General features: G+C 36.9%; 7 protein-coding genes, 2 long non-coding RNA genes and 1 pseudogene across 14 annotated transcripts; 3 read left to right on the top strand and 7 right to left on the bottom strand.

Annotated features, from left to right (window-relative positions):
• Nucleotides 1-23,663: 23,663 nt before the first annotated feature.
• LOC113340342 lies at nucleotides 23,664-26,276 on the top strand (annotated as a pseudogene).
• A 26,883-nt stretch (nucleotides 26,277-53,159) lies between these two features.
• On the bottom strand, nucleotides 53,160-54,170 carry LOC113339560. The gene has a single exon (XM_026584807.1). It carries the CDS (start codon nucleotides 54,168-54,170, stop codon nucleotides 53,160-53,162), a length of 1,011 nt encoding a protein of 336 aa, XP_026440592.1.
• A 3,335-nt stretch (nucleotides 54,171-57,505) lies between these two features.
• On the bottom strand, nucleotides 57,506-60,739 carry LOC113339345. Of its 3 annotated transcripts, none has more exons than XR_003355044.1 (5): nucleotides 60,132-60,739; nucleotides 59,888-59,988; nucleotides 59,232-59,436; nucleotides 58,919-58,966; nucleotides 57,506-57,695 (listed from the first exon to the last, which is right to left on the bottom strand). It is a non-coding gene; the product is annotated as an uncharacterized LOC113339345 (long non-coding RNA). The 3 variants fall into 3 exon arrangements; XR_003355042.1 differs by having other exon boundaries at nucleotides 59,297-59,436; XR_003355043.1 differs by having other exon boundaries at nucleotides 59,297-59,436; nucleotides 59,888-59,946.
• A 7,010-nt stretch (nucleotides 60,740-67,749) lies between these two features.
• Nucleotides 67,750-68,845, bottom strand: LOC113340383. The gene is made up of 2 exons (XM_026585585.1): nucleotides 68,474-68,845; nucleotides 67,750-68,282 (listed from the first exon to the last, which is right to left on the bottom strand). Exons 1-2 carry the CDS (start codon nucleotides 68,476-68,478, stop codon nucleotides 67,973-67,975), a joined length of 315 nt encoding a protein of 104 aa, XP_026441370.1. The 5' UTR covers nucleotides 68,479-68,845; the 3' UTR covers nucleotides 67,750-67,972.
• An 8,285-nt stretch (nucleotides 68,846-77,130) lies between these two features.
• On the bottom strand, nucleotides 77,131-77,415 carry LOC113339559 (ras-related protein RABB1c-like). Its single transcript, XM_026584806.1, has one exon. It carries the CDS (start codon nucleotides 77,413-77,415, stop codon nucleotides 77,131-77,133), a length of 285 nt encoding a protein of 94 aa, XP_026440591.1.
• An 8,635-nt stretch (nucleotides 77,416-86,050) lies between these two features.
• Nucleotides 86,051-88,703, bottom strand: LOC113340286 (molybdate-anion transporter-like). Its single transcript, XM_026585492.1, has 7 exons — nucleotides 88,481-88,703; nucleotides 87,950-88,094; nucleotides 87,677-87,845; nucleotides 87,058-87,594; nucleotides 86,737-86,952; nucleotides 86,521-86,635; nucleotides 86,051-86,390 (listed from the first exon to the last, which is right to left on the bottom strand). Exons 1-7 carry the CDS (start codon nucleotides 88,629-88,631, stop codon nucleotides 86,323-86,325), a joined length of 1,401 nt encoding a protein of 466 aa, XP_026441277.1. The 5' UTR covers nucleotides 88,632-88,703; the 3' UTR covers nucleotides 86,051-86,322.
• A 520-nt stretch (nucleotides 88,704-89,223) lies between these two features.
• On the top strand, nucleotides 89,224-90,216 carry LOC113339277 (ras-related protein RABA3-like). The gene is made up of 2 exons (XM_026584578.1): nucleotides 89,224-89,584; nucleotides 89,726-90,216. Exons 1-2 carry the CDS (start codon nucleotides 89,268-89,270, stop codon nucleotides 90,210-90,212), a joined length of 804 nt encoding a protein of 267 aa, XP_026440363.1. The 5' UTR covers nucleotides 89,224-89,267; the 3' UTR covers nucleotides 90,213-90,216.
• Nucleotides 90,217-91,011: 795 nt separating this feature from the next.
• On the bottom strand, nucleotides 91,012-94,605 carry LOC113340171 (heterogeneous nuclear ribonucleoprotein Q-like). Of its 3 annotated transcripts, none has more exons than XR_003355354.1 (9): nucleotides 94,341-94,605; nucleotides 93,847-94,247; nucleotides 93,648-93,737; nucleotides 93,306-93,545; nucleotides 92,955-93,176; nucleotides 92,540-92,816; nucleotides 92,222-92,432; nucleotides 91,999-92,114; nucleotides 91,012-91,847 (listed from the first exon to the last, which is right to left on the bottom strand). XR_003355354.1 is itself a non-coding variant. In XM_026585379.1 (9 exons), the coding sequence occupies exons 1-9, from the start codon at nucleotides 94,501-94,503 to the stop codon at nucleotides 91,754-91,756; spliced, it is 1,833 nt and encodes a 610-aa protein (XP_026441164.1). In that variant the 5' UTR covers nucleotides 94,504-94,605; the 3' UTR covers nucleotides 91,012-91,753. The 3 variants fall into 3 exon arrangements, 1 of the variants encoding a protein (XP_026441164.1); XR_003355355.1 differs by having other exon boundaries at nucleotides 92,222-92,429; XM_026585379.1 differs by having other exon boundaries at nucleotides 92,222-92,451.
• Nucleotides 94,606-99,888: 5,283 nt separating this feature from the next.
• Nucleotides 99,889-101,628, top strand: LOC113339823. The gene is made up of 3 exons (XR_003355147.1): nucleotides 99,889-100,089; nucleotides 100,561-100,646; nucleotides 101,560-101,628. It is a non-coding gene; the product is annotated as an uncharacterized LOC113339823 (long non-coding RNA).
• Nucleotides 101,629-112,461: 10,833 nt separating this feature from the next.
• Nucleotides 112,462-115,000, bottom strand: LOC113339334 (transmembrane protein 45B-like). 2 transcript variants are annotated; one of them, XR_003355039.1, is made up of 3 exons: nucleotides 114,422-115,000; nucleotides 112,980-113,728; nucleotides 112,462-112,835 (listed from the first exon to the last, which is right to left on the bottom strand). XR_003355039.1 is itself a non-coding variant. In XM_026584625.1 (2 exons), exons 1-2 carry the CDS (start codon nucleotides 114,769-114,771, stop codon nucleotides 113,236-113,238), a joined length of 843 nt encoding a protein of 280 aa, XP_026440410.1. In that variant the 5' UTR covers nucleotides 114,772-115,000; the 3' UTR covers nucleotides 112,462-113,235. The 2 variants fall into 2 exon arrangements, 1 of the variants encoding a protein (XP_026440410.1); XM_026584625.1 differs by having other exon boundaries at nucleotides 112,462-113,728.
• Between the last annotated feature and the right edge of the window lie 6,210 nt (nucleotides 115,001-121,210).

Here is a 121,210-nt window from a genome sequence, read left to right as displayed (position 1 = left end):
TACCGGGAGGAGGAGAACCGCATGAGAGCCCATTAGTGGTAAAATTAGAAATCAATCCAAAAGCAAAAAACTGATGAAGGCGAAGAGGATGACGCGAATACATGAGCTATAAATAGAATACTGATAGATCCTGGAAGTTCAGTTGATATTCTGTTTTATCACACATACAAGACTATGGGTGGTAGAGATGAATAATTAATTCCATCAACTTACAAAATTTATGGTTTCAACGGAACAACCAACAAGACAAAGGGAGAGATAACAATGCGAATTCCTATGAAGAGCATATCAACAGAAATATTATTTTGCATCGTTGACGTAGAATCACCCTATAATGCTCTAATAGGAAGACCCTGGTTACATGGTATTCTAGGAGTGGCCTAAACTTTCCACCAATGTATCAAGTTCCCTCTACCTCAAGGTGTTGGAGTAATAAGAGGAGATCTGAATGAAGGTAAAACCTGCCAGGAAATTGATGTTGAAAAATTTGAGAAACGCGCAAGCAAGCGAAGAAATTGGAAGAAGCAGATAGAAGAGAGCCAGAGAGGTGAAAGGTTAATGGTAGATGCCGTGGACAAGGAAAGTGAAATAAGAAAGACTTCTGCAAAGGCGATAACAACCGCACAAGAGCACAGACGCGACAAGTGTGTTAACAAGAACGAATTTTAGGAAGGAGAATTGGTGCTGCGGCAGAAGTCGCGTTATCAGATTAGTGGTAAAGGAAACATGGAAAACATGTGGGAAGGGCCGTATAAGATTAAGAAGGTCTTTAGCAACGGAATGCATAAATTGGTAGAAGAAAAATAAGGAAAGACATCTGATGAACTCTGGAACCAAATGTACTTGAAGAAATATGGTCCATACAGAAATCATAACACCTCAGACCCAATAGACCATATGCGAATTGATGTATTGGAAAGCATACGCGAACTCAATGAAGCACAGAATGGGAAAGAAATAAGCAAGTTATCTCAGAAATGAAGTCGTTTTAATCATGTGGACGAATAAGAAAAAATAGTAGATATCAACATTGTATTAATCAAGAGTATGAATGCAAATGATTTTTTTTATTTCTTTATGATAATGTCATACCAGAAAAAGGCAAAAACAAGACCTTATAATAAGACTTTAATAGAAGGCATCAGAAGTAAAGACTCCAACTAGGGAGACTAGGAATCCAATTGTGGCATTCTCCCTAGTTCGCATACAGCAAGAGGCAATGATAAGACCTAACACACGTCATAATTGGGGAAAACCTGGTTAGCATGACTCGGGGGAAAGCTACACCGACCCTGAAACCTGAGTCATGGAGATTTGGGGTGAAACGAAATCCCATCCAAGAGAGACGCCTAAATCGAAAGATTAAGGTGACAAGGTCTCTCCTAAGGAGTGCAGAAACTCAATCAGGGCGCCGAGGTACACGGTTGAGTCAAGAGTGCCTGGGGCGTCTGGAGTGTACCTGGACGCTCTTGACAAGTCTGGACTATGATTCACCTGGTCCGAAGAAACCCTACTTAGGGTGCGGTCTCGTAACCAAAAGGCATATCGGCGGATGATAAGAGGCCGCGAAAACAACTGATTGTTGCATCACTGGATGGGAAGAGCCCACCCCAACCCGGTAGGGGTAAGCTTCCTTGAAGGGGAAATCAGGGGGAATAAAAGGACCGCACCCTCATTAGGGAGCTGAATTGTGTCAAAAGAAGCAAATATCATGAGGATTTTTACTCACGAGAGTATTAAGGCTTGTAGTATTTGCGCATCAATAAAACCTGCAGAGGAAATAATACAAGAATATGATAAGACGAGATCAATGGGTCGTTACACTAAAATGTAAAGACCGCCTGCGATCTCATCGTACAGAAACAAAGTCATATACTAGGAAAAATAAGACCTTTAAGTAGGAAGGCTAAATTATACCTCATGAGAAAAATAGAATATAATCTAATATTGTTTTGAAGGAAACAATGAGAGAGAAAATAGCTTGCAAATATAATCGCACAATGAAAAGACAAAGGGTATTTCTCACAAGGAGAAATAAGTAGATGCATACTAGCGAAACAATAAAACAGAGCATAGTTGAGGCAGAACACAAAGACATATTCGTAAGGTAAGATCAGGTAAGGAACGACAATTTGATATTTTCATGATTAAGTTATATAATCGACGTATGAGAATAAATACATAATAGATCACCGCATAAGGAAATACCCCACAAGTTAGATACACGCATACATGATAATCTGAAATCTATCAAATCCCATTCGTATATGTTAATTCATAGATACTACTACATAATATCTGCATAACTCAATCATCTTGTGGAGACTAACAGAGGAAAGAATGGGAATGCAAACTTGTAAAATAGTGTTACTCGCCCCCATATGATTGACTCACGCACATGTTATGTTATCAGCAAATATTATTATATATGTTATTACCATTAGATTGATTCCAACTATTGGAAAGAACATTACTTTTCCTTTTATAAATGCAGATGCAATCCAAGGAGAATTTACATTAAGAGAACTCAAATATTTAAAAAGTTTACATTGAAGAATAAATTTCAAAAGTTAGAAAGAATTCGATATACAAAGAACTGATAAAGGATTTACAAGTGCGACAAGATAAAAAAAATCTCAAAAAAAAGAACTAGTTCCTTCCCATGTCATCTTCATTGACCTCCTCAGCTTCAGAACCATTACCTTCTTCATCAATTTCCTCATACTCCTCATATTCTCCTTCTCTATCAGAGATATCAGAGTCTTCTTTATTGGGAGAAACTTCAGCAAGATTATAGTTCGATACATGAATGCTATTATCCGCACATACTTTCTTAATTGCCGCATCACGAATGCGAATAGCATCCTTGCTATTATTGGATACAATGATAGTCAGCTTTTTCTTGAGTCTGCGGTATTTAAAATCACGAGCGGATATGTTCTCCTCTAGACTCTCAATTTTCTCATGATACTTCTTCTCATCCTCTGCGAAAAAAATCAGAAGGTTAATGCCACATAAGAATGTTTTTCAAGAAATAACAAGTAGAAAAGAATAACAAACAACCTTATTTTTTAGAAATAATATCCTTAACCAATGTGGCATGATCAGATTCAAGGCTAACATTCACAGCTAAATCATTTCTAGCATTATCTAAGACCCTAGAAGCCCAATAAAATTCAACATCGCTTTCTATAATAAGTCGGGAATGAATCAAGTTCCCTTGCTTAATAAGTGCGTTCTTTTCGCTTAAAACTAGATCTCGCTCAATTTGAACTATGAGGATAGTTTCTTGAAATTCCTTTAAAGCTTTAGCACCCTTGAGAGCAACCTCATCCTTTTCACTAATAAGTGTTTTCTTTTTCGCTTCCAAAATTTGAATTATCTCACTATCTTTATGAAGGCGACGCTGAAAACTGTTATTTACGGATAACATAGATCTATGATCACTTTTAATAGCCACATATTTTGATCTTAACTCTTCCAGACTAAGATCCTCTAATCCATCATTGGGGAAACGGTTCAAAGAAGAATTAAGGTGTTCAAGGAGAATCTCCTCATCATCAGGGAGATGAGATGCTTCATCGGTTAAATTCTAAATCTCTACGAATATAGAGAATTAAAATAAGGCGAAAATAACGTAGTGCAAAAAAGGAAAGCAGCAAAGATATGTGATGTGATTTGTAGATAGTGGTAAAAGTGGTTCGATTCTCAGACTTGTGAAGGATATTAATTAGACTTAAATCCTAATATATAAAGATTAGGAAAGCAGCAAATACCTATATAAAGATTCTCCCTCTTGTTGTGAAAATGTGCATATTTGCGTCCTAATACACGATGTTCTGTGCATAGGGAAAAACTTATTGAAAAAGGCAGATGTAAGTTGTTCATATGTCTCAATTGACTCGGAGTCCAAACTATACAACCACGACTTGGCCTTATCTTTCAATAAAAATGGGAATAACCTAAGTTTCAAAGCATCATCATCTAAGCCTCTAATTCATAGAGTACTACAAATTTCCTCAAAATCCCTAACATGGTAATAAGGGTTTTCATTTTCTTTCCCTAAAAAGATTGGGAGCATCTGTAAGGTCCCAGGTTTCAGTTCAAAGGGTGCCTCCGTTTCAGCTAACTTAACACACGAAGGACGGGTAGTCCTAGTTGGATTCAACAAAGCTTTCAAAGTTGCCATTTTTTGGCGCTATCAGAGCAACAAGGATTCTCTCCTCAGTCAAAGAACGTTCAAAAACAGACTCTTCAAAAGCCGGACTTTCTAGATTAAGGAATCGAGACGCTTCGAACTACTAGGTTTCTCTTTAACAAATCTACCTAGTGCGTTTCTTTTATGTTCAGGCATACAATAGAATTTTCTAAATTGGAAGGGTAAGCAAACAAAGATCAAGTCCGACTCAACCAAATCAAACCTATTGATTTCTAGCAAACAAAAAGCATGATGGCTCCACTAGATTGTTTCTAGACCAGCTTCTAATCCTTCGAACGGGAATTCGTTACAATTTAAGCAAACCCCTCTGGAATCAATCCGAGTTAACGTAAGTTGAATAGAGGAGAGGGAAGCTCGGTGGAGATTTGATACCCAAGGCCTCACCGGTATTACAAAGCGGCGCAGTCACGCATTCAACTTATAGAAACCGTCAAGAACTTCGAAGTACGCTTAAAAGAGTAACCAATATTTTTCGAATGACTTTCCTGTTAAGCTCGTTACCCTATCGGTCTCGTTCTAGTCAAAATTTTAGGCTTAGGTTCGCGTAGGTTACGTGTTCCTAAAGCGGGCAAGAAGAGAACGGTGATGAAATCCGAACCCTTATCTTGTATGGCCAGGCCGTGCCCTTTACTAGAAAAATAAATGTCCGTATTCAGTCCTTAACATATATACATACGAAGGAGTCCAGTAACTCGCTGACAGGGGATTCACGAGTGTTTAGAATCTTACCTCCCGTTCCAGACGGGGGATGAATCGGTTGTAGTCGACTCGGGCCACTGACTCCGAGGTGCAGAGACAATATCGTAATTGTCCTCCTTCTCTGCAAACAATTTATATTTAAAGTACCCTTCCGTAGGGTAATAAAAAAAAATAATGTCCCAAAGTCCAAAAGTCCAAAAAAATAAAGAAAAATTACAAAAATAATAAACCCTAATACAGTTTTTTTTTTTAAATAAAATAAACAAACCCTAAACTAAAATTGTCTAAAAATAAATAAAAATAAAATTGTCTTCTTTTCTGTTCTTTTTGCTTTAATCTTTAGCTCCAAGTCTTTATGAAATCACCAAACTCCTTGGCTCAATTTTCTTTATGATCCAGAACCTGTAGACACAAGATAAATACCCAAAAACATAAAAAAAGACAAAAATAATAAAAACAAAACAAAACAAAAATAAAAATAAAATAAAAATAAATCTAAAACCCTAAAACCAAGTCCGCGTCGGCGGCGCCAAAAATTGATGTGATTTATAGATAGTGGTGATGTATTTTCAAATGGTTGTAGAGATAGTGGTAAACAGGGTCTTTTCAGACTTGTGAAGAAAACAATTTTTCTAGATTTAAATTAAACAGGAAAATAAATAAAATAGTTCAAACCTTTAGAGAAAATACCAAGACTAGGATTCCACCATTAACCAATTAAATAGTAAATTCTAAATAATATTCATGCAATTCTATCTTGAAAAATAATTCTAATATTTGCCTCAAATATATTTTTGAAGTAATAATTGTAATCACAAAGTATAAAACATCAAAAGTTTTTAAAACCCAGCATGCTTCATCAAAATAATTCACAACTATTCAATAAAAACTAATATTTCAAATTCAATTCCATGCAAATAATCAAATAATAGTATTGCAAATAAATAATAAAATTAGAATTATACCAATCAATATGGACCAATGGCTTCCTCCGTCGTCTCGGCTAATGGGTTTAGCTCCTCATCCCAAAAACACACTCACAAGATAAATTCATGGCTACAATAGGTGTTTTTATTGATGTATATAAGATGAAACAGGAATTAGCAACGCTGCAGAAGTGTTACAGCGTCACTGTTACAAAGGGGTAAGTGCTGAAAATTAAACGATACTTTTCTGTTGCTGTAAAACAACGACACTCGTTTCTGGTTTTAAGACTGATGAAGAACGACTGCCTTAGCGGGTCTGTTCTTCCTCTTCTTCTTCCTCCTCGAACAGCAGCAGCAGCAACAATCAATGGTATCTTCCTCGTTTCGGCTCTGAACTCTCTCCTATTTCTCTCTAAACTTTTCTAACCCTTCTTATGACTCGACCCAACCTTTTTATAACTCAACAGGGTCATCAAATCCCGATGAAATCTCCTCTTTTTCTTCTCTGAGGTTGAAACGATAATCAGTTCTGTTTTCTTTTTTCCACGTGTTGTTAGCTATATAATAGCTACCAAACTCTTCCCTAGACTTGAATAGGACCATGTACATGTTAATCCAGCGTCAAAGTCCTCCAGAAATCTCTCAAAAATCTTCTAAACTCGAAACAGAACACGTCTCTCTGTTGGGACTTTGAAACCCTCTCTCGGCCATTCCAGCCCAATTGGATGGGTCCAATCGATTACTGGGCTTGTTATTGTCTGGGAAGTTCATCCCAATCGATTTGCAGCATTGAATCTCCCTGAACAGCTCAAACAATTTGCTTCCAAAATCAACAGCGTGAAACCAAGTTTTCCCGCCTTTTTTTCAGATTTGAATTATGAAGATGACCTCCCCCTTATCCAGTTCGAGAGTCCCTTTAGTACATGCCCTGAAATGGGTGCCCCTTATCCAACTTAGGGGTGCCTTTAGCAATTCTTCTGGGATGTTTTCCGCACTATTTCGGGGTTCCTCCGGGGTATTACTGGGGTACTTCCGGCACGTTATCAACGGAGGTCCAAATGCCGCATTTTTAGCCAATTTCGCCACAGAGCCTTATTCTTCCAAAAACACCTACAAATAAATAAAATAACCAAATAAGTACAAATTCGAGCACTAACAATGTATACAATTAATATATACTAGACACATAAATGCGTCTATCAAGTGGTAAAAGTGGTTCGATTCTCAGACTTGTGAAGGATATTAATTAGACTTAAATACTATTATTAAAATAGAAAACTCACTAAAAATTATAGCAAACTCAATCAAAGATGATATCAATACTAAAAGAAACACTGAGGCTAAGATTCCACTATTTTCCAAATTTAAAGTGATTTAATCCAATATTCATATTCATGCAATTTTTTCGTTCAATTTGATTCTAAACTATTGCAACAAGTAGATTCTCAAAATAAGAGGTGTAAATCCGAAGCATAAAACATCAAAAACCTAGGTCCAAGCATGCTCTATCAAAAGAAATAACAATTGCTTAACAAGAATCATTCAAACAATTTTCACTCAAGGCAAAACAATCATAAAAATAATTGCGAGAAATAAATAAATAAGAATATACCACTTTTTGTTGGAAAAATAGCTTCCTCTATTGCCTCAACAATGGGGTTTAGCTCCTCATATTAACCACTTGCTCAAAATACATGTTTGTTGCTCAAAAGTTGATTAAAAAGAAGAGAAGGTATAAAACAACGTGTTTGTAACGGATATAATTGTTACGAACCACTATTACAGAGTACCCTAACACAGAACTGTTGCGAACTCTGAATAGTTGTCACAGAAATTGTTACAAAGTGATTGAATTTTGAAATAAAAGGCCACGGGTTCTGCGACTGTCTTCGTCTGTCCAATGTTCTTCAGCTTCGTCTTCTTCCTCCTGCTGCTGCAACTTTCTCTGCAGTGTGATTTCTTCGTACCATAGATTCACCTAAACTACGTAAAGGCCCCAAACTACTCGATAATCCCCTTCTGTGATACTCTCCTCTTATTTATATACCACAGGTCATATGAATTCCGAGAATATCTTCCTTTGTCTTCTCTCCCAAGTTATGTAACTTCCTGCTGTTCTCCTTACTTTCACGCCTCTCTGATTTGGTTAAAGCTCTTCAAAACAGGGAGTAAAATCTCTCGAGAATATATCCTCTCTTAACTTCACACGTACCTTCCCTTTAATGAACAAGAATTCCCGAAAATATGCTAACTTCCTGTTTTACCCAACACGAAGATATTTCCTTCCATTTCTCTTCTGCACGCGTTAAACAGAGTCCGGGCCATTCTAAACCTTTCCTTATTCGAAAGATACGAATCCTAGAGGAATTTATCTTCTTCCTGTTTATGGACCAAAACTTCTATGTTATCCATGTTCATCACTAACAGGCCAACATAAATCCATTCCCGTAAAAATCTCTTGTTAAATCTCGTCCAAATCCAAACCAGCAAATACACAGAGAGCTGTAACCATTTTCCGCCAAATTTAATTTTTCAAACGGAGAAGTTGACCTCCCCCTAACCAACTGTTGGGTGTCTTTAAAACTTGGGGTGTCCTGGTTGTAAATAACAAGTGGGTGCCCCTTAGTAATTGAGTGTCCCTTATCCAAATAAGGGGTGCCTTTAGTGATTTTCTCCCACGAGCGCAAATAACACTTTTCGAGCCAATTTCGCCGCAAAATCTTATTTTTCCAAAAACACCTACAAAGACATAAAAAGCCAAAATAAATACAAAATCGAGCACTAACAATATATACAATTGAGATTATATCAGACACTAAAATGTGTCTATCAATATGCATACCAATCAGTTGATTATTTCTTTCACGGAGCTTGACAACATGGTTGGAGTTGGAAGAATTCTCAGCTTTAAGTTTAGCATTATCCGCCTCAAGCTTGCGAAGTCTACTTTGATAGTTTGAAGAAACAACATAAGACATGCGGGCCACCTGCGAAGATATAAGATGAATATAAGAATAAAAAGCGTGAAGATATCATTGAAGAAAGTGCGAAAGTATATAAATTACCAAAGAACCAAGTGAATACTGAAAGCTTGGACTCAGCGCTGAGGCAACTCCGGAAAGGGATTCATGATCCAAAGTAGAGGCATCACATATCTTCACAATGGACTCAAATGTGCGAGTTAACGGTTCATTTCCAATTGCAAAGATGGAGTCAGAAAAGATACTAGATAGCTGCTCCATAGAAGATGTGACGGGGGAGTCATTAGAAGAAGGCAATTCATCATCGCCAGAGTGGTCTTGAAGAAGAAGGAGAAGCTGCCTTTCGTTTCTTCGAAGTATTTTTAGAGGAAGATTTAGAAATGGTCTTCTTACCCTTACCTTTAACGCCCAAAACTTCCACCTACGCGAATAATGAGAGATAAGAAACAGAGGCAACAATATTGTCAAAATTAAACAAAGAGTATTTCTTACTTCATTATCGTGCGAAGGTGACACATAAGGAAATTTTTTAGCCTTCTTTGATTGTTTGGAAATATGAAACCGAAGAAAGTGGTAAGAGAAAGGCAAAAGAATTAAAAGAAAATAAAAAGGGAGAGTTGAAGGTAACATACCACATCAGCTTCTTGAGGCCATCTGAATACCCAAGGATCGTAAGCAGGCAATACCACAGGAAGGGGAAGAGTTGATCCATCCCTGCTTATGCCAGTTATGTAGGGGCCCACTAAAATGATGGGATAATCCAACCATCGAGTATTGACCTACGAGCGGTGTGATTCGTAGAGTCATGAAAGTCAATATCCCTCATGATTCTTTCATTCTCCGAGAGACCATTGATAGACGCATTTATGTGTCTAATATAGCTCATTTGTATATATTGTTAGTGCTCGATATTGTACTTATTCGGTTATTTTATGTATTTGTAGGTGTTTTTGGAAGAATAAGGCTTTGTGGCGAAATTGGCTAAAAATGCGGCATTTGGACCTCCGTTGATAACTACCAGAAGCACCCCAGAAGTATGTTGGAGACACCCAGAAATACCCCGGAGGAACCCCGAAAAAGTGCGGAAAATGCCCCAGAGGACACTTGCTATACGGACCCTTGATTTTGGATAAGGGGTAACCTAATTACTAAGGGGTGACCTATATCCAGGCAGCTGCTAAAGGGAGACCAGCCACAGATAAGGGGAGGTCATCTTCTCAAATTCAAAAGAAAATTTTGGCGGTAAATGAAATGCTTCACGAACAGCAAACAGGGTCGGAATTTTGGGGCCCTTTGGGACAGATTCGATCACCAAATTCGTTTGGGCTGGATGTTAATGGACTAAACAGAGTTGGTACATGCGTTTTTATCAACCGAAATGGGCTGGATAATCCGGGCTGGATAAACAGAGTTGTTACAGAGATACGTATCTTCCCGATATGTACAGAGAATGGGTAAAGGATTCAGGGAGAGTTTCACGCTAGTTAGACTTTTACTTGGTCCTGTTCTAGTCTTGATAAGAGTTTGGTCGCAAATATATAGCTAACAAACGCGTACAGGGAGATGAGAGAGAGATATTTTCTCAACAGCGCAGAGAAGAGAGAAAAAGAAGAAGTCGGATTCACTCGAGATTTTTGGGGGTTTGGTAGCTATATAAGTGTTGGTTCGAGTCATAAGAAGGGTTGGAAAACATCAGGAGAGATTGGGGAGCAAAAGAAAGACCAGGAGAGGCGTGAGAAAAACTTCCAGAGAAAATATTTTCTGCTGCTGCACAGTTGAAGAAGACGAAGAACAGACGCTTCTGAACTGTCGTTCTTCAATAGTCATGTATCAAAACCAACTGTCGTTGTTTTACAACAGTTAGTGCTACTATCGTTGTTTTTAAGACCCTTCCACTTTGTAACAGTGACGCTGTAACATTTATACAGCGTTGCAAACTTCTTTTTACACCATTTTCATCAATAAAAACACATTATTAAGCCATGGATACATCTTATGATTATGTTTTTGGGATGAGGAGCTAAACCCATTAGCCAAGGCGACGGAGGAAGCCATTGTTCCACATTAACTGGTATAATTCTAATTTTACTATTTATTTGCAATATTATTATTTGATTATTTGCATGGGATTGAATTGAAATATTAGTTCTTATTGAATAGTTGTGAATTAATTTGATGAAGCATGCTGGGTTTTAAATACTTTTGATGTTTTATACTCTTTGATTACAACTATTACTTCAAGAATATATTTGAGGCAAATATTAAAATTATTTTTAAAGATAGAATTGCATGAATATTATTTAGAGTTTACTATTTATTTGGTCAATGGTGGAATCCTAGTCTTGGTATTTTTCTCCAAAACTTTGAATTATTTTATTTAGTTTCCTGTTTAATTTAAATCTATAAAAATTGTTTTCTTCACAAGTCTGAAAAGACCCAGCTTTTACCACTACTACAATCACTATTTGAAAAACCATAAACCATCATTTCTTGTTAAGCGAATACCCCACCTAGATGACTTATTCTTCATGATAGAAATATCATAGTTCTTGAAAAAGTTCTCAATGGTGTAATTTGTAGGATTGATTTCCTTATGAGCATGTTCCGGCTTTCGCACTTCTACTGGGTAAAGAGATCCTAGTCCTGCCGCGCGACGAATATATTCCATTATTATTCTAAAGAAATCACCGCTTAGTTGATAAATGCCCCGCGAGAACCTTGCATCCGATAGAATTTCATAAAATAGAGGAATCTGAGGATTATAAAGAGGAATAGGAAGACCAGCGAGAAGGTCCTACTGAAATGATAATCTTATGGCCACTCCATTCTTCGAGAAAAAACCATTCAGGTCCGAGCGTAGATGAAGGTTTTGATCCAAGAGGGACGGATAGTGAGAAGCCTCTTTCACCAAATTCATTTTTCAATATTTTAAATTCTATTTCGTTCTTCCAACCAGCTGGGGGCATCTTTAGTATGGGAATGAGGGATAATGAAAAAATAATCGAAGATGATCAAATAAATCAAGATCAGGGTGATCAAGATACGAGAAGTAAGAAATAAAATGCGAAAACGAAGAAAGGAAAGAGTGATGAGAATGATGAAACAAGAAAATATGATAATCAACTCGAAAATTCAATCAAACCAGTAGAGCAGCAACAGAAGAAAATAAGAATCGAAGAGGAAAGAAGAGAGTAAAAAGAGGAAAGAAGAAGATGATTAAGAGTAAATAAGAGACTTAATCCCGATTCCCAAGATATTTACTCCATTAATGCGATGGAGTAAAGTAAACGGATAGGAAGAGGCGGTTATAAGAAACGCGTCAGATAATGAATGGTTCAGAGGGCACGCGTAAGTTGACATGCCTAAATCAGGGAAACATTTCGGAAAATAAGAATACGAAAAGATGAACAGGTGCGACAGAATGAATTAATAGTTTCTCACATCGCTCTCTTTATCAAAAGAACGACATGAGAAGAGACAATATGTAGGAGTAAAATACCGCACATCTATAAGATATGCGAAATAATGATCATCAAGACCGAGCGAATATGACCATATATAGCATATCCGGAATGACGCATCAGATGACGTCAGCTTAATCACGAGTAAAGTGTGAAGAGGTATGAGGTTTTACGGATACGTGCGGGAAGATTCAATGTAAGCGTACATTAATGACACACGCTAGATCCGAAAATAAGGGCTTTATTAGCTGTCATCCACTATGTAAACCCCTATATAAGTGGCCGAGCGACCTTATATTGAGGAGAGATCTTTTTGAGAGCTTAGACAAAATATTTAGGAGAAAGAAAGATTATTTGGAGAAAAAGTTAGGGTTTCTTCGTCATCTCTTTATTCAATTTGAAGATCTTAATAAATGTTCTTGTGATTCCATGGCCTACTCTGGTTGGAGGTGGCAAGGATAGGCACTTCACACATCCTAAAGTCTTTGCTGGTTGCTTAGATTTCTTTATGTGGTGGTAGATAAATATAATTTCTTGAACTTCTATGACGGTTGGCATGATTTTCATCAAGCCTGTCTGGGAATACATGATAGGCTTGGGAAGGCCATGTGTGCTTAGTTTTTCTTACATAATCCAGCCTGCTCGTCCTCCATAACTAAATAGTCAAGGGATTTATAGCCTGTCTGGCCTATGCCATTTAGTAAATATGCGGGAGTGCTTGACCAGACTTAACCCTTGAAAACTGGTATGTACGGTGTTGCATGTAATCTCTACAATCGCCTTACGATAGCACTGGAATTCTACTCATCTTCTATTTTTGAACCCAGGTTGATCTACCTGCTAGTCCTAAGGTGGAGTTTCTGACTATATTAAGAGCTTTGCTCTCATTATTAGTTCCCCATACAGCATGAATACCCATACATGGAAAAATTAAACTTCTTGAACCTCTGTGACGGTTAACATGATTTTCACAAAGAGAGGATACAGATTACTATAGTTGCATAGTAATTTTATTTTATTTGGATACTTTTTATTTGTAGGTCTGATTGGCATGGCCTGGAATACATAAGAGGCTTGGGCAGGGCCATGGGTGCTTAGTTTTCTAAATAATTAAAGGGACTTTTAGCCCCTCTAGGCTATCCCCATTACCCCGTGAACATTTGTTTTGTTGTCACCACCAGATACTGGCGTGCCTGGGGCGTTGATAATTGCAGAGTTCGCATATTGTTCTTGACATAGTCCCACATTGGCTGTCATCCAACCAACCCAAAAAAGTATTGCTCTCCACCTGGTTCAGTTGCTCGTCTAGATTTGATACTCTTTTTTCAAGAGCTTGCATGCCGTTCTTCTCCAGATTCAGTTGCTCATTTAGATCTGATACACGTTTTTCAAGTGCTTGCTTATCGTTCTTCACCTGATTCAGCTGCTCATGTAGATCTGATATGCTTTTTTCAAGTGCTTGCTTATCCTGATTCAGCTGCTCGTGTGGATGTGATACGGTCTTTTCAAGTGCTTGCTTATCGTTCTTCTCCTGATTCAGGTGCTCGGTTTTCTCAAGAGCTTGCAGTTTATCAGCATTGTCAGGATCATTCATAAGTTCATCAGATTGGTTATCCTGTTGAGCATCAAGAGCATGTATGCCATAGCTGGACAAGTTGAGCAATTCAGGTGACCAGGAATAACTCCTGTATCTATATCGAACGGTGCGAGGAAACCAGTTGATGACAAGACCTCGACAGTTTACAAATATGTCATTTTTTTTCAAGTAAGCAAAGAGTGGTTCAAAATCACTCTGTTTGTTGTGAGGCAAAGACAGATGTCTAGAGAAATTTAATACCTCATTGTTGTGAAAATCTCCTTCCAGAAATGGGCAACCAGGTTTCGTCTGAACCCTGAATATATTACACACAAAAATCTTGCCCGTATATTTTCCCCATACCAGATATAATTCAGGATCTCTAAAAAACGACATTGTAAGAGAGTGATCAGAGAGGTGCTGTTCTTTACTTAAAACATGAGAACATAAATTTATTTCCCATCTTAAAGAATAAGAAGACTTGAAACAGAACAGACTTCAAAGGCATAAGGAGAAGTGCTGTTCTTTACTTGCATGGGTAACATTTGAAAATTCCTAACGTGTGACCACATTTTCGTTGTTGAAAGTAAAAGAATATTCAGATGAACAAATAGGCGCCCATAGACAGACTTTATGACCTCAACACACTAACATGCAACATAAACATAGTAAAAAGATGAGATATTTTGACTTTGGGTCTCAGAAAGTATCAAATTAGAGTTGACCTTATTTATTTTTTTTAATTAATTTCTATTTATCTAACGTCGTTATTCTCCGTCAGCACGTGTTGACAAATATCCATTAAAGCATATCCAACGGACGAGAACAGATGAAACCCAACGCTCTAGATTTCTTGTCTATTAATATACAGTTGGACCCATCATCAAATCCCTATGAACACTCATTTCTCAGCCATTTAAGTACTCTTTCTCATCCATAATTTCAAACACCTGTTAAACGGTTTTGAGCTCACATTTTGATCAAAAAAATAAAGAGAATAACAAACTTATACAAGAATACCAAGAGTAAATAAAAGAAATCTTTTATAAAAAAGGAGGTTAAAGTAACCAAAATATTCATCAAAATAAATTAATTAGATGCCGCTTATCAAAAAAAAAAAAAATTAGATGCCACAGATCCATAAAACACTACAGCAAATTCACAACATTTAGTTTTCATCTGCATCCCACTGCTGTGGTGCGCCAAACCAGTCCATCGTCCTTGGCCTCTTTCCCTTTCCAGCTGTCAAAGAAAATGCGCCACCACCTCTCATCACTAGCCCACCTCCTCTGCCACCATAATTACCTCTTATGTGGCATCCATCTAGTCCCAATAATATATTGAACAACAAATGGATGGATGCCACCCCTGGTAGGAAGAACAACAAATTATTGTCAGTTCACAAGAGAAAACAGTTTCCAATCTCATAACAAACAAGAGAATAACAAGTCATTAACAGACAAGAAACTTAGAATGAAACCTGCACTGATGTTGGTTCTCTAGCTAGTGTCGGTCCCTCATCTTGCAATATCCCAATACCTACAATTCTCCCATTTCTTCTATGCACTATCTGCCCTCTCGCCCTGCCTCTTTCTCCTCTTCCTCTCAGTGCACCACCCCTGGTAGTAGTGGATGAATTGCTAACACTCCTTCCAAAAGCAATTGTAGTTGACGCTGCAACTTGAACAGGTGGAACTGGTGTAGCAGTAATTATTGGTGGTACTGGTGCAAAAGCAACACCTCTGCCTCCTCTGTTTCCTCTTCCACCCGTACCTCCTCTGCTTCCTCTTCCTCTTCCTCCAGGAGTTGGTACCGTTGATTCAGATGTTGGCGGAACTGGTGAAATAGCAGAAGTTGAAGATGGTGCAGTTGTAGTTGAAGATGGTGCAGTTGTAGTTGAAGACGGTGCAGTAGCAGTTGGTACATGTGGTTGAGTTTCTCCACCTCTCCTCTTTCTGCCACCACCTCTAGTCCTTGGTTCGTTCCTTGGAGCTTGTGATGCATTGGTTTCATCTGCAGATGTAGAAAGTGGTGGTGGTGGTGGCGGCGGCCTAGTAGTTGGATCAGGCCTCACATGAGGCCCCGTGAAGGTTGCTGGAGCTGGAACATATAGAACATACACAAATAAGCCCAAAATATAAGCCGTAACAAACAACACATACACAAATGATTTACCTAGCTCTTGGTTTTCAGCAGCAGCTCCTTTACAACTACTCCTGTTATGACCATACACACAACATTTCCCACACATGTATTTTCTGCTGCTACCACCTTCATCTCTGTCCCTTCTTCTTTGGCTTCTCGGTCTACCTGGAGGTCTACCACATTTAAGAGGCTTCACTATCTTGGATTCTGCATACACACTAGGTGTTAGTACTACATTATAGATTAACACAATGCGTCTGTAATTAAGACAAGTTACTCTTGTTCTTACGTTGGACCATAATGCTTTGTCATATAAAGGTCCGATATAAGGAGTATAAAGCAGTCTGTAGGAGTCAACATACATGTAAGAATGCACATACCTACAAACATAGATGTAAAGTTAGTAAACAAGTAAGTACTACAGTTGAATGAGTTCCAAAAACGTAAAACAAATGTAATAAGTAAACCAAATGTACATACAGATGTAATAAGAAAGTCACATACTGGTCATATGTCTTTGGTCTGAGGCGCAAGCTCGCGCAGATAACATGCACACATGGTATTCCACTTACTTTCCATTCCTTGCAGGTACACGTATGCCTCTCCAGATTCACAACCCATGAAATGTCCATTTTAGTGTCAAAAATCTGTCAAATATCCTTTGTTGAAGGTTGCGCGGTGAACTCGTGGCTGAAGTATAAATGTTTCTTAATGATATCTGTAACTCTAGGGACCACAGATCCATCAGGCATTTGCTTACCCACTTGTTCTCTATCAAAGATTATTCTCATCATAAGCAAATGGAATTTCTGCACCAACTTACATATAGGAATCTTAACTCAAGAATCCATGAATTGAAAGCTTCACAAAAATTGGATGTGATATGCTCACACTTTGAAGACGTATCGAAGAAAGCTCTTGCCCATGTCTCAACTGGTTCTCTGTCAAACCACTCGGGTGCAGAAGGCTTCTCCTCTTTAAGTCTATCCATCCATATATTGTGGCCTACCTCGCTAAATGACCTTGCTGCTCTCCATGCCAGAAATTCTAGGTTCTTACCAGGATGTAACTTCTTATAAAGATGTCGAAAGCAATATCTATGAAAGTGATTAACATCTCCAAAATTTGCAGAAACCCCCTTAATCAAACCCTTTCGTCTGTCACTTATAAAAGTTAGTGCCCTTGGATGTTTCTTCAATTCTTCTGCCACTATACTCAGAAAATCAATCCATGACTCTTTACACTCTGACTGGCATAGATAGATAGCAATGGGAAACAAACCATTGTTTCCATCAAGTGACATGATAGCCAACAATGTCTAAGCCTGCTTTTAGAGCAGGTCTTATGGTGAAATCCATCCATCTTCCACGCCACCTCAGCATTTGGAACTGTGGATGGAAGCGCAAGTGTAATGGTGGAATAGTAGAAACGCTATTCTTAATGGAATTAAAAAAACGCAATTAAGAATGGAGCTAAAAAAACGCAATTAAGAATGAAGTTTTTTTTTGCAGCCGTTAGATTTCAACAAGTCATTTTAAATCTACGGATAAAAGAAAAACGCAATTAAGAATTGAGCTTTTTTTTTCAGCCGTTAGATTTGAACAACTCATTTTAAATCTACGGATAAAAAAAACGCAATTCTTAATTGCGTTTTTTTAGCTCCATTCTTAATTGCGTTTAACGCTATTCTCATTGGCGTTCAGATGGATTCCACGAACCCTTCCACGAAACCGTGGAACCTTGCTTGGATTTTTTGTGGAAGACCCCAACTTGGAAGCCACTAGACTTGACATTCCATGGTTTTTCCACACTTGGAATAGTTTGGATTCCACCATAATACTTGCTCTTAGAGTGTGAGTCAAAAGCTGCATTCATCATGTAGTTTAAATCGTCTTAGTATTTGAGGCTTCCATGTGCTGCTAGTGGTGTTGGCTTCGGTTCCCCATTGTCCAGTTGTATGTTTATTTCCAATGCTAGAGATATTATTTGGGTTAAGTTTGATTTGGCGGAATACGTTCCTTTAGTCACTGCTTAAGTGTCAGCTGCTCAAGACCCTCTTGTGTCTTCCCACCCTAGTGTGCTTTCAAACCCCTCCTTGATCCAAATTTTATTATGCTAGAAAATGACGTTGCTCGAATAACGGGACAAGGAGTAGAGACCAATTTCTGATCAGGATCTAAACCTTTCTGACTCTTTTCATTTTTAGTGCATCTTATAAGAGGCAGCTTAGCTGATAATACAGGCATAGTTTTCATGGGCTACTGGGAAAATTAGAGACTGGATTGACATTATGTTTTCAGAGATAAATAGCAAAGTTATAAGTGAACCAGGGTTTACAGGTATGGGTAGTAAGTTTAACAACTTGTCATGTGGTGCTAGACGTGTATCTAATTGGTATGCCTATAAATTGCCTGGTCACTCAGTATAGCTTGTGGTATCAAAACTTAGGAACCAGTATGGGAGGTGGGCAGCCTACATAAACAGTACTCTTTACTCGAAGCACCCATTCATTCGAGTTTCAGTAAACAGTGCTCATAATATTGGGTACTTCAGTTTTCGGTTAATTTTCTTCTTCTGTCCTTAGTGGGCTTGATTCTTTGTATTATTATTGTTTAAGCAGAAAAGGAGTTTCAGTGAGCAGTAGTAAGATAAGAACTTGAATCTTTTACAAACTTTGTGCAGTGGTAAGTATTACAGGAGAATGCCTAGGTTGAGATGCAAGCGAGAGGTGTTTACCATCAAGCTATCCACCTCAGCCATTAATGAACCGATCCACTGCATATCTTGACCAGAACACGGAGTTTCTTTGATAAATGGGAGGATCTTATTCGATAGCCTTTCGAGATTCCTCTCTTTCCTTGCATAACCTCGGTGTTGTTTTACTTGTATTTGCATCTTACCAAATCAAAATCATCCTGCAGTTTAGACACTTTTTGGGATATTAACTCCTCAAAGTCCGTCTGTCCATTGGCAAAATGATCACTATGCAAACAAAAAGCCAGCATCGGTGTATAGGACCATACCCTCACCTGGAAGTTCCTTTAGTAAGGCAGATTTTGGGTCATTAGACAAATTCTTTAATCAGAATGACAAATTTATAGTCAAAACATAGATTTCAGGTGACATAGTCAAAACATAGATTTCAGGTCAGGCGACAAATTTTGTCCAGGGTAAGATATTGACCACAAGGGTACATTTCTGAACCTGAAGAGGCATTTCAAGCCTCAAGGACACCCCCCTCCCCACCCCTATATGGCCATATTTGTAAGTACATGATAAGGTGTGTTGAGAGGTACTCAAAGTTGACTACACCAAATCACTAGGATAGAATATGTCCACCGTCAGCACATAATGACGGTCAATGTTACCGAGTCCCCCCCTTGATGCCATCAAATCTTCACGCCACTTGTTAACATCTTAACGGTAGATGATGTTAACGGTAGATGATGTTATCAAACTCAGTTACTACTTTTTCAGAGAAATAGAAAGAAGGGGGAAAGTTTCAGTTGGTAACAGTGGTGGTGGACAACCCCAAATCATCATCATCTTCATTATTATTGTTGTCGTTCTCTGTTGCGGTGGTTGGATCGATGGCTCAGTGGTATTCGGGATGTGGTGGTAGTAGGGAAGGGTTAACGAAATTACTGTTTGTTGCAGGGAGTAGTGGAGGTGGAATCTTCTGTGACGGACCGGAAACTTACGCCTTTGGCGCGTTTCCCCGCAGGCCGTAACTTCCCCGGTACGTCATGATGATGCTACGGTCCGGGCCTTAAAGCTAGGCAAATGTACGTTCATCTGCCCTTGCAAGTATGCTCGTGGAGCATGATGCAGCTAACTTAGCTTCCACATCGTTCCAACTCACCCTTGATCCGCAAAGGGTTTATTAAGAAAACAAGAACTTTCCTAAAACGACAAAAACGGCATTTTGAAGCCCTAAACGATTGAATCTGGATATATTCTGGTGAGCATGTGGATCTATAGATCGACATGTCTTGATCTTTGGGCCATTTCCCATCAAAATGGACTCCTCTTGAGCTAAATTACGACACTCGGGTTTTTAGCCTCCAAATAGGCTATAGTTTGCTCTTTGTAGCTTGATAAGAAGTATGAGCATCCACTTGCTGGAATGCAACGAAGCCTCATCAAGCTTGACCACAATCATCTCTTGCATCGAGCTACCGAGCTTGGATGATATGAGAGGCCACTCTGCCGCAATCATCTCGCAATTAGATGATATGAGCGACAACTTGCTGGACCGGCAATGTTGCAACTCATTGCGGCTGCCTACGTACCCTTCCCTACTCTAATGGGATCAAGCACATACCGTAGTTCATCCACGAAGGGACAGAAACTTAACCAACTCGTTTGCAAGGCCGTAGCCTATCAAAAATTGTAATGGCCTAGTCCGCATAGGCCGTTCCGTCAAGATGCACAATGATTATGCATCATCGGGTCCGCAACATGACATAGTGATGCCTAAGCATCAAATGCCCTCTTCGCAAGGCTACGCAACTATAAATGAGGATTACGCATCATTTATACTCTTTCGGCTAAGCTATGAAGCTTACTTGGTACATAGTCCGCATATGCACCTTCAACCAAGTACCTCTCCCTATATATGTCTTAATGGAATTTCTTCAAGTATTTTTAGGGGAGGAGATTGACATGCTTGCTTCACTATTCATCGCAATGATTGCGTACAATGATTGCTTGCAATGATTGCGCAACACTCCTTTGGCCAGCCCTCTCTGGCCTGATGCATAATGATTGTGCACTACTCGTTCCGCCAACCCTTTATGTCCTGATGCACAATGATTGCGCACAATGATTGCACTGCAACGCTCAAGGCCATCTACCCAACTGGCCTAATGCATCATGATGATGCAACATTGGTCCCGGGCCAAACACATATTACTATGCAAGGCAAGCTTTAATGAAGCTTCAATCTCGGACCATGGCGCATCTTTTAGCATGTTCCATGCTAAAAAAACAGGATGTTACATCTTCGGCGGTGGTGCTGCTGGTGGTACTAACGCCTGGCAACCTAATAATGTTGGAATAGCAGTTGCAGTCACAACCATGGCTGCCACCATCTCGTAGGTAATTATTTTCACAAAAACCCCTAAATTTACAACTTTACAATCAATTTTTTTGATTAGGAATTTACATTAGATGACAACAATTACAAACTTAATTACATATTTGAGATCCGATCTTGAATTGCTCCATTATTACTGTTTCTTCTCTAGTCCAATTTAGATGATCAGCGGTTGTAATTGAACCTCCTTAGTTTTTCATAGGGCATTTAAGATTACCATGGTCTTTTTGGAGAAGAAAACATCCATTTTCGAATCAACAGTGGAAAAATCTACGCAAAATTGATCAAAAAGACCAAAAACAAGAATTCCTGGGTGAAATAGATTTCTAGGTTTAGATACTGTTTATATAGCCAAAAATCAGAAATATACTGTTTAAATAACCAATTTGGTTATTTCACCCAGAATATTTTTTTATGAATTAATTGGAACAAACCAATATGTCCCTATATTCTTCAAATGTTTACTGGGTTGGAGAAGAACAGAGTAATCTGCAAAAAAACAGAGTACAGCAAAAAAAAAACTAAGTACAACAAAAAAAACACAGAGTACAGCAAAAAAAAAAACAGAATTAATTGCTCTGTTTTACGAATTAATTTGCAAGCAAAACAGATTACGTAAAACAGAGCAAAAAACAGAGTAAGTAAAATAGAGCTTGTACAGCAAAACAGAGCACGTAAAACAAAGCTTGTACAACAAAAAACAGAGTACGTAAAACATATTTTGTACAACATTCAACCACTGTAACTGCAAAATCCTTTCAGCTTCCCTATAAGCAGTTACAAGACCACCTGCAGTTCACTACCTTCTCTGCCAGGCCAAGTGCTATAGCAACAACTCCACAGCTACAGTTTAATAACTTCAATCCATTGCAGATCCTTCATCTCTGCCTCATGCCAACCACAACTTCCATCACCTGCACATCTGTAATGTCATCTCCTGCATTCATTCCATTGCAATACCAACCAGTCCACCTGACACTTCACTAGAACCAGTTTCTCCATCACTAGCTCCATTACTTCCACCAGATCCAACAACTGCAGCTGCAACCAAACTCCAGTACAAGCACCTCCAAGCCATTACATTTAACTGCAATGACATCAGTTTCATATCCTCGACATCACAGCAATCTCATTTCAGCATCACCCCTGCAACTACTTCATAACCAGTTGCAACTTATTCATAACTTCAACACAATCCCACGCCAAGGCATAGCCTGTAATTCCACCGGTTGCACACATCTCAACACTTTATTTCAAATCCTGCAATAGCTGCTTCTAACTCAATATCATCATCATCCTCATGGAAACAACACACATATTAACAATTACATTAGATGAAACCAGTTTCATCCTAGTTTAATCCAAACCATTTTCAATCATGTTTTAAGCTAGATTTACACAAGAAAAAAAAACAGAATGAAATTTCACTCATAAAAATGATTCATTTCAGAAAATTAAGGTAGTTAACATCAATTCGTGTGAAATTGATGAGTTCTGATAATAAAATCATGAAAAAGATTTAGGATCGAGAAACTTACCAGTGAAATTGATGGAAGAGAAAACCCTAATTTTGGTTTGAATGAATTTGAGAACTCTCCATTTAATTAGAGTTGCCGGTGTTTTGTGGTGGTGGTGATATCAATGTTGACGATGATGTTGATGTTTGCGGTGATGGAGGAAGGTGGTGGTGTTGGTTGTAGTTGCTGTAGATGCTGATGGTGGTGGTTGTAGTATTGTCGATGGTTGCGGTGGTGGAGGAAGGTGGTGGTGTTGGTTGTAGTTGTTGTAGATGCTGATGGTGGTGGTTGTAGTATTGTCGACGACCTAGTTTGATATATCTGCTTATAGTTGATGATGGTGGTGGTTGAGAAAGAGAAGATCGAAAGCAGAGAGCAGAAGGAGAAAGTAATGGAAGCGGTGGAGAATTGAGAGATAGGGACCGATATTATCTAGTGAGGAAGAAGAAAGGTAAGGGTAATTGGGTCAGTTTCAATTAAAAAGTTTCACTGTCCATTTGACCCAGACGAAATCTCTACCCGTCCATTTGGCCCAGGAAACACACATTTTTGGACATATAGCCCATTTTCTGAAAAATCTATTCGACAAAGATGGGAAATTCAATGATGGTGGAGTCAAGTTTTTGAAAAAAGGTCGCAGTGGTGTGAGTTATCAGTTATTTCACTTCTTCCATATGCTGCTATGCTTTTCTTTTTTTTTTTGAACACTGGTATTACTTAAAGCTTTCGATCAATCTTTGAATTTACTTTGGTTTTTGAATAAAAATGTTGACTGTATTCGATAAGCGTGTGGGACCTTCCTAAATAGCATGGACAACCCAACAAGTCATACGTAGTCAGTTGGTTTAGCATTGTATTTAGCGCACACTGGCCGGTAGTTTGCTAGTAGGTTTTTAAACTGTCAGTCCACTTTTGAAAACCTTCATTTCTCTGCAGCCTGCTGTTTTGGACACAATAACTCGGCAGCAGTTATACATGTACACAATACACGTTATTGAGTATTTGAGTGCAAACAAGTGAAATAGAATCAGATTCAGGAGTAACCCAACTACTTATTATTGGAATTCAGTAGTAATTCCACTAAACCAAAAGTTAAGATTTTCTGAAAAGGTGTTTATGAAGTTACTTCAAGTTTGGAAAAATCTGTTCGACGAAAATGGGAAATTCAGTGATGGTGGAGTTGAGTTTTTGAAAAAAGTTTGGAGTGGTGTGAGTCATTTCAGTTCTTTCCTATGCCATGGTTTCTTATAGACTGCAGTATTTTAGTTTTCATTGATGCATACCGTTGATTCATATCTGTTGCTATTAGTTCTCACTCCCCGTTGTCGATGCAGGGTGTTGATCCAAGCATTAGGGCTGAGGTTTGGCCATTTCTCCTTGGAGTGTAAGAATTTTTAACCCTTGTTCTTCTTTGCTGTACATTTCAAGATACCGCTTATAATAGATTCTTTGTCTTGCTATTAGAAATTTCACGAGGCATGAAGTTTATATAACATATAATTCTTAGTTTAGGGAGAATTACTGCTCCATGGCATCTAGGTTATCAATAGGTGACAGTTTTACATGGGTAGTAGAACTTCTGAAATATTCTAAGCTAAGGGTATTTAGGTTATTAGTTTGTCGTATATCTGGATTATGTAGATGTGATTGAGCATTAGGAGCATGTTAGTCAGACGTCATCAAATTTAAGAGGATAATCCTAAGTCTTCCTTATTCTTGTGAACAAGCACAACCAGTTGGCAGGATCAATAAAATCTGTAATTTTTCAATAGCTAGATTGTGTGCTGGAATTAAGAAACTTTACTTTGTTGCTGGTGCTGATAGTGTTATTATCCTGTCTTTAAATGGCCAGGCTTCTTTGCTTTACTTACCTCTGTATTGCTATCTTTCCGCAGTTATGACCTGAGCAGCACTAAAGAAGAAAGAGAGGTCACCAGAAGGCAAAAGAGGTAGAACCATGTGAATATTAAAATGCTTTTTGGCATCCTCTTCCAGTCGATCTATATGATTTTGATTGGGGATTCATTTTTCCATGATGCAGAAAACAGTTTGAGAAGTTGCGGAAACAGTGCAAACATCTTTTGAAGCGCATTGAGGATGAGCGTGTTAAACAAAATGCAAGCACTGTGCCAGACAATAGTGGGGAAGGTGAGAGTATTGTCGAAGATCCAGATTCACCTGCTTCAAAAGATGTGATTGCCGAGGAATCCTCTTCTATTGTTAAAGAGAGCCCAGATTGTGAGGAATCACATGAGCAGGTTCATGATCAATCCCCTCATTGTGCCTACTCAGACAACAATGAAAGTGGAATTACAAGCGTTGATGTCTCTGTAGCTGGTACAGAATCATCTGACTCAGATTCTATTGAAGAACCTGAGAGTAGGCAGACTTCTGCTGCTATTGAAAGTAGTGATGTAAATGATCCTGACAAGCCTACTGATGGCAAGACTTCATCCTCCAAAGCAGGCGGTTTGAAAGTCCATAGAGATGAAGACTTCGAGACATGGCAGAGAATCATTCGACTTGATGCTATGAGGACCAATGGAGAATGGATTGTTTACTCTCCAACTCAGGCTGCTGTATCCAAGGAAAAGTCGCACAGTCTAGCAGAGGCAGTGGGTTGAAGGACTATGACCACCTGGAACCCTGTAGAGTCTTTCATGCAGCACGCCTAGTTGCAATACTCGAAGCTTATGCACTCTATGATGACGAGATTGGATATTGTCAGGGAATGAGTGACCTTTTGTCGCCTGTAGCTGCCATGGTAGAAGAGGATTATGAGGCATTTTGGTGCTTTGTGGGATTCATGAAGAAAGCCAGGCACAACTTCAGGCTCGACGAAGTCGGAATCAGAAGGCAGTTAAACACTGTTGCCAAGATTATCAAGTTTAAAGATTCCCATCTCTACAGACTTCTAGAGAAGATGCAGGCTGAAGACTGTTTTTTCGTGTACAGGATGGTGGTGGTTCTTTTCAGACGAGAGCTTACATTTGAGCAAACAGTATGTCTGTGGGAGGTAATGTGGGCAGACCAGGCGGCTATCAGCGCCAGAATTGGAAGCAACTCATCCTGGGGGAGAATAAGGTCCAAGGCACCACCAACAGAAGACCTGTTGCTTTATGCGATTGCAGCTTCTGTACTGCAGCGTAGGAAACTAATCATAGAGATGTACAGCAGCATGGATGAAATAATAAGAGAATGCAACATGGCAGGGCACTTGGATGTTTGGAAACTACTTGACGATGCCCATGAGTTTGTGATCAATCTCCATGATAAGATATGAAACAGTATCGCGTCTCTTTCTCTTTTCTCATTCGTAACTACATTTAATTTCATTTTGCTAGAAAAGAAACGAGTATATTAAAGAAGAAGATTACAGATTTTTGAAGAGAAAAGTGGGGCAGTGCCCAACCATTCACCCCGAGTTCTTGTTCTTCTACAAAACTTAGAAGTTGTATCAGCTAAATCATTGTAATCTCTCCTTAGAAATTATTGCCTCTGGTAGATCTTTCAGCCTGCTCGGTGTTCCTAATTATTCCTGGGATGATTTTGCATGCTTAAAAATTTCCAGAGGCAAGAGAACAATCATCAAGCAATAAATTGGTGATGAAATGCAGATCACACACTACAACTTCTGGCCTAATTGTCTGATCCTGATTGTCAAGGTTGGACAAGTATAAGGAGGAGTCATTCACTAATCTTATGTTATTTCTTGCAGTGACATAGTTAAGGCTTTTTCCTTGAAATATTTAGAAACACATATCTCTCCAAGCTATAGTGAACATGACAGGAGCCTTGTTTATGTGGTGTTCATACAAGAACACTTGGTAATCCAATCTTTAATGGAAATATCATGAGAAAATAGAATTCAGTATAAGCGCAATCCATCATGTAAATAATGACAACTGCAAGATGAAACTTAGCTTATATAAAGACAACTCTCTTTATTGATGTTTAGCAAATATCTCAAAACTAAACACAAGATCTAATCTTGCTCATATGATCAAACCACAACTTTGGTGATCATATATATAGAACTAGAACTTCATTTTCTAATCATATTTCCTTATTACATGTATTCCCTTTTCTTAGAACTAGTTGACTTCTAATTCTCTTAGGTTTACATCAATTTCTTAATCTTGTCCTAACCAGCTTGTTAGTGACTTCTATGTTGAAGTTTAACCAACATTCTCCCCGTTAAGCTTCAACCTTACCCGTGACATATCTTGTACTCCAATCAGTTGTCTCATTTCTTCAAACTTGATCCGAGCTAATGCCTTTGTCAATATATCTGCTTTCTGCTCAGTTCCAGGTATGTGTTCTACGTTAATGACCTCATTCTCGATGCATTCTCGTATGAAATGATACCTTTTGTGAATGTGTTTCGTCTTCCCATGAAACACTGGAATTTTAGTGAGTGCAATTGCATACTTATTATCAATCTTGATGAGAATTTTTTCAGGTTCTCTTCCTTTGATTTCACCCAACAGTTCTTGAAGCCATATTGATTGTTTAGCTGCTTCTGTTGCAGCCATAAACTCAGCTTCACAGGATGAGAGGGCTACAGTGTCTTGCTTCTGTGAACACCATGTAATAGGTGCTTCTCCTAGATAAAATATATGACCAGTTGTACCTTTTCCATCATCTTGGTCAGTATTATGACTGCTGTCACTATACCCAACAATCTTCTTTGATCCTCCTCGACCATACTTCAATCCACAGCTGATTGTTCCTCTTAGATATCTCAATATCTGCTTTATTACATCACCATGAGACTTGCGTGAACTCTGCATATAACGACTTGCTACTGCCACAGAGAAAGCCAAGTCTGGTCTTGTGTGTAACAAGTATCTAAGGCATCCAACATTTCTTCTATAACTCGTTGGATCAATCTCAGCTTCTTCTTGTGCCTTTGAAACTTTAAGTCCAAACTCCATTGGTATCTTAGTTGGATTACAAGTTTCAAGTCCTGCTTCTTTCAGATTCTCCTTGCATAAGCTTCTTGTTTAATCTGAATCCCATCTACTCCTTGATGGACTTCTATGCCAAGGTAATAAGTGAGTTTTCTGAGGTCTGACATCTCAAACTTTGATGACATTTCTCTCTTGAACTCATTGATCACCTTAAGGGAGTTGCCAGTCAAAAATAGATCATCTACATAGACTGCAATCACAAGAAGCGTTCCCTTTTCTTCTCTTCTATATACTGATATTTCTTTAGAGCAATTAACAAATCTGATTTCTCTTAAGATTTGATCTAACTTTGTATTCCAGGCTCGAGGATCTTGTCGTAGACCATATAGAGCTTTTGATAACTTATAAACCTTATGCTCTTGTCCTTTTACTTTAAAACCTTCTGGTTGTTCAACATACACATCTTCTCGCAATTCACCATGTAAGAATGTTGTCTTAACGTCTAAGTGGTGAATTTCCCATGAGTTTGATGCTGCTTCTGCTATTAAGAGACGAATTGTCTCTAGTCTAGCAACTGGTGCGAAAACTTCATCAAAGTCTATGCCTGATTCTTGAACGTATCCCTTAGCTACAAGTCTTTCCTTATATTTGTTGACAGTACCATCAGCATTCCGTTTTATTTTGAAGATCCACTTAAGACCAATCACTTTTACCCCACCTGGCTTATCAACTAGAAACCAAGTCTTGTTTCTGTTGATTGAAATAATTTCTTCTCTACATGCTTGTGTCCATTTAGTCGAGACCTTTGAAAATTCCTTGGTTCATCATTAACAGAAAGTAGCATAATTTCACATTCTTATGCAGCTTGAAGAACATAATCCTCCAGATACTGTGGATTTTGTATCTGTCTTGTTGATTTTCGCAGTGGAATGGGTTGAGTTATTTCATCGATCTCCTCCTCTTCTTCTTCTTCTTCTTCTTCTTCTTCTTCTTCTTCTTCTTCTTCTTCTTCTTCTTCTTCTTCTTCTTCTTTTTCGTTATTCTCAGTGTTTTCATTATTCTCTTCTTCTTCTTGATTAACATCATTTTTTTTATTGTTATTGATGATTATGGGTCCTTCGCCTTCATCAATTACTTGACCCCATCTCATGTGAAACATTCCTGGATCCCTACTTGGTCCATCTTTAGTTTCTTTCCAGTTCCAGTTTGCTTTTTCATCGAATACCACATCTCGACTCACTATTACTCTTTTCGTTGTTGGATTGAATAATCTGGTCAAGCAAACGCCAACCTACAGTTGCACGCTCATCTACTGAGGCTGAGTGTAGAGGTTTGGCGAATTCTACAACAGAAGTAATTTGGACTTGCAAACTCTTAAGGGACCTGCATATCTTTCTTCCCACTGCTCCATCACTACTCTGTGACAACATCAGTGCAATATCATACTCTTCTAATCCTGTTTTTCATTCCAGGATGAAGCACCTTGCTCTTGATTTTCACTTTTTCCGGGAGATTTCTCAAGCCAAGGAATTTCAAATAGCCTATATCTCCACTATTGACCAGGTTACAGATATTTTTACAAAGGGATTTGATGGTCCACGTTTTGGTCTTTTGCGTGGCAAATTGTGTGTGCTGCCTCTGTCCGCCCTACATAATTTGAGGGGCCGGGGCTAATAGCGGTGAAAAGAATCATTAGCTGGAACTGTTGCATTAGCTAGCATTAGCCAATCTTTACTCTACACATGTACTATCTCTATTGGCTAAAGCCGATCTCACTCACCGCCACACACCTAAGGGTGCACAGGAACCGAGCCGGACCGACGGACCGTCCCGGAACCGGTGGAACCGTACCTGTTTTTGTACCGAACCGAGGAAGGAGGTACAAGTACCGGTCCAAAAACAGAGAACCGGCCTCTAGGGGGTACAGGTACACGGTCCTATCTATGTCCCGTCCCGTGCCGTCCCGTTTGTACCGTCTAATATTAACTGTTAGATTTAGGGATTTAACTTCTGTGGTATATATAGAAAAAATAGATAGGGACATAGGGTTTGTACAAACTAATATTAGATTTAGGGATTTAATCTTCTTTGCTTTGGCGGACACATGTTCTCCCGAAACAGCAGCGCTGGACAATTAGGATTTCAAGGAAGTAACAGAGAGCGGGAGAAGAAGATGAGAAAATTTGGGACTGATGAGAAAGGTACATTACAAGGTTGTGAACATGATGATTGGCACTTAATGAATGCTATCCAGGTCTTCCATTATTCTTAGGAAGAAATATAAATGCAAGTTTCCTGTTTCCCTCTTATTATCTCTATGGTGCAGTCTATCTTCTTGGCAAGGCAAACTGTTGTCTCCTGCAGCTCGAGCAACAAAGATTCAATTTGTGTTAGGCACTATATATTCTAACAGTACGGGTTGTTTTAAGCTTCCTCAGAAATTAGTTCACAAATTAGATGCTCGGCAGATAACTTACATCGTGGAAATCCGTTTGTAAACCAAAGAGATATGGTGATTTAGATTTTAAAGATGCAATTAAGTTTAACTTAGAAAGTAACAAGAAAAATTAAGGACCGAGACTAGTACCGGAACCGTCCTGGTACCGTACCGGTACCGAATGGGACCGGAACCGAGGTACAGGGTACAGGTACCGGTCCAAAAAATAGGAACTGGGGTTAGGGAGGTACAGGTACTCGGCCTCGGCAAGAACCGAACCGAACCGTACCGTGTGCACCCTTACACACACCTGTGCACAATAAATATCTCTGTCTTTATTTTCTCTGTGTAACTTTATTTTCTGTAAGAATCTGTTCTGCAACTGTGTTTTCTCCATTAATGAAATACATTTCATTTTATTGATCTGTTATATTTAAAGCAGCCTCCTATCCTTTTTTGTGACGACATTAGTTCCACCTATATAGCTGTAAATCCAATCCTACACTCGCGAACTAAGCATGTTCAGATTGATTATCACTTTATACGCGAAAGAATTGCTCGTGGTTCCTTGCATATCAAGTACATTGATACCAGATATCCGCTCTCCAACATCTGCACTAAAGGACTTGTCAAGGAGAAACATTGAAATATATGCAACAAGCTGTCTCTCTCTGCTATGCACCGTTCAGCTTGAGGGGGAGTGGTATGCGTATAATTAGGCAGCATATATTTAGGCTTATTCTCAGACAATCATGTATATATTAGGCATATAATTAGGCACATATGTCTAGCCTATAAAAGGCACATATCTCTCTAAGTATATTCTTTCCATTATCATGCGTACGGAAGACAAATAGTACCTCCTATCAATAAGATATGCTTCTTAATTTACTAATTGACATCTACTTTTTTCATAAAGGTAAATACTAGTGTTAAAAGCGTGTTTAAGATAAGCTTGTTTCCCTATTGTGAAAATCATGAATACGCCCCAATTTAGAACTTTTATTTGAAAATATGTTAGAGCTAGCACTATGGAGGGGTTCATCCCCTCCCTATCCCTCAATATCCCTCCAAAACTCAAAAAACCAAGTATTATAGTCTTCCAAATCCCTATATGTGTAAGGATATCCCTCCCCTTCTCTACATGGAAGATCACATCTGATTCCGCTTGTAGAGAAGGGAAATCACACAGAAACTGAGTAGTCGTTTCATAAATTATATTTGCTTGACCTTTTTCATTTACACCTCTCCCACACCTGATCCTAACCATCCATCATTAATAACGGCTCTATCTTCTCCACCGTCGGATCCCAACGGTCATTTTTTTAAAATCCTCTATAAATACCACTATAATTCTCTACTCAAACCACCCCAAATCAATTTCTTCTTCTTACATCAATTGATTTCTTCTTTCTCTTTTTCATATTACACCTCTTTGTTTTTTATATTTATCTTCTAGTACTCAAGTTTTCATTCAAAATGGTGGTTTATAATTTTGTTCATCAGGAAGAGATTGATCTTGCTACTGCATTTATTTATGTGAGTATGGATGAAATTGTGGGTTCGGGACAAAAAACCTCTATGTTTTGGATACTTATTCAACAAATTTTTGTCCAACGCAACGGTAATCCATATGATAGAGATTGGTCAACCTTAAAAACCAAGATGAAGACTATTAAAAAAGATTTCAAAGAATTCGTGTCCATTGTTAATGCTCTATATCGGCAAACAAAAAGCGGTGCGAGCCACGAAGATTTGGTAAATTCTATTAATTTGTAAATTTTTTCCATATAGTTGGTGATAATAGTAATCTCATTAATGTTTGTTACATAAATTTTTAGACAAAAGATGGTCATAAGCAATTTCAGGATCAAACAGGACAACCGTTCAAGTATGATGCGTGTTATGAATTTTTTAGAGAAAAGGTCCCTGAATATAATTATGAACTCACGATTAGCCAAAACAGTGAGTTGTTTAATCATCGCAACTTTGTATCACACGAAGATGGTACTGAAGTTTTTCCTAATGGAAAGACTCGTTGGAAATACAAGGAGAATGCACGTCCTATAGGAGCCAAAAAAGCCAAAATGCTAGCGAGACAGAAGAAGGATCGTGAGCAAGGTATATTTAGAGAAGGTGATGAAGTAACATCTGCGGTTAAGATGAAATAAGATATGATCTATCATCAAAGTGCTAGTATTTTGGAGTATCTTAAGGAAATACGATCAAGGAAGAAAAAAATGAAAATGGAACAAGAATCCCAATACCAAACAATTTGGCAGTATACTCAACAACCGAGTTATCAAATGGAAGAACAACTTAATTTGCAACAGCTTCATCAACAAACTAATCAAATGCATCAACAACAAATGCAGTTAGATCAAGACAATGTAATAATGTCTATGGACCTTGGTCGATTAGCTCCCAACGAAAACAGATATTATTGACGCAAGCAAAAGGAGATCTTGAAGGGGATGAATATAATCAACGTTGAAGATTCAGAAGATCACGATGGAATCCATCTCTAGGTGTTTTATTTTTAATTGAGTTTAGTTATTTTTATTTCTAATCTAGGTTTAAATTAAAAGTGTTGTCCTAAATTTGTAGTTAGTATTGTTGTTATTTTAAATGTGTTGTCTAAATTAATTTAAATTGTTCTTTGAATTAATAAAATTTATGAATGTGTTGTAAGAAAACGATTTTCATATTCCAATTAATAACTTCATTATCACTTCATTAAACTAATGTTCATTAATAACGTAGATAAAAAATTACATCAGATCATTAGATTAAAATTAATAACTTCATTAGCACTTTATTAATCGGGTTTCGCTCTGCCATCATTTTTTAACATGGTCCACGATAGGTCTGAATACATTACATGTTATTATTTTTGTTGGTGTGAGAGTTGACGATCAATGCCGCTTCGATATGATAAATTTTTTCTCCTCTCCATGCTTTATATGCTTTTTGTGCAGCGATTCTGTCCCCTCTGAACCTATCGAGAAACTCATTGTACGCGATGCATAATTTTTTAACATGAATTTTCCTTGAACAAATGTGGAATGGCTCATAATCAAAGCGTGGTTGTTTGCCCGTCTGTTTACGTAAGGACCCCAACTAACATCAGTCCAGAATAGAGTATGATCTTTAGGATCTTCTGGAAATTCATCCTTGAGAAGGTAAAAGTTTCTAATCCATTCTGTTTCTTCTTCAACATCCTTTAACATTGCCCTCATTTGGAATTGTTCTTGACCTCGTTTCTTTGCCTCTTGTTTTTCTTGGTATTCCTTGAGTTTTTCTTCGTATTCTGTTGCAGTGGTTGATGAATATTTGGATTGTTGTTTGGATTTTCGTTTGCATAACACTTCATCCATCACATTAGTTAATTTGGTGGGTGTTGAAGATGTTGTTACGTTCGTAGCAGCTTGATCTCCTCGTTTTCATATCTGTTTTTCCATTACAGCAATTGATTGAGTGGTTCACTTGCATCTTCTTAGAATCTCTTCGAATGAGTTGGTAGTTCTTGATTGATTTGCCATTCAATAGATGTTTAGCTTTGAATTTAACCTCAAAGATTGATACTGCAAAGAATTGGTAGATTGCTGCTGCAAGGAAGAACGTGATATCTACCTTATATATGATTCATTCCCAACGGCCATATTTCTTAGAAGTCATGTCCAACAGCTATATTTTTTAAAAGTCTTGTCCAACGACTCTATTTTTTTATATAAATACAAAACACTTATTTTTGAACCATCAACAATCTCAATACATTCTTAGATATAAAAAACCTTAATCATGTGTTCTAACAGTTCCAGTAGAAAAGGAAAACAAATAGTATGTGTGGAAGCAAAAGAGGTTTGTCCATGTTGTTTCATGGATACACATAGTCTTCTTCAATGCCCATGGATATACACAAAATGTCCACAACAAGGTTGCACCGGCACTAGGAAGGTAAAAGAGTCGATACCAGAGAAGATAAGGCATTTGGAATGTGAGTATGTTAAATGTCCGGGAGAAGCACAATGTTTGGAAGATGCAATGAAAGATGCAATCAAACAAGAAAAAGTTGAAGAACTATGCAACAACTTGAAACTAAAAGGAAATGTGGAGTTTGAATGCACCAAGAGGATTCTGTGTGAAACTGAGGGTTGTTATTTCTTTATGGAAATGCACCGGTCAAGTGCAAAAAAAACATTTGGAAAACGTTACTGGAGATGCCTTGAGTGTGGAACGGTAGCATGGGCTGAATAAGTGTTTTTATGTTTTAGTTCAATGTTTTGTATTGTTAGACTCGATTAAGTACTTATTGTGTTATTTTGTGTTCTTGTAGGAAATTTTAGAGAAATAAGCCCTTGCGGCGAAATGGGCTCAAAAAGCAGTGTTTTACACCCCGGAGAAATGTACCGTAGGCACCCCAGAAATGCACCGGAAGCATCCCAGAAATATCCCGGAGGAACCCAGAAAAATTACTATTTCCACCCCAATTGATATTCTCACCCCAGCACTCTGGATAAGGGGCACCTTCTTCAACAATTTGAATTTGTGTTTTTGGCGGGAAATGAAGTTCTCAACTGTTAGAGTTTCAATCAACAAAATGAAGATGGTTTAGGGTGATTCAATCTCCCAAACTTGGTAGGAAGATGTGATATGGCATGATGAACACATTATGGGCAGTGGGTTCGATCAGAAGTGGCTGGAAAACGCGTGATGATCCTTGAGCCCAAAAAAGAGCACGTACACTGTAACACGAGCAAAAATGGAGTTCTTATGTGCATGGAAGAGTCCTACTAGCGTTGGAAGAGTGTTGAGGCGTGGAGAAGACATTTGGGAGCGTGCAGGATCAAAGTTAACGCATGCATGGGATTAAAAATGGAAATTCTCGTTATTATTGGTAGCCGAGAATATTTGGATTAAATGGAGAATATATGCAATCAATGGTCGGATTTTTGGCTCCAATTCACTATAAATACAAGGCAAAACAGTTTGGGAAAGCGATGAAGAGTTTGGGGTCGAGACAGAGCCGAGAGGAACGAGAAATAAAAAGTTGCAGAGCTTGTCTCTGCTGCTGCCATTAAAGGAGAAAACGAAGAACAAAGCACCACCAGAGGCAGTCGTTTAAGCTACAGTAACAACGACAGCCGTCTGTGGGTCATACATACTACAACACCTTTCAATTATCGTTCTTTGTAACGGTCTTTGCAACAATTAAAAACGTTGCAAACACCCGATTTTCATTATTTTCTCCTTTGCATCATTTGTACACCTCCTTTGAGCAATGAAATCAACTTTTGAGCGTGTTTCCGATATGCGGAGCTAGAACCCATCACTGGGACAACGGAGGAAGCAACTTTTCATGATTGTGGTAAATGATTAATTCTTTATATGACTTTTTGCATAGATTTAATTGTTTAATCATTTCTATTAATTATTTGTTATTTTGTCTGATGTCGCATGCTTAGTTTAAATTACTTTTGATGCGTCATGCTTACGACTTACAGATAATATTTTAAGAAATCTAGTTTTGGCAAAGAATTAGAATCGCAACTTCTTTTGTTTGAGCTATATTGTCTAGAGTTAATGACTGAACCACAAGAATAGGAAAAGTTGTGAAATCCTACGTCCTAGTGTCTCTTCATCCAGTTAATAAATTTTGTATAAAATCATTTATTTATTATTTTAAAAAAAAAACTTTAATCTTCACAAATCCGAGAGTTTGAACCTTCATTACTACAACCCCAGAAAAATATATAATCATTTTGGCGCCGCCGACGCGGAATTGTGTTTAGGTAGAATTTTTTTTTTAGATTTATTTTTCTTTGTTCTTTTTTACGTTCTTTGGGTATTTGTCTATGTGATACAGGTTTTGAGGCTTGGATCGAAAAGAAAAAGAAGAAGAAGAAGTTGTCAAAGATTTTTGGCGATTTCATAAAGATTAGGAGCAAAGCTTAAAGCAAAAAGAACGGAAAGAATATGAAGAACTTTTTTTTTATTATTATTTTTTAGATATTCTTTTTTATTAATTTTTTTTTTAGAAACTGTAATTAAATTTTTTATTTCTGTAATCTTTTATTTTTGGACATTATTTTTTTTTTCCGGACATTGAACATTGGACATTTTTTTTAAAACCCTACGGAAGGGTTATAAATTAAAACAAAAATTAAATACAAACTGTTTGCAGGGAAGGACGAGGATTACTATATCGTCTCGGCCCCTCGGGTTCGCACACTGACACCGGAGTCAGTGGCCCGAGTCGACTACAGCGGTTCTTCCCCCGTCTGGTACGGGAGGTAAACTTCTAAACACCCGCGAATCTCCTTCAAGCGGGTTTACTGTTTTCCTTAAGGTGAATATATGTTGAGGACTTGAATAAGGCTGTTTTAAATTCCTAGTAAAGGGCAAGGCCTGGCCAATACAAGATAAGGGTTCGGATTTCATCACCGTTCTCTTCTTTCCCGCCTTAGGAAAACGAAACCAAACGCGATCCTAAGCCTAAAATTTTGACTAGAACGAGACCTATAGGGTAACGAGCTTAATAGGAAACTCGTTCGAAAAATATTGGTTGCTCTTTAAGCATGATTAAAGATTTTTCGTGGGTTGTAGTAATGAGGTTCAAACTCTCGGACTTGTGAAGATTAAATTTCAAGATTTGATAAAATTATATATACAAAAATATTAACAATGGGTGCGAGAGGTAACCAAGACACTAGATTCCAATATTATGCAAAATTAAATGATAAATATTTCAAAACTCCATTCAATTCTTAAGTCCTCTTTTATCTTTAATTCACTATCAATCATACAGATTCTCAAACATTATTTGCAAACCTTAAGCATAAATTATCAAGAGATTAAACCAAGCATAACCTATCAAACAGAATAACAAATAATTAAGACAATCATTCAAACAATTTAAAACTCTGCAAAAGCAGCGATTAGGTGAATTATATAATTAAATGAAATAGTTACCCATTTATGTTGCATGAATAGCTTCCTCCATTGCCTTGGTTACGAGGGAAATAGCTCATCATAGTATAAATGCTCTCAAAATAATTTATTATGGCTCAAAAATGGTTTACAAATGATTAGAAGAAGAGAAAATGGTGTAAACTGTAATCTGCGACGCACAAAAAGCGTCACAGAATGAAGGATAAATGACAAGTGCTGCTGCTGTTTAGACTGCGCTGCGACCCACGGCTGCGCGAGTCCGTTCTTCGTGTTCTTGGTGTTCTTTATCATCAGCAGCAGCAGCAACAGAGTTTCATCAACTCTTGATTTCTGCTTCTCTGGACCTCCTCTCGACCCAAAACTCTCGACAGCCCCTCTACTAGATCCAAATAACCTTTATATACTCACATGCATCATCAAATCCCCCGCAATAACTCGTGAAAATCCTTCTTTACTCGGAATATTTTTTTCTTATTTCGGAGAATTAATTTCCAAAAATAACTTCTTCACGCTCCAAATCTCTTCCAACACGCTCCAAATCATGTTGTAATCACCCAGAGTGTTTCTGGAGCCATCAAACTCGATCGAAACACGTCCATAACTCTCCAAAACTCGTGTTTTTCTCCTCCCTGTACGTGTGTCTCTGTTTTGAGTTCGTGGATTCCCTAGCCAATTCTAGCCAAATTCGATTGGACCCGACACCCAAAATATCTTCCTTAGGCTTAATCACATCTTCCTGCCAAGTCTCAGCCATTTAATCTCCCTATAACACATTAAAAAAATTCGATCAAACTTCTGCCAGTTCTCATGCATGTTTTCCCGCCAAAATTCAGTTTTTGAAATGAAGAAGATGGTGTCCCCTATCCAAACTGGGGGTGCGAATAGAAATTGGGGTGGAAATAGTAATTTTTCAAGATTCCTCCGGCACATTTCTGGGACGCTTCCGGTGCATTTCTGGGGTGATTTAGTAATTTTCTCTAGGGTGTAAAACACTGCTTTTTGAGCCCATTTCGCCGCAAGGGCTTATTTCTCTAAAAACATCTACAAAAACACAAAATAACACAATAAGTACTTAATCGAGTCTAACAATACAGAATATTGAGAACAAAATAGACACATAAATGCGTCTATCAAAGCACACTTCAAAGTTCATGATGGTTTCTGTGAGTTGAATGCGTGACTGCGCCGCCTTCTAATGCGGTGAGGCCTTGGGTATCAAAGCTCTACTAAGCTTCCCTCGTCTCCATTCAACTTACTTTGACTCGGATTGAGTCCAGAGGGGTTTGCTCAAATTTCAACGAATTCCCTTTCGAAAGATAGAAGCTGGTCTAGAAACAATCTAAGTGGAGCCATCATGCTTTTTGTTTGCTAGAATTTATAGGTTTGATTTGGTCGAGTCAGCCTTGTTTGTGATTGTGTAGAATTACTCTGTAGTTTGTGTTTCCTCGGTGATGAATCCTTTTCAGGAGACGCCACCTGAGATGACGTTACGAGAATATATGTCTAGAAATTCTCGTTATCAAGAGACGTCTTCGGAAATGACTCTTGGTGAATATATGCGTGGGAAGCGATATATGTATACTCCAACTTTTATTGAGGAATCACCTCTAACGATCTATGAGAAATATTATAAACATAGACCATGTAGTTGGGAACAAAGCTTGAGAATTCGTGAATATCAAAAATTATATTGTGATATGAGGAGGAGGATGGTGATGATGATTATAATGATATTTCTAGTTCAAATCCAAATAATTTTAATAATTATTTACCTATTCAAAAGGACGAGGATTTGACTAGAAATACCCCCGTTTTAGACGATGATTACGATTTCGATGATGGTTTAGAGGAGCCAGTTTATCTTGAGAGTACTGTTTTCGAGTCAAACGATTTAGAAACAACAGTCTTAGAAAACTCGTAGAGATTAGCGGGGATGAACCTGACTTAGAAAAATCAATCGCCCACTTTCAGGAATCTGATGACCTAGAAATTAGGGAGATTATGACCAGTCTACCTAGAGACGACGAAAACTCTAAGTTTGGGGGTGATTATCATTCTCCATGTTCTTTAACTCTTACAAAAATCCCTCACGTGGGACTTGACATCAATGCCTCAACCATCTTACAAGACTATCTTCGTACTCGTTTTCCCGAACTTAATAATATTCAACACGAGTCTCAACTGTTAGAAACCCATCCTATGGTTGATGAGGTTAGCCCAGGAAATAATACCAAGATTGACTTTGTTTTCCCACCAAAAACTTTTCTACCAATTGTGGGAATATACAAATTTCAGATGTGTCAATTATTAAGTTTTGAGACTAAACCTAATTACTTTGGGAGATTAGGGTCGACACACCTGTTTAAGGAAGACCACCACTCTCTTTGTGGTCAGCTGTGTAAGTCAATTCTGATTGACTTTAAGGATCCCCAGTTATTCAAGTTGTTATTATTTTTAATTGAGTTTTTCCAGACTTTTAAACCTGAATTGTTGGATCTTAGCTATGAGGAAGTGCATCCAATGAAAATATTCTATCAAGATCCTTTAATAGAACCTGAACCTGAACCACAATGGGACATAGGTATCTTAATCAGGAAACTAGATAAGGGTATGCAGTACATGTTCATTTTCTTGGCTTGATGCAGATTCCTTTTACTTGTGATAGCTCTATTTGGTTTCGATAACCCACAATTATTTCGGCTATTGCTATATGATTCGAGGTGATTAAACCTTTCTTAGTCTGGCTGAAGACTATAAACTTAGCACTTCTTGGGAGGTAACCCAATCTCATGCAACCTGGTAATATCCTTCCTTCACTCTTTTGCTTCAAATAGTAACTGTCTCTCCTTATTCATGCTTTTAATTTCATCTTTAGAACATTGAGGACAATGTTATATTTAAGTTTGGGGGTATGGGAGAAACTTTTTAGTTGCAATTAATAAACTCCTGAGCCTAGAAATTTTTGCCTATTAAGGTTTGCACTAACCAATCTAAGTGGATGGGAACATCTTGGTTATAAGAGTTGAGGAACCAATCTGATTAGATGGAAACATCTAGAAAGTCTATTCATAAAAGCACAGAGCTCAGGTGTTAGAAATAACATGATAGTTTCACCATATCTCGTTGAGTCCTTTTCGCTTTCTATTTTTAGTTTTCTTTTATTTCAAGTGATTTGGTGGGGCACACGATTCAGGTTGTTACCTTTTCTAGGGTGAAATAGAGTGACTGAGTTACCTTTTAAAAAAAAAAAAAAAAAAAATAGACCAGACCAGTAGACCAATCGGAATAAATACTAACACTTGGATAGCAATATTTGTGTGTTCTCCCTGTCTCCGTCGCCTAAGCAAGCGTGGAATGCAGGATCTACGGGAATCACCATGTAATCTGCTGACAAGAAACATGCGCTTCGGTCCACAAGGTCCAATCATGTTGTTAGTTCTTAAATAAATGTGTGTTTAATAAAGTCGACCACTGGTACCCTTGTATATGCCAGTTGTGTTGACCTAGAGTTAGGATTATTAACCACTGGTTCCCTTGTATATGCCAGTGTGTTAATATTAGTCAGACCGGTATCTCAGTCATTTAGGTTAGGTTCATCTTGGCAGAGGCCTTCAGACAGATATGGGAAACACCGTTCACTTTTCAACCATATACATTTTTCTTTTTCCATCTTCTTGATCTTTTCATGTGATTAGTTTGACTCCGAGTATGATGTCCATAGTGAAACTATCTTAGTAGAGCTCTGTCACTTATATGAATTTTAGTATGCTTAAGTGCAAACTCGTGTACAACAATTGGAATTTCGCATCAGGGTTCTTCCTCCCATAAGCAATAAGTAAGTCAACCAATGAGGTTCTTTAGTGCCTTCCAAGGTTCTGCGTAGATAGCTAGGGTCTGGAGTAAAGGTTTTGTGGGTAAACCTCTGGTAAACCTTTCCGAGATTAACTCGGTCACTATTTTATTTTGTAGTTTTGATTTGCTCGGGACTAGCAAATAATAAGTTTGGGGGTATTTGATAGACGCATTTATGTGTCTATTTTGTTCTCAATGTTCTGTATTGTTAGACTCGATTAAGTACTTATTGTGTGTATTTTGTGTTCTTGTAGGAAATTTTAGAGAAATAAGCCCTTGCGGCGAAATGGGCTCAGAAAGAAGTGTTTTGCACCCCGGAGAAATGTACCGTAGGCAGCCCAGAAATGCACCGGAAGCGTCCCAGAAATGTCCCGGAGGAACCCAGAAAAATTATTATTTCCACCCCAATTGATATTCGCACCCCAGCACTCTGGATAAGGGGCACCTTCTTCAACAATTTGAATTTGTGTTTTTGGCGGGAAATGAAGTTCTCAACTGTTAGAGTTTCAATCAACAAAATGAAGATGTTTTAGGGAGATTCAATCTCTCAGAAGTGGCTGGAAAACGCGTGATGATCCTTGAGCCCAAAAAAGAGCACGCGGACTGTAACACGAGCAAAAATGGAGTTCTTGTGTGCATGAAAGAGTCCTACTAGCGTTGGAAGAGTGTTGAGGCGTGGAGAAGACATTTGGGAGCGTGCAGGATCAAAGTTAACGCGTGCATGGGATTAAAAATGGAAATTCTCGTTATTATTGGCAGCCGAGAATATTTGGATTAAATGGAGAATATATGCAATCAATGGTCGGATTTTTGGCTCCAATTCACTATAAATACAAGGAAAAACAGTTTGGGAAAGCGATGAAGAGTTTGGGGTCGAGACAGAGCCGAGAGGAACGAGAAAGAAAAAGTTGCAGAGCTTGTCTCTGCTGCTGCCATTAAAGGAGAACACGAAGAACAAAGCACCAACATAGGCAGTCGTTTAAGCTACAGTAACAACGACAGCCGTCTGTGGGTCATACATACTACAACACCTTTCAATTATCGTTCTTTGTAACGGTCTTTGCAACAATTAAAAACGTTGCAAACACCCGATTTTCATTATTTTCTCCTTTTCATCATTTGTACACCTCCTTTGAGCAATGAAATCAACTTTTGAGCGTGTTTCCGATATGCGGAGCTAGAACCCATCACTGGGACAACGGAGGAAGCAACTTTTCATGATTGTGGTAAATGATTAATTCTTTATATGACTTTTTGCATAGATTTAATTGTTTAATGATTTCTATTAATGATTTGTTATTTTTTTTGATGTCGCATGCTTAGTTTAAATTACTTTTGATGTGTCATGCTTACGACTTACAGATAATATTTTAAGAAATCTAGTTTTGGCAAAGAATTAGAGGCACAACTTCTTTTGTTTGAGCTATATTGTCTAGAGTTAATGACTGAACCACAAGAATATGAAAAGTTGTGAAATCCTGCGTCCTAGTGTCTCTTCATCCTGTTAATAAATTTTGTATAAAATCATTTATTTATTATTTTAAAAAAAAACTTTAATCTTCACAAGTCCGAGAGTTTGAACCTTCATTACTACAACCCCAGAAAAATCTATAATCAGTTATACTCTGAGAAACTGTTTTTCAAAATCACATAGCAGTTAAAAAATCTAAAAGGTTTCCCCTCCTTGTTTTTGTAAGTATCCATAGCAGATTGCTCCTACAACAAAAGAAAACAATATCAATATACAATTACATTACTAAACAACTTAGTACACATACACAAAAAATTGTTGGATAGGGAACCGGTAAAGTTTCTTACAATTTCAGCAGGTACTGCAGCCCTCCATAAATATAATGATCTCTGTGTCGATACATATACTTTCACGTCTGAAGTTATAATGTTTAACCTTGTTTTCAGATACTTAACCGTGCGTTCATTAGGATTCCCATTGTGTATAGTCAACTTCTGCAGCAAGTGCTCCAAAAGGATTGTGTTAGTTGTTCATATTCTTCTTCATTCTATACATGAACATAAACCCATAAACTAACTATCAATTCGTCTTCCTCCGAAATATAACCCGCCATAATTAATAAATATAAGTGTTTTGGATAATAACTTGGATAAAAATAAGTGTTTATTTTTGAAGACAGAGAATATAATTCGTCGAATTAATGTGTTCATTAGTAAAGAGATTGTGAATCCTTTATACATGGTGAGTATACATATCTGTACACTGTAGAAAGATTTCATGGATAAGTATACTCACCCGTATATTGTAGAAATAGATTTCACGGATATGTATACATATCCGTATACTGTACAAGGAGATTTTTAAGATTTCACGGATTATCCTAATTGTAAACCATATGCCATCAAATATAAACAAATTCATTTGCATACATAATTGAAACCAAAAAATAATTAAAAATCTGTAATACATATGCATATAATATTCGAAAACTTAAAAACAACAGTGAAATACATCATATGGCTCAACATCATCATCATCATAAATACCCGCATCATCGCAGGCAACATCATCGTCAGAATCGTCCTCCTCATCGTCAGAATCGTCCTCATCATTGTCAGAATCCTCATCTCCATCTCCATCATGTTCATATTCAACTGCATGTTCACTGTCATATGGAATATGATCATTGTAATCTCCATAATAAAAAAAATGCTCCATCCTCGTTTTGACCAGTAACTACTTCTTCATCTAAGTCTGTATCTTCATAGTCTCCTTCTGATGATGGAAGATCCACGTATTCCATATCTGAACCCTCCAAACTAGACATGCCCCCTCCATGGCCTCCTCTACCAGGACGCGCAACAATGTGCTTGACAAAATCATCTCTTAGTTGTAAGTGTAATTCTAGGTTTTTCAGACTTGACATAAATATACGACCATTAATGGTAGTTTCCGGAAGCGGAACAGGAAGAACCCTGCCCCAATCCGTATCTCGCCGTTCATGCTCGATAATCATGTTTTGTAAAATTAGACAACATTTCATAATTAGGTTTAAGTCTGATTGATGCCAATACTTACATGGAAATCCGACAATTCTGAATTTACCCTGGAGAACTCCAAAAGCACGCTCGACATCCTTTCTTTTAGCCATTTGATACTTGTTGAATCTCACATAGTCTGGAATGTCCAGTGTCTGAGAGAAAGCTTGTACAATCGTAGTCAACTTTGGATAGACACCATCGGCTAAAAAATAACCCATATTGTACTTGTGACCATTGATGACATAATTGCATGGAGGTGCTACACCTTAGCATGTTATCAAAAAGGGGTGAGTGTGCAAACACATTCAAATCGTTGTTTGATCCAGGCATTCCAAAAAAATCATGCCAAAACCACAAATCGTATGATGCCACCTCCTTTAATACCAAACTACTCTCTTTATCTTTACCCTGGTAAGTTCCTTGCCAAGCTACCGGACAATTCTTCCATGGACATTGCATATAATCAACACTACCAAGCATTCCAAGAAAACCTCGGACCGCATTCTCTTGTAGAAACCTTTGAACATCTTCAGGAGTGGGTTCACGCAAATATCTTTCTCCAAAAGTCATGAAAATGGCGTGGCAAAATATTTTTAGATACATGTATATTGTATTTGCACCTATACGAGTATAATCATCAACACTATCAGCTGGCGTACTTTTGCATAAACATTTCATCACAGCAACTAATTTCATATGCGGAGAATGCCCCATAGTACCGGTTGCATCTGGACGTTGTTGCCATTCTGGATCAACCTCAAGCAGTTTTCCAAACAATTTCTCGAATAAGTCTTCCCTCATGCCTAGACGTTGTTTGAATTGTCTTGCAGTATAACCAGTTCCAGGCGTAAAATAATCATTCATCATTTTGGCATCATGCCACACTCGATCACGCGTTGTTACACTACGTGTTTGTACCTCCCTTGGTATGGGTTGTCTAATAATACGCAATCGTTCTTCCAAACATAATTGTGTAAATATTAGCAAAGCTTTCTCTTCTTCATCACTAGAGGAATCCAAATAGATTCCATATTTAACTCTCACATAAGAATGCATTAGACTCATTATGCACATTTGCAAACAACAAAAACAGTATCAATTTGTGTATACCATACATAAATACAGGTCAATCAATTTTCTACATTGATATGCTAGTTTAGAAACATTTCATTCAACATAAATTTTCTACATTAATCATGGATTTTGACTAAATATATCTTTTAATTACATTAGTGAATTGCATACTACATACCTAACCAACTTAATATCTACAATTTCATCAAAATCAAAATCAAATTCAATTGAAACCCTAACATTAGAATCACTCACCTTAGATGATTTTTTGGATGAAATTCGAAATTGAAGAATGGCTTTGTTTCACCTTGGAGTAACGATCAAACCCTTTTAATTTAAGCCATTGAATCGCAGTGAATCAATATGAAAATCCAAAGTGGGTAATAGGGGTTTGAGAGGATGAAAACCTTGAGAAGAAGAAGAAACGGGGAGCCCGACCGCGTATCTGATGACTATAACCAATGAAACGGCTACTGAGTTGCCGTACTGGTCAAGTCAACGAGTTGACTTATACGGCAACTCAGTTAATGTGTGGCACTATTGATACGGCTACTCAGTAGCCGTGTAGTGTAGGGAAGGGATGACACGCCACCACAGAAAGCTTGCCTTCCATGTGCCGTCCCTTCCCTACATTTGAGGGATAGTGAAGGGATACCCTCCACCATAGTGCTAGCTCTCAGGAGAAGTATTGTATCCGGACCTCTTATATCCCTTTCCTATCCTTAAATATGTTGAAGGATACGGGTCAGAAGGCAACCTGTTACACTTTCCATCCACATGCTTAAGACTTTAAGTGATCAAACTCATGCATCGCCGGATAAGAAATTGTACATATCGTTTTAACTTATTCAAAAGTAAGGGAAGTAGATCTGATACGTGGTTAGATATAGGTGGATCACTCTTGGTCTTGACAAAAATGAACGTCCGTATATTAGCCACCTGTATGCTGGACAATATCAAATTAATATTTGGCCATATGTCGGTTCTTGCCTTCTTGGAGGTGCCATATGTTGTCACACGGTAGGAATAATTATGATAAGTTGTCATACTCAAGTAAAGAACTGAACTTTTCTCTCCTTCTTGGATGGGAAATAAGTTAGGTTCTCCTGTTTTAACTCTTTTCCATTTCTGGCCAACTTTATGTGCACACGCTATCTCCCCGATCAGTGTGAATTGGGGACATACCCTGGGGTTTGAAGTTTTATATATTCAGGGCTCACGGAAAACCCGGTTGCCCATTTGTGCCAGGATACTTTTCCACGTATACCTTATCAATGATGATGCACGATCATGCTTCAAAAAAAAAAAAACATCACAATTTAGTAAACAAAAAATTGATGAACTTGTATAAAATCAAATAGATTCAACCAGTTTGGTGTTTATCTGTGGGACGGAAAAGCTAAATAGTGACTCCAGCCTCTTTGAATTTGTGCAACATCGTTAGCAAGCACCCACTCACATTAAAATGTGTCGCTATCACCAAGAGTGAGCAGTAAGGAATTGCTTAGGAAACTGAGGTGCATAAGATCGTCTTTCTAAGGGATGCATTCTACTCCCTTCTTCCAAGTGGTCTTGTTCTTGTCCCCCTCTAGTTCTTGACTTCTTTTTTCCTTTCTTGTAGTGTTAATTTCTTCCCCAAGAAAAAAGATCCCTGTTGACAGCTCTAATCAATACATTATAATCTTTTTTCTTCCCTAAGAAAAAATCATCCATTATAGTCATAATATTGACTAGATCTGTCTTCAATAGTGACATTTTTTCTTTCATTCCATTAATGGGGGCATATCTCATCAAAGCTTGTGGGTATAGACTTGTTCGTGGTAGCTTCATGTGGTGTTTACTTGATAATTCATTGTGTATATATATATCTGATAATTCCCAGCGTTCTTGGACACCAAAGAAGCTTCTTCTCTTGCTAATTTTGCTTCTTTTTTCTTTCAGTGACTTCCTACCCAATTAGTCTTTATGTCGTTTTTCAGTGATCCTGAGTTATATATCGTATGGGGACGCCAAATGGGTTTCAAGTTTTATATGTTTAGAGTTAAGACAAAACCCGGTTGCCCGTTTATATGGGGAGAGTTCTGCGACTATGAGGTATTAAATTTTTCTAAGCATTTATCTTTGCCACATAACCAAGAGACCGATTTTCAATCTCTCTTTTCTTATTTGAGCAAAATTGACAAGTTTGTAAACTGTCAAGGTCTTGTCATCAACTGGTTTTCCGATGATCCGGAGCCATTCAATACTTATTCCTGGTCACCTGAGGGGCTTAACTTGTCCACATATGGTATACATGTCCTTGTTAGTAGTCATCAGGAAAACGAAGCCGATGTAGATTTGTCTGCATGTATAAATGAGCGAGATCGAGAGAGGGCTGAGAAACAAGCTCTGGAGAAAAAAGTGTCAGATCTATACGAGCAACTGAACAGGGAGAAGCAAGATTACGAGAATCAAATTCTTGATTTGACATCAAAACTTGAACAGTGTTCTGGTGGTGGTGCTAAAGATGGATTATCAGTTGATGAGGAACATTGGATGACTGGCAATACAGTTCCTAGTAATTGGGTTCCTTTCGAGAAACTTGATGCTCTAAATGCATTTCCGAGTAATAATCCATTAACAATCACTAAGGCGGAGGCACCAGGTAAGCATGTCCATTTTGAAGATGATACAACAAACGTTCAAGGGAACCGTTTCTATGTTGGAGGGGAATTTCCAATTGTGATTGTGAATGTTGACGAGTTGGTTCCAGACAAAGAAAATGCAAGGTTCGATCCAGATATTTGGGGTTTGTTTCAGAATGCAGGAACTTCTTATGCAGCTCGCAAGCCATATATTTAAGTCGGAGATCTAGTTCCATTTATTTCATTTGAGTTTATGCTATTTGCTTGGCTGCTAAAACTACCAATCATTTTGTTAATTTGCGTGTTAAGTTTCATCTATTTCTTCCCTAAGTATGTACTAAATGTGTGCAATAATCACAAACAAGTAAAAATCAAATAAAATGAAAAGTTATTGATACTTCAATTTTATAATGAAAGTAATTGATTTTTCGAAACGGTTGCAACAACAACATGGAAAAATTTCGGAAAATAGAGTGAAACAAGTTTTGAATACGCGGTATTTAAGACATTACGTGCGGTTATACCCAAAAATGATGTTATAGCCTTCAAGGGGCGGAGCTTGACAACTCCAAAAAAAAAAAAAAAAACCTCAAAGAAAATTGTAAATGATTAAGAAAACAATAAACTAATATCTATATCGTATTTTAGATCTTTCTAAATTATAGAGAAATTTTTTTTCTTTTAAGCTTATACAAACCTTAAGTCTTTTAAGGTCCTGGTAGCTCGGCTAAACTCCAGCCTCTTTGGATTTGTTTTTGGGACATCTTCGGTATCCGTTGATGCCTTGTTGGCGGGGGATTTTTAATTTTTTGCAAAATGTTGAGAAGGGAATATTTAGGAAGAAGGAGTATTAACTTATCTCGTCAAACTCAAGAAATAAACTTCTTCGTGGTAGTTTCCCGCTGGGTGTAAATTCGAGTCATTGACTTTAATCACTAGCCAAGTGGGTGCACTAGACTCTAGACCCACTTGTTTTTCTATTTCAACGGGATTTGGTCAGAATTTTCCAAAACTTTAATACTTCCTTCGTCCAAAATTAATTAAGCTATTTGATTTTAGACTTTGTCCCATTAATACTTGAATTATTTTTATTACTATAATTTGATAGTCATGTTTATATTCGTTGATTATGTGTTTTAAAATGTTTTTCAACGGTATAAAATTTACGAAAAACCGTGATATAGTATAAGAGATAAATCATTTCTAAGTTTTACTAATATCTTTGTCTTAAAAATTGTGCAAACTATAAATAGCTCAATTAATTGTGGACGGATGGAGTATTTTTGTGGTGGCAAAATTTTAATATTTTGTGGATAGATTTTTTTATTTTGTTTTTTGATTTGACCCGGTGTGCTTGTGTATATATCTGATAGCATCTTCTAGTGTTCTTCAAAACCAAGTATCTGTGAGCTTAGTTTATCTCTTTTTTTTTCTTTCATTTCCTGCCTGCTCAATTAGTTTCTTCCATTCAGTCTTCCTTTCTCTATGTCGTTTTTTAGTGATCCTGAATTATATCTGGTATGGGGACGCCAGATGGGTTTCGATTTTTAGTGATCCTGATAAACAGATTGCTGTTGCTGATATGATTAAAGATGGCAGGTGGGAAGGAAACTTTAGAAGACATTTGAACCCAAATGAGCAGTTGGAATGGGACTTGCTGCGCAGGGATTTGGGTCCAGTACCTAATCTAGTGGAAGGTGAAGATGAGGTGAATATAATGGAAGAATTCAGCACAAAGAAATGCTACGGAAAGTTTGCAGCAAACAATATCAGATGTAACTTCGATAAATTTTTTAGGGAGAAAGCAAATTCCTTCACAGGTATCTTTTATATTCTGGGCTGTTTTTAATGATTCTCTTCCGACGAGAGACATGCTTACACATAGAGGAATTAACCTGGAAACAAATAAATGTGTGTTCTGCAACTCTCATATGGAGACATCGGATCATCTACTTTTGCACTGCAGCTTCACTTTCGAACTGTGGGAATTTTTCATTAAGGCGTTTCACATCAGCTGGCCTATGCCGAACACAGTTTATAACCTTTTCGAAGCATGGGAGTGGAATGTTCTAAAGGGGAGATGTAAAGAAATTTGGAAAATTCTACATTATGCATTGATTTGGAACGTGTGGAAGGAAAAAAACAAAAGAGTTTTTAGCGAACGTCCAGGAACTGCTTATGAAGTTAAAGTTTTAATAATCCAGACAATTGTCCTTTGGAGCTGCGATGTTGACACCTTCAAGTTCATAGACTGTAACCAGCTTATCCAGAATTTGGAGGACGTAATACATATGTAAGAAGCTGATCCACCTTTAGCACCACCGCAGCATTCTTCAAATTTTGATGTCAAATCAAGAACTTGTTTCCCATGAGCTTGCTTCTCCTGATTCAGTAGCTCAAGTAGATCCGATACTCTTTTCTCAAGAGCTTGCAGTTTCTCATCTCTATCTCGCTCATTTTTACGTGCATCAACTTCTTTTCGCTGGGAACTAACTAGCATGTATGCCATAGCTCGACAAGTTAAGCCCCTCCGGTGACCATGACCAGGTATTGCGTCTAATTCGATCATTGGAAAACCAGTTGATGACAATACCTTGACAGTTTACAAACTTGTCATTTTTGCTCAAGTAGGCAAAGAGAGATTCAAAATCAGACTCTTTGTGATGCGGAAAATGGGTCATTTGCCCAAATATTTTTAAATCACGGTTCAAATGGGCGAGTAAAAAATAGTTTGGGTGAAATGGTCAAAAAAAAAAAATAGCAAGGATGAAACTGGATTCATCCTAGCTTAAATTTAAAAAATAGTAAGGATGAAACTGGATACATCCTGTGTAAACTAAAAATAAGAAAAAATATTTGAAAATGGGCACGATGAAACTGGTTACATCCTGCCTGTTTTTATATTTTTGTCCATTTAAACAGTATCAAAATCTAACTGTCCATCTCACCCAGGAATTGTTGATTTTGGTCTTTTTAACCAATTTTGTGCTTTGTTATGTGGCAAAGATAGATGTTTGGAAAAATTTAATACCTGATGGCTGCTAAACTTCCCCTCAAATGGGCAACCGGGTTTTGTCTGAACCCTGAATATATAAAACTTGTAACCCATTTGGCGTCCCCATACGAGGAATAACTTAGGATCGCTGAAAAAGGACATAGTTACTGTAAGAGAGTGATTAAAGAGACAGTAATAACAAGAAAGTTGAATGAAATATGTGAAAACAAGAGAAGCTGAACTTATCTCTTATCCAAGCACATCAAGGAGAGATCATATATATATATATAGATAGAGAGATAACGAATCATCAAGTAACTTGGTTCTCTTTTGTGAAGTATACTTAAACAATGGACGAGGCATGAGAGGAAAAGGGAAATTGCTTTTATGTATATACTTGCGTGTGATAACATTTAATAATTGATCCTTTCGAAAGAGAAGGTTATATTAAAAGAGAAAAAGAAAATCAAGAAAAATCCAAGGCCAATTACATATACATTAGAGTATTCCAATTACTCCAAATAAGACTTGGATCGACATATTTAAATGTATCATTATCACAAGACCATAAAACTACCAATTGCTTAACCAAATCAACACTTTCTTGCACACACTTATGTCGACCTCCAAAAACCCTTTCATTCCTTTCCTTCCACAAAACCCAACAAATTGCATAATGCAATATTTGCCAAACATATCTTCCTTTACCACGCAGCACGTTGGTGGTCCAAGCTTCAAATAATTGAAGCAACGTACGTGGAATATGCCAAGCAATTTTGAAGGATGCAATGAAGTACTTCCAAACTTCAAAAGAATACGTGCAATGGAGAAACATATGATTCGCAGATTCCATAACATTATTGCATAGGACGCACTGATCACTCTCTATGTCTACACCTCGATGACGCAACATATCCCTAGTTGGAGGTGAATCATGAAAAGTAGCCCACAAAATGAAACTAACCCTTGTTGGGAATATGTGATTTCCAAAGAAATTGATTGAATCCGCACTCATCCAAATCCCCTAAGACCTTATCATAACAATTCGAATTACTAAAATTTTCCATAATCTCCATTTTATCGTCCTCTTCCACCAAAACTGGCACATGATGTCAGTCACGCTTGAGTAAATTCCATTCTAATTGCTCATTCATATTTAAACGTCTCTTTAAATCGCAAACCCACTCCACATTCCCAATCATGTCCGAAACTGTAGCATTCTTCATCCTTACTTCCTTGAACACCACTGGAAAAAGGTCCTGTAAAATATCATCAAGCCAATGATCCTTCCAAAACCGAATGCCCTTCCCATTCCGTACCGTGAAGCTCTCCATGTTTTGGATTAATGGAACCATCTTAGTAACATTCTTCCAAAGGCTCCTTCCTTGAGAAAGATTATCCACGTCAGGAATTAAAAGATTATTATTATAAGAGAATTTTTCATTCACTATTCTCCTCCATGGGCAATTTCTGTGCTTTGAAAATCCCCAAATCCACTTTATTAACAAAAATTGGTTTGTTTTCCTCCAATTCTTCACACCTAGACCCCCGTTCACCTTCGGTTTACAAAGTTTCTTCCAAGAAACCCATACCAATTTCCTTTTACCTTCCACCGCACCCACAAGAAGTTAAGCATAATCTTAATCATTTTCATTTCCACACTCACCGAAAGATGAAAGAGAGAAAGATAATAGATTGGCAAACTTTCCAGATAACTTTTAATAAGAATTAACCTACCTGCTTTATTAAGTTGTCGTTTCTTCCACGAAGACAATTTTTGCTCCATACGAAGAAAAACATGATCTCACATTGATGTGCTATGCCAATGAGCTCCAATTGGCATGCCAATGTAAGTGAAAGGAAGCTTCTCTGTCTTACATCCTAATTTCCTAGCAAGATCATCAATCACCCCATCAGCTCCCACACTAATCATAGTGCTCGATTCAACTACAGACCCGTAATGGTTTCAAAAACAGACAAGATGATGAAAAGACGTCTAACTTCCTCCATTTTCGCATCAATGAAAATCAAAGTATCATCCGTAAAGGTGAGAAATAATAGATCCATGTTCCACCACTTGGAATCCAGAGAGCCGGCCTCTCTCCACTGCATCATTTATAAGTTTTGAAAGAATCTCCACTACCAAAAGGAAAAGATACTGAGATAAATAGTCGCCCTGCCGTAATCCCTTGCTTGGTTTAAATTTTTCTGTAGAGCCCCTATTCACAAGAACAGAAAGATGAGTAGTGGTTACACACCATTTAATCCAAGAAATCCATTTACCTCCAAAGTCATGCTTCTGCAAGATAGTGAACAAAGCATTCCAATTAACATTGTCAAAAGCTTTCTCCATATCAATCTTACACAGAATTCCAGGTTTCTTAGCCTTCAGTCTGCTATCGACACATTCATTAGCAATTATAACACCATCTAGGATTTGTTTGCCATGAATAAAAGCCCCCTGGAAACCAGATACCAGCCTTGGCATCACCGTCTTCAACCGAACTGCAAGAGGCTTAGAGATAATCTTATACACCATACCAATAAGACTTAGTGGCCTATAGTGTTTAGGAGAGCAAGAGTCCTCCTTTTTTGGAGTAAGAGTGATGAAAGAACAATTAAAAGCCAATCTATTGGGCCAAACCTGTGGAAGTCGTTAACTAGCCATGAAATCTTCCTTTAAAGTACTCCAACAACTCTTGAAAAATTCAGCAGTAAAACCATCCGGCCCGGTGCTTTATTACACCCCATTTTCTTAATCACCTCCCAAACCTTCTCTTTAGTAAACTCGCGTTCAAGCCACAATCTTTCCTCCTCTGTTATTTTCGGAAAATGTAAATTCTCCATACTCGAGTTCACCTCATCCCTCTGAGTAAACAGATTAATATAGGAACTTCGGATTTCTTCCTTGATTATTTGAAGATCAAAACAGTCCTCTCCACCAACCTGAAGTTTTGTGATTGTATTTCGTTTCTTCTTTGCACTAGCCATACTATGGAAGTATCTAGTATTCGAATCTCCCCACCTAAAATCGTTTTGTTTCGATCTCAAATTCCATTTCTTTGCTTCAATATTTCTCAACTTCAACTTGCATAAAGTTCTCTCTTCCAATTGGGTATGAAGAAGCGTAACTGTTTCCTCCAAGATATTTAGCTCGTGAATTCTAGCTGTAAGCTCATTCTTATTCCTGGAAATATGACCAAACTCCAGCTTTTTCCGTGCCTCAATTAGATGTTTCAAATTCTGAAGTTTCAAGAAAAAGCGTGTGCTTGCACTGCCAGAGTAAGTTAAACTCTCCCACCACAACTTCACTTTCTGAACAAAATCTTTGTGCTCAATCCACACCCTATCTACCTTGAAATACGGTTTGGAAGGCATGACCGGTTCAGTAATAACCAATATTGGATTATGATCTGAAATTGTTCTCGTCAAAACAACCTGTAATGCATTCGGAAACGCCTCCTCGTAGTCATGACTAAAAAGGAATCGATCTAGTCTACACAACAGCAGGTTGACTTGATTTTTTGACCGCGTAAATGCACCACCTATCAGAGGTTGGTCAATTAACTCATTCTCTAGAATATAAGTGTTTAGCATTGCTGTATTACGACTATCTCCATCACCGCGATTCCTTTCCAAGAAGGCAAGAATCTCCTTAGACAGTCTTGTGTAGAACGAAGCCACGAACATTTCTATTTTGGGGCGCTGTTCGTATTAGCCGCATGCAGCATTCTAAATGTTTATTGACAATCTAGTACTAGTATTATTGAAAACTCATATTCATAATAATCTACTAGTACTGTTTGCCGCGTCTTTGTGTCCATGTCGTGTTGTGTCGCCTTTTAAGGAGTTATTTATTTTCTTTTGACATTTTACAATTTTTTCAAATATAACTCGCTTTTGCTCGTGCCGAACAATCTTACAAGTTGATATATAAATTTGTGACCATGTTATTTAGATCAGATTACTTTACTACATAACTGAAGAAAAACAATGAAATTTAACACAGAAATATAACAAAGTACTTGATAGTTTTCTCTTATCGAGAAAGTAAAGTATATGGCCAACCAAATAACATTAGACTTAAATATATGGCTTCCGAGCTGCATAAGAAGTTCCTGCATTCTGAAACGAACCCCAAATATCTGGATCGAACCTTGCATTTTCTTTTTCTGGAACCAACTCTTCAACATTCACAAGCAATACTGGAAACTCCCCTCCAATATAGAAACGGCTCCCTTGAACGTTTGTTGTATCATCTTCAAAACGTACCAGCTTGCCAGGGGCCGCCGCCTTAGTGATTGTCAATGGAGTATTACTTGGGAATGTTTTTAGAACATCAAGTTTCTCAAAAGGAACCCAATTACTAGGAACTGTAATGTCAGTCATCCAATGTTCCTCATCAACCGGTAATCCATCTTCAGCACCACCACGACACTGTTCAAGTTCTGATGTCAAATCAAGAATTTGTTTTTCGTAAGCTTGCTTCTCCCGGTTCATTTGCTCGTATAGATCTGACACTCTTTTTTCGAGAGCTTGTTTCTCAGCCCTCTCTCGATCTCGCTCATTCATACATGCAGCCAAATCTACATCAGATTCGTTATCATGATGACTACTAGCATGAGCATGTATACCATATATGGGTAAGTTAAGCCCCTCAGGTGACCAGGAATAAGTATTGAGTGGCTCTGGATCGTCGGAAAACCAGTTGATGACAAGACCTTGGCAGTTTACAAACTTGTCAATTTTGCTCAAGTAAGAAAAGAGAGATTCAAAATCAGTCTCTTTGTTATGCGGCAAAGACAAATGCTTAGAAAAATTTAATACCTCATAGTCGCAAAACTCTCCCCACGAAAACGGGCAACCGGGTTTTGCCTTAACTCTAAACATATAAAACTTGAAACCCATTTGGCGTCCCCATACAATATATAACTCAGGATCACTGAAAAATGACATAGAGACTAATTGGGCAGGAAGGAACTAAAAGAAAAAAGAAGGAAAGTTATCAAGACAAGAAGCTTATTTTGTGTCCAAGAACACCAGGAAATATCAGATATTATATACAGAACGAATTATTAAGTAAACACCACCAGACAACACCACATGAAGCTTCCACGAACAAGTCCACATACACAAGCTTTTGACGAGATATGACCCCCCCATTAATGGAATCAAAGAAAAAAAATGTCATCGTTGAAGACAGCTCTAGTCAAGATTATGACTATGATGGATGCTTTTTCTTCGGGAAAAGAAAAAGAATTTATATTTTTTTTTGGAAAAGAATAAAACCAAACCCCCTATGAAGAAGAAAATGAAAAATGCGAAAGACAATCTTTTTGACCTCAGCTTCCTAAGCACTTCCTTACTACTGTTTCTTCGATAGAGGCTCCACACACCACACATTTGAGTCGTGCAAGTTAAGCAACTCTGATGACCAGGAATAAGTGATCCAAGGAAACATTTTGAGTCGACCTTGAGTCCTTGACAATTTACAAACTTGTCACTTCTTGTCAAGTACCAAATAACTTATTAATGGATGAGAAAAAAAAGAGTAGAAAACTTTTCACTTGACATATGACTTAACTGTAGAAAAAGAAGATAAGTGTTAACAAAATGAGAAAAAAAAAAAAGAGTGAAACCAAGACAAGCATAATTTGGTACCTAACAGCACTAGCCAGGAGATATGATTCATCGGATGTACTACATGATAACTGGTGGTGGAACTAGACATGCGTGATGGGGTGGGCTTGGGCATTTTTTTGACCATTCTTAAGCTTTCATAACATTCTATGGCCCAACTCAAAACAGGTTATGTAAAAATGGTTGTTGAGCTTCTTTTGGAAGTTGACCACCACAGGAAGCTCCCACAAAAAACCTGGTTGTAGTTTCGCTTAGGGGCGAGCATGGTCAGGATTGGGACTGTTTTTGTCTCGTCCGTCTCTAGTCTAATGCATGGCGGATTTCATATTTGGCATTTGCATATAATCCAACATCCATCGTATTTTTATCAAATATATGCACTGATAGATGGATTGGATGCGGATGATTCAATAAATTTCTTTTATAATAAAAATTTTAAATAGGAAAACAAACCTACCCAAAATAACTTGACTAAGGGCCGACCAAGAAAAATATAAAAAACGATAACTTGTATTTGTCTCTCCACCTCAAGCCTTAAAAATGTGAAGGAAGAAAATGATGAAGAGATAAGTTTACTATATAGTTTGACTATAAAAAATATTAACCTAACTCCAAATTTTTTATAAATCTCATAAGTATTCTCAGTCTACTGTGTAAGAATGTCCAACGAGTATTTAAAATTGCACTCGCACCCGAAACAAAATCCGTTGAATCTCAAAAATTACATCCGCGTCCAGTCTATTAGTGAATTGTTCAGACACCAACCCACAAAAATACGGTTGAACCAGATCGGATCCGCGTATTTCGAGCCGAATGCTCTCCCATGGTTTCCCGAAGAAACTCCATCGAACCACATGAAACCCTCGCGAACAAGTCAACATGCTTCCTAAACTTGGTCAAACCGCCCGCGGAGACCTTGTCATCAAATGTTTCACCTCGATATGTCATTTGATTCAATAAATAATTTAAATATGTTGACTGCGGTATAAGTATACATGATTCCCTCCTTTCCATAAAAGCCAAATCTTTAGTTTGCCAATTCTTTAAGGAAATGAGGAGAGATAACTGTTTTTTAGTATTTTTTTCTTATAAACCTTTTTATGTTAAAACTCGAGTCGACTTATCTCATAAACTAAAAGATAGATATTTGTAGATGAGAAATATCGTTAGAAACATTTTTAAAGGACCTATGCAAAGAATATAAACATGATTACCAACTGTTTTACATTTTTTTGAGTAAATTTTGAACAACGCTAGTTATTAGTAAGGATTTGTTTGGAAAAATAACATATGAATATGAAGCGGACCAATGTTTGTGAAACAATATAATTTTAAAATGAATAACTCAAAATTTATGAAATAGCAAAAGTAATATAACCGTTACCAATAGAACCGGATCCATTGTATTGGTAGGTATCTTAACGTAGCGGAAGCATAAAACTTGGATCAAAGATATAAAAAATATAATAAAAACTACTGTGAGATCAAGACAAATGCTTAGAACATGGGCTTCGGGATTCTTGCTTTCACAACTTCTGTGAGCTAGGAGATGACCAGCTGGTCCTTTTGAAGAGGCTGAAAAACGATGAGATAATTAGATTCACAAAGGCAATAAAAAAATAAAGACAATAAGTAAGAGATTACTCTGACATTAATTATATAATATTATTACTCTACAATTGTACCTTTCTTATATAAGCTTCAGCGATTCTAATTGTAACTAGAACTATAGAAGGAAATCTAACTAAACTAACAAACGAACCAAAATGGAAATCATCAATTAAGAAATACATTATAACTATGAAAAAGAAATTCTAATAAAAATTATAATAGGAAATAGACACTAGTCCAAAACGCGGAATTTAGGACAGGTAGAAACTGTCGAAAATACAGTTATAGGACTAATACCTTGCGTCCTAAACTCTGTACTATTATAGGAAGGATAGTTTTTGTCCAAAATAAACGACGAAATTGTTTTTTCCAACAAAAACGACTGATGATGAGTGTCGAAATTGTATAATCAGATATTCAGCCTAGTCTGGTTTAGGTGAGTCAGTTTCAGCCAATCTGCTCAGTTGAACCCGATTGAGTCTACGAGAATGTATTTTTCCCTCCTTTTTTATTTGCCTCCTTATTGCTTTGAAATTAATACTACAAACAAGGAAATATATGAATTTTATAGGACTCATTTTATTAACTTTGAATTCAGTTAACAACAACCCAGAAATCTTTCAGTTCAACAACAAAAGTTGGTTCATGTTCAAAACAACAAAGAAGAAGAAAAAAACAGTATGATTATGCACGAGCACGAGTTATGTATTGCTTTGGCCATTCAATCGTCTGGCCGGGATCAATACCTTCAACTGTTCCATATGGATATCGATAATTCCATCGATAAGGACTCCATAATTCTCATCATTTGGTGGCGTACTAAAATTAACTAATTCTAACTAACAACAGGTTAGTAGGTTCTGTCCAACAACAGTACGGGACCGAAGTTATTATAAAGAGCTAAATTTATACAAACAAATACAGAAATCCAGATCACTAGTATAGATACGAATGTAAAATCCAGAATACAATATGGAATTTTTTAGCCGTATCAACATTAAATTAGTACCAAAACTACCAACTAAGAAATATGCTTGCATAAGTTATGACAGTCGATATTAAGGCAGATAACAAGACAAATATTTGATAAAATATTTTATGATAGTCATTTTGGAGTCCATGTAAGAATTTAAAACATAAACTCAAAATCAAATTATTAAGAAATAAGAAAGCAAGTACAAACACACCTGGATATTGTTTATTAGTTCTTGAGGATGCTCAACCCGCAACCCAACCTGTAAATCAAATTTAAAAGGGCACAAAAATAGACGTTAGCATCTTTTAGGAGTTCACCCGAGGCAGTGTCATCAAGGCATCTTCTTCACAATTAGTTTACGTCTCGTATCATTTGAGGGTAAAAGTAGGCAAATAACGTACGATGGTATGAAGAAGATGCCATGGTAACATTGCATCAGTCTTGTCGGCATAATTTGAAAGTAAAATAAAAATCCAGTGTCACATAACAAGGATGCAAAGTTTAGGGATATTGAAAGAACTCACTGCAAATCCATGCGAATATTATAAGAAATAAGCATTTCATAAACATCACTAGCAGAATTCCTTACGTCTATAACAACTGCGCATCATATCTCTGATTTTTTCTATCAGCATGCAATTCGTTTGTTGCATCAGAAACTCTGACTTCAATAAACTATTCCTTTTATACAAGCAGATCATCAACTCTTGTGCCAAACTTGATAGTAACCTATACAGATAAAATGAACAAAGTAAGTAAATCATCAACGTTAAGCAATTAAAAGAATTAAGAATCTGATACTTCTTCAAACATTCTTTTTAGTTAAGAAGGTGTAACTCACGCCCAGATCTTGTAAGTGTTTTAGGAAATTGAGTAAAAGTGGAATCAACCTATCTGTTCCTAAATGAGGTTTCCCATCGACTAACATATTTTCTGGAGCTCCAAAGTGAACAAGAATTTTCATAACCTAAGTGAAAATAGCTGAAATTTGCTTAATTCAAAGGCTACATATTTTTCCCGAGAATAAAAGCATGGATTATTAAGCCTTAAATAACGACGATGATAAAAGCATGGATCATGAAGCCTCAAATAACGATATCTTAGCAGGACTCAAGCTTAAGAATAAGTTAAAGGTTGAATTTTTCACATGACCTAAAGTATAAAGGGTTCTGATACTTACTGCCATCACACTGTCACTTTTCCTTCCTACAATGACCAATTTTCCATCACTTCAGGTACCTGCACCACCCTGCGACTCCATAAGTCCTCGATAATTGACTACTGCATATCAAAAAACAAGAACAACCAAAAATACAGCGAAATTGGCATCAACTACTTAAAACATCTAAGTAAATCCATCAATACTTCTTCCATCTCTTTTCCCAACGACCGCATAAAAGACTAATGTGTAGAGTTCCGTTCACCTTGTTTTTTTGCCTATGCTCCTTAGTATCTTCTTTAACCTTCTTCCTAATACAGAAAACATGATTATTTAGAATGGGAGCATGATAAGCTCCAACCATCATTACTGAGATAACTAGATTTTTCTGTAGATGGTATGAACTGGTTTAGGGTATGAGGAGCCGGTGGTGGAACGTGAGGGTTAATCTGATTTTGAAGGTTGTGAATTTAAGGGTCTTATCCAAATCCTACCAGAACTCAAATCACCATTTCAAATCAAAGGATTCGGAGAATTTAATCAATTAAGGGTTATGGCAGCCTTGATTTTGGGATTTTATCTTCTTTTGAATGCAAAATTCAAAGTATTGAAATCCTTAAATTCGAATTAGTTATAAAGAAAGATTAAAGGCCCATAGATGAAAATCCTCGATTTAATTGAAGTTCATAAAAACTAAGATGATTGAATCGAAATCACAAAAACCTTTACCGATTTCGCCTCCAGATCTATCCATAGTTTCTTAGCTTCAATATGTTTAAGGATATATGAAAAAGAAAATCAGAAAAATTAGGAAGAGAAAGGTTATGAGAAAGTTTCATCTTTGATAAACCCACGATGGAGGAGAAAGCGGAGGAAGTTATTTCTCAATTTGATTCAAGTCTTCACTCGAGTAGTTTCAAGGTTTTTAGAAGTTAGGTTTCAGGAGTTGGCCGTAGGATCAATTTTATCAAAGGTCTAAAATGAATATAACATTTAATTACTTTCAATTAGCAAAAAAACAAAACAATTCACTCGGATTCTAAAATATTTCCATCCCCAAATATCAACCGCCGGATTTTTTATTATCAACGACATATAGATCCCTCGAAAGTTACTTGGAATTTTATAGCTGAGGGAATTTCTTTTCGGTAAAAGAAAATCTAATAAATTATTTTCGTGGGAATTATTGTTGGGGTAGAATTTACAGGTAATGGGGACAAATAGATACCAAATAAATGACAGATACATAGTGTAGTTTATCAGATTCAAAATATTCGACAAATCCTAACTGTAGGACATTCTACGATACTTGGTGTTTTCCGCGAACACCAAGTATCATGAAAACCTGATTTTGGACTAGTGAGAGAACGTATGAGTAAGATGTCGTACATTATATCCCTTTATGGCAGCATGTGTATCCAAAATCTTCGTTATATGTTGGACTTCTGCTATAAGTAGATCTTTTAAAAAATTTGTTTGACGTCTAACCAAGATAATTGACTAGTCATAGATAAAAATAAAGATTGGTCTATGTGAAGATCATCTTTGAGTCTAATTGTGAATTAGTAGTAAAGTTAATTAGTAAATGAATAGAGCGGAGTGTGCATTGGTCTAACCAAAGGATTATTCTTGATATTAAAAACAAGTTATTTGGTAGTAGTTTTTGGTTTTGTAAGTCTATTTCACAGAGTTAATAATAGTGTAGCCCATTTATTAGCCAAAAAAGCGAGAAAATGGGAATGATTTTGTCCCTCCAGACACTATGGACCGGATGAAAGCCGATAATAAGTTGGTTCCTATTTTTTATCAACTAATATTTATTTTTGAATAACAAAAATATAAACATAAACATTAATTCCAGGATGAGCGTGGAAAATTTTATAGTTATACCTAAGAACATTTCTAATTAATGGACTATGGGTTTCTAAAATATTGACGCCACATAAAATTTTAAATACTCGAATAAAAAACATTCTCCCCAACCATATTTGGATAAATAAAAATTTATATTAGTTTTAAATTTGAGTATGAACAAGAGTATCTATTTTTGGAGACTGTCATCCATTCCTACGTAAAAAAAAATTAGTGTATTTTATTACAACTAAGTGACAAATGCATTCAAGCAAATATTGATACAACTCACTGGAGATGTTTATCAAAATCAAAATCAAATTCTAATTATATTTTATATTAACAAAATACCTTTTTTTAAAGGTCACCACATATGTGACACATATCCAAATACCATAAAAAATGTTTTAAGACTGAAAATTAAAAGTTGGGATCCATAATCTCATGTCTTTCACATGGAACTTGTATAAGATAGGTTTTACTGCATTAGTTTAAATGAATATTGATATTTTTTACTTAATTATAAAATGGGTATATAATACTATATATTAATCGACATGGAGTTTTGTTGACCTCTTTCAAGTTTGGTGCCACGAATTTAGAGTCTATTGCATAATAAAAACTGAATTATGAAACCAGAACATCATGTGATGATGTTGATCGTTGGGATCTACTGGATATCATCATTGTCAAAAAGCTGAAGCTTTCCAGAATTGTTTTGATATCCCAACGCCTCAGTAAGGTCACTATCATGGAGCTAAGCAAGGTCACATTAAAGGAAAAATGATAAAGAAACATGGCATCAACTTCAACAGAAACTGAGACAGGTTTTAAGAAAGTACGTCAATTTAGTAAAATTGGAAATCTATTATTCCACTACCATGGATGGTGAAACTGCACACATTCTCAGGGGAAAAGATGGCGATCTTCGTGTGCTTGTGTTGTGAAATTGCAAATAAATTAATCAGAATGGATTTCAATCTTCTACCGGTTATCGAAGATTAAGCAAGATCCAAATCTGTTTCTCACATATAAACAGTCGTAGGCTGAGGAGTTTGGTCCAGCGTATTACTTTAATTAGTTAGCCTTAGATTGAATTTCTGCAATAATATAACTGATAATGTCTTAGAGGATTTGCTAAGTAGGTGTCTAACACTGAGTAGTGACTTTTGGTATCTCTTTTGTGATAGGTAGCATATACCATTTGGTATTTCTTTTGGTATCTCTTTTGTATCATTTGAGTACTTTAAGTGTAAACCATATGACACTCATATTTTTATCTATTAGTTTTTCTTTATTTCTTTCTTTCTTGTTTTTCTATTTTTTTTTACTTTTTTTTATCATGTAATAGCTACATATGCAATAGAATCGAAAATTTGTCAGCTTATAAGTCAATGTTTATATTTAAATCGCATCTCAATTTAGGTACTGTTAAGAAGTGAGATACAAAAATGGGCACTTACCACTTATTTTCCATTGTGCATAACAAGGTCGGTCAGCTCTGCGGATTCCGGGACACATGATTTCACAATCTCTGTTAAGCTCAGTAAATTGTTTCACCCCTTATACACAAAAAAAGGAAAACAAGTATTGAGTTTGTTAATATATTATTTAACAATTTTATCACAAAACCTGAAGTAAATTCACTTATAATGTGATGTGCTCGTCGTTCGGTTTCACTAGATTGTCCAACATTCTGACAAACTATTCTCCATGAACATAGTCAAGTGTAGTGTCGGCATTGGTCAACTCTCCAAACGTGTAACCAGTGACATACGTTTTCCTCATAGCAATCAATATTTGACTAAAAGAATGTCATAAACAATACCGAATGATTACTGTGAAAATTATGGTGAAAAAGAAGAAGAAGAAAGAAGATGAAAATTTAGAGGCATTACCTGAGAAAGTCATTGTAATAAACGATAAATGGTCTTTTGTACCCCTTTTCATCAATGAATTTCTTTCTTTTCCGATCAAAAAAATAAACAATAATAATTGGATGAACATGGAAAATTCCATAGCTATACCTAAGCGCATTTCCAATGCACTATGGATTTTCTGAAATATTGATGTCACACATGAATTTAAATACTTAAATAAGAAATTAAAAGTTCTCTCCAACATTAGGTCAATAAGTAAACACTTATGCTCACTCCGTTTTTGGAAAAGAGATACTATCACTTTTTCAAATTGGTATATTTTTAGACTAAAATGAAAAAAGTGATAATATTTGTTTTCCAAAAACGGAGGTGGTACTAGTTTACAATTTGAGTGTAGGTACTATCATCCATACCAACGTCATTAGTTTCTTTTAATTCAAAAATGATTTTAACTTTCTACATAATTTTTTGAAGTATATCTCTTTATAACTCAGTAATCACAAATTCATTGAAACAAATTCCGATAGCACTATCACATGAGATTTTTATCAAAATAAAATTCTAATTACATTTATATCAAATACCGTTTTTAAAAGTCATCGTAAATGACACGTATCCAAACACCAATAAAGATGTTCTGAGGGTTAAAAAATTAAAAGTTGGAGTCCATAATCTAAGGCCTTTTGCATGTAATTTATATAAGATAAGTTATACTACATGAGTTTAAATGATTAATGATATTTTTAACTTAGTTTTTTATTTTATTTATTATTTTTTTTTGCTAGCAATTAATTTAGTTATAAAATGGGTGGATTATACATTATTATTAATTCATATGGAGTTGTAAAGGTTGTTAATTGATATAGTCTGGTGCATACATTGAAACTGAATTTTTAAAAACCATAATTCATTCAAAGATTTATATATACTTTTTGTTACAATAGACATTGTGAATCAACAAAGATACTACATTGAAACATGAAAAACTATTATCATAAATAACTAGAGCGGCACATGGTTCGATTCGGTATGGTTATTGGCAAAAAATAAAATGAAACTGAAGTACTCGGTTTTCCAGTTTTGAAAACCAATTAAACCATTAAGAATATTTGGTTTTGTTCGGTTCGGTTTTGACTCTGTCATGTAAAAAATAGTCGGTTATGGTTAACCAGCAAAGTCAAAGAAAATTCCTTATTTCTTTCAGTTTCACAAAACTGATAAGCAACTTTACTAAAGATAAAATAATTTACCTTGAAAGCAATGCAGTTGTGAGATTTATTCAACAGTTGAAGAGAACATGAGATATGTTTCTTCAGTTCAACTTTAACATAAAATTGAAAAAAAGAAACCTATAATTAGATAAACACTCACCAAACCCTGATGAAAAAATAATCAATCCATCACAACCCTTTGAACATTCATTAGTCAATCAAGACAAAACTAATCAATCTAGATAAAATGTAGAATGAAAAAACTACATAGATTTAGAATTTAAGATAAATACGTGATTAATTTAGAATTTGAGATGAATTTAAGATTGAAACATTTGAGTTGTATATTCAAGGAAAGAAAGGGTTACAAGATGTAATAAAGAAAAATCAAAACTTTATGCTTTATGGAAAACAAAGGTAAACCACAAGAACAATCTGTTAATTAAACCTGAGATTTATCCTTAGAATCATCAACATCACCACTTGGTAGAGATCGGGAACTTCTTGTTTCTGTTGACGCCACCAGCTTCATCATTCATTAACGTCACTAGTATTCTTCAATAGCACGACCATGAAACAAAAATTGGGTTTGAAGAATGATTAATGATGGATGAGCTTGAGAAGAACTTGGAATGGTAGTTTGCTGATGTGAGGGGGAAGAATATACATCTACATGTCTAGATACGGTACGAGGGAGAAGAAGAATATGAGAAGGAGAAGAAAACAAGAAGAAGTGAGGAAGAATCGAAGGAGTTGCTTCTCATAAAATAAAATAAACTAGACTTATTGCCTAAAATCAACGGCTAGCATTACTTTAGATACCAATTAACCTAAATGCTATGGCTACGATTAGCTTATGAAATCTATAGATACAATTAGTTTATTAATAGTCGGTTTCTTTGTTTCGGTTTTTGGTGCCAATCGTAACTGAAACCAACACCGTCGGTTTCAGGGAACTAACAACCGTAGCATTAACCAGGTAATATGGTTTCGGTTCGGTTCAGTTTAAATTGACCGGTTCTGGTTTTATCTCACGGTACCGGTTCGGTTTTGTGCAGTCATATAAATAACCACAACAACATCTTACAAAATAATCTTGCTCACATACTACAATTGAAGTCCGCAACCGAAGAGGCACGGCTTTGTGGCCCAGAAAATTGGACACCTAATCCTGAGGATTTTGATCGCTAGGGTCCTCATTAAAATCGTCACCACCTTCATCTATACCAAGTATGACCAACATTAGGACTGTAAATGTCTATTCGACATATTTCTCAGATGTATATGATTGTTTACAAATTTATCGCACTGAAATGTAGAATACACATGATGTGAGAATAACTAATAATAACAAAATTGTTTTTACACATATATGAAACTAGTAATTTGAGTTTACATCAAAACTGTCTAAAATATATGTTTACCTCATACTTAGATGTTATTTGAGTTATCACCGAATATATGGATACATTTGTTTTTCTAACTAAATAGTATTCCACTTTTAACAGTGTCTGGATATTAATCCTTATCTAATAATAAAATGACATTTCAAGAATCTTATTCCAATTGGTTATTTTATTATTTATATTTGATCTATTAGTTCTTTTTATTATGCTTTTAATGTGATGCACTACTAACATATGAGATAGACTTCCATGATTAAGTTAATATTGAAACATAAAGTAAATACATTACAACATTACGAACACATTATAAGATTTTATCATCCAATAAATATTTATCCACAACTAACTAAAAAATATGTGTGAAGTTTTTTTTTCTCCCACTGGATCTCTTTATTATATTTTCAATATATCATATTGTAACCGATGAGACATGTTTCATAATTAAATTGGTATCAATACATGCAAGTAAATAGTTAAAATATTACGAATAAAGAAAAACAAAAGGAAAGACCATACCATACAATACTTATACGAAAACTAAATTCTAGCATAGTAGTTTTCTTCAAAACATAACATCTTCGACGAGGACTACTAATTATAAAATAGGAATTATAAACAATGGTTAAACTTGAGACCTAAGTTATCTAAACTATCTATTTGTTTCAAAGTTTAATTATCTTCATCAATTACTTTGCTAATTTCTTTCCAAAAGAATTATAATTGTTAATTGTTGACTTCCAAATAAATCTCACCTTTCTTGATCTTGGTTTATTCCTTAGATTGAAAAGGAAGAACTAAAACAAGAAAACTAAAAGGATATAAAAAAAATAATATTGTGGATTTTAAAATCACGGGATCTCCGGATTAAGGAGACTAAGGGAGGAAAAAAAACATTCGCCTTACTACTACTAATCACAAGTTAAACAAGGTAATGATATCATTTTAATCTTTTTATTTATATAAAGATAATGAAAAATCCATGTAAATGTATAATTTTTTACCTTTTTTTAGGTGTACTAGTGATTTGAGTTTCCTATTCCTTGTGATTAACTCTTTCATACACTATCTTTTTGATTATATGGTTTTGTTACATTTTTTTCATACAATTTCTATGAGTTTTTATTGTATGGATTCGTTTTTATTGGTTCCAGTGATGAAAAATTATTTCCAGAAGTTTTTCCAACTTATTTACGGATGGAATTTGAAGATTTTTATCTTTACGAATTACAAATGTAAGTATAAAGGTGAAAACTTAAATTTTTAACAATAAAATATAATAAGAAATAACTCTTTTTAATCATAAAAATTCTCAGATTATCCCTATATAATGCTCAACAATTCAAGCAATTCTCAATTTTTAATTTTGTATTCATTTCTTTTTCTTTCTTAAATCAGCGATCTTAAATCAAGTTCATTTCGGATCCTTAATTTTAGTTCTACCTTTTGATGTATAACTAATCATAAATCGTGATGTTAGTTATAAGAATCTTCTTACCAAGTTAATAACAACTGCTATATGTTGACCAACTCGAAAATAGTGAAACAACAAACAAACCTTCTTTTTTTTTTTTTTGAAACATGGATATTACAACTTACAAGTAACCATACAACATAACAAAAGCAAATTAGCAAAGGTAGCCTGGGCTTTTGAAACAGATTAGCAAAGGTGGCTTGGGCTTTTCCTGCGTTTTTTCAAAGCTAATGAGCAAAACAAGTACTCCAATTTTCCAAATGGTCGATTTGAATCAACATGATCTACTACTCATCAGCCGATCCACCTTTAGCACCACTACAGCACTCTTCAAGTTTCAACGTTAACTCATTGACTTGTTTCTCCAAAGCTTGCTTATCCTGGTTGAATTGCTCAATCAGATCTGATACTTTTTTCTCAAGAACCTGCTTATCGTTCTTCTCCTGGTTCAGTTGCTCGAGTAGATCTGATACTTTCTTCTGAAGAGATTGCAGTTTGTCAGCCTTCTCTACATCTGGATCATTTATAGATACACGATCCATCTTTGCACTTGCAGCAGAATCATTTCCCTGCTGTGGACTAGCATGTATACCATATCTGGGCAAGTTAAGCAAGTCATGTGACCAGGTATAAGTAAATGATCTACTTTGATTATTTGGAGCCAACCAGTCGATGACATGACCTTTACAATTCACATACTTATCATTTCTAGTCAAGTAAGCAAATAAATCATCAAAATCACTCTCTTTGTTATGTGGCAGAGATAAATGTTCAGAGAATTTTAATACCTCATGGGTGTGAAAGTACTTTGATGTAAGAGGTGAACCGAATTCCGCCTGAATCTTGAATATATGAAACTTCAAACCCATGGTGCGTCCCCATACGAGATATAATTCTGGATCACTAAAAAATGACATTAGCGTAGTGCTAACAAGAAAGATCTGGGCAGGATGAATTGGAAGAGCAAAGAGTGAGAACAAGAGAAAATAAGCTTGTTTAGTATCCAAGAACACTATGAGATATCAGATCTACTTATATCGGGTGAAGTAATGAGAAATAAATGATCTATCGCGGTGTTATAGAAAAACATAGAGCTCAACAAGGATGAATCTGCAAAGTCAATGACTAGAATGTATCCACTCAACGACAACACACCACGGTTTATTATTATATCGTTTTAAATGATCTGCAGTATCATGTACCATCCCACATAGAGGTCGGTAGGAGAGACAAGAGATGCTCACACGACGTTCAATGAGGTGTACAATCAACGTGTAAAGTATAAAGGTTGGGTTGAATACAATAAGCCCATAAACAAACATGTCCCTACGTCCGCAGAAACACAATTTCAGCCTAGTCAAAACTCAAAACTGAATCGAGAAAATCATACCATAAAAGTTTTGTCTGTCCTACCATCAATCTTAGCTCCGCATTTTATTCATAGTCCATTCGTAGTCCATACATTCGAATCACATTAGCCTAAAAAAGAAAGTGCTTGTTATTCTCTTCTTGAATGAAGTAAGCTAACGGTACATGATAAAAATTCATTGTTCTCGTATTAAGGTTTCGAACAAAAACTATAACACCAAAAAAGACTGTTATGTATTGAATCGTTAAATCGTGATCATGCAACTTAAACGTGAAGAGCATTCATGTACGTGCTTAATCTTTCCATTGCAAACTTCATGGATGCTTCAGCTTCCCCATCGGCTTCCTTTGCAGGCCTTTGCAGCTTCCTTTTCCTTTTTGTATTCTCTAACTTCCTCGACGACTTTTTTTGGCTTTCTCGAGGAAATCTTCAATATCAGCAGCCTTGAGGGACGCATAGTTGGTTTCAATACTTTCAATGTCTCGTAATAGTAGTTTTTCCAAAATCATGCCAGCTTTATCAACAGTATTAGGAGGATTCATCGCCCTATTTTCTAAAATCATGGATGGATAGAGTTATTGTTGTTGCAAACAAAGAGAATTTTATTGTGGCCTCTCTTTATAGGCCTAAACTTGATTCAGAAGTTCCTAATTTAGTGTGGTCGTCGATATATCAACTCCACTTCATTCTAGATTTCCTAATATAAACCCCGCTCTTTCCAACCGACTTTTCTTTTTTCGGAGTGATAGGCTTCCAGTGAGTTTAGCCCGTCCGTATGGGGTAGGACCGAGCCCGCCGTCGGAATTTCTCGTACGGTGGCATCGGTGGTGATCGGCAGGATTAAATGGGTGGCATTTCTTGAATGGACTCTATTTCTCGACAAAACCCACACGTTATCTTTTTGCTAGTGTGAATCATCATCACTAGCTTTTTTTTTGTGTGTTGTGCATCCATAATTAGTTGCATCGACTATCATTTATCACTAATCTTAAAATGGGTGGTGTTGGTCTATCTCCTCTCGATGACGATCACCTATATGGAGGATTCACCGTCGACCTATCCCCAAAAGTTAGGGTTTGGAATTAATATTGCTAGTAAGATTTACTTTGGAATTAAGTTAGGGTCTAAATCATGAACGGAGAATTTTATTCTGGCCATTGTTAAGCAAATAGCTCAGTCATCCTAGAGTCAGCATTCAGTTCAGTCTTCCTCAGGACTAGCTAACAAGTCTCATTGAATGCGTGTAACTCGTTCCATTTTAGTTAGCTATTTTATCGTCTGTTAAACCCTATCTCTGTAATATCTTCAAGTATAAATAGAGAGTGAATCTCCACAGATCAGGTGTGGAAGATATTAAATCAAAAACCTTGTTCTAACTTGGTATCAGCTTTTGATCCAAGCCACCTTCCGCTTATCAAAAAAAAAAAAATACATCAAAAACAGTTCTGAACCATCAACAATGGCAGACACTACAAACACCCTTCGCCAAGTACAAATTCACCATCTAGTAACCTTGAAACACACCGAAACAAATCATCTGCTATGGAAGGCTCAATTTAAACCCATTCTTAAGGGTCATGATCTCACAGGTTTCATTGATGGAACTAAACAAAAACCAGCAAAAACACTTCCAGATGGTGAAACCATAAATCCTAGTTTTATTGCGTATGAATCTCAAGACTCACTGATAGTTGGATGGATGAATTCAACCTTGATACCTGAAGTCTTAAGCACGGTAGCAAGACTAGACACAGCTAAGGAAATATGGGACAAGTTGGAATCAGAATATGCACCCAAAACCTTTGTTCACCAAATGAACCTCAAGAAGCAGCTTCACAACCTCTCAAAAGGTAATAAGACTCTGAAATCTTATTTAACTGATGCTAAAACTCTGTTTGCTCAGTTAGAGGAATCAGGTTATACAATATCTAGTGATGAAAAGAAGAAAGCCATCTGCAATGGCTTAAATCAAAGCTATGATCCGATTGTCACTTCTCTCACTACAATAGAGGGTATGGACATTGATCTCTTTTACTCCCATATTTTAACTTATGATATGAGGCTAGAGCAACAGCTAGCCTTGCTGCAGTCACCATTAGCCAATGTCGCTGTGTCTACCACAGCCACATCTGGCTATAGACAGGACCAAAGAAGATATGCTGGTCCAAGTTCTCAGTATCAGCACAATACAAATATGTCTCTCAGGAGGAACAACAACAACAATAATTCACAGCGCAATAACCAGCTGCAGTCACAGAATGATGCCGGCACAGGACCAAAGTGCCAAATCTGCAAGAAAAAAAATCATCTTGCAGATAGATGTTGGTTTCGTTATGAGAAACCTAATGCCAATCAGCAGCGCCAACCAGCTGCTTACATATCTCTACCTGGTGGACACCATGACACACAATGGGTTACAGACACAGGAGCTACGAATCATCTGACAGCAGACATGAGAAATCTGAATATTCCTCATGAGTATGATGGCACTGAACAAGTGCAAGTGGGTAATGGTAAATCATTGACTATTTCTCATATTGGTAACAGTTCATTTACAAAAAATTCAAGATATTTTTACTTAAATAATATTTATCATGTGCCTGAAATCAAGTGTAATTTACTGTCAGTGTCTAAATTCTGTAAAGACAATGCAGTCTTCTTTGAATTTCACACATCTTTTTTTGTTGTGAAGGACAAGCACACAGGGCATCCACTGCTGAGAGGACTTGAAAGGAATGGTCTGTATGTCCTAGATGGAGTCAGTGCGCTGGATCTTCCAATAAAACCACAGGCAAATGTTGCTTCTAGTTTACTATTATGGCACCAGAGATTAGGTCATCCCATGTTGCGCACAGTCTCCAGAATATGTCGTCAATTTTCTCTTCCCGTTGCTAATAAAACCTTTGATTTTGTCACTCTTGCCACATCAATAAGAGCAAGAATTTGTCTTTCTCTCTTAGTACGACTGTTTATGACAAGACCTTGAGCTTGGTTGTTTCTGATATTTGGGTCTCTCCGCACTTGTCAGGATCTGGTTTTCGTTATTTCCAATTGATAATGGATGTTTTTTCTCATTTTACCTGGGTTTTCCCACTTGTGCAAAGGTCAGATGCTCTTAAGACTTTCATAATATTTCACAAACAGGTTGAAAATCTGACTGACCATAAAATCAAGATATTTCAGTCAGATAATGCCTTAAAGTATAAGAAGTTCACATCTTATCTCAATGAATCAGGTATTCAACATAGATTTTCGTGTCCACACATGTCACCTCAAAATGGCCTGGCAGAACGTAGAATTCGTCATGTGACTGAATCTGGTTTGTCTCTTTTGTTTCATGAAAACATGCCTCGTTCCTTCTGGGCTGATGCCTTTACCACAGCCTGTTTTTTAATCAACAGGCTTCCAAAGTCCAACTCAGAGTCAAAAACTCCACTAGAACTTCTTTTTCAAAAATCTCCAGACTACTCTTTCTTACGAGTTTTTGGTTGTCTAGCATATCTCTGCCTTAGGTCGTATAATGCAAATAAACTTGAACCAAGGTCTCTTCCCTGTGTCTTCATAGGATATAGCAGTTCACACAAAGGTTATTTGTGCTTGCATCAGGAAACAAACAGGCTATACATATCACATCATGTTAGGTTTGAAGAAACATCATTCCCATTCAAGTCTTCTCGGCAGCGCCACACTCCATTGTCTTGTTCAGGTGATGTGCCATCAAGCACTAGTGTTTTACTTTCTCATCCTTTTAACAAATGTAACTCACTAGTACATCAGGAAGATGCTCAATTAGCTCCAACGGTTCTTTCTCCATCACCGGCTACATCATATGCTCCAGATTCTCCTGATCTGGAGAATTCTCTTGCACCAACACAGAATGTGTCAGAACCTGTTTCAACATCTGATTCTGAGACAACTAACACAAGCGCAGCTTCATCAAGGGATCATCATGAGGAACCAACGGTTGTGGTCCACCCTATGACGACTCGAGCAAAATCTGGAATTACGAAACCCATTCAGAAGCTATGTTTGACTGCCACAAAGCATCCACTATTGGAAGAAGACTTCATGGAACCGACTTGCTACTCTATAGCCTGCAAACATCCTAAGTGGAGAAAAGCTATGGATGTTCAGATTAATGCACTGATTCGAAATGGTACATTCTCATTGGTGCCTTTTCAAGAAGGAATGAATGTTGTAGGTTCGAAGTGGGTCTTTCGTGTTAAAAAAAATCCAGATGGCAGTATCAGTCAGCATAAAGCCCGTCTGGTTGCCAAAGGGTTCAATCAACAAGCCGAAATTGATTATGGTGAGACATTCAGTCCCGTGATAAAACCTTGTACTATACGTCTTGTATTATCTATTGCTGTAATGCAAGGTTGGCCATTGAAGCAATTGGATGTCGAAAATGCATTCCTCCATGGGAACTTGGATGAGGAGGTTTACATGAAGCAGCCTGCTGGGTATGTTGATCATAACTATCCCAATCATGTCTGTAAGATGCATAAATCTTTATATGGCCTCAAACAAGCCCCACGTGCTTGGTTTTCGAGGATAAGAAGCTATCTGGTTAAGCTTGGTTTCACAGGTTCTATATCTGATAGCTCATTGTTTATATTAAAAACTCCTGACCATGTAACCTATGTTCTCATTTATGTGGATGACATCATTGTCACGGGTTCTAATGCCTTAAAGATTCAGCAGCTGATTGAGTCTCTTGGTTCTGAGTTTTCTCTGAAGGATATGGGAGATTTATCATTCTTCTTGGGTGTTGAAGTCATCAGGAGTGCCAATACGCTGATTATTACTCAGAGAAAGTATGTAACTGATCTTTTGAAACGTACCAAAATGGATGGTGTGAAACCTGTGTCTACTCCTCTAGCTGCAAATGAGAAGATTCAGAAAGGATTTTATATTTATACCCATCCCAGAGACTCTTCCTGTATTCCATTCCAGTAAAATTATTCCATTACAATAGCAGAATCGTGGATAGGGAACTATACTAGTAACCTACCTAATTTATTGTAGAAATTCTCGGGATCAATGATTGGTAGTGAGAGATTCAAGGATCCTACACTCTATCGTAGTGTCGTAGGTGCGCTGCAATACTTACATCTTACTAGGCCTGACATTTCTGTTGTCTTCAATAAGGTGTGTCAGTATATGCATGACCCATTTGTTGAGCATTGGGATATTGTCAAACGGATTCTCAGATATTTGAAAACCACCATAGACTATGGCCTTCATCTTGGTGGCTCTCGTGATTTCTCCCTCCATGCGTATTCTGATGCTGACTGGGCTGGCAGTCTAGATGATCGTCGTTCGACGAGTGGTTATTGTATTTATTTCGATGGAAATCTTATTTCCTGGAGTGCTAGGAAGCAGAAGACGGTCTCTAAGTCTAGTACAAAGGCTGAATATCGTGGTATGGCAATTGCCACTTCAGAAATTATCTGGATCCAATCTTTGCTTCAGGAACTTGGCTTCAACATTGCCCCACCCATGCTATGGTGTGACAACCTGGGGGCAACCTACCTTGCAGCAAATCCAGTTTTCCATGCCCGTACCAAACATATTGAGATTGATTACCATTTTGTTCGTGAAAGGGTTGCAAGAAAGCAGTTGCTGGTTAGATTCATAAGCTCGAAGGATCAGTTGGCGGATATTTTTACCAAGGTCCTTTCTGCGCCACGGTTTAATCTTTTGCGAGCCAAGTTGCACATTCGTGAACTCACATACAACTTGAGGGGAGGTGTTAAGCAAATAGCTCAGTCATCCTAGAGTCAGCATTCAGTTCAGTCTTCCTCAGGACTAGCTAACAAGTCTCATTGAATGCGTGTAACTCGTTCCATTTTAGTTAGTTATTTTATCGTCTGTTAAACCCTATCTCTGTAATATCTTCAAGTATAAATAGAGAATGAATCTCCACAGGTCAGGTGTGGAAGATATTAAATCAAAAACCTTGTTCTAACTGCCATTGTTTTTGGTTTTTTCTAAATATAACTCATGTTTTTATTAACGATAGTCTATTTGATTTTGGTAAGAATAGCGGCAATGCTATTCGGATGGTTGTTCTCCTCCCTACTCTCTTCCATGTCTGACGTGGTGAGAGGATGTGTACAAAAAATTTAAACCACGTGGGTTGTGTTTCTTTTTCTTTCTTCATTTTCCTCTTTCCCCCGCATCTTTTCTTCCCCAAATCTCCCAATCTGATTTCAGTCTCTATCTCATCTTCTCAAAAACAAAAGAAAGTAAAGTAAAAAGAAAATTAGTAACTGCATTATCGAAAGGAAGTAACCCATTAATGAAATCTGAATGAATATTATCGGTTAATCGACTAATTTTGTTTTGAAGCATTTATATATATGGATACAGTGAAATCCGTTAATCTCACAGTTCGATTGCAACAATTAGTTCCTTTTGTTTGTTTGAATCTGATTATCACAGAAAAAGGTAACTGCTACGAAGTGAATAAATGATTTTTTTCTTATGGAATTTTCCATTCCGTCCATTTAATCTCGTATCAACCAATTTATTGATAATCCGTGCATATCATAACTTCTGTCAATCGATCTCTGAGTGTATGTATCAGCAATACTCTCCTGATTATTTTATATCTCATTTGTCTATGACCAATCTTTAATTAGGTCAGAATCATTTACTTCAGACATAAACCATGACAACCTTAATCCAGCAATCGACCATGACAACCTAAATCCAGCGAACTTCAGAAGATTTTGGAACAAAATTATTGTAGCTAAACTATTATTTGTTCACTAAACTCTTTAAATTTCTAGAGGGAGGCCAAATTTAGTTTAATTATCAGTCCTATGATGATTATTACCACATAGAAAACAAATGTTATCATACTCAATTGAACAACATCGAGCAATCGGAATTATTTTTTTTGCATGAGGAGAAACAACAATGGTTAAGATGAGACACGGGGGGATTCAGAAATTTGGGGAAGAACAGACAGATGGGAAAGAGAAAAACGAAGGAAGGAAGGCTCATGTGGTTTAACTTTTTGTACACATCTCCCGCCACATCAGACAGGGAGGAGAGTGGGGAGGAGAACAACCTAGTTCATAGCCTACAAACTAGGTTGGTGAGTCACTTAGTTGGTGAAACACTGAGTTGTAAAATCCCTGACCCGTTTTGCTTGATTAAAACGGTTTATGATTAGGTATTACCATTTCGATCAAAAATTCACTTTCTGACATATCTTATCCATGTCGTAGTCAAGTAATGAAGTTTCAAAGTCTACACAATTGTGAAAGATTTACGAGGAACATAAGTATATTGACTATGCGATATTTCAGCAAATCCTTTGATTACTATTATTCTTTGAGAATATAAGAGAACTTGATAACCGATCAAAAAAATATAAAATAACTTGATATCGGTTGACGACATTTATTGGCGGAGGATTCTAACTAAGGTTTCCTATTAAACAAAAATTACAATTAAGATTGTTCAGAGTCTAACGAAACATGCAGAGCTACGTACTAATACATCAAAGATACATAAAAAAGAAAAAGACGGAGTTAAATCCGGTGAGCTTGCATAGATTAGTTGGAGATCACACTGTATAGTACACCTAGTACAAAGTTCTTGATAAAAATTTGGAATAAAATTGATCGCAAGTATAATTAATTTCGGTGGTTGGTTTTTTAATAAGTTAGGAAAAGGTTATCCGAGGTTTTATCATGGTAGAGGAAGAACTAGAGAGATCATTTCTTTAAGCTCTTTAATTTAAACGTGGTATATCCTATCATTAATTAACAACACATTAAGATGTACTAGTATATCCTATCATCATAATACTGTTTCCATGAATTAGGCATCAAGAATTTACAGCAATCACAATCGAAGGAAGTAGAATCGAAAGACAGAATTTTCAAGCATCTCATATTATATTTTTATGTCTCATTGAATAAAATAAAATAACATATAGGGTTTACATTAATAAAGGAGAAGGGTGAAAGCAAACACATGAAGTGGAAGTAGATTTGATTTTCGTTTTTTTCTGTTTTTTTTTTTATTTCTTTTTCTTCTGCAGTTCTTGGGGAATTTTTAACCGCAACAGACTCCTCGTTGGGAAATAGGTCCAGATGGCTCCCATCCGTGTCCAATTATTATTCCTCGAGGCTGCTTTGATATATCAAAAACACCTTCCTGGATCTTCTTGTAGATTGTTGTTGCCGTACTTAAAAACGCCTCTCCGACGTTCTGAGCAGTTTTTGCAGAGTCTTCCGTAAATATCAAGCCGTGCTCCTTGGCAAACTGCTCACCTTCCTCTGTGCTAACAGCTCTTCTGCGAGCAAGATCACATTTGTTGCCGATAAGCATAATTGTCATGTTCGCATCTGCATGTTGCCTCACATCTTCTATGTTTTATATCTTAGGGTTTACAATAAATACTATAGAAGCAAGCAGCAATGGTTGCAGCTAGTGTTAATGGTGATCATCGCGGTCCTGATCCATTCGAAGCTCTGATAGTTGATGGACGTGTAGGTATACGCCCTTCCATTCATTACAAAGATGCTACGATTGTCACCGTTTATTTTCATCTTCTTGATAAGAAGATTCAATCCCTTTTGTCCGACGCATATCTCAATCACGAACCTCTTCGAAAGTACTACCCCTGGTGCAGCAGATCTTATCACTGGTATGATTACTGCTGACATTGCATGTCTCACAAGGTATGCCATACTCGCTTTGTACAATCGGCTAAGGACCATTGCAGAATTTTATTCTCCTTTTGCCGTCGAAACTAGGATGAAATCTATTGCTCCGGTATCTCGTCACATGGAGTTTCCGACTTTCTTGAGTAGTTTGCTTTCTTCAATCGGAGCTCTTCGAATCAGCTACGGTGCACCAAGAGATGTCCTCATTTTTTATGATCCATCTGCAAATAACAATTTTTATCTTAAAATCCTAGACAACAGAGAGGCAACACATGAAGGATGTTACAGACGATTGATCACTAATCTTAAAACGTGTGGTGTTGGGCTCTCTCCTCTGGATTACGACCACTTAGAAGGTGCATTCTGGACTACATGTTTCCTTGTGAATATCAAAAACATGGAATTGTTGAAAGTTTGTGGAACTGTACATCCCACCAATTAAGTCAAAAAAAAAAAGTACATCCCACCAGGTTTAGTACTATCTGTTCTCTCTATTATACTATCTTTTGTTTCCTTTTTTATGCTTCATTTTTTTTTAAAGAAAAGAGAATTTTAATAAACTGCCACACTTTCATTATCCGGTTTAATAAAGTGCCACCTCTTTTTTGAAATTATATAAAGTGTCACAATTGTTATAAGTTCCGTTAAGGCCCACCTAAATTAGTCAATCTCGTTGGAACCAGTCAATATCTCATTAGAAGAGATTAAAAAATGATTGAAATTACTTTGATATCCTCAAAGATATAAAGCTCTGCGCCTCCTCTTTTTCTTCCCCTACTTCTTCTCGACAGACCCCTCCTTTTCGTTGGAACCAGTCGAGAGATTCCTCTTTTTCTTTTTGTTGGAACCGGTCAATATCTCTCGACTGTGATCTCTCTCAAAATCGGTTATGTGAGTCGAAGGTATACATATAAATATTTCTGCTACGAACTTCAATTAATCTTGAAAGTTGATTCATTATGTGATAATCAATAAGTTGGATCTGTTAATGAGTAGCAATCTGATTCTCGATTGGTTAATGAATCATCGGGTCAAGGGGTTAGTCGCTTTTCTCGATTGATTGAGGAATCATTGATTGAATGTAGGATGAGAAATTGGCATATTATTGAGTTAGTTTAGTTGCATCTTTTTACAATGGAAGAAAATAAGTTACCGTGATGGAAGACGATGGAAGAAACTAACCGAGATTAATGCTAACAAATGGTCTCCTGGTTTCGTGAGATTGAGAAATTGGAATCACGAGGAAGGGTGCTTCTCTATATAATCCGATTTTATTTATTGTTGTTGAAGATTGAATCAAAGGAAAAAATAAAAAATGGATGGATCCAGTGGAATGGGACAATTCTTCCAGTTATGGAGCTTGCAATAGAGCAGGAAGAACTCGCATCAAAGAAAACATCCTAGAACAGCTTATGGTAACGAGTTACTAAAATGAGTCGATTTAACTCAGCTACATCAAAATGATTCAAGGGCTTATACGTCTTTTATAACGCTGAATAATTTCCAGATGTGCACTAACTGATGTTAACGGTTTAATGAAAAAAGGGATTTTTAACAAACTGCCACACTTCCAATTTCATGTTTAAGAAACTGCCACCGTTTTTTAAAAAGTTTATTAAATGCCACAACTGTTAGTGTTTCCGACTGGACCCACCTAATTGGTCAAAAGTTCGCTGACCAGGTCAAGATTCTTACACCTGTCTATATATCGACGACTCAAGATTAGCTTCATGAGATTACTACACGTGTAGTGTTTTAATTTACTATCATATCCTTCACGGAAATGAAACCAAACCAAGTTTTTTGCTTTCTCATTTTTCATTTCGTTCTCTCCGTGTCTCTCTTTTCCAGCAGAGAAACTTAGGTTAGAGAAAACTAGGGTTCTACAAAGGGATTTGGTTTAGGTTGTGAATCTGAGTAAAGGGTTTCAGCAAAGTTCAAGATGAAGAAGAAGAATAACGGGAAGAACAACCAGTTGTATGTTTTACTAAAACCCTAACTTCGTTATTCTCGATTTCTGAAGAAACCCATCTCTTTCTTCATCTTCTTTTTTTCTTCTTTTCATTTTGTTACTTAAATCGATGTTGTTGCATCTTAGGGTTTTGAATTGAAGCATGAGTTGATGTTTGGTTTGATTGTTTTCTGATTTTTCATTAGGGTTTGATTGTTTCAGTAAAGTTCATAGTGATTCGAAGCATGAGTTCAATTTCTGAAGTTTATTTTTAATTAGGGTTTGATTGTTTGATATGTAGTGTAAGTAGGGCTTAAATTTTGGAATTTGTATGATTAGGGTTTAAATTGTTGGATTTCAGTGCTTAGAAATTTGTGGGTTTACTGAAGTTTATTTGTTTACTTATGATGCAGTGATGAAACATATTATCCATATAGAGACATCAGCGTCTTGGTTATGGACAGTAATATGACTTTGTTCTTCCCTCACATGGATAGAGAAAAATTTGACCTCAAGGAATTTGAGCAGATGTTGTGTGTTAAGTTGCGCCTTTCTGAAAATGAAATTCCTAGTTTATATTGGATGATAGAACCATGTTTGCCTGAGATTATGGATAATAATGAGGACTTGTTTAAGTTCTGGGAGCATGTAGTACCTGATGATAAAGGATTTATATGTTTACATTTGAAGATATTAAATTCTGAATTCGGTAATGACAATGACTTCATTGAGGATGCAATGGAACAACCAGTGACAGTAATTGATGAGACTCCAAAGAAGTCCCATAAGAGGATTGCTAAAAAGCCAGTTTCAAAGGAAAAGTTTGTAAGGAGATCACCAGAAAAGACTGTGAGGAGATCACCAAGGTTGCAAGCTCAGTCAAAGTTTGAAAACTCAAATGGAGGAGTATCTAGGAAATTGTTTGTGGATCTGTTAAATGAAATGGAATCTCAGGGTTATTCTTGGGTTAGTCAAGCCAGTGTTGTGGGTTCTAGCAGTGTACCAATTCAAGTGACTGAAAACTTTAACCATGATTACTGGGTTGATGCAGTCAAGAATACTGATGCAGTGAACCAGATTGATGCAGTGAACAACAATGATGCAGGGGTCAGCAGTGATGATGATGAGGAGAATGTGGTGTTAGAGAACACTACTGCGGATGAATGTCACCCCATTGAAGACCCAAATGCTCCACCAATATATGACAGTGATGAAGAGGATGATATTGATTATGAAGATATTGTCAAGACATATAAAGTTGGAGATAGAAGTAGTCATTCAAGCAGCGGTGAAGAAGATGATGAAGAAGGTATTGAGTATTAACCCTTTGATGTTTATAACTTATTGTCTATTTCCCCTTTCTTTAAATGTACTAACACTTTGATGTTGTTTGTTAATTGCAGTTTCTAATGATGGTGGGAGTAATGATAATAATGATTGTCTTGAAGCAATAAATGATAAAGATGTGAAAGCTAAGTTTGATTACAAGAACTGGAAAGAAGACTTCAATATGCACAGTGATGAAGAAGAAGAACCCTTATTCCCTGTAGAAGAAGAGGTGGCTCCTGTTGATCCTACAAAGATTGAGGTAAAGTATGCTTTTAATAACAAGAAGGAATTTAAGAAACATCTTAGGGGTTACTGTGTAAAAAATAATTATCAGTACACTGTTTACAAGAGTGATAAAACTAGATTAAGAGTCAGATGTAGGTTTAGGGAAGAGTATGGATGTCAATGGTTTGTAAATGCTAGCATAAAAAGGCATGAGCCTAATTTCATTGTTAGGAAGGTTAATCTAGAACATACTTGTGTTGAAAATCCAAAGAGTTTTAACAGATCTGTCAATCCTGAGTTTGTAAAAGAAGTGGTACATGAGAAGTTAAATGAGAGAGCTGGGGCCTTAATTCCAAAGCCTAGACATATAGCAAGAGACTTTTTTGTTACTCATAACATAGATATACCATATATTTATGCATGGAAAGCAAGAAATCTTCTTTTAGAAGATCTGTTTGGTAATTATGATGACAGCTACAAGGATGTACCCATCTTTTGTGCAATGGTGGCTCATACTAATCCAGGGTCAGTTGCTAAATACAGTTATCAAAAAAAAGGTAACATTATGTTCAGTTCATCTTATTTATGCTCTTCCCTTTATTTATTTGTAACTTATGCTCAGTTAGTTACATAGTTTGGTTACTTAAAGTGCAGATAAGGCATTCATGAGCATGACTATTTCATTTGCTGCACCAATGAGAGGATTTCAGAAAGCAGGAAGACCAGTCATAGGGTTAGATGCATGCCATCTAACTGGAAAGCTTGGTGGTGTACTAATGGCTGCAACAGCACTTGATGGTCAGAATAATCTTGTGCCTTTAAGCATTAAGGTCTGTCAGAGTGAAACTAAGGAGAACTGGACTGGGTTCCTCAAGTATTTGGCTCCAGCAATCAATGCACATCATGCTGGCAGAATTACCTTTATTTCCGATAGGCAGAAAAGCTTGTTGGAAGCTGTTCCTAAGGTTTTCCCTGGTGCAAGAGTTAGATATTGTTTCAGGTATGTGTTTTTTTACAGTAGTTTACATTGTGTATGTGTTTTTCTATTGGTTCAAGAACTTGAAGAAGTACTAACTCTTTATTTGCATATGCAGGCACTTATACAAGAACTTCAAGAAATACTACAAGGCACCAAACTTGCACAACTCATTGTGGAATGCATGCAAAGCATACAAAGTAAAGCATTTTCAGGTTTGTGCCTCTTTTGTTAAAATCCCCTATGTTTCTTGATTGTTAGTTTGTAGGTTATATATAAAATTGTGATTGTTTTGCAATGTAGGAGCACTTTGACAGTATATGCAAAGAAAATGCTGATGCTGGTGAATATCTTAGGAAAGAAGATCCAAGTACTTGGTCTAGGGCCTATTTTGATCCCCTTAGCTGTTGTGAGCATATGAATAACAATTTCTCTGAATCTTTTAATTCCATGGCTTCTAATATAAGAGATAAACCTATAATCCAACTAGGCATGATGTATGGTCAGTTAGTCATGGGTTTGTTATTTAAGAGAAGGGAAGAATCTGCTAAGTGGAATGAAAATGGTTTGGTCCCTGCTGCTGTTAAATTGATAAATAAGATGCTTGACTTGGTAGGAAAGTTTGATACAGAAGGCAGTGTGGTTGGACAAGTTTATTTGGTAACTAATGTGATCACCAAGAATATATTCACAGTGAATATTATAGACAAACAATGCACTTGTTTGCAATGGCAGCTAAGGGGATTCCCTTGTCAACATGTTGTATGTTCATTGAAACTGCTGATGCCAAACTGGAAAGAGTAAGTGGTTTGTATTATTCAATTACTTTTTTTGTATTATTCATTTACTTTTGTTTTTGTAAGTGGTTTGTATTATTTATTGTTCCTTGTACACTGACACACCTTTGTTTTATTGATTGAACAGTTATTGTGCTCCTTACTATTCTGTGGAGTATTATAGGACCACATATGCAAATGCTGTCACACCCTTAGAAGACATAACTGAATGGTTATGAGAAGATAAGGTAGATTTATAAACTTTATTGAAAGTGGTGCATTTACTTTTCAAGATATTAGTTATTTATTTTTCTCTTTTCCCTATTTAAGAATCAAACACTTTAGGGTTTCATTACTCTAACTTTCTCGTTTGTTTTCTCTTCTTCTGGCAGGCAACCATGAACGTCAACGTAAACCCTCCTCCTTATCAGAGAAAAACTGGAAGACCAGCAAAGAAGAGGAAGAGAAGTTATGATGAACCTGAAACTGTGGTGAAGAAAAGGAAGTGTGGAAAATGTGGATCTATTGTTGGACACAACAAGAGAACCTGTGTTGGTGGTGATGTTGGTAAAAACCAAACTGGATTCAAGACAAGCACTGAGTATGATGCTGCAAACCGCACCTTCACACAGAGAGATCATCCTGAAAGTAGCACTGCAAGGGGTAAAGCCAAGGTGAACAGATCCAGAGGTACATCATTTTTTGTTGGTGAGTCATCTGCAGGACCTAGCACTCAAGGAAGACCAGTAGCAGGACCTAACACTCATGGATCTACACAAGATAATCAAAATTTCAGTCAGAATTTTGCTGGTATTGGATCTGTCAGTCAACATATTTCTGTCACAAAGGGAAAGCAAACCAAGGCTAAGAAGACTAGGAAGTAGAAGTGTGTGTGCTTTATTGTTTGTTTTAGATATGTTGTGGACAAGTATCTAATTGATGGTTAGTTTTTTTGGTTGCTTTAGACACTGATTCTGGTATGGACATGTATATGTACCAGAAATCAGTTTTATTTTGATGGGATAATCTTGCTTTATGAATGAAAATGATATTAGTTAGAACTAATTTTCAGATTACATGTTAATTGTCTTTTCAAGTTAATTTTTACATATTCTCAGATGCATTTCTGATTAGCATTGTTCTTTGTAGCATTCTTGTTTATGCAGTGGCTAACTCGTTCCAGGTTAACTCGTTTTCTTCACTGCACCGAGTCGCGAGTTAACTCTCTGCTCAATCACTGGCTAACTCGTTCCAGTTACTGATTCAGGGGCTTTAATGTCATTTTACGCTGCTGATTTAGTGCCACATATGCACTAACGGATACTAACGCCAGTTAACTGTTTTCTCAAAAAAACGTGACGGAAAAAGTCAAGAGTGTGGCATTTAATAAACTTTGAAAAAAACGGTGGCATTTTCTTAAACATGAAATAGGAAGTGTGGCACTTTATTAAAATCCCCATGAAAAAAACAGGATGGAAAAGGTCAAATGTGTGGCACTAAATAAATTCCCAAAAAAACGGTGGCACTTTTTGAAACATGAATTTTGAAGTGTGGCACTTTATTAAAATCCCTAAAAAAAATTTAGATAAATAATGAAGAAAAATGCCAATCATTAAGATACAAGTAACACTATACTATTTTTATTTAGTTGTACTACATACCCTTTTAATATATACTAGTATTGGTACATGATGTGTCTATGCAATCCTACAATATTAATCAAATTTGAATAAATAAAGAAGAAAAACATCAATCATTGAGATAAAGGTAACACGATCAGTTTTTTTCATCTTTGTCGCAACACTACCATGCTTGCAAAGATGATCTTTTTTCGGAAGATAAGGAGCAGTAAGTTGAACTCAGGAAAGCAATCGAGGAAAGATATTTTTGATTTCTAGATGAGGTAAAATAACAAGCTCCTCGGACACCAATATGAGTCATAAAAACACAGTCAACATTGTGGCCGTATGAACAATTTTAAGAACTCAGCAAGGGATTAACGATCTTCATTTCCAGATGAGATGATCGATAGGAGGGTGTTGATGTTGCGACTAGAGCCGAAGGATCTGTAGCAGTTATGTTGAAATGTTGATGAGTCCTTCTCCGTGTTGGAGTTTTTTAAGAAATCGATTGATCCTTGGTCCCCTAATTCATCTTAGTCCCCAATTCCTTCCTCTAATAATGAAGTTCATCCGTTTGCAAAATCGTCGGTTGTAACATGCGAATGTTGGAACAAAATGTTGGGAAGGTTGTTCCAACATATTAGCTAAAAGATGAATCCATAGTGATCGGACTGAAGACTAAAATCTCTCAAAAAAAACTTAAATAAATATTATACAATCTTTATTAATAAAAAAATACTTGTAAGTATCTACATAATGTGTATAAATATGAACTAGATCTGTGTCTGTGCTACAGACTGGGTATTTTTTTTCCTTCTAATTTGGTGTGCGCGTGGCTGCGCCTCGTCCCATGACGGTATTTTAGGTGTGTGCGGGGCGGGGCGATGTATTTTTGATTTGCAGACTTTTTTAAAAATTTTGTTTTATTTTTCTAGATATTTATTTATTTTCTTTTTATTTTCGAAAAAAAAATATGCGTGAAACATGTGGTATTTTTTTTTCCTCGTATGTATTAATTTGAAGAAAAAAGTCCGAATATGGTAAGTACTCGACTTCTGAATCAAATTTGGACTTCAATAAAACTCCTAACACGTTAAGTTAAGTTTTCTTTTTGAGTTTGCAATTTTTAAATCAATTATACATTGTCAAGTATCCTAACCAAAACACCCATTTCACAAAATCAAAAAACAACCTTTTTCGACCGATAGGAAACGAGGGTTCCTCACTGTTCAACTGTGAGCTCTATTTGTCTACACCTTTAAGTCTTTAGATATAAAAAAATGCTATCTTCTCGAAATTTTTGTTGTTAAAATTATACAAAATGCAAGTATGCGTCATATATATATATATATATATATATATATATATATATATATATATATATATAGGCACATAATGTTCTTACCAGGGGAAACAAAATCAAAAGATAATAACCATAAGCATATGCTTACTCCAATATCTTATCTTTGTAAAAGCGCTATAAAAAAAATGGTCTCAATACTCAATTACAAAATGTAGTAGGATTCTTTCACCTTCCTTGGTCTAGGCTGGTCACCATTCCCTTGCATTGGTGCTTTTTTTTACTAGCTAAAAGCATATATTTCTTACACACCCAAAATGTTTGAGATTTAGGTGTTGATCCAAAAGAAATGAAAAACAAAGTCCAAAGATCCAGTGGTTATCTTCTTCAAAAGTTGAATTAGATGGTGACTTTTAGTGGTAGCTCCTCTTCAATTCTTTCCTTCATGGGTGTCCAATCTTGCGACCCTGCACAATGCAAATAAAGCAATATAGATGAATATTAAGAAAATGGTGCATGCACATATAAGTTATCTACAAACACATTGCGTTATAAAATTCTGAAAGATTTTACCATTCTCTTGGCTAGATAGCTTACTTGATTTTTGGATCTCTCTCTCTGAAACAACCATGAGCCTCCTTTGCAAGATTGACGCCATGAACAGGAATATGGAGCACATGCCAAACATGACGGTGATCGGGAACGCATTTACCTACATAAATCAGTAACACCCAAACAAACTGTTAATATGCGGCTTGTGTATTTCTAATAAAGGAATGCATCATTTAGTTGTATATCAATGGAACTCCTTACATTGTAAAGCACGACGCACACAAACATGTTTAGAGGAACACGGAAGAAATTCATGATTGTACTTCGAGCCTCCTCAGGTATGTACTGGGACCTCATCTTCATTATTGATGGCCAAAATATCCCCACGCAAGCTTCAAAGGTACAAAAACCAAAGAGTTGAATACACCCAGCGAAAGAGATGCTACCACCTTTCACCCCTGAAGGTGGTACCAGTATCTGATCCATTTTGGCAGTCAAAAGTTAGATAAAGAAATTTCATCCAGTTTGCTGATTTGAATCAATAGCTAGAGTGAGTCAATTCGAGAATTGTGGCATACGTACACTGGTAATTATAGGAAGGAGCAGAGTAAACGCGGCAATAGCGAACACCATTTGCATGTAACTTTCAGTTCTGAGAGAGACACGGGCCATCATTCGGGAGGCAATGGAGCTTCCCAACATAGAGGACAGCATGAATGTTGCGAAAATGAAACCATGTGGGATATCTTCATCGTTTGGGCTCAAAGCAGGAGTCCACAAGAACACAAACGTGTACATTGAACCTTCAAACAGGGATTGTATTGCACCCAACAATGCGATTTTCTCATCTGCAGCAATCGCTAGTGCAGCACCTTTGAATTGGGTAAGCAAATCCTTGTTATCGGAAGGGTCTCCGAAGTTTTCCGGCCACGAAGATAAGATGATGGCCATGCCAAGGGCAAGGATGCATGCAGCAGCATCAAATGGAGCCACAGGTCCAAATCCCAGATTATCCGCTAATAAGTTTGCAAATAGGCCAGATAGGATGGCAAAGAGACCATTCCCAAGAAATATTGCCTTGGAGAATGTTAGTGACAACCATTGTTGTTCAAAACCTCTCTGCAAAAAATAAGATCACATAAAATGAACCAACGAGTAATCGAAGCAAACAAAAATGAAGATTAAGACACAGCTGCTTCACCTTATTGTGTTCTGCAACAAGCCATGACTCGAATGCTGAAAACAATAGAGAAGTTGCGACTCCTCCCAAAATACGACCCAACATCAATACTTTGTACTGAGGAGAATGCTTTGTGATACAGCTCAGTATGTAAGTAATGCAGTAAGTAACACAAGCTCTTTTCCGACCCCTAAATTCGGACGCACAAGTAGTTAAGAATTAGCTACATGAGTGTGCATATTCAAATGAATCAAAAATGAAACATGGTATCAAAATTGGAAATGAACATCTTACTGTTTGTCAGCCAAAGACCCGACAATTGTCCCGAAAAACATAGAAGATCCAAAACCAGCAATGAAAAGCCTGCCAATATCCCCCTTACTGAAACCATATTGGCTATACAAGTAGTATACATAAGGACCCTGCATCCAGTCCCCAGCTATTGCCAAAGGAATTTGAAACAAATTAAAACCACACACAAACATACCCAAAAAACATTAACAAGAAGAACTACAATAACGACTGGATGAAATGTACAACACGTAACGAAAAATCGCCAGTCAAATAAACAAACAGATTATACCCCAAGATCATAAAGCTTCACATTTGAATCGAATTTACTCACTGGAATATCAACAACTCAAAATGTACGACTCAATGAATATCTTGTAAATATGAAGAGAAAATCAGACAACAAATCTAAGGAAACCCCACACGTTTTACATTCTGAAATAAGCATTTAAATATTCCAGTCATATATGATCAATGGATCCGATCCATGTGATAAACGAAGGCGACATACGCGTTCGAGTTAGGAATACATACACATCATGAGAGAGTACACAACTAGGTAATTGTTCTTGAAAGAATTGAATGCAGTTGTTGTATTGATTCGATCTTTATTCGTCTTGCTCAACTCAAGGCTCGCAACAACAAAAGAAAGAACCCCAAAAACAAGATAATAAAACATCTCCATTTTTTCTCCTAATGGAATATGGATCAGAATTGTGCCTTTCCTTGTTATTATTCTTCAGCTGCTTGATCCAGTTTTTTCTTACATATGTGGTAGAATTTTCAGTTATAATCAGTTATTAGTTATAGTAAAAGTGGGTGAGATAACTATCTATTGCATTGTGGGTGATGTTAAGAGCATGCCACAATTGGAGCATTAACTATTAATGGCCATCCCTCACTCAGATTGCTACTTTGTTGCGCCAAGGAACGAAGCGAATGGTCGACAAGACAACCCGTACGAATATCATCATTAATTTTGTTTGAGATTGGAACCCCCAACAGCCCCATCTCCTGCAAGTTGTAGATTATCTGGCAAAGTTAATGCAATGGTATACGCACACATTGTAGATATGTGAATATCATGTAAATTATGATGCAAATGGGTCGATGACAATTCGGTCGGAAACGCCTACAACCTAGTATATATGTTTTTGCCAGCAGCACTTCCTCCATTGCAGGTTCAGTCCCCCTCCATTTTTCAAGTTTAGAAATTTTTTAAATTCGCTTTAATGCGACATTTATTGCTCTTCCTACATATACGTTGCTGCTGTACTCCTCCAACTACTCTACATCTTCAAGATTTATCTGTTTCTTGATCATGGAAGCGAAAAATGAAGAGACGAAGAAGGTGCAAAATGGTGGTGGTGGTGGTGGTAAATCTTCTTCAGTGATTGGTTCAAAAGCTGTTGGGACTGTAACTGAAGATGATAATCAACAGAAGATAGATTATATGTACAAGGTTGTTGTGATAGGAGATTCAGCAGTTGGTAAGACTCAAATTCTCTCTCGTTTCCCCAAGAATGAGTTCTGTTTCGATTCGAAATCTACCATTGGGGTTGAGTTCCAGACACGAACAATCGCAATTAATGACAAAGTCATTAAGGCTCAGATCTGGGATACTGCTGGCCAAGAAAGGTATGTAAATACATCTAGCTTTACTTAAACTTATCGTAATTGTGCCTTAATGACGATTAAATTACTTGTTAAAGCGAAGATGGGTAGGTGAATGCTGGTTTAAATTTGATTATCTTATATGTTGGGTGTCCATAATTACAGGTATAGAGCAGTAACAAGTGCCTACTACAGAGGTGCACTGGGGGCAATGTTGGTCTACGACATCACCAAGAGGCAAAGCTTTGATAACATAGCGAGATGGGTCGATGAATTACTGACTCACGCTGATAAATCAATCGTGATTATGTTGATTGGGAACAAGGCTGATCTTAGCGATCGAAGGGAAGTCCCAACTGAAGACGCTGTTGAATATGCTCAACAGAAAGGTCTCTTCTTTTCAGAGACTTCAGCACTGAAAGGAGATAATGTAGAGAAGGCATTCTTCAAGGTGTTGGAAGAGATATATGGAGTGGTGTCAAAGAAGGCATTATCGTCAGATTTCAATGGCAATAGCAAGGAAAACCGTCATACAATGATCGGTCCCGAGGGTGGTGTGGCGCTGAATGGATCCAAGATTGATGTAATTTCAGGTGCTGATATGGAGATTAGCGAGTTCAAGAATCCCTCCCCTTGCTCCTTTTCTTGTTGATCATGTGTTCTTCTCTTATGATTTTATACAACCACACCATTGTGGAATCAATATTATTTCAAAACTGTAATATCATGTTTCTGAAGTAATTACATTTCTTGGTTTCTGGTAAAAGTGATGCAAGTTGTTCATTCCCCTGAAACATTAACCTCAGAGCTTAACTGCTCCTAGAGTTGGGTTGCGTGGGCTTTAACAACACAGGCACGTCCTGTGCCTCTGTTGCCCATTGAGTGCCAACAGAAGAAAGTGTTGGAACTCAAAAGGCGAAGACTGCATCAAAGGACACACCTGATGGTGTACTCCAGAAACAAAAGAAACAGAAGAATTGGGTTCTGCAACTGCGCCAAGGCAATTATAAACCTTGAATGCGAAGTCAGCAAGAGCAATGCTGTCTGACATTATGTTCCAGTCAATAACAAAGGCTGAAGCAGAATAACACAAATGCACCAAAGGCTCACAAGAAAAACATGCGACAGATCTCAACTCAAAGCAAGCAAAATTGATGGTAAGAACAATGGGGCAACCAAGAGCCTGGACCACGAAATTCAGCCATCAACAGAGAAAACATTTAACAGATAATAACCTTAATTTGTTCTTGGCACTTTATTCCTCTCTTAACTTGCAACATAAATTTGATGGTAGGAACAATGGGCCCTGGACCACGATATTCAGCCATTTAAAAAAACAACAACATATAATAGCCTTACTTTGTTCTTCTTGGTATTTTAGTTTCTCTATTAACTTGCCAAATATGTAAGTACTTGCCTTTCAGAAAAAATTATAAGTTTAGACAGTGAACTTGGAATAAACACACAATAAACTAAACCTTCGTTTTTACATAAAGAGGTAAATCAAATGTCTAAAGCCAATAATGGGTGACATGATGCTCAAGACTACTGAAACTGGTGTTATATTAATCTTCCCTACATATATTATAAAGCAAGCCTTGACTCAAGAAAAGAACCCAAATTGTACAAGTATTATTTAGTCCAGTCAGAAATGAACAAAATCTTAAAAAGAAGATTAAGTTAAAGTAAACAGCTAAGTTGTGTTTCTGCAATAAAACAGTCTTCTATTGGTTCAAAGTCGACGAATAAAAAAGGAATTGACAAAATTAGCTTTGAGAGATCAAACCTGATCCAAGGAACTCCATCATTCTCCAACTCATGTTTCCTAAATCTTGCTTTTGCGTATTTAGTAATAGGCAGTCTCTTTCTAAAAAACTTTGTCAAAAATGTTGATAAGGGATCCTCAGATTATCTTCCAACTACTGATGATAAAGGCCACATTTTGACTTGGCGACTTTACCGAACCCTCGTGTTACTTCAGAAGCTTCGGTTCACCATGTGCAGTTGCTAACTTGAAGGCAGCGTGGCTCGTCCAGAGAGTATTGCTCAGCTCAAACCAGAAGATCAGACCCTGACAATATCAGGGCTGAAATACTAGTTCCAAAATTTTCAACCAATGTAACAGAAATTACAATGAAGGTTGGTCTTGGGAAAGTAACTTTTGGAAGCCGAACAATAACAAGTGCTCACAATTTAGTAGTAGTATGATCGAGAGGCACCACTTTTAGGCACATACTGACTAGCACGGCCTCGAGTTTCATAAACAATGCGGTCATCCGGCATGTTCCTGACAATGTATTACCGAGGGTCAGAATCAGTTTGATGGTTATTGCAGGGTATCATGTACTCTCCCCGTTTCAGGAAAAGTGATACTTTCACTTTTTTCATTTTTGCCTAAAAACCTGAAACGGTGGTTGTATGTTTCTAGATTCGATTACCTTGAGTATTCATCGTACGAGGAGACATCGTGTTCAGCATAATCATCTGCCTCCAATTCTGACCACCGAGCTCTGGTACTCCTTGTAAGAGGTCTCGACACCAGACGCTCATCATCCTAAAAAGAATAGTCGAAGTTAAATAAAGGAGTACATACCCGTTAAATAAAAGAGTGAAACATATGTTACTGTTAGGTTAAACAGCTCTTGCTTTTGCAGTACATACCTCATAAGCATACGGACGTTTGTACCTAGATGGAGTAGAATGATCAAAATCTTCTACTGCATCATCTTCATAATATTCTGGAGGATCATAAAAGTCTTCAACATATCGTCTCTGAGAAGGAATTTGACAGTAGGACGTCGAAATATCCTGATAAGTTGCTGACGAACGTCTACTAGATGAACGACCCTCATAATATGTTTCTCTAGATCTGCTGGGAGCATGCGTTTGTGCTGAAATTTAGCTTTAGAGTTTAAGCATTGACACGAATAAGAAAGATTTGAAAAGGAAGAATGTTTTAGGGAAAAGAAATCAGCTTACTGGGAACTTGACGCACAGACTCCCTTCTAAACTGGGAACTGTATCTCTCAGCAGGAGGGGATGCTTCTCTTTCATAATCATCTTCTCTCCTCGAGTATCTACTTACAAATCGACGATCTTGATCCTGACTAGGTGACTGTATACTTCTGCTTGGTCTGCTTGTGTGAGAAGAACCAAATCCACGTTCGTAACTTGTTCTGCTAGAGTTACCTCTCCAACCACCCATCACCATTGTACGCTTCCGCAGAGGCTTCCGTAGAGAGGCCTTCAGTAAAAGCTGCATCGCCAACACACACAGCATATATTTATCATTGCATTCTAATGCTTTCCGTCCTAATCATTTTATAGCAAAATTTGTAAAAATAAAAATTACACATGAAGAAGAAGAAGAAGAAGCTCATCATTTATACAATACCTTATTAGCATCATCATCTACACCATCTTTGTTCACACCATCAATGCAAGCAAGCGCTGCCTCTCGGGTACTAAAGTTGATAAACCCGAAGTCCTTGCGCTTGGCAGAAGGCATACTGTGAGCAAGTGTCACATTTACAATCTCACCATACTTCTTAAGATGGTTGTAAACCGTATTTTCATCCCAGTCATCAGGCAAACCATCCAAGAAAACAGATTTGACCTGCAACAACAACAAAAATTGACAAGAAATCAAGTTACTCAACATTGTGATTTAAATGCTAAATGTCTGCAAAGACACCTAATCTGAGCTCAAGAAACATAATACGTAGAGACTACCATCCCACCCCACCTGAGCCATAACATCTTCATCCGGTTCAACAGCAGATTTTGCAAATGCAATATCTGCTCTCACACTTTTACCAAAATGTGGATTCAATTTATGCAGTTTGCTACAAGCAGCGACAGCATCCATGTGAGTGCTGAAACTAAGAAATGCATAGCCTCGATTTCTTCCACTTTCATTTGGGTCCTCTATCAGATCAACTTGTTCAAGGTTTTCTAGATCATATGACTTCAACTTTTCTACAAGCTACACATATAAGATGACGAGACAAACAATGTTGGATCAATACACTGTAGACATTTTACAAAACATAACCGACAGTCAAAGTGAAGTTTGCAAATGTAGTACCATATCTTTAGTCCATGTCATGCAAATGTTACCCAAATGTAGTGTTTCATTGTCATTGTTTCTCGTTACTTCGCAGACTTTATCTCTTATCTACAACAGCCACAACCACATATCACATTTCAATCCAAATATCCAACGTTCCAATCTCAATAACTCAAAACTCAAACAATGGCAAACCCGAAAACAAACAACAACTTACTAGGGTGTAATTGAGCTCAGCAGCAGCCTTTTTAGCCAATTCAACAGAAGCAAATCTAACAAAAGCAAAACCCTTATTCTTATTAGAGTATTTACTCTTCACTAATCTGACTTCTATAACTTCCCCAACTCTTTTAAAAACATCCATTAAATCATCTTCATCTGCATCTCTGTCAAGCCCACCAACAAACACTTCATATTCTTTCTGTTTCTTATTATTACCAGTACTAATAATGGGTTTATCTTCTTCTTCTTCTTCTTGTTTAGGAATCTCGACTTGTTTATTGTTATTATTAGATTCATCATCAATCTTGTTCTTGATTACATGTTTATCTTCAGAAATTTCAACTAATTTCTCCTTCACTTGTTCTTTTTCTTCTTCAGATGAGATATAACATGGTTCTGAAATTAAAATTAAAAAAACAGTTATAAGGGTTTTCTTAAAATCTAACCAATTACTAAAATAAGTATAAGAATTAGTGAAATATAATGTACCGTTTAGATCAAACAATTGTCTGCTGCTGCCATTGTTAGAGATTTCAAGCTTTTTAGTAGAGTTTTGGGATTCATTATAGTTATTATCAGTGAGCGAGGGTTTTGGAGTTGTTGAAGAAGGTGATGAAGTTTTATTGTGAATCGGAGTGAGTTGATTTTGCATCTTCTGGTGGTGTTTCTGAAAGTGGGAAAAACTATGAGGAGGAGGGTTTTGATTGTTGATGATGATGAGAACAAACTTAAAACAAGGAAGAGAGATGATGGTGAAAAGTTAAAAAAAAAACACACAAAGGGATAAGAAATTACGCGTCGATAATAGAGCCAAACCCTGTTAGTGGGTCCTACCATGTCTTTTCTTTTGTTTATTTCCACCCAATTTATCGAACTCCGAGACCAAACCGATAAAGAAAAATACAACACTGCCCGGGGTTTGGACACCAAAAGCAAAAGTTTCTTCGGAAATAAGAAGCGAAAAGATTTTGCTTCATATAATATAATTTTTTGTATCTAAATATTATTCTGAAATTTAATTCACAATTTAATGTTTGATTTTTGGTTCAAGAAATTAAGAAGCCGAAAGATTTTTTCAACATTGAATTAGCAGTGTCCTACTATTCTCTTTCTCTTTTTAGTTTCCATCCAATTTATCCAATCGATAAAGAAAAGTATAACATGGGGTACGAGATCTACAATCTGGATATTGAAGCAGAAAGTTCTTAAAAAACAACAAGTAGAAAATTTTTGCTTCACATCACAAAAAAAAATCTTTTGTGTTCATGAATTTGTTTGAAATTTGGTTCACAATCTATTTTCTTTTTCTTTTTTTGTTCTTAGAAATCTGTAAAAACAAAAAAAATCTGAACATATATTAAAACATCAATTTTAAACATATCTGAGTTATGTAAGTGGTGGGCAGTCGCCTTATTATGTTGGATTATAATTTTTTTTTCTTTTTCTTGTGAAGTGTCTATTTCTTTTTGCAAAATAGAGTTAAATATTCTTTTCTTCGAATAAAACATTTTGGCTATGTACAAAAATGTAACATTTGTTAAGATTTTGTAGCATGTTTGACAACCAAAAACAAAAGTTGTTTTGGAAGAATAATTATCAGATTTCATAAATAAATTCTTTTTACTTATGATACTCAGTTTTTGCTTTTAAAAATAATTCTGATACTTAATTTCTATATTATTTTTTGTCTTTTCAATTTTAAAGAGATCTCAGAATCTTTTCAAATGCAACCCAAGACGGACCTAAATCACAAAATGTGCAAGATCCCGAAAATAAGACTAACGGGCTTGGGGGACAGATTTTCTTTCTTTTCCTTTGGCTATACAAACAATGTTAGTGTAACATACAATACAAGGCTGCTAGTGGGGGTGCCAGGTTTGGTGGGGGTGCACCAAACCAATGCAAAATCTATTTTGTCCTATATGAAAATATGTTTTGTGTAGGGTGCACATACCCTACCCATATCCGCCAATCCTACCCTACTCGTCAGTTTTTTAACCGTATCCTACCCTATCCACTATTTGGCAGGTAGGGTGGCGGGTAAATATTTTCTTAACCGCCAGTAAACGGGTAGGGTGACGGGTATAGACCATATCCTACTCACCCTACCTAGGAGTGCACATACCCTACCCATACCCGCCAACCCTACCCTACCCGCCAGTTTTTTAATCGTATCCTACCCTATCCTTTATTTGGTGGGTAGGATGGCAGGTAAAGATTTTCTTAACCGCCAGTAAACGGGTAGGGTGACGGGTATATGTCATATCCTACCCTCCCTACCCGTTGTGCAGCCCTAATTTTGTGTTATTATATAATTTTGGTACACCCCCACCTAATTTGGTACCCCAATTAGCAATCTTGTAGATAATGGATCGGAAGCATGGTTATGCAATTGGGAACATACCGTTGGGAAGTTATTATGGGAATGGAGCAACTCATACGCTGTTATCAAGAAAAGTGTGTCTTACGGGGGTGTAAACATCCGACATGTAGGGAAAATGTCCTACCTTCTGAAAAGTCATACACAAAGACTGGGTGAAAATTACGAGTCACGAAGTTGACTATTATCTTCTGACAAAGTACTTGGTGGTGGACTACTTAGTTTCTGTGGATGGAACTCTTTTCCTTATCTTTTCTTTCTTTTATGGTGACTCATTGTGAGGCCAAATGGTACACAGGCAATACAATGCAACAAAATCACTTCAACAACTTCATATGGCGATGTCAGTCTATTGTATGATAAGTCTCATGACCTGAGTTCGTAAACGGAAAGGTCCATGGTCTTAACCTCCCTTAGGGGTTACTTAAACGTTCTAAGGGACAATGATAAAAGTTACATCTAGCCCGGCCCTTAATTTATGTGTTTTGAGTCGGTTTCAAGTCAAGAAACCCTAATAGAGAATGGCATCATCAGCTGCTCAGCTTCAAGAAACGTACTCTTCAGGCAAAGATCATTGAACTACTCTAATGGAGGGGTTTTATTTGGATCACTACCACCACCACGTTCATTATCTTTTCTATTATTGAAGAAGACTAGTTGTAACAGAAGAACAGCGAATGCAATTCTCCCTGTTGCGGCAGTTGGCAACGGCGGCGCCACTTGGTCCAGCTATGATTTGGCCGAGAGATTGGCAATGGAAGCAGTAAGAATACTAGTGAAGGGAGTAGCTAATGTTTTGGCCGAGAGATTGGCAATGGAAGCAGTAAAAATACTAGTGAAGGGTAACATGTTTGCACCTGCTGGTGCCTTAAATGATGACATAGCCACCGCAAACGAAGATGCCTCTGTTGATGATGATGATGCTGCCATATTAGACACCGATGGCGAACCTACTTTTGGTGAAGAGGAATATGAATACTAGAAAACATACATAACATTAAGAAGACTAGGATTACAGATGACATAGTAGAAGGGGTTGTGGTATCAAAAGACAATAATGTAACAAGACTTAAAAAAGAATTTAGTGGAATAGTCGTCGCCATACGCAAACAGGTCGAAATATTAAAATCTGAATGCAAAAGCATGTTACTGAGATTGGTGATGGTGATTTCAGAAAATAATGAAGCACTAGCTTAGCTGAATAGTGAATAGAGTCTTTCCACTTTTACGTTTTCTGTGAGATTTTTTTTCTTCTAAGATTAGTGTCGTAGAAACCCTAGCTAAGAGAGAATGGCATCATTATCATCTGCATCTGCTCAGATTCGTGTTCATGGTGGTGGTGGTACATTCTTTAAGAAAAGATCACTCAAGTACTCTAATGGTGGAGTTTCATTTGCATTATTATCTCCACGTTCATCTTTTCTAGCATCGAAGACTAGCAGTTATAATAGAAGAACAGCGAATGGTATTATCCCTGTTCCGCAGTTGGCAACGGCGGCGCCTCTTGGTCTAGCGCCAAAGAGATCCAAAGACTCGAAGTAGAAACATTGGCGGGACTTTTGAAGGAAAGAGCAGAGATATTTGCAGTTGCAAGGAATAGTACACAGCTTCGGGATGGTGCTGCAGATGAGATCGCTCGATTGGCAATGGAAGCAGCAGAGACATTATTCATTACATCTCGGGACAGGTTTGAAAGGATTAGTACACGGTTTCTGAAAAAATCTGGTTTGAGTTTTTTGTATCTCATACAACTGTACTGAAATTTAATTCATTAAGATGTTTATATATGATTAGACCTGATAGGGTTACAACCGAAACAACAAAAGAATAGGAATTGCTGATGAATAGAACAACTAAAACTAATAAGCAGGAGAATAGGTAAACTAGAATAGTTACAGCAGAATAGTAGGGAGACCTTGTAAAAATACAACAATTTGAATTATGTACGCGTGAAGTTTAATACCCCCTCAAGTTGGAGCGGTAGAACCTGAACGAACGCCCAACTTGCCAACTAGTCGACCAAATTGTGGAGCTCCCAGAGGCTTAGTGAAAACGTCAGCCAATTGATCAGAAGATGGTAGGTAATTTGGAAGAATCAAGCCACGTAACAACTTTTCGCGGACAAAGTAACAATCAATCTCAATGTGCTTTGTTCTTTCGTGAAATACTGGATTTTGAGCAATGTGAATTGCTGCCTGACTATCACATGTGACGGCGATAGGAAGAGGACAAGAAAAATGCAAGTCCTTAAAGAGATAAACGAGCCATTGAAGTTCAGCTGTTAGATTTTCCAAGTAGGAATTACCAATAGGTACTATTATGGTAGTCTTAATTAATGGCAGGTCCACCCACTAAAGCCCAGTAACTAGAGGTCCATAGTTTTAGAGAAGAAAAAAATTGGACCCAAAATTTTATTCCCAGGTCCTAGACACGTGCGAGACTATTGGTGTACATATTTATAATATCCAAATTAACCTTTAGTGCAATAAATATATAAACAAGGGATTGATTATTTTTTCCAGATTTGTTTTTTCTTTTCTCTTTCCTCTCACTGCTGCTACAGGATTTTGATGAAATCCAATTCATTTTCTTCATCCTCTCTCGTTTGTGTATCATGAAAAGTTCTGGTGATGAATATTTTTATAAGGTCTTGATCGATTCACGAATCCAAGATCGATTCTGTTTATATGGAGCTTCTGGTAAGTTGATTTAATCATTAATTAGTTGATGTTTGATTATGTTTTCCGGTCTTCGTGCTTAATTAGATCTGATATTTTATTTTCATTTGTTAGTCTTTGATTTGTTTTTAGTTTGATTTTGTATATTAATCATCAGTACGTATATGATGTACTGGTGGTTTTTGATGAAAATAGTTCAAATCTAGTTATAAAATCATGTTTTATGTTCATTTCGTTACTAAATCTGATATTTTTAGTTTTGTTTTTGTTGGCTTTTGGTTTAGTTTCAGTTTGCTTTTGTGTATTAACCATCAGTACGTGTATGACGTACTATTTTTCCGTGTTTACTATGCATCTATAGGTTTGGTTTCAGTTTTGGTTGTTTATTAACCATCAGTTCGTATATGACGTATTGTTTTTATGCATCTTGATCGTAATTATTCGATCTTTTTGGGTTAGATTATGATTTTTTTTAGCTTATTTGAACTTTCAATTTGATTATCTTGTTATTTTCGTTTCTTTATTTTCTCAAAATCATGTTTGTTTGTTGTTTCACGGGTATTATCCGGCAGTACATATGTTGCATACTAATTTGAACTTCTTTTGATTTTGTTTTATTCTTAGTTTTATCACTTGTTGTGGTTTGATCCATAAGTACATATCTTTCATACTAAAATAAGACTCTCGATTATGTTTTTTTGATAGATTCATTACATGTGGTTTGTTTTTTAGTTCATGAATCAGCAGTACATATGTGTCATACTGATACGAACTGCTTTTGATTATGTTTTATTCTTAGTTATATCAGTTGTTGTTGTTTCATCCATAGTGTTTTTATTCTTAGTTATATCATTATGTGGAATACTGATACAAACTGTTTTTTTTTTTGGGTTGATCCATTAGTACGTATGTGTAGTACTGAATATGTGCTTTAATTCGTTTATATTCATGGATTCGTCACTTTTTCTTTACATGCAGTTGATTTTTTAGTTCATTTGATTTTGTTTTATTCAAAGTTTTGCCACTGTTTGTCTGTTGGTAGTTTAGTTCGGGTTAGGCGTAGGAATGGATCGTGGTGGCCGTGGCGTATAATGGGATTTCCTGAATTTCTTGATGGTTGCGTCCTTTCTCTGAAGGATCAAACTCCGGTGAAGTTCTTGGGACGATATAATGCAAACATGTAAGTGTTTCGATATTCTTGTTTATGTAATCTTGTTTAGTATGAAGTGTGTTTTAATGGGTGTGCATAATGTATGTACTGCATTCTCATGCATTTTTAGTGTGTTTTGATGAGAGTGTGTAATGCATGTATTGCATTCTCATGCATTTTTAGTGAGTTTGATGGAGTCCATAATGAATGTACTGTATTATTCCCAGATAAGTATTGTAGAAGGTTTTTGCAGCTTCATTTGGTATAATTTGGCAGTGCGTATATGCTACATTGCTGAAAATTCAGTTTATATACGCTACACTGACGAGAAATCAGTGTATAAATGTTGCACTCTGTAAAAATCACAGTCTACACTTCATAGAACATTACAGTAGCTACTGGTTTTTTGCTCCATAACTATTATTCAGCACTAAGCATAACCAAGTAATCCGCTTGGAGTTTTTATACATTTTTTGATCATTTCAGTTGGTCACTTAGCAGGTGGCTCAACAAGACGTGCTAGTTGATATGGTTGCATAAAGTCATTTTTACAAGCAGAGATTGGTACACCTTATCAACACAACTACGTAAGACTCTTGTTTAAGTTTCTTTTTTCGTATAGAGGAATACTAAAAAAAAAAACAAACTAATAAACAGTTTATCTCCTTGCTATACCTTTTTCTCTTAGTATACCAGCACCGTCGTCTATCCGCTGGACAACCCATAACGATTTTAGTTTCAATTTTTAATTATATTCACTCTATAATTACCCAAGTTGGACTAAGTGAAGTATTGTTCATTATGGGGACATTTATAGGATCCTGTACATATTTTTCTTAACATTAAATCCGTTTTATTATGTTTAAAATCCACTGAAAATATGAGTGCATCCAATATGTACTGATAGTTGTGAAACGAAGACTTGCCTTTCTTAGCATTACACATAGGTTTAGATAGAATTAGTTGTGTTTTGTAACGCAATCACTGTCATGGTGTGAAAGGAAGAATTTTGTTTCTTAGCATTATCCATTGGTTATATGATCTTTTTGGGTTGGTAATGGAATTGGCTTATTAAGCAGTTTATGTGTCGGTTCGAGAACGATTTTTTTTTGGATTATACAGTATGAATTGAGGTTATTCAAGGATGGTTTTTGTAGATGTAAAACATGAACTGAGTGTAGGTATACTGTCAATAAATTGGGTGTATAAGTACTGTCAAGAAATAGTTATTTGTTTCCTTCGAAAAAGAAAGGACCGAATAAATTGAGTGCAGATGTACTGTCAAGAAATTGAGTACATCATTTATAGACTGGAAAACATTTTGCAGGATTATTACTCTTCGTTAGTTGGTATGGTTTGCTAAACGCCTACACGTCTTAAGAGTTTTCATTGGTAATGGGTGATAAGTGCCTTAAATACATCTTTTGAATGTCAATTTTTTATGCTTTTCTTAGTTATTTCTCTTGTATTTTTGTATATTACGTTTGTTTTATTTTGCAGGCATTTTGGAGTCATGTTACATGAAAGAAGAGGAGAAGAGGCATAATTCATCATTTTGGCTACGCTAGGTGCTAATGGATTTGAATCCAAGGCAGTCACACTTATTAATCGGGGTAGCCACCTGCTGTGATAAGGGACAGTCTTATACGCAGCAACAACAAAGCTAGGTCCTAATACACTCGACCAGTTCTGCTCATTTCATCTCAGTCTACAACCAAAATACGAAGAGCTGCTGCCAAGAGTTCACCGTTGTCCAACAAAGTCGACCAGCAGCTAGTCACGGTTCTTGTGGTCGTGTTTGAGGAGGAAAGGCGTGATTCAGAAGCTCAGAACAACAAGACAGAGTGAGAGATTAATACCGAGAAACCAGTTGGGAAAGAGTTGTTGTCTGTCATTGATTGGAATGAAGATCAAGGGAGATCAGGACTGGGATCTCGAAGCTGAGAAGGAAATAAAGATTGGGTATTCAATTTTGGAGAGTTTGGTTTGATTTTGAAGTCGTTTTGCTGCCAAGAGAAGGCAGTGAAGAGAAGACAAGTTAATATAAAGGATTCTTAAATACTACATACGGGCAACTCCAGATAAAGCTTGATTTAGAACTTGAGATAAACATGGAAACATTGGTCGAATATTCAAAGATTGGGTTTGTAAAACTTGGACGAAAAACCAGTTAAGAGAGTGAAGCTTCTTGCCGTTGATTTTGATAGTTAACAGTGCAGAAGATATGTACTCGAATTTATAAGTATATAAGCTATGTGTACTCAAATTTGTAAGCAGTGCAGCGGATATGTACTCAATATAATAAGGGTGTAGACACGCACACGTTTGGTAGTAGAGGGTATTATGGTCATTTCAATGTTTTCAATTAATTTTGGACCTCCAGATAAAAAAAAAATTCCGGTTGGACCCTACTATAAATAACCTTATGGGCTTAGGACCAAACAAGAAATTTTCCATTTTCCAAAGCACGATATTCAGCCTCACCTGAGGAAGGAGCCACTATGGGTTGTTTCTTAGATTTCCATGAAATAGGACTGTCACCTAAGGTAACAAAGTATCCAGTGGTAGATCGACGAGTGAATGGGCAACCTGCCCAATCAGAGTCTGTATAACCATGGAGAGATGGAGAACTAGAGGAAGACAGAAATATGCCATGACCTATAGTGCCTTTAAGATAGCGTAATATACGCTGAGCAGCATCCATGTGAACGGATCTTGGATGCTGAAGAAATTGACTAAGATAACTGACAGAATATGTGATATCAGGACGAGTGACAGTAAGATATAACAAACGGCCAATTAAACGTCTAAATGAACTAGGATCAGTTAACTCTACACCATCGGTAGGGATTAACTTGAGATGAGTATCCATTGGAAAAGTGGATACACGAGCCCCTGTAAGGCCAGAATCTTTGAGAATGTCAAGAATGTATTTCCGTTGACATAGAAAAATACCTTTGGAAGACCTAGAAACTTCAATACCTAAGAAGTATTGTACACGACCAAGGTCTTTAATTGAAAAATGAGATGCCAGACGCCGCTTAAGAGAATTAATGAAGTCATTATTTGTGACAGTAATAATGATATCATCAACATAAACAAGGACAAAGATTGATGTTGTTCCTTGATGATATGTGAAAAGAGAATTATCACATAAGGACTTGGTAAAACCTTTAGACGATAAAACCGAAGATAGTTTGGCGAACCATTGACGAGAGGCTTGTTTAAGGCCATATAGAGATTTATTGAGTTTAAAAACTTTAGACTCACCATTGCGTGCCATACCTGGAGGTAAACGTATATAAATTTCTTCATCGAGATCCCCTTGAAGAAATGCGTTGTTCACATCTAATTGATGTAGAGCCCATCCGTTGATAGCTGCAATAGATAACAAAACACGAACAATAACCAATTTAGCCACAGGAGCAAAAGTATCATAGTAATCAATACCTTCTTGTTGTGTATAACCCTTGGCTACAAGACGAGCTTTATAACGCTCAATAGTACCATCGGCATTAAACTTGATTTTGAAAACCCATTTACAACCGATAGCAGTTTTACCAGGTGGTAAATCAACAAGTATTCAAGTGTTATTAGCCTCCAAGGCCATAATTTCTTTGGTCATTGCAGCCCTCCATTTTGGATATTTATTGGCTTGAGAAAAAGATTTTGGTTCCTCAGTTAAAATAACCGAAGCCAAAAAAGCTTTATGCGATGGACAAAATTTATCGAAAGACAAATACTTTGTCATTGGATAAAGTGAATTAGAGTCATTGACAGCAACTGAACAGTGATAATCTTGTAAATAAGGATGTGGGTTACGAACTCTAGTTGATCTAGTAGGTTCAGGTGATGGAGAATCCATGGAAGGAGCTGCCGGTAAATGTTGTTGCATGGCAGGAGATGGATAGCTGTGTGCTAGAGAAGCCGGAAGGTGTTGTGCCAATGCAGGAGATGAAGAGCTCTGCGCTGGAGATGCCGGACAATTCTGTTTCATGGCAGGAGAAGGAGAGATCTGCACCGTATATGGAGAATTTTGCATTGTCGATGATAATTGGATAGGAGAAAGATTATCAGAAGCCAGAGAAGAACGAATACGAGAATTATTTCTTTGATCATCCGAAATAGCAGTTGGTTGTGCAGCGGAAATAGTAGTAGGAATTCCAGGATGCAATTGTTCAGGATGATACATTGAACAAGGAATATGTGAAGAAATATTAGGAAGTGGTACACAGGGTGTTTGTGTCCGAGAATCAAGTAGAGATTCGTGATAAATATAGTCAGCCGAGTTATCTGACAAAGTGTGAGGCAGTGACATAAAATCATTAAAATCCTGAAATGAAAAAACATTCTCATGAAAAACTACATCACGAGAGACGTAGGTAGTTTTGGATTTCAAATCATAAACTGTATAACCCTTTTGCCCAAAAGGGTAACCAATAAATATTCCAGGTTTTGCTCTTTCATCAAATTTATGAGAAATTCGTGTGTTTCTAGCAAAGCATAGACAACCAAAGACACGAAGAGAAGAATAATCAGGGGGTGCATGTAGTAAGACTTCATGCGGAGATTTATGAGCCAAAACTGGTGTTGGAAGCTTATTGATAAGATAAGTAGCAGCCAATACACATTCACCCCAAAATTGGATCGGTAAGTGTGCTTGAAACCGTAAGGACCGTGCTACATTAAGCAAATGTCGATGTTTTCTTTCGAAAAAAATCATTTTGATGTGGCGTGTAGACACAACTTGTTTGATGTACAATCCCTTTTACATGAAACCAGGATTGAAGTTCCTTAGATTTGAACTCTAAGCCATTATCAGACCGAAAAGTCTGTAGCGGAGGAATGTTTAAGGAACTAATACCAGAGGAGACGCTGGTGATTTTGCGGCCAAATTGATTGAAAACAAAAGAGAAAAAATATTTGAGAAACTTTAAAGTTTCAGATTTTACTTTCATCAAGAACACCCAAGTACACCTAGAATAGTCATCAACCATGGTAAGGAACTTGGCACCAGTTAGGGATGTAGTAGAAAACGGTCCCCAGATATCCGCATGAATTAATTGAAAGGGATGCATAGATAAAGAAACACTTTATTGAACTTAATATGAGTTTGCTTTTCCCTGGGGTATACATCAAACAAGTGCTTAAACAAAGGACGAATGTAAACAAATTTGCGAGCTAAGAAATCAAAACAATCCTTATGCGGATGGCCTAAACGACAGTTCCATTTGTCGAATATCTTATTAGCAATTAAAGAAGAGACAGATGGTTGAAATGAAAAATGATATAGGCCAGCAATTTTCCTACTCCATCCAATCTCCATTTTCGTGTGAAGGTCCTGGAAGATACAAGACTGATGTGAGAACTTTACGCAACAATTAGATGTGCTGGTAAGTTGACTTACTGAAATCAGGTTAAATTTAAAACTTGGAATATGGAACACATTGAGCAACTGAATAGTTGGAGATAAATCAACTATCCCAGTATGTGTGACTGAGATATTAGAACCATCAGGCAACTGAACCGTGATTGGGTTCGTGACTGATGTGTAAGATGAAAGCATGAAAGGCTTGAACATATGTGGTGCATGGCACCACTGTCTATAATCCAAATAAGAGAAGAGCAAGATAGAGAAGTACCTGCGAAGTTTGCGAAAGCTGCATTGTTACTGCCTGTAGCATCAGGTTCGAGTAGCGTCATGATCCTAGCGTATTGAGCAGGTGATATAGATGGAGCAGCAGGACTGGAATCAACAGTAGGAGCCGGCAGTGGAGCAACAACAGCTGCATATGGGTATGGTGCTGGAGTTCTCGGCTTTGCTGTATGGGTTAGATAACCATTCAGTTTCCAGCAAGTCTGACGAGTATGACCATGTTTTGCACAGTGATCACAGAATGGACGTTGACGCTTGTTGTTGTTATGTTCATTGTCAGTGTTTGAGAAAACCCATTGTTGTTGTCGATTTGCATCGCTGCGAGAAACATTCAAGGTTGCAGAATCAACCTAAATAGTAGAGGAAGAATTCAAACCTTATTGCTCCTCCTCTTGGCGCACCAGGTTGTAGAGCTTGGCAGCAGAATGCATCGATTCCATTAAGAGATACTGACTGCGAAGAGCCGATAATCGATCATGAAGCCCCTGAAGAAACTCCATGGATCTGTCCTGATTGTGATGATCAAAAAAATTTTCCCAGCACCACACATACATGGTACCATAGGTCTGAAAGAATCTAGTTGATCCCAGAGGGTCTTCAAATGAGTAAAATAAATTGCTACGCTGTTATTTTCTTGCTTCAGAGACGAAATAGCTTGTTTTAGGGCAAACAGTTTTGGAGCATTTTTATGAGAGAACCGGTATTTGATTTCCAAAAATTGAGCCCTTGCAGAAGGAAAGGCCATGACACTGGATCTGCTTACTGGGTCCACAGAGTTTGCAACCCAGCTACCAACCAGGTCGTCTGTACGAGTCCAATGGAGGAGATCAATTGGATCTTCAGGTGTTTCGATTGAGCCATCTATGTAGCCGAGTTTAGCCTTAGCGCTTAAGGATTTTCTCACTCCTCGTTCCCAGATGCAATAGTTTTCACTGTTGAGGAGGGGTGTGAAGATAACAGTTGTGGGGTTGTCAGCTGGATGCACATAATAGGGTGACGATGAAGATAAAACTAAATCTTTTCTGGATGTGTTTGAATCCTTCTTGGATGTGTTTGAATTCTTCTTGGAGTTGGAATCCTTCTGGGGTGATGAAGTAATTGAAGGAGGGGATTGAATATCATCATCAAGTGCCATGATTGATCAATTGTAAAAAAAAAAAAAAAAAAAAAATAACCTAGCTCTAGATTACCATGAAGAAATCTGGTTTGGGTTTTTTGTATCTCATACAACTGTACTGAGATTTAATTCATTAAGATGTTTATATATGATTACATCTGATAGGGTTACAACCGAAACAGCAAAAGAATAGGAGTTGCTGATGAATAGAATAACTAAAACTAATAAGCAGGAGAATAGGTAAACTAGAATAGTTACAACAGAATAGTAGGGAGACCTAGTAAAAATACAACAACTTGAATTATGTAGTGTGAAGTTTAATAGTTTCGTCGTGATGATGATGATACACATGTTCTTCGTAGTTTTTATATACCGTATGAATATGGGGAAGAGTACAGGAGATTTTTGAACGAATAAATAAGGAGAATAGAAAAGGAATTAGTACATATGTTTGATATTAGAAAGTAAAAGCCGGTTACTGACGTCCGCGATATACGGTAGAGGCTGAGAGAATAATGAAGCACTGCACTGCAGCAATGATTTAGCTGAATAGGAGGATGATTCTGATTTTTTTTCTTCAGATTTACAAGGTTGTTCAGAGGATTTGAAGATTACGAGCTACAATGTCTGCCAAGATAAAGAATTTGGCTTGAAGTATCAAAATTACAACTTAAAAACACAAACAGTTTGCATATATAAAAAATTTTAAGTTCAGCGATATTCTTTGGCCTAGAAGCAAACCCTATTGTTGCACTTCTTCCGGATATTCCAAGTCATAGAATACTGTGAAGAAATTTCCATAACTTCATACATATTAGCACATCCAAGCATTAAAATGTTGCAATACAGTCTCAGGCATTGGCTAAGAAAACCTAACTGACCTGTAGGATGTCCAGAATGTAAGGTCACCGGCCGTCACATTCAAACACGGTCAATAGCAGTCATACCGTCCCGGCTAAGACTGAATATAAAAGTTACATAAACTGGCCCATAAAGTTATCAGCGCTTAATTGGGGGACCGGAAAATAATTAGGGGCCTCACCAAATTTATACCCACTCTATTTATGTTAGGGGTTCCAAAAGGTGGTGAAAATACTATTTTGTCCTTCATTAATAATAAAACTTAAAACTCTATTCACCCTTAATCCCAAGCCTCCATTTCATTTCCATATTTTAACAAAAAAGACGGAATCTCTTCTCCCTCTCTCTCAACTATCTTCTCTTCCATTGACGACACGAAGAAAAAAAAATTCAATTACATTTAAAGGGTCGTCAACCCGAAAATCCAAAAGCCTAACGATTTTTCATAATCTCTACATTAGAGTGGGTATAAATTTGGTTAGGTTTTCTTAGCTAATGCCTATGAAAAATCTCTACATTACATGCATATGAAAAATCGTTAGGATATATGAGGAGGAAAATAACGACCCTAATTCTGGTTTTTCATTCTTTTTTTTGCTCTAAATTAGAGTCGTTACCGAAACATAGAAACATATAACGATCCTTTACGAACAATTCCATTTTAAAATTAACGACTCTACGTGAAAAGAAAGCAAAAAACCGTGCCCATTTTAAATGTTAACGACTCCATATGAAAATAAATCCAAAGACGATGTCCAAGTAACAAGGGTCGTCAAGAAGAGATTTTGCTACAAAGAGCTTAGAAGCTAACGACCCTTTGTATGTCTTCCATGTGAAATTAATGAGTTAACAACCCTTTGTGCCCAAGTAACAAGCTAACGACCCTTTTTTGCCCAAGTAACAATCTAACGACCCCAAGTAACAAGCTAGTGACCCTTTGTGCCAAAGTAACAAGCTAACGACCCCATTTTAAAAATTAACGACTCCACGTGAACTTTAAGGGTCGTTAATGCGTAGATTTTTTAGATGACGACCCTTATTAGAGTCGTCAGTGTTCATCATATTACCATGACGATTTTTCATAATCTGAAAAAGTTGCAGGTTTGAGTCGTCAACTGTGGTATCAATTAATTGACGATTTTCTAGAATGGTTGGCATATATTGACGACTCTCAAGGGTCGTTAGTTTATTATACTCCCGACCTAACGGCCCTCACTCTGAGTAGTTCCATAGCGACCATGAATCGACCACTTGGAGCACCATTCAGACAATTTAAAGAGTATATAAAGTTTACCTGATTGTTTTGAGCTTCGGGTTCTTCGTTTTGAGTATTGGTTCCTTCATTTTGAGCAAAAGGATCTTCATTTCCACCATTATTCAAGGCTTCCTCTATTAACATATCTTCATCAAACATTCAATCCATATGATTAATTGAGACAATCTTACCATCAACACAATCATGTATGTTGTTTGAATCTTCACCTACATCATTTCCTCCACTAGAATCACTCATTTAAAAAAAAACCTAAATTTTCCCCAAAACTCACTTTCTTCCTCTCCACAACACAAAAACCCAATTTTTCTTTTATCAAAATTTAATCCTTAAATCTGACTTTAATCTACCTAAATTATTTAATAATTAATTAACTTAATTACTAATTACCACTAATAATTTGGGAGTAATTTAGCCATTTAAAAGAATTGGGGATAAGAGATAACCCCCGATTACTATTTCATGACCTTGTCCTATAGCTAGGGGTCCCCAATTATTTTGTATGGCCCCAATTCAGCGGTGAAAGTTACGTGTGTGAGTCGGTTTCACGTCATTTTTCTTCTTCCCAAACCCTCTAAATATATTCTGTTCGGCGTTCTCTTGGAAACCCTAAGAGAGAATGGCATCATTATCACCGGAAGCTGCTCAGAATCGCGTTCTTCATGGTGGTGTTACATCTTTAAGAAACCTATTTTTTAAGCAAAGATCATTCAAGCACTCTAATGGAGTTTCATTTGGATTATTACCACCGCGTTCATCTTTTCCAATATTGAAGAATAGTTGTAATGGCATTCTCCCTGTTGCTGCAGTAGGCAACGGCGGCGGCGCTTGGTCTATCTCTGATGAGACCAAGATATTAGCGAAACTAGTGAAGGAAAGAGCATACAGGTTTGCAGGGAGTAGTAGTACACAGATTCCTGATGGTGCTGCAGATGAGGTCGATAGATTGGCAATGGAAGCAGCAAGGAGACTTGCCAAGTTAGCGGCAGACACGTTTGACAGGACTAACACACAGTTTGCTCATAACGATGCTGCTGCTGCTGCATCTGCGGTCGAGTTTGAGAGATTTTTTGACGAACAAGCAAGGAGAATAGCAAAGGAAGCAGCACACATGGTTGAGAGATCGGTGGAGGAAGCTGCTAATAACACGTTTGCTGCAAGCGAGACCAAGGAAAAGAGACCAGAAGACAAAGACCCTGTTTCGGCAGTTGGAAACGGCGGCGCCACTTGGTCTTGCCCTAATAAGACCCAGAGACTCGCAATAGAAAAATTAGCGAGACTATTGAAGGAAAGAGCAGAGAGGTTCGCAGTTGCAGGGACTAATACACAGCTTCCAGATGATGTTGCAGATGAGATCGCTAGATTGGCAATGGAAGCAGCAGAGACATTATTCATTACTTCTCGAGACAAGTTTGCAAGGATGAGTACACAGTTTCCTGATGATAATTTTATGTTTATTGGTGCTGATGTTGATAATGCGGTAGAGTTGCAGAGATTTTTGAGGAAACAAGCAAAGAGAATAGCAAAGGAAGTAGAAAAAATGCCTGCAGGGTCTAGCACACAACTTCCTGATGCTGCTGCAAATGAGGTTGAGACATCGGCGGAGGAAGCTGCTAATAACACATTTTCTGCAGGCGAAACCAAGGAAAAGAGATCTGAAGACATAGACTCCGAGAACCATGCGGTTTCTTCTGACGAAAAATGGTCCAGATATGATGAGGCCAAGAGATTGGCAATAGAAGCAGCAGAGAGACTAGCGAAGGAAACAGCAAACATGCTTGCAGGGGATAGTAAACAGCTTCTTGATGCTGCAGCTGATGAGGCCGAGAGATTGGCAATGGAAGCAGCAGAGAAACTAGTGAAGGATGCAGCAGACATGTTTGCAGGGGCTGGCACACAGCTCCAGAAATTGGTGGACGAAGCTGCTAAGATGTTGTCTCCGGATGATACCAAGGAAAAGAAATCAGATGATCGTGTAGATAATGAGAACAATGCGGCTTCTTCTGTAGCAGGATTGATTGATGAGGTTAGTGGTTTAACGAAACCATACTTAACAAGGGTTCAAGATTCTTATGATGTGGGTGACTACATTTGGACAAGGATTGGAACTGACAAGATTGAAGGAGAAGTGATATCAAAAGACTACAATGTAACAAGACTTAAAGTTCCATACCAAAGAATCACCGTTATAGATAATCATAAGCTAGGTTGGGTTGATGTACTCCAAAAGTAAAAGCCTGTTACTGACACCGGCAATATATGGTAGAGTCTGAGAGAATAATGAAGTACTGCAGTGCAGCACTGGTTTAGATGAATAGGAGGATGATTCTGTTTTTTTTTTTTTTCTTTTTCTTTTTTTTTTCTATTTGTCATTATTTTTCGGTGAGATTTTTGTTGGAAAAAACAACTTTAAATGCACAATTACTTTTTATATACAAGCATAGTAGACATTCTATTCAACCTTCTCTATCAAAAAGTTCTTCATCACGACTAAAAAAGGCAATACACAAGAAAAGAATACAAACAGACACATTTAGCGGCATATAGAATTCATCTCCATTATATTGCAGGTGGTACGCTGACATAATTAATGGGGTGGAATTCCCCCTGCTTCGAGCTGTTTTCTATCCTCTAGTATTTTCTAATAGAGCACTGTTAATTGGATTTTTGTATTTTAAAAACACCCTGGACCACCAGTTGACTGGTGCGGACTGTTAGCATATTATCAAAAGGGGTTTTCATTCCCCCCCTAAATCGTTACCTAAAAATTCTTTCCCGTCAAATCGTTCATCTCATTCCAACCCATGAAGATCAACGGCTGCCATTTTGATTACTAAGAAACCATGATCACGAGTCAAGAACCCGTGATAATGAATGCTCATGGGGTTCAACTAAACCAGCATTGGGTTTGAGCCTTTCATATTCTCCCTTCGTTTCTAGAAAAGAGACATTTTCGTTTTTTCGATTTGACCTATTTTAAGACTAAAATGAAAAAAATGAAAGTATCTCTTTTCTAGAAACGGGGTAGTATAATTTAATTTGGATAACTGATCAAGAGAATGCTCACAAATATATCCATGGTTTGCAAGTCCTTTAATCATGGCACTCCTAGTCAAAACATTCCTTAAAACCCATCTTATTAAACACCGCAGAGAATCCGTAATATCTCCACATTTTGCATACATAACAACTAAAGAAGTCCCAAGTTTCAGATCAACCTCAATTTATTTCTTTCAGTATATTCATGAATCATTGTATCCATGTTTAACGCACCCATTTCGCCACAGGCTGACAGTACACCGACCATTGTCAAACAATTTGTTTTCTTGTCAGGTTATAGTTTTACATTGGCTAATTGCATTTTTTGAAATAACTTCGGTGCTTCATTAGATTCTCTCCTCTGGTATCAAACACTTGTATATTTCCGTCAGTAGTAAACCCATGAACCGATGTATCCTACGAGACATTTTATCAAACAAGTTCTGAGCAAGTTCATTTCCTCCGCATCATACATACCCATGAATTTAAGAATTTCAAGAAATCAGATATGCACTCTCCATTCAATCAAATACTTTTCCGCCAGAAACAATATCACAACTAGCAATTAGATTACAAGCCAACCGCGACAAATTATTTTTTGGGCTAACAATGATGATTCAAGAATCAGCACCTAGTACTGATAGAGCTACCCTTGAAAAAATATGAAACCAACACCGTACCCGGTCATCACAACATCGGCATGAAAATAAAGAAGGGCACGCAGGGGGAACAAGTTGTGGTAAGATAAAATAATGTTCATTGTCAAAAAAAAATTTACTTACTGTGAACTTCTTCAAGCAGCTGGTAGTGGTGATTATGTATGCCCATATCTTGAAGGAAAGAAAAAAAGAAGGTCATATAAAGGTTCTCCCGTCTAAAGAAGCTTGCTTGAAATCCCTACAATTTTTGATAAATGAACAGAAGGCTTGCAGAAAACTGCTATTAACATATACATCCCCTTCCCTGCTACTTACATTGTTGTACTTCAGAGGTTTCTTTTCTGGTTGTTCAGTACCCCTTGGACTGGGAGTTGGTGTCAGATGTAGTATTGCAATAAGAGAAATTGAGAAACTTCCTCTGAATAAGGTTGTGTCGCAGTCAGTTGCATCCTTTTTGTTCAATTGGAACTTCTTACTGTCACAGTGTTGATGATGTTGAGTATTGTATAGCGGGAGCACGGAATTGGGAATTCTGTATGAAGAAAGTTCTTGATAGTTATCGAGCAATCTTCTAATCTCTGTCAAACCCATCATCAACAACTCCGACCAATCTTCTAAGATCTGAATGCCCATATCTTGAAGCAGCAAAACCATAAAAACCAACAACACCAACAAAAACACCAAAAACTAAGCTGAAAAGCTGAAAATTCGCGAGCAGTTCTCCTCGAACTTGATTGTTGAGAGACTTGCACACTATATTGTCTCCCTTGAGCAAACAACCCTCTGGCATCATAGGTCCGTAAAGAGTAAAAGCCGTCTGGTAAAACCAAAGCCCTTGAAGAGTAATAGAAATTCCAGAGGATAAATCAAGAGCGAAACTAGTTGGGATTAAAGCACCAGCAACTGTTGAGATTATACAGAGACCAATGAGGATGACTAACAAGAGATGGTAGTAACCTTCGAGACCTTTATGATTAGTTGAATGGAAATAGAATAAGAAATACTCTGTACTAAATGCTGTTGCAGCAATCAAACACAATGCTTCATCCGGTAGAGGTAAAAAACTACAAGCCAATAAAAAAGAGAAACATTGTCAAACGCCGACAAGGCTGATGCATAAATACCAAGGGGTTCTCACACAGAAACGAAACAATACTTTGAAATTTCCAACTTGTTCAGGAAACATATTGAAACCTCGCATTATTTCCCCGGAAGAATTACTAGACCAGACCGAAACAAATAAAGCATCAAGATTCAGTGAACATGGTAGATTATTACTTTCAATGGAATCTACACGTACACTGATTTATAAGCTAATTATATAAGTTTTTCTCTTTTACCTCTTTAAACATATAATCATGGAATGCCTTTTTGTTTCCAGTGGGGTTTACTCCAAAAGTAAAGAGAACAAACAAATACTAGTGAATTTACACACTACTTAAAAATGTCCCAGACTCTACAAATAACAAATTCACATGGTCTAACTCTAAAATTTCACCAGACAGTACAAATTATGTGCTCAAAATTACAAAATTCTTCAAATCACACTAATTGCACCAGCAGATTATCATCATTCATTCAATCAATCAATATGACAGTTTGTTGTGTAAAGTGGGGATCATAATCCATGCCCTTTATGAATAAAAAAGACTCTTTGTTGAAACAATTGAATGTCATGATGATAATACCCAAGCTAGTACACCACGTGTTTGACAAAATTTACCAAAATTTCATAGATTCAGAGAAGAAAAAAATACCTGGTTTCCTGAGATAACAAAGCGATGAGAGCAAAGATGAAGAACATGATGAGCATACCAGAATGCTCAAAATTATTCATATGAGACGGATTCAAGACTCCATTGACAAAGAATTTCAGATGAGGAGCGTATAAAAGCTCAACACACAAATCAATGAAAGATCCAATTGCTATGACATAGAGTTCTAGATTTCTCAATTTAGAACCATCACTACCAGGAATTGGATTCCAAGGTTTAACCCTAAATGATTTTGGATTGGATACGTATCTGATTATTGCACTCCATATATGCCACATCCCTACTAATAGGAATAAAGTTCCTGGTAATACATGGCCTTTGAATGATCCCATTGGTTGATTGTAATTTGAAGGAGGAGAAGATGATGAGATGGAGATCTGATGATGATGAAAGCAGATCCCACAGACACGAATGCTGGTTAATTATTAGAAAGAAGGAGGATCTGATTATGATGAATTGGTGATGATGAAGTTGTGAAAAGGAAACAATAATGACGAAGAAGATGAAGATTGATTAGACAGAGAAAATTGGATTCTGCATTGGGTTTAGTGTCCTTTAGACTTTTTTGCTTTCATCAGATACACATACAGTCTTTTAGACTTTTTTTATTTCCGAGTGAATGATGACTGTTTTATTTCCACCCAAACGAATATCGGAAAGCGTCACAAGGTAAATTTGCAGCAGGTTTTACAAGGGAAAGTGTGTTTGGATACACATCCAAAAGTAACCATTGGACTTCTAGAAATTAAAGACAAGAAGTCAGTCTGGGTGTAGAATTCTAGAAATCTAAAAGAGAAAAATCGACTTTTTGTGAAGCAAACTATCTGGACTTTTAACTTCTGTTTTTGACTTCAGAAGCAAAATCGTAACCAAACGCGTTATAATATATCTTCGAAAATTAATTTTAAGCGGAAAATTAACTTTTCCAGAAGTTGGATAGGTTTTTGTTTTGTGCTTTTGATTTATGGGATTGGTTTATACTTTTGAAGTAAACATACTTCGTTGTTGTATTGTCTCAATCTCGTATCCATAGACGATCACACGAAGTGTGAACCGATTAGTTGTATTGTCTCGACTCAGTCCATAGACAATCACTTTCGGAGAAAGGACTTATAGGTAGGAAAAGTTTTAGCTTCAGGTATATTTGGGTACCCTCGCCTTTTCAACTTGAATCATCACTTCAGGTGAAAAGTCTTGAGATTGACTGTCTTAATGATGAATTCACCAGAACCCCATCTCTGAAAGACAAAGAGATTAATTCTGTCAAGCGTGACCTGCAAAGGTTGTCAGGAAGCTCCGACAAGATTTCAGCAATGTTGTTTGGTCAAAACGCTTTTGGGAATACAAAAGGTTTAAGGTTCAAAAACAATATTGTGAGCACAATCAACTCATTTTTTCCAGACGGTACTGGAATAACTGATCTTATAAATTGTGATAAACAGAAGTCATCTCTACAAAATAAAAACTCTTCTTTGTGTTGTTCGTTTTGTGGAAGTGCAAGTCATGTTCAAAACAAGTGTTGGAAATTCAAGAACAATAACAAAAGAATTGCCAAACTTCAAAATGACATGCAAAGGATGAATATGACTCTAGAGAAATAGCAATCGCCTGAGTACAAGAAGAAGATGTCTAAAAGAATCAGAGTCAGACGAGGTAAGTCTGTTTATCCAACAAACCTTGATATGTCACCTTGTGACACAAGAAGTGAACATTTTGGTCACTCCATTACTATCTAGTCATAGTAATGTATTGTAATCCTTATTTTTGACTTGAGAATAAGGATCACATCAAGGTTGATCAAGCCCTGTAAAATATGTTGGTTATTTCTCATTATCCTATTTATAACTAAAAGTTATTTTGAGCAAGTGAATATTTTGTTGTTAAGATAGATAATGGATCATGAACCGTGGAGACGTTTACAAAGTTTCTTTAGGGTTAGTTATCCTGTAAGTCTGTTTATGTTCATTTGTGATCAAAATTGTACTTCAACTTTTCTCTTTAAAAGATATAGTCTCATGGCACCTATAACTAGAGGTTCACAAAAAGGAATGCAGTAGAATCTGTCAATGTGTATCTATGTGAAGGAATCCAGTCCTCAAGGAAGAGAAAGCCGAAGGCTACGATTAATGATTCAGGTTCTTCCTCTAAGTGCCTATTGTCTTTTTGTCATTTTGATAATAACTTCAGGGCTATGGTGAAAGATTTCATCAGAAAAAGAAATGATTTAAAATCTCAAATCGTTTCGTCTTTAGAAGAAATATCTCACTATGAACAAATGTTGACTCTAATAAAGAACACTCCGCGTTGACTGAAAAGAAAACTTAGTGAGTTAACTGATATTTCTGAAGATTTGGAGGAATTGATTGATCCCATTATCAATGAGTTTTTCAATAATGAGAAGGAATTATCAGTAGATGCCTTGAGAAAGCTCTACAATTTCTAGGAAACTTCTTATGAGAATTTATTCTTGTGTTTTATGAAGGATAACTAGGGTTTGGAATAGCCATTATTGTGAGTACACATAGCTATTGCCAACGTTTTCATCTTTCAATGTTTTCATATTTATTTATTTAAATTCTAAGTTATTTGGAAGATGATTTTTGCAGTATTAGCCTTTATGGTTTCATATATTGCAATTTGTTATGGGATATGTTATTTACGTCCGTGAACCTTGACTGTCCCATACATGTTCAAAAGTTATTTCTATTATATATCGATATGCAAATATTGATAAAAGATGGAATGAACTTTCGACAACAAAAGTTAAGCATATTATGTCTTTATGCAAATATTGATGGAAGATATGATGAACTTTTGTTTACAAATATTAAGTCTATTGAATGTCATTGTGCAAATAGTGATGAAAAATAGAATGAATCTTTGTTTATTCCAAAGTATTGATATTTCCCTGATCCACATCTTTGTGTATGTATTGTGTTGTTCCGTAAGTTTTCTTATGTCAAGCACGACCAATTGAATTGATCATTTTCCTTGTGGTTGATTCAATTGTGATTTTTGGATACAAATTCATGTTTTCATATGATTTGACTATATCCATAGAAATCATTCTTTTCTCGTAAAAGTAAGGTCGCTCTTGTTGTTCTTTCTGGAATGACATTTTATGAGGGAGAGTTCTTAATTCAACTTGTGCTTAATTGCCAAATCTTTGTGGGGAGTCCGGCTGTGGAATATTATAGGAGTTTTCTTATATCTTTATAAACTCCTTGATGAATGCATTTAGCTTCGGCTATACGGTTGCATATAAAAAGTTGATATGTTGTTGTCTTTTGGTCATGATGTATCTCTATGAAAATTTCATTAGGATCCCACTAGTTTTCGTACCTTTGCCAATTTATATTGACAAAAAGGGGGAGAATTAATGTGTAGTTTCATACAACAAATACATATGGTTTGGTACAATTGAACTTTGACGTTGTGTAATAATATTATGACACTGTATAACAATAATTGAGAGCAACTGTTTTCTCATTGTTATCGCTACGGATCTTCAACAACTATGATGCTGAGTTGAACACGTTTAGAATCATGGAGTACTTGTAAGTGACGAACATTTCGAGTAATGTTGAAGATCCAAGGAGATCAAGCATTTGGATGAGAAGGTACAAAGTTTTGTTTATTTTGTAATCTATATATATTGATAGTTTTGTCACTAAAATGGACAAAGAGAGAGATTTTTAGAGCATTGCTCGGTCGAACACGCAAGCGTTGATATATCAAGCTTGTTTGTCAATGTTAGTGATCAAAACTATAAGTCTTGATTTCTAGTCCACTTATAGATGTATCAGACTAGGATATAGGTTGTGTAGTTGAGCATTAGACTTCAAGGCGTTCATCATTTGAAGACGAAGAACTACTAAGGAGAGCTTGTGGAACTTCATCAACAAAAGGTATATAGAGACTGAAACTCATCTATCACTTGGAAAGTCTATTTCTACTCTATCTCCTATATTGAAACATAAGTCGTAGTTCTACATAGTTTTCTACTATGCACATTTGATACTTCGAGCTGAGTTTAACTCGCTTACATATTTCTCGAAATATGTGTTGGTAAGCTTTCGCTTCGACCAAGTTCATCTTATATTCTTGACGAAAGTAAAAAGATGATCATGTGAAAATTTCCGAGTAACATCTTACATAGTTTCTGTGATACAATCATTTGGTGTAGACTTGGAATGTTTCGTTATGATTATTTCAATAACTTGAAAATTGATTTGATGCTAATAGTGTGTGAAAACGGCTATTGTCATCCTCTAAGAAAGTTTCAATGATTGAAATAAGAGTTTAGACCACTTAACCATTATTAGATTGTGACATGTTGTGCACTCTTGCACATATGCAATCCATGTCCGGGAACCATAGTATGCATACCCGTATGCGTACCTATTGGTTTGAGAAATCAGGGAACCTAAGTATGTGCACCCATACGCATACTGGCGTGAGGTTCATGTCCGAGTTTTTCTGCTAGGATTGGAAGTATGCGTACCAGTATGCATACTGGCGAAACCCAATCTTGGTCCAGGTATTTCAAGTATGCGTACCCGTTTGCATACTTGAAGGTTAAAGTTCTAAAATCGGTTGTGTACATGAACTAATACATTTATATAATAAGGAATGCGATCTTTGCAAACCGTGGCTATAATGTTCATGAATTGATTTGAGTGAATCAAACTGATTTTGCTTCTATTGTGTTCTTGTATACTTCTATGATAATATAACAATTGAACAACTCTTTAACTAGTTTCATTTGAGTCGTTTGAAGTAGTTATGGTTAAGATGAACAAGTTTGATACGAGTGTGTTCATATGGATAACTTCGGTCAATTATTGTTGAGCCAACTTGGTGTACACGTTTAGGTACAGTTACTCAAACCTAAATGAATGTACATTTCATTTGTGTATAAGAAGTTAAGTTCGATCTAACGGTTGAAAGATATTAGCTTGAATCTAATCAGGTTTTCATCTAACAGTGAATATTGAATACTTTGTTACCAAGGTAACTTAGATTGCAAACGCTGATTTGAAAACTGTATAAAGGAGAACTCTAGTAACTAGGAAACTTAATCCCCATACTTCTGTGTGATATTAGTTGCATAAACTAGAGTAGATTCTCCTTTAACTTTAGGTTTTTCACGGAACCCTGTAGGTTAACGACTTGAAGACTTCATTGGGATTATGAAGCCAAACCCAACTGTTTTCATTGTAGTTGGGTGATCTAATCTTTCCATTTCTATCGTATTGAGTACTATCTTCTTTAAGATTGGCTCGAGATTTATTCCCCGATAAGCAAGATAAAAAGTAGACACAAACATCTTCGTCTCATCGTTTGTGATTCCACAATATCTTATTTCGCTTCCATACGATTATTGTGAGGTGATTGATAATACTAGGCTGTTCTTTGGGATTATGGGTCTGATTTATCAATTGGTTCCTGTGCACCTTGATTTATCAAAAGACGCAACAAAACTCATAGGTATTTCTGTGGGAGACAGATTTATCTATTCCAATAGACTTTTCTGTGTGAGACAGATTTGTTTAACAAGTCTTCGACTTTGGGTCGTAGCAACTCTTAGTTGTGGGTGAGATCAGCTAAGGGAATCAAGTGCGTAGTATCATGCTGGGATCAGAGACGTAAGGAGCGCCATTATACCTTGAATCAGTGTGAGATTGATTAGGGTTCAACTACAGTCCAGTCGGAAGTTCACTGGTAGTAGGCTAGTGTCGGTAGCGGCTTAATACAGTGTGGTGTTGAAAGTTGGACTTGGTCCCAGGGTTTTTCTGCATTTGCAGTTTCCTCGTTAACAAAACTTCTGGTATATGTGTTATTTCTTTTCCGCATTATATTTTGTTATATAATAGAAAATATCACAGGTTGTGCGTTAAGATCAATCAATTAGATAATCTAACCTTTGGTTGTTGATATAAATTGATTGACACTTGAACATTGGTCTATGGTACCGTTCAAGTTATTTCTCTTTATTCAATCGGGCTCGCAAATTCTTATATGTTTGATTGCGGGTTGAATTGAGAAATAGAGATATCGCTCTTCAATGTCTGACTGTCTAGTTTATTCTCTTGAAAGTATATTGGAGTAAGTCCTCTCAGATTACCAAACGAATTGTTGGGTGTAGTTTTTAGACCCCCGCTTTTTCACCAACAGTATTTTTGCGGGTGGGTTTCCGGGTGTTCGCCAATATGTTGGATGCAGATGGGATTCTTAAAATCCAACTGATTGTGCCCGGTGGGACCCTGAAAATCCGTTGGACATATTGGCTCATTAGATTAGGACACATATGAACGAGCTTTCAGAAATGTTTACGTCTAGCATGTTTTGACTTCCGAAGCAGTTAACATGTGCAATATTTTTCTTTGGGAAATTTTCTTATGGCGACCTAGGTGTTTTACAGGTATGGCTGGTCCCTCATTTCTCCATTCGTGGACGCAAATCCAATGGATGATGGATTGGGTATAGATGCCAAATTTAAAATCCATAATAAATTGAACGGGTGTTGTAGACGCTGGCTCCCAAACTATGTGATTTCAAAGCCCATTTACACCTATTTGTCCATCCTAAAAAAAAAAAAAAAGAATCACCTAACAATACTAATAACAATACTTATTCTCTGATTCATATAGAAGTTACACGGGATGCACAAAATGGAGACACGAGTGGGTCTGTTACGTACCTCTCTGCGTATCTGTAACTAGTGACATTCATATAATAAGTAAACCAAACCAGATGCAAACCTGGATA

This window comes from Papaver somniferum, unplaced genomic scaffold, assembly GCF_003573695.1.
Source record: "Papaver somniferum cultivar HN1 unplaced genomic scaffold, ASM357369v1 unplaced-scaffold_21, whole genome shotgun sequence".
Taxonomy (NCBI): Eukaryota; Viridiplantae; Streptophyta; class Magnoliopsida; order Ranunculales; family Papaveraceae; genus Papaver; species Papaver somniferum.
The sequence above is the reverse complement of the archived record's forward strand: the minus strand, read 5'-3'. Positions and strand labels throughout refer to the sequence as shown.

What these genes read in the sequence shown, in the direction of transcription:
- LOC113339560 (XM_026584807.1), bottom strand. Translation starts at nt 54,170, where the DNA reads ATGTTCGTGGCTTCGTTCTACACAAGACTGTCTAAGGAGATTCTTGCC.
- LOC113339559 (XM_026584806.1), bottom strand. Translation starts at nt 77,415, where the DNA reads ATGACAATTATGCTTATCGGCAACAAATGTGATCTTGCTCGCAGAAGA.
- LOC113340286 (XM_026585492.1), bottom strand. Translation starts at nt 88,631, where the DNA reads ATGGAGATGTTTTATTATCTTGTTTTTGGGGTTCTTTCTTTTGTTGTT. An exon ending in TTGTTGCAGAACACAATAAG is followed by an intron (nt 87,595 to 87,676) that starts GTGAAGCAGCTG and finishes TATTTTTTGCAG; the next exon opens with AGAGGTTTTGAACAACAATG. An exon ending in GAGAGAGATCCAAAAATCAA is followed by an intron (nt 86,391 to 86,520) that starts GTAAGCTATCTA and finishes TGCATTGTGCAG; the next exon opens with GGTCGCAAGATTGGACACCC.
- LOC113339277 (XM_026584578.1), top strand. Translation starts at nt 89,268, where the DNA reads ATGGAAGCGAAAAATGAAGAGACGAAGAAGGTGCAAAATGGTGGTGGT. An exon ending in GATACTGCTGGCCAAGAAAG is followed by an intron (nt 89,585 to 89,725) that starts GTATGTAAATAC and finishes CCATAATTACAG; the next exon opens with GTATAGAGCAGTAACAAGTG.
- LOC113340171 (XM_026585379.1), bottom strand. Translation starts at nt 94,503, where the DNA reads ATGCAAAATCAACTCACTCCGATTCACAATAAAACTTCATCACCTTCT. An exon ending in TGACATGGACTAAAGATATG is followed by an intron (nt 93,546 to 93,647) that starts GTACTACATTTG and finishes TTATATGTGTAG; the next exon opens with CTTGTAGAAAAGTTGAAGTC. An exon ending in GTCTGTGCGTCAAGTTCCCA is followed by an intron (nt 92,452 to 92,539) that starts GTAAGCTGATTT and finishes GCTAAATTTCAG; the next exon opens with CACAAACGCATGCTCCCAGC.
- LOC113339334 (XM_026584625.1), bottom strand. Translation starts at nt 114,771, where the DNA reads ATGGGATCATTCAAAGGCCATGTATTACCAGGAACTTTATTCCTATTA. An exon ending in TTGTTATCTCAGGAAACCAG is followed by an intron (nt 113,729 to 114,421) that starts GTATTTTTTTCT and finishes ATTGGCTTGTAG; the next exon opens with TTTTTTACCTCTACCGGATG.